The sequence below is a fragment of the Mus musculus genome, chromosome 14, assembly GCF_000001635.26.
Source record: "Mus musculus strain C57BL/6J chromosome 14, GRCm38.p6 C57BL/6J".
In the NCBI taxonomy this organism is placed as follows: Eukaryota; Metazoa; Chordata; class Mammalia; order Rodentia; family Muridae; genus Mus; species Mus musculus.
This window is the reverse complement of record NC_000080.6, coordinates 51,777,169-51,918,782: the sequence shown is the minus strand read 5'-3', so window position 1 is coordinate 51,918,782 and position 141,614 is coordinate 51,777,169. Positions and strand designations below refer to the sequence as shown.

At 44.4% G+C, this 141,614-nt stretch overlaps 6 protein-coding genes and 4 pseudogenes across 22 annotated transcripts in view; 2 read left to right on the top strand and 8 right to left on the bottom strand.

Moving 5' to 3' along the window:
• The window catches only part of Tppp2 (tubulin polymerization-promoting protein family member 2), a 2,275-nt gene extending 1,922 nt beyond the window's left edge, over positions 1-353 (bottom strand). Inside the window, exons 1-2 of one of the 2 annotated variants that reach the window (XM_006518844.4) lie at positions 291-353; positions 1-68 (exon numbers count right to left, since the gene is read on the bottom strand). The exon at positions 1-68 is cut by the window's left edge and continues 178 nt beyond it. The gene's annotated coding sequence lies outside the window, so the exon portion shown is untranslated. Of the gene's footprint in view, positions 69-290 lie in introns of those variants that run through there. The other variant, NM_001128634.1, reaches the window with a different exon arrangement.
• A 4,425-nt stretch (positions 354-4,778) lies between these two features.
• On the top strand, positions 4,779-13,512 carry Ndrg2 (N-myc downstream regulated gene 2). 14 transcript variants are annotated; one of them, NM_001360267.1, is made up of 17 exons: positions 5,454-5,512; positions 6,084-6,189; positions 7,237-7,317; positions 7,656-7,697; positions 7,998-8,103; positions 8,348-8,468; positions 8,663-8,725; positions 9,849-9,909; positions 10,129-10,215; positions 10,397-10,453; positions 10,612-10,715; positions 11,154-11,198; positions 11,486-11,537; positions 11,787-11,834; positions 12,058-12,093; positions 12,219-12,270; positions 12,477-13,512. In NM_001360267.1, exons 3-17 carry the CDS (start codon positions 7,243-7,245, stop codon positions 12,641-12,643), a joined length of 1,116 nt encoding a protein of 371 aa, NP_001347196.1. In that variant the 5' UTR covers positions 5,454-5,512; positions 6,084-6,189; positions 7,237-7,242; the 3' UTR covers positions 12,644-13,512. The 14 variants fall into 14 exon arrangements, with proteins under 14 accessions (NP_001347195.1, NP_001347205.1, NP_038892.1 ...); NM_001360268.1 differs by lacking the exon at positions 5,454-5,512 and adding an exon at positions 5,519-5,725; NM_001360266.1 differs by lacking the exons at positions 5,454-5,512; positions 6,084-6,189 and adding an exon at positions 4,779-4,859.
• Positions 13,513-22,037: 8,525 nt separating this feature from the next.
• Slc39a2 (solute carrier family 39 (zinc transporter), member 2) lies at positions 22,038-25,701 on the bottom strand. Of its 3 annotated transcripts, none has more exons than NM_001039676.2 (4): positions 24,869-25,173; positions 24,564-24,694; positions 24,277-24,327; positions 22,038-23,884 (listed from the first exon to the last, which is right to left on the bottom strand). In NM_001039676.2, the coding sequence occupies exons 1-4, from the start codon at positions 24,981-24,983 to the stop codon at positions 23,252-23,254; spliced, it is 930 nt and encodes a 309-aa protein (NP_001034765.2). In that variant the 5' UTR covers positions 24,984-25,173; the 3' UTR covers positions 22,038-23,251. The 3 variants fall into 3 exon arrangements, with proteins under 3 accessions (NP_001034765.2, XP_006518858.1, XP_006518859.1); XM_006518796.4 differs by having other exon boundaries at positions 23,793-23,884; positions 24,277-24,322; positions 24,869-25,701; XM_006518795.4 differs by having other exon boundaries at positions 22,983-24,322; positions 24,869-25,701.
• Positions 25,702-26,914: 1,213 nt separating this feature from the next.
• On the bottom strand, positions 26,915-33,941 carry Mettl17 (methyltransferase like 17). The gene is made up of 14 exons (NM_001029990.1): positions 33,760-33,941; positions 33,479-33,632; positions 33,261-33,395; positions 31,804-31,885; positions 31,479-31,560; positions 30,737-30,810; positions 29,947-30,041; positions 29,566-29,636; positions 29,148-29,255; positions 28,852-28,920; positions 28,055-28,105; positions 27,582-27,674; positions 27,232-27,416; positions 26,915-27,156 (listed from the first exon to the last, which is right to left on the bottom strand). The coding sequence occupies exons 1-14, from the start codon at positions 33,835-33,837 to the stop codon at positions 27,048-27,050; spliced, it is 1,386 nt and encodes a 461-aa protein (NP_001025161.1). The 5' UTR covers positions 33,838-33,941; the 3' UTR covers positions 26,915-27,047.
• Positions 33,942-64,139: 30,198 nt separating this feature from the next.
• On the bottom strand, positions 64,140-65,015 carry Ear6 (eosinophil-associated, ribonuclease A family, member 6). The gene is made up of 2 exons (NM_053111.2): positions 64,954-65,015; positions 64,140-64,790 (listed from the first exon to the last, which is right to left on the bottom strand). Exon 2 carries the CDS (start codon positions 64,783-64,785, stop codon positions 64,318-64,320), a length of 468 nt encoding a protein of 155 aa, NP_444341.1. The 5' UTR covers positions 64,786-64,790; positions 64,954-65,015; the 3' UTR covers positions 64,140-64,317.
• Ear-ps5 (eosinophil-associated, ribonuclease A family, pseudogene 5) lies at positions 79,319-79,795 on the bottom strand (annotated as a pseudogene).
• Gm6047 (predicted gene 6047) lies at positions 90,554-93,074 on the bottom strand (annotated as a pseudogene).
• Positions 92,424-118,737, bottom strand: AY358078 (cDNA sequence AY358078). Its single transcript, NM_194347.1, has 9 exons — positions 118,668-118,737; positions 117,590-117,617; positions 116,090-116,250; positions 115,136-115,298; positions 114,060-114,191; positions 113,078-113,372; positions 98,412-98,487; positions 96,560-96,650; positions 92,424-92,868 (listed from the first exon to the last, which is right to left on the bottom strand). The coding sequence occupies exons 1-9, from the start codon at positions 118,735-118,737 to the stop codon at positions 92,487-92,489; spliced, it is 1,398 nt and encodes a 465-aa protein (NP_919328.1). The 3' UTR covers positions 92,424-92,486.
• Positions 111,955-112,807, bottom strand: Gm18579 (predicted gene, 18579; annotated as a pseudogene).
• Ear-ps4 (eosinophil-associated, ribonuclease A family, pseudogene 4) lies at positions 125,030-125,481 on the top strand (annotated as a pseudogene).

Here is a 141,614-nt window from a genome sequence, read left to right as displayed (position 1 = left end):
ATTGCTGGGGGAGTGGGGGTGAGGAGGTAGGGGGAGAGGGGAGGGGGGAGGGGCAGTAGGGAATGGGGCTGGGGGGGGGAGGGAGGGAGGATGAGATGATGGAAGGGTAAGGAGCACTGTAAACTACAGCAGCACCAGGGACAATTACTCTCTTCCCTGTCACTCTTCTGTCTCCCCCCCCCCCTTTCCACCCACCACTGCAGCTATAACGTGAGCTTTCCCTTCCAGTACTGTGTCAAACTTAAACTCCTATGCATTAGGAATCCCCCTTTCTGGCCACTTTCATATACCTGGGAGCCCTGCCGGTGTCTGTGCCTTTGTATACAAGTGTGTACAGCTAGATGGGAGTCATATGACTGGGGAGAAGGCGTGGCCACAGGGAGACAAAAATGGGTGAAGAAGGCAAAAAAGAAACACTGTGATGTCACAGTGTTATATGACATCACTTCTGGCTCTGGCTTGGCCTCTCTACTGTCTTCCCTTACAGCATCAGAAGCAGAGATCCACCAATTTCTCCTCTTGGGGGAGTGGTCCAGCCACGACATTGAAATTAGCAAGAACTTCAAGCTGCGTAAAGATTGTGGAATCATGGATAGCAAGACACAGTCTTTGAGTTGAGTTAACTGCCAGTCTGGTGGCACCTTCAGATGATGAACACCCCCCCCCCCCACACACACACTCCAATCACTTTGTCCCCATTTACCAATCTTACAGCTTCTGGCCTCACTAGGCCCTTGCATGGTCAAGCTCTCTTGGCCTATAAATCTCATTCCTGAAATCTCACCTTTTTACCCTCACAAAACCTCACCGTGACTCCTCCAAATCCCACTTTTTAATGCTACCATGTTGGGAGAGAGAATTTTAGTATGTACATTTTGGGGAGACCCAACCACTGAAGTGTTTGGGGTTGAGGAGAACAGGCTGGCTTGAGTTGGACACTGCCCTCCTGTCTGATCTCCCAGCCCAGGTGTACTGACTACCAGACAGAGAATCCCTCTGGCCGTGGAAAGCCAACCACAGCAGGGGATTTTAAAGAGCTTCTACTGTTGACTCAAGAGGGGAAAAGCAGAGGACCTGGAGTTTAACAGAGCCACATAAAGTAGAGTAAAATGTGTTAGAGTAAGTCTCAAACTCTGAAAATCCCCTGGAGACGATTCTGAGAAGCTCCAAATGTCCCTTAATGGTTTCTTTCTGTACAAAAGCCCTCTAAGAGAAATGAGCTTCAGGGATCCCACATCAGAGACTGGTTACCTTTCTAGTCTATGTAATCAGGTCCTTATTCCTATAAGCAGTTTGTAATTTTATGAATTCATTCCTGCTGGGTGGTGGTGGAGCACACCTTAACTCTCAGCGCTTGGGAGGCAGAGGCAGGCAGATCTCTGAGTTCAAGGCCAGCCTGGTCTATAGCCTTGAGTTTCAGGACAGCCAGGGATACAGAGGAATCCTGTCTCAAACAAAACAAAACAAAACAAAACAAAACAAAACAAAACAAAACAAAACAAAACAAAACAAAACAAAACAAAACAAAACAAAAACAACCCTTTCCATTCCTATTCTAGCATCTATTCAAGTCTTGATCCGATTTATTCATTTTAATGTGTACAGGTGTGTTGCTGGCATCCATGACTGGGCATCATGTGTGGGTCTGGTGCTCATGGAGGCCAGAAGAAGTGTCAAGAAAGCATCAGATCCCCTGGGACCAGAGTTACAGTAGAGAACTGCCACGTGGGTGCTGGAAATGGAACCCCCAGGTCCTCTGGAAGAGCAGTTAGGCTTTCTAACCACTAAGCTCTCTTTCCAGGCCCAAGTCTTTTGTATTTCATATCTCTACGATTACCTGAGGTGAGGGCTCTTCAGTTTTTCTAGGTTCAGTTCTTTTTCCTCCTTTCTATTCCACAGACCAGCTCAGTTACCCTTCCCCCATTCGTGTAACGCTCCCCAACCAAGACTTCCTATCCACTATTCCTGCTGGAGAACAGCCTATGGTACCTAACTACAGTGACACATGCCTATAATCACAGGACTCTGTAGACCAAGAAGGAAGATGAGGAGTTCAAGGCCAGCCTTAGATCCATGGCCAGTTTGAGGAATATTTGATATCCTGTCTCACAGAATGACTATGCTATGACTCAAGAATAGTTAGAACTGGAGAGACGGCTCTGTGATTAAGAATATGTAATGCTCTTGCAGAGGACCTGGGTTTGACTCCTAGTACCTACACCAGGCGGCTAACAGCTGCCAGTGACTTCAGGTCCAGGGAGATCTGATGTCTCTGGCTGTCATGAGCATTGCTCTCACACTCAGACACATAAATAAAAATAAAACATCTTTTCAAAATAAAAAGTATAATCTATGGTTCTTACTGCCAAATCTTTCTGCCTAGCATTCAAGGACACAACTTGGACCCAGTCTATCTCACCAAGTGTCACCGCCTCTCACTAACATTGCTCTTAGCTGGGGCCCTAATGGCATAACAGTTGTACATTCAGAAGGTTACCTGGTGGAAAGAGAATGGACGCTGGAGGGGAATGGATCTGATGGAGAGTCACACCCTAGTGTGTGATCAGCTGGGGGCCATGGGCAAACCATTAATGTTCCTGGGTTTCAGTTTCCACATCTGTATAGTTAGAGACAATGGTACAGATTTGGGGTCACACATACTTCCCACTCTTCCAAGGAGTTCTTGCATTTCTGCTTATACTTTCTCGTCTGCTCTCTGCCGAGATGAAACGCACCTTCTTTCCTACTCAAATATTTCACTTCTCATCTGGGTGGTTTTACCCTAGAAACAAAACTCCTTTCCTCTGAATTACAGAAACATGTGGCTGTTAGCCTGCAGTCTCTAGTCTCCGGGGGTGGGGCTACAGAAGTATTGCTAGGGGCCCTGAAATCTTTTAGTTAAAACAAGATTGAGTGTGAACGCTAAATAATGTGCTTTGTAAATGCATATATGATGGCTAGAGTACCCTAAACATTACCTTTAAGTATTTCTGGATTTCCAATTTGTGCTTTCTTCCTCAGGGGTTATTAAAACCATCCCGGGGAAGTGAAAAGCTCTTCTCTCCCACTGGAGAGCGGTGGAGGCTGCTACAAGACTTGTTCTCTATACACCGATCTTATAGATTATTTTCCCTGGCCTTTTCTATATTTATATGCTTCTTCAATCCCTGGATCACAAACTGTCCAAAAACATTTCCCTTCTTTGACTGTCGTCCATCCAGTGGTTTGTACACTGAAAGTGCTTGAAGCATAGTTCGAAACTGCTTTTGACTCAGAGAAAGTCGGTTAGATATTGTCCGTGTTGGCATACTTGTACTCGGGTTAGTCTTGAACCTGTAGAGTGAAGAACAATGAGGCAGAGGCAGTTTTGTGTGTGTGTGTGTGTGTGTGTGTGTGTGTGTGTGTGTGTGTCCTCAGGAGCTGTCTAGAGAGCCCCTAGGTCTAGGAAGTAAACAGATCTCAGTGGAAATTTCCCACTTCCCCAAGCCCCCGTGTCTGCCCGTTATCAGGTTCCCCCTGAGTCATCCTGACCCAGAGACGGATTTAGATGCTGGAACCTTCCAGTCTCTCCCTCCCCCTCTCTAAGTATGTCTACTTTAGACACATGAAGCCTGCAGGCTGAAGTGCTCAGTCCAGGTTCTCCTGCTTTCTACAAGCCACAGGGGCTGTTGAGAGCTTTCTAAAAATCTTACTCATATGTAGCTCTGCTCTTGAAGTCCAGCAAACTTCTCATTCAGGAGAGCATAAAACCTGCACCTAGGGGCTAGGCAGAAAGCTAGGATGCCAGGTTTCTGTGCCAGTTTCTAGGGCAACTCTTATGAAGGGAGCAGGAGAAAAGAACAGAGGGAAACTTGGGGTTCTGTTTGGGGGATATAGGAAGCTCTTTAGGTCTAGGGTTTTTATTTTTTATTTATTTTTTTCTTTTCTAAAGCTGGGTTTGAGCCTACCCAGGTCTCCTCCTCCTCCCTCTTGGCCTCTCCTCTTTTCCAACAGACCTGCCAAGTGGGGATGAAAGGGGCATTGATGTTCCTTGGGGAGGGGGGTTGTGCGTGGTGAGGGTAGTTCCCAGGCAGGGGGGAGGGCAATCTGGGGGTCTTGGGGGGAGCAGTCTGCTCTGGTGTTGCAGTTGGCAGCTCCGGTTCCATTGGACATTGTTTTCAACTGGCCTGGCGCCCAGCCCCCTAAATGGCAAGTCTGGAACTAGGCTGAAGGGGGATGGGGCAGGGTTGATTCTGGGAGCAGGGGTGCGAGAACGAGGGCAAGTGGGGAAATACAATCTGGTTGCTTAACACAACTTCCAGTCCATCAACCGTTCCACTTCAGCAATCTTTCTTTAAAGAGCACAGGGAGGACGTGTCTCAGATGTGAATCTTGTGGAAGTCTAGGATAGGATGGTAAACCCACCAGGCACCGAGGGTCCAGCCCAGGAGACAGCAGCTCAGGAGGCATCGGCAGCAGGGTACTGCCACTCAGCTTTTCAGAGCTGACCTCGCCCTCCTTTTCGGGGTTGGACTAGGAGGGGTTAGCGCCTCAGCCACAGGGTCTCTTGGGTCTCAGCCCAGGACATCCAGTCCTCCTCAAACCCTTTACTCCACCCTTGCAGAGTTAGCTCCGCCTCCGCGCCTGTTTACACAGGAGTCAGAGCCCTTGGGGGGTCCCCAGCCCCTCCTCTACCCGCCCCCCTCGTTGGGGCCTTGACCCGGGAGTCGCTGTTGGCCATCATCTTTCCCCTCCTTCGTTCATCCTCTATTTATAGCGGCCCCCAGCATTTCCCGGCCCCCCCCCCCCCCAACTCCCTGCTTGTTGTCCAACTTCTCACGGAGCAGTCGGAGAGCAAGCGGCGGGACTCGGCTGAGGAGGTACCAGCACCCCAATTGTTGGGAATTCCTATGCCCTCGACGCCCCGTCTCCAGACACGCTGTCACCACTACCCATACCTGCCCCGAGACCGGGTCTGAGCGGTGGCCCTCGCCCACCTCCCCCTTCCTTGATCTAGCTCTCTGTTTCCGGGCGGGCGGAGCTGAAATCGTGGGACGTAGGCACCTTGGGTTGGTCTCCCCACTTTACCCGTCGCTGCCACTCAATCTGGGGGGCTAGGAAGAGAGCCAAAAGTGAGCCTGGCAGAGCCAGGTCACAGTAGGGGCGCCGTTGATGTGGGCGTGGGGACCATTTGGGGGTTTAAGGGATCCCCCACGCTCACCCCACTTCACACGGCTTAGGGTTTATGGGGAGCACTCAGAGAGCCTATGAGCATCACCTCTGTGTGCTCCCAAGCCGCACCCTCTCGCCCCTCCCCTGGTAGCCCAGGCGAGTTACGGGGCGTGTTTATGGGGGGTCGGGGCGGATCTGCAGGGAGATGGCCCGGGGGCGGGCCCAGGGCGGGTCTGTGGGGAGCCAGAGCTAGGGCGGACCTAAGTCAAAGGCAAGTGAAGGTGGCAGCGACCGCGGCGGCTGCAGCAGGTAGGGGGAGGGGCAAGCGCGCCTCTGGGCTGGCAAGGCGCGGGCCCGGAGGGTGGGCATCGTGGTTCTGGTCTCCTGGCTGTAGTTCGGGGGAAGGGGCTGGCTGAGCGAGGAGCTCCGCTGCTGCGCACAAAGGCAGAAGAGCTGCAAAGTGCAGGGCGTGTTTGGGGCGCTCTTGAGATGATGTACAGGGTCCTGGGCACTACGTGCCCGCCGTGAGAGGGTGTTGGTTCGGACGAGGAACGGCAGCGAGAAGCTCATAGGGGTCAGGTTTCGTGTTCTGGGAGCAGCCAGTCAAGTCCTAACCATCTTTTCCCGGCTGGCACATGGCTGGCAGTCCGGGGAAGTGCGGAGGTTACGGGCAGCCCTATCCCCCCCTCTCCTTTCTCCACCCGACCTACAATTACACTGGGTGGAGGGGAGAGATGAAGGCTTGAAGCTTGTTTGTTTTTAAATGGTGAAGGAAAAGGTCATGCTGTACTACCTACATATCAACTGAGAACCGTCAAAACCGAGTAGTGACTAACTGGACAAGGTCACCTAATAGTGGCACTTGGGTAGGACCCAGAGGTTTTGACACAGTCATGCTCTATCGCCATGTCAGCTCTCTGCTCTCTTCATAGACTACCCAGCCTGGACCTGCTTGTTTTGCCTCGCAGGCCCCTCCAGCTTGTATTGATTGGAACCTAGAGAGGACGTGTTCTCTGGACTCAGGGGAGATTAGAAAGGGTTAGTGACCCTGGAATCCTGGGTCTTGGCTCTGGCCTTATGTCCCTAAAAGACCCAGGTCCGTCTCCCATGTCATTCACCTTGTTCCTGTGTTTTCTCAGACCCTAGAGTCAGGACTAAGAACCCTGACCTCCACGCTCACCGTATCCAACCAATAGGAGCTCAGTAAATTGACCCCACCCACCCCATGCTGCTGGCTTGCTTTCTTTTCTTTTCTTTTTCTTTTTCTTTTTCTTCTTCTTTTTTTTTTTTCAAGTCTGCACAGGTGCTCTGCTGCTCTCTAGATCTACCATTGTTGGTGTGCGCTCATTTGTGTACAAGAGAGAGAGAGAGAGAGAGAGAGAGAGAGAGAGAGAGAGAGAGAGAGAGAGAGAGAGAGAGAGAGATTGATTGGATTGGATATCTAGGTCCCTCTGTTGAGTGCTTGATAGTCACTGCCTCAGTCCTTTTTAGCCCCTCAAGATGCTGACATTGGAGCTATAGTTGAAGGTCATGGTCAGTTGTGAACCCTTACCACTCTAGCCCAGTCAGTGAGGTAGTGTGGGGCGTCCCCTAAAGATAGCTTAAGAAACTGGAGCCACATTGCTTCCCCAGCCTCGGTGTCTCCCTCCAGGGGCGGAGAGGGAGGAGCATTGTGAGGTACGAGGTGAGAATGTTGGGGTTGAGGGGCAGCCGGCAGCCATGGGGCCGGTGGTCTGAAGAGATGTGCTGTCCTGTTTGGTATTGCCCTGGAAGTGGGGCGGGGGAGCCAGAAAAGCTCTCCGTGTGTCTTGGCGTTTTCAGCTCTGGTGTTGCTCTGCACCTTGCATTGCATTGCATTGGACTGAGAGTACAGAGGCTAAGCTGCCTCCCTCCAGGGCTTATTGTTTTGTTTTGTTGTTTTTGAGACAGGGTTTCTCTGTGTAGCCCTGGCTGTCCTGCAGCTCTCTCTGTAGACCAGGCTGGCCTCAAATTCAAGAGATCCGCCTGCCTCTGCCTCCTTAGTATTGGGATCAAAGGTGTGCGCCACCACTGCCTGACTGGTTTACTGTTTTTGTATCCTGCCAGGCCACCATGGCAGAACTTCAGGAGGTGCAGATCACCGAGGAGAAGCCGCTGTTGCCAGGACAAACACCCGAGACTGCCAAGGTTTACAGAGACTCTCTGACTTCCCTGCCTCGGTCCCATGCTCTGAACATCCCCCCTTGCCTCCCCACCTCCCCAGGCCCGTGGCTCTCATTCTAATGCACGCCCCTCTCCACCCATCTCCTCCCATCTCTCGGCCTAGACACTGTACAAGGGAGCCCGCCAGACCTCGTCCCGTCACTACACTAACCTTCATCCTCTCCTGTCTTGTTTTTTGTCCCTCTTTCTGTATTTGGTGTCTGTTGGTCTCTCTTTACCTACCTTTTTGTGTCCGTCTCTCCATTTGCTGTCTGTCTCTGTCCGTGTGTGTCTGTGTGTGTCTGTGTGTCGTGTCTCTCCAGGAGGCCGAGTTAGCTGCCCGCATCCTCCTGGACCAGGGACAGGTAACCATGGGGGGCTGTGCTAGGGTGGGAGGAGAAGCTCTTCTGTCCCCCAACTGAGAGGGCCCCAATCTGGCCCTCTGCATCCCTCCCATTTATCCTCTCTTCCCTCCTTTTTTCTATTTGAATTCCTTAATCTCTGGTCTTTCATGATTTTTCTACCCTCAGATCCAATTCCACCGTCATATTTCCCTAAAGACCCATTAATCCTGTTTTCAACAGATGGTTCACTTATTTTTGCCTTTCCCTCTTTGAAGAACTCTCAGTATATTTCTCCCCTGATGGTAAGCTCTTTTCTTACAGACTCACTCTGTGGAGACACCTTATGGCTCGGTCACTTTTACTGTGTATGGCACCCCCAAACCCAAACGCCCGGCGATATTCACCTACCATGATGTAGGCCTCAACTGTAAGACCTTCATTTCTTCTCCTGCCTCTTTCTGGGAAGAGCCATGGGAGGAGAAAGCCCAATGTGTGTGTGTTTGGGGGAGAGGGGCATAGTCAGTATGGTCAGACCGGGAGCCCAGTGGTGGCACATCAGAGAGAGATTCTCCTCTAGTGTGGTGGCATCAGAGCAAGAGGGTGGGTTCTGACGAGCGGATGCTTTTTCCTTCTGATTTTGTGGTTGGGTGGGGAATGTGGGTTCTCTTTAGATAAGTCTTGCTTCCAGCCACTGTTTCGGTTCGGGGATATGCAAGAGATCATACAGAACTTCGTGCGGGTTCATGTGGATGCCCCTGGCATGGAAGAGGGGGCGCCTGTGTTTCCTCTGGGGTAAGAATGAGTTCCTTACTAAGCAGGGGTGTGTGTGTATGTTGGTGTGTGTGTTGGGGCTTGTGTGTGAGCAAGGTAGTGCACAAGTGCAGTGAACCAGGAGGCGTAGAAGACTCTGGCAGAGGATGCGGAGGTTGCTCCAGAGAAGAGGTATATGAATACAGACTGGTAACTAGTATTTTCCTCTTTTCCAGATATCAGTACCCATCTCTGGACCAGCTTGCTGACATGATTCCTTGCATCCTGCAGTACCTAAAGTGAGAGGCTTCAGGAGTCCTTCAAACTTTCCCTTTCAGCATCAGGGAGCCCCCAGAGTGTGGTCACCATGGTTCCTGGTCTGATTTTGGTCTCAGTCTATCTTCCCCTTCTATGGCTTTTTCACCTGGATTGTTAGGAAGGGCAGTGGGCTTGGACTCTTGTCTGGAACGAATGATCAGAGGAATCTTACTACTGATAGGGAGAAAGAGAAGGAAAGGGTTTGTTCTTGGCCCCGTCTCAGGCTTAGGGGAAGCTTCTCTGATCTGGAAGTTAGGCAAGAGGAGGTACGTGTGACCTCATCCCTGAGGAACTAGACAGACCTGTCTCGGTCCCCATTCCTGTCTCCCGGGATCACATTTGGTATACCAGAAGACAGGTGTGTTAGACAGTGGGAGAAGAAAAATAAGCCCCACAAGGACCTCTGGCATGCGAAGGGAAATGCTGATTCTTGGGCGTTTTCTCTTTCTCAGATTTATTTATTTTTATTTGATGACTGCTGCGTGCATGTATGGGCACCACACATATGTCTGGTGACTATAGGGGCCAGAAGAGGGCATTGCAACCTCTGGAACTTGCATAATAGATGGCTGAGAGCCACCAAGGAGGTGTTGGGAATCCCACCTAGGTCCTCTGTGAAAGAAGCAGGTGCTCTTGACTGCTGAGCCATCTTGCCATCCCCTGTTTCCTGGGTTTAGCTTTCCTGGGCACCATGGATCTCAGCAACTCTGGTTTTCTTCCTTTCTTGCCTCCTCCATTCTCCCAAATGACTAATAGCACACCTGTTTCATACGTTGCTTTAAGGTCCATAATTCCAGTTCCTCTGTAGAACCAGGTCTCAGAACAAGTTAAACTCGTTTCAGAGAGCCGAGAATTGATAAACTCTGTGTGTAGGAAGAGATGTCTTCCACACACCAGTTCTCCAAGAGATAGCCGAGGCTAGACTTCAGGCATCTACACCAAGTACCAGGCATGCTTGGTGCCTTTTTTACACCCCCAAAGGAAAGTCCTTTGCTGTCCTCTTCTGTGGCTGTGACCTCAGGAAGGATGATGAGTTTGAAGAGATTGGGCCGTGACAACTTTTTGGCTGCTAGAGCCTGTGACACACACGTTTACTTTTTACAGTTTCTCTACAATAATTGGAGTTGGTGTTGGAGCCGGAGCCTACATTCTGTCGCGATATGCTGTAAGGAGCAAAAACTGCTAGATGAGGGAATGGTGGGCCCCCCCACGTTAGATAGAATATTGCAGGAATGGTCCGAGTTCCTGCCATTCCAGGATTCTGGAAGCAGATAGGGAGCAGGGTAGAGAGTAGGCCATATAGGAATCTGGGGGGATAGGTGGGACTCAGGGAGGCGGGGACAAAGGTGTGGCCTTTTCTGAGCTCCTTTCTGTTATCCCTTAGCTGAACCACCCGGACACAGTTGAAGGTCTTGTTCTCATCAACATTGATCCCAATGCCAAGGGCTGGATGGACTGGGCAGCCCACAAGGTTTGCAGGGCTGTGTGTGCTGATATCTAGGGTGGGGACTCTCCTTGGATGATACTACCAGTGTAACTGAATAGATCTGGACCTTCAGAGAGGGCATAGTAGGGCACAAAAATGAAGTTGGGTTGTTTCGCCTGGGTCTCTTTCTCCACAATATCCTGAATTTGTTCGCCTGTCCTTGTAGTTAACTGGCCTTACGTCTTCCATTCCGGACATGATTCTTGGACATCTTTTCAGCCAGGTAAATGGTTGTAAGAGGCAGGAGAAGTAGAGGTGACCAGCGGGGAGTTGAATGCTTCGGGGTGACTTCCTTAGTTGGCACAGGATCTGAAGTGTTAGATAGTTCCCCTCATGGCCGGCTCCTCTTTCCAATCCTGATTCATCTCTTCTGTGCTTTAGGAAGAGCTTTCTGGAAATTCTGAATTGATACAAAAGTACAGAGGTATCATCCAACACGCACCCAACCTGGAGAACATTGAACTCTACTGGAATAGCTACAACAAGTGAGTGGGTTGTGTGCATGTGGAGAACCGGAAGCAGAGAGAGGGTTGTAAGCAGTGTGCACTGCAGGCAGGGCGAGCTCCTCAGCTTCAGGACAGGAGTAAGGGCAGCTCTCATTCTTGGGCCCTTCCTGTCACTTAGCTGCCTCTGACCTGAGATCTAGGGCACAAGTGATTACAGGTGGTGTGCTCTTGGACCGTGCCTGCCATTTTTATGGTGTCCCCTCCTCCCTTTTTAACCGCTTTGGAGATCAAACCTCATAGCTGCTCACTAAGCAGGTAGTCCACCACCAAGTTGTAACCCCAGCCCTTGGTATTTTTCTCTTAATCACCAGTAGCTGCTGACTATAAATAAGGGAGATAGCTTCCTGTGGAGGAGGTAGCTTATCTAGGTAGACAGCAGTGCCTGTCAAAAACAACTTCTCTTTGAACCCCCTGCAGCCGCCGAGACCTGAACTTTGAGCGAGGTGGTGAGACGACCCTCAAGTAAGACATTGGTAGATGCATGTGGCTTTGTCCTGTCTCTGCCCTGCCCCTTGGTACCAACATCTCTTAACCTTTGTGGAGAAGTTACCAGTCTCCCTGATTCCATTCTGTGTAACAAGCTGTCTTCCTTTGGGGCTTCCCTCTCGATCCTCCTGCTGAGTCAGCAGGAGAAAGGCAACTGGTTCCTCCTCCTCCTCGGAGGCAGACACTTGTTTAGCTGCTTTTCTGGGAAGTGTCGGTGAGAGAGTACAAGGCTCACTGTCTTCTCCCTGACCCCGTGCCCCTAGGTGCCCTGTGATGCTGGTGGTTGGAGACCAAGCACCTCATGAAGATGCCGTGGTCAGTGGTGGCTTTTGGGGTAGTGAGGGAATGTTGGGGTCTTGTCAACACTGGGTTCACCCAAGCTGTGGACCTTGCCAAGCTGCAAACTCGAAAACTCTGGGGCAGGAGGAGCAACTCTAGGACCTTAGGAATTTGACTTGGGTTAAGATGTAATTGGGTAGGGGCTGACGAAAGGGAAAAGATCGGGGTCCCTTGGAGGGCTGTGGAGAGGGCGACCTGATTCATTCAGTCTCCTACCTATTCCAGGTGGAATGTAACTCAAAGCTGGACCCCACACAGACCTCGTTCCTCAAGGTTAGCGGGCCTCCTAAGCCTCACTTGCTCCCCGCTCCCCAGTCCAGGAGCATACATACTCTAAATTCCAGTGTCTAAGCCCTGTGGGTTCATTGTGGGTCAAGGGAGAGGAGAACAAAGGGGCTGAGTGAGGGACCTGGGAGGAGAGAGCCCCTTTCCCGCGGCATGGATCGTCTGATATCTCCATGTATCCTTCTTCCCTGGGTGTTTCCTTCCTGAGCAGATGGCCGACTCTGGAGGTCAGCCACAGCTGACTCAGGTGAGTATAGTGCCCATCTTGGGACGAGGAAATGGGACGTGTTGTGCCCTTTGCCATTGCTGTGACTTTCAAGATATCTAACCATCTCTTTCTCTCTCTTCTCTTTCCTTGTAATATGCCCACAGCCCGGCAAGCTGACAGAGGCTTTCAAGTACTTCCTGCAAGGCATGGGCTACAGTGAGTATTGGGACAGAGGGTATTAGGAAGGGCTTCCCACTGTGAGGGTAGACCTGTTTTAGGCTAATTCTTGGACTCATCATCTTACAAGGCAAGCTCGCTGATTCTCTGGCCGCAGCTCTTGTCTTCACCTAGGCCCCACTAGAAGTTACCAGCTGTCTTCCCCACTCATCTCTGATGGCTTGCTTATCATTGTGTGTCTACAGTGGCCTCTTCCTGCATGACTCGCCTATCTCGGTCTCGCACAGCATCTCTGACCAGTGCAGCATCCATCGATGGCAGTCGGTCCCGATCCCGCACCCTGTCGCAGAGTAGCGAGTCTGGGACTCTCCCTTCTGGACCCCCAGGGCACACCATGGAAGTCTCCTGTTGAATGACCCTCATTGCCTTGGTGTGGATCCCAGCCCTCACCTCCTGCAACACTAATTTAAGAGGTGTTATCAGGGCACTGGGCCAGAGTAAGCAAGGAAAATGGGCAGATTGTGCAGGGAGATGACCTTGATCTTTAATTGCTACCCTAACCTTGACCTTTAACCTGTGATATCCTCTAGCTCCTAGGTGAGGTGTCCTAATATCTCTTAGAGATCTGGGCCCCCTAAATTACCCCCTCTTCCATTTTGGTGTTGAGAAGGCTTGTATGTTCTCTCCCTGACCTAGGTTCTATAGATGAGGAACAATGAGCTGTTCTAGCTGACACGGGGCCTCCATCACTCCCCCTCTTTAGCCCATATTTGCAAGGGTAGGAGAGAGAGTGTGTGTGTGTTGTGTGTGTGTGTGTGTGTGTGTAGGGTTGATGGTGAGAGATGGGGAGCTCCTTCCCCAAAGCTGACAGTGGCTTTGCCTTGATGTGTCAGGCCTCTCTGAAGGCAATAGTCCCAAATGAATGTTTATCAGGAGAAGGTTTGCTGGTGGGTCAGTGATCCTTAATGTGATAGAAATATCCAGCATGTAAAAAGAAAGGATGGGAGATGGTGGCCCGTGAAGAACAGTGGTAAACACATTGAAGCTGGGGTAGAAGGGAGGGGCCCGGGTCCTTTGGCCACACTAACTTGGATAGCTGTCAGCGTGCACCTAAAGTGGGACTAAGGGAAAGAGCTTAGGTCCGACTGCTTGGGGCTTGGCATCAGGGTGGGAAGAGCTACCTCAGGCTCTGACCATACTGTGACGTGTAGAGCGTGACCTCCTGTCTCACACAACTTCTGCTGTGACAATAAACTATAGAGGAAACTGAACAGCATTGTTAATCCGGGTCTGAATGCGCCTGTACCCTGCCCCTTGCTTGCCTTTCCTTGTTCCTCTGAAAGCACCTGGGATGGCTTGTGGGGTATAAAAGCTGCACAGAGTGTGACCACGGGAGCCAAGAAAGTGGTGTCATTCTTTTTATTAATAGCATTTTTAAGCTTGGGAAAGAGGAGCTGTTGTAGAGATGTCATCAATATCATGTCCTTTAAGAAAACCGACTGAGGGGCTGGAGAGATGGCTCAGCGGTTAAGAGCACTGGCTGCTCTTCCAGCCGTCCTGAGTTCAGGTCCCAGCAACCACATGGTGATGGAATCTGATGCCCTCTTCTGGAGTCTGAAGACGGCTACAATATATTTATTTATTATATGTAAGTACATTGTAACTGTCTTCATACCTGCCAGAAGAGGGCATCAGATCTCTTTAAGGATGGTTGTGAGCCTCCATGTCACCTTTGCGTTACCTAGAGTACATTTTAGATGGATCATTCAGCAAGAGAGTAAACTCGGACACAGAGTGCTACGTACCACAGGGCACTGCTGCTTATAAGTTCATCCTATTTGTGATTCAAGAAGGTCACAGTCAAAGGGACTTCTTTTTAGGATTTTACTCACTGATGGATTCCAGGGGATCTGGGAGCAAAATGATGGTTCTGTAAGAGGCCGTTAAGCAATTATGAGTAACAACCATGGGGATTCAGATGTCTTGTAGCTGTCGCAGGTTCCTTCTTGGACTCTCGAGGCAAAAGGAGGGGGCTGGGGAGATGGCTCAGCATGTACAGTCCTTGTGCCACCATGACGACCTGTGTTCTGATCCCTAGCATACACTGAAAAAAAAAAATCTGGGTTTGACTGTGCACGTATAATCCCATGGCTGGGAGGCAGAGACAGGAGGACCCCAGGGGCTCACTAGTGGGCTAGCCTAGCCCATCAGTGGACACCATTTTCAGTTGGGACCTAGTATTGAGAGAACATTCTTCCTGAGGGTGTGGGGCTAAGCACTGTATGTCTCCTCATGACGCCCCAATAACAAAGCAAAGCTCAGCTCTATCAGAGTTCACCCTGGGGGGCCACCGAGTTCACTAAGCTTTCATAGAGATTATGGGTAACTTTAAGGCAGGTACCCTGGAAGGTCTGTACCCAGCCTAGGTGGTGACTCCCCGTTTGCGGCTCAGGTGGAGCTCTCGTCTAGTGTTCCCTGGGCTGTAGACTGTAGACTGCTCCCTCCCCAGGACTCCCAGGCCTCATGGAATTTGGCACAAAGGGCTGAGTTCTCAGGTGAGGGTCCTGTGACCCTGCTTCCTGCCTACGTGCCAACACGCCCAGGCGTGCTGATCTTTTACAAGCAGGAGTGACAACGGTGGCTGTTTGATTTAGAGGGTTGGGCTGGATGACACCCAGTCTCAAAAAATTAGGCGTAGAGTGATGGAGGAATCAACCCAAAGTCCACCTCTGCCTTCACACGTAGGTGTACAGACATAAACACTCAGGAGTACACTGTGAACATGCGCATGCGCGCGCGCACACACACACACACACACACAAATATGAAGGAGAAAGCACTTTATGAATTATGTAGATAGAATATTGTTTGCGATCATTAAAGCTTGCTTTATGGAAATCCCAACTGTCGCATTTCTTCAATGGCAGTGAGTGGGAAACTGGGCCCCTTGACATCAAGTGCTCACATTCCAACACGGTAGTGAGCCACTGTGTCCTTGTTGCTGAGGCTTTTCTTTCTTGTGCTGGGGATTGGACCCAGGACCTTGTGCGTGCTAGGCCAGTGCTCTACTACTGAGCTGCAGCCTTACCCCTAAGCCTATTTCCATGTTGTAGGCCAGTGTCAGAAGAGGGCGTTAGTGGGTTAGAGTTAGCTGCTGGATGGGTGTTGGGTCAGACAAAAAAGATTGCTGAAATGCCACAGGGAAAGAATGCAAAGCATGTAATCACTGGGGTCATTTAGCCCAACGTAAGGAAAAAGTGAAGCCCTAAGACCTCAACCAGCCTTTACTGGTAGAGCTGCTGTTGTGTATTATGGAAGGGAAGAGGAATCTTTGCTTGGTATCTGCCTACGAAAGTAGTACTGTTAGCAGAGTGATTTTCACATTTCATTTAAGTGTACATGTATGTGCATACAACTATAGGTGTTTCTGCTCCAGAATCTAAGGCAGGTGAAGAGGTGTTTTGCAGGAACTTGGGGGAGGACATTTGGTGTCTCTGGTTGACCCTAGTTTTTGGACCTACATAGTCTAGTTCACCTGTGGAGTCACAGCGCCGCCCTGTGGCCAGCCCCCAGTCTTACAGCCCTATTGTTCATGAACATAAGGCAGCCCTGAAACCAAGACCTGCTTTGAATCTTGTTTTTTTCCTAAGGAATTTGAGTGTCTTCCAGACATTAGGGGCAGGTGAGGTAAGAAACAGCTCAAGAGAATGAGAAATCAGAACAGAGTGAAAAAGGACCTTACAGTCAGTTTGAAGCTCTTATGAGTTTCATAATGACATTTTGGCCAGCCCTACATATATCTCACCACTTATGTGACAATAGACCCACAGTATTCTCTTACAGACGCCAATGGCTTCTTGGGTTGTGTAGCACATTCTCCAGTGTTTTCTCAACGACAAAAACATTACTGAATATATGCTTCTCAGAACATATCCTTGTCTTTAAGCAATATATAATTGTACAGACCTTACAGTAGGCAGAAGTGAAACCAAGATCAGAAGAAAGGTTGGAGTGGGAACAGCACCATTGAAAGGTAAGTCAGGAGTAACCTGAAAAGAGGGATGGATTCCGACCTGAGACTCAGGGTTCAGCAAGGATATATGGTGCCCGGAGCAATTTAACTCTCCCTCATGATGGTGAATTCATAGAAAATATAGGGTATACTCTGATAGGACCAGGTAGAGTCACTACGAACACAAAACCAGAAACCAAAACTAAAAACAAACAAAAAAACAAAACCAAAACCAACCAACCAAAGAAACAAAAAATCACCAAAACAAAACAAAACAAAACAAAACAAACAAAAAAACCCAACCCAAACCAAACAAAACCCCAAACCATCTTTTATATAGGCTGGGAATTTGTAAGCATCCCCAGAGATTGCATTTGAGGCATAATCTATTTTTGCTTCCTCTTTGCTAGTGCAATGGGCATCTCCTCAGGTTGCCGAGGGTGTCTGTGCTCCCACCCCAGCTCTGTAAGCTCTGGCATTGTTCTTTACACTCCACAGCTTCTTCAGGGAAGGACCGAGAGGCACAGGTTACCCCAGCAGAGTGAGTCTGAGGCTTTCACTCAACTCTCTCTTTGGTCCTGGGGATCAAACCCAGTTCCTCACTCACACTAAGCAAGGAGCCGTCAAATGTTGATCTTTGCCTGAAGACCTGTTCTTTCTGCTCCAGTAAAGTCTCTGAACTCTAGTTTCTCTTGCATTCCTCACAAACTGTTTTCCTGCGACTGCAACGTAGAAACCAAACCACACCACATCAGTCCCTCGGCCTTAAAGCAGAGGCAGGAAAGGTCCAGAAGGGTTACTTCAGACAATGCTGTGGACTGGCCTCAGTTGGCCCCCCTCAATCCGCAGGAGAAATCAGGGTCCTGGTACAGGTGGACAGGGAATCGGTGAAAAAGTGACAAACAGACAGGAACACAAGGGGGTGTTGTATCTGAATGTAATTTGTCAAGTGAGCATCAGTCTTACACATTACAGAAAACAAAGAAGTTAAGTGATAGATTAAGGTCATCCAAGTTACATTGAAGTTATCTGATGCAAAATTACTTTTACAACAAAACAGAGGAATGCGTACTAAAAGCTAACAGGAACCAACTGGGATAAAATCAGTGTTAGCAACTGGGATCAAAAACAGCCCCACTGCCGGGTGTGGTGGCGCACGCCTTTAATCCTAGCACAAGGGAGGCAGAGGCAGGCAGATTTCTGAGTTCGAGGCCAGCCTGGTCTACAAAGTGAGCTCCAGGACAGCCAGGGCTATACAGAGAAACCCTGTCTCAAAAAAACCAACAAAACAAAACAAAACAAACAAACAAACAAAAACCAGCCCCACCTAAGGTCAGCTTTAACTTAGAAGCCAGGGGCAAGGGCTTCATGCCCTTGCCATAGTTCCAATTGTAGTCTATTGTATAGTCCACCTTCCCCCTGCGCTCTAGGAAATTCCTGTGTATGGGAGTGACTCTGCTACTGTTTTAAGTATACTATGTAGATTAGCTCTGAGATTACTAGCTCTATTCTAGTGAACTGTAATGCCTGATTACTTTCACTGTCTCTTACAATACTAGAGGTAATTCTAAATGTTACTGAATAGATAAGATTCTCACTGAATTCCAAGCCCAGGGTTGGCTCAAACACTGCCTAGGACATTGGAACACTGGTGGAGGCTATTCTAACTTAGCTATATGTCAAAATCAATTCTTAGAGGCTCTTATAATAAAACAATATTGAGGGAAAGCCCACAGATTCGTTCACCGACTAAAGCAAGGACAGATTTGGGGCATTCGTTTTACAGGATGCCACGGTTCAAGGAGACTAAGTTTCCGTGAACTTTTCACCTCAGGACTGCCTCCAGGATTTTAGGCCTGTCACGAGAGTCACTACTGGAGTGGGTGTGGCAAGACAACAGCTTATTGGTAGCTGAAATAAGAAGCTGGCTTCTTGAAGGTTGGTTGGAAGCCTAATTCTTATTTCTTCTTCTTCTTCTTCTTCTTCTTCTTCTTCTTCTTCTTCTTCTTCTTCTTCTTCTTCTTCTTCTTCTTCTTCTTCTTCTTCTTCTTCTTCTTCTTCTTCTTCCTTCTTCTTCTTCCTTCTCCTTCTCCTTCTCCTTCTCCTTCTCCTTCTCCTTCTCCTTCTCCTTCTCCTTCTCCTTCTCCTTCTCCTTCTCCTTCTCCTTCTCCTTCTTCTTCTTCTTCTTCTTCTTCTTCTTCTTCTTCTTCTTCTTCTTCTTCTTCTTCTTCTTCTTCTTCTTCTTCTTCTTCTTTTCTTCAAGACAGGGTTTCTCTGTATAGCCCTGGCTGTCCTGGAACTCACTTTGTCGACCAGGCTGGCCTCGAACTCAGAAATCTGCCTGCCTCTGCCTCCCAAGTGCTGGGATTAAAGGCATGTGCCACCATTACCCGGTGAGAAGCCTAATTCTTGAGTTTTCTTCTTAAGCATATATTCTGGAATGACCTTGGTAGGGACAGAATGACTGGTTCCTGCTGCTGGGGCAGGGCTAGCAGGCCTGGGCCTGGGCCTCCAAGGGTGTTGATAGCTGATGTGGGTATAAGGCTTGTTTATATAATAGTGTACATATTTTCACGTTCATCCGAGGAATGATCTCCCTGTTAATGTTAAAGAGTCCATGAAAATCAGAGACAGCATGCATCCAGGAGGCAAAGGTGTGGCTGTCTCAGCAAAATGGTAAACACTGTGACCCTCAGGGCAGCCCTTAAGGCTGTGGAAAAGAGCTTTAAAAACATGAGTTTGAAAATATATAATTTCTCAACTATGCAAAAAATATAAGGATGCAATGGGGCTTCACAGATCTAATCCCAGCACTTGGGAGGCAGAGGCAGGCAGATTTCTGAGTTCGAAGCCAGATTGCTCTACAGAGTGAGTTCCAGGACAGCCAGGGCCACACAGAGAAACCCTGTCTTGAAAAACAAATAAACAGACAGACAGACAGACAGACAGACAGACAGACAAAGAGTCAAGGGGCTAAGGTCATGGAATGCTGACTCATGGGATGATCAAAGGGAACCTGGAATAAATAACTGGATTGATGTGTACATAAAAAACTGACTTTTGGTCTGCATCAGATAAGGAAGCAGAAAGTTATAGCAGTTCTTTTTAAAGAAATTTTCTCTAGTGAGAGCTGAGCTGTCTGGAGATCTCTGGAGAGTGAGCACAGCTCTTCAAGGATTTTTTTTTTTTTTAAAAACAGGATTTCTGAAATCCCAAGAATTACTTAGAGAGGTGACATAATTCTTTTAGAATATTTTCTAGCAGCTATCCAGAAAAGGCTGTCTGAATGGCAAACACAGCTCTTTTAGATTTTTCTCTGGCTTTCTGATCTTGATCGGAAAACCCAAGAATTACTTTTAGACATTTCCTAACAGGATTTCTGACTTGGTTGGAAGATCCAAGAATTTCTTATAGTAGCTTTTCTGACTTTGGTCAAAAAAACCCCATGAGTTACCCAGAGAGCTTTTAGAATTTTTAATAGCAGAGGGGACTGCATTAAGCAGAAAGAACATAGGCCCCCAACTTGGACCAACAATTTGACTTCAAGTGGTTTGTTTTAGTTGCTCCCAGACACCCCTTCTCTCAGAACCCCTTTCCAAGCTGAGGCTGGTCCTTGGCAATATAACAAAATATTTGAGGGAGTGGCCGTGAGAGGTGGCAGGTGTAAACTACAGTTCCTGGAAAGCTGTTCACACACAGCATTCTGTGAGGCTGATTGACTGATTAGAACTTAAGTGACTGTGAAGAAGTTGGAATGTTGCAGGTCTGGTGCTTAATTACAGTTTACCTTAGGCTATCTTTAGCCCCCTCCCACAAATAGCAGGTCATTACTCATCTTGACATCTTTCTGACTACCAGGTAAAATCTTCTGGGATGAATTAATAGACCATTAGCTCTCACTAACCCTGAATGTCAACTGGGTTAAGAATGTCATCAGACAGCATCTGAGACCTTTGAAGTTTTGGTTTATGACCCTGTCCTGTTCCTATGGAAACACACTGATTCCTGGTGTGGTTTTGCACACCTCTAATCGCAGCACTTGGGAGGCACAGGCAGGTGGATCTCTATGAGTTTAAGCTCAACCTGGTCTACCCAGTGAATTTCAGGATAGCCAAGGCTACATAGAGAGTCTCTTGAGTCAAAACAAAAGCCAAACCAAACCAAACCAAACCAAACCAAACCAAACCAAACCATCAGCCAGCCCACCCACCCACCCACCCACCCAACCAACCAACCCACCCAAAAGCAGCAACAAACTTCATGCAGAGGTCAGCATGGTGGAACATGGAATGTGGGGTAACCTCAATCTTTTCTGGGCCACAGCCACTCCTATGTGGCCCCAGAGAAAACTCCCTCTGTATTTTACGCCATCACGTGAAAATTGCCATACACACACACACACACACACACACACACACACTCCTAATAATTACACTAGCCTGGATCACCTCTCCTCTCTTTGTTTTTAACTCATTGTTTTTCCTAGTCATCTTCTGTTACAGTCTTCCTATGGCCGTCACGCAGAGCTGCAGCCACCCCACTTCTTTCCATCATGGTTCTTATGCTGCTTCTGTTCCCAGGGTTGCTTTTCTCTGTGCCTTCTGAGAGCACCTAGTCCTTCTCCTGCTCCATACACTCTTTCCCTGGTGTTCTCCAGATGGACCCACCCTCTAGCTTTATGTCTGTTCTTTATTCAATATTCTCCAAACTAAGCACATGTCTGGTCCTGGTTGGTAAGAATTTGGGGAAAAGGCAGGAAATAGATATAGGGAGGAAAAGAAAGTATTGGTAGCTTTGGAGAGGAGGCCAAAGGGGAATCCAGAATTTCTGGGATGGCACAAAGCGTTCAGGACTCCTCAGAGGGTTGAGATAACAGACTCTACCTCCCCTGTCTCCAGTACTGATGGCACCAGCGATCCAGAGACATGGAGAGAGCCATAGCAGGCCAGGGCACTTCCCGTCGGGTTCCCGTCTTAGGCACATTCCTGTGACAGGCATAGTTCTGAAGCTTTCGTACAACGCATCCTGCCAGAGTGCTGGCAGGATCATTCTAAGGTAAACATGGCAGGTAATAGATGACATGCAGGACAGATCTGTGTCACCGGAGGTTGACCAGTCTATAGAGCACTACAGGTTTTTTTTTTTTTTTTTTTTTTTTTCCGAGACAGGGTTTCTCTGTGTAGCCCTGGCTGTCCTGGAACTCACTCTGTAGACCAGGCTGGCCTCGAACTCAGAAATCCTCCTGCCTCTGCCTCCAGAGTGCTGAGATCAAAGGTGTGCGCCACCCCTGCCCAGACAGCATTACATTTCTATCCTCAGGCTTCTGTTTGGTTTTACTTAAGACATCATTAGCAAATCAGAGCAGGGAAATAAGATTATTCTAGTACCTTTCTGGTTGGGTCTCTGTAGATGAAGGACACCACTCTCAGGGCTGGTCCTTTCTGGTTTCTACTAACAGCATGCTTATTACTCAGCTCAGGGTATTGCATGCTTCTTGCTTTGTCTAAACCCTGCCCACACACATCTTTACTGAATACCCTCCCATTCAGCTTCCTCAATTATGCCCTACACTCTCTGCTCTAATCTGGGATTCTAACACATATGGACGTTTGGAAGAGAAAGCACAAGGAAGAAGAGACTCTACACGGAGCTTTTTATACAGTGATAGGAAAATGAGCTTTGAGGCCCCACTGGCTGGGAGATCAAGTTCTTTAACTTTTCTGGATGCCGGGTTTCTTAGGTTTCTACGGGGATAATGTCACTGCTGGAGCTGTGCCAGTGAGGCAGTCTGTGTACAAACAGCAGCGCAGCACCTGTCACATCACAGGTGTTCCCTGCCCGTGCCATCGGCACACACCAGGCTCTCCTGAGCACCTTGCTCTGTGCAACTCATGCTGAGCACACAGCAACCGGACTGTGTTTCACAGAAAATATCCCCACCCCCCTTCTCCCTCCCAGCATTGCCCACCCATTTGCTTTTTCCTTGATCCCTGGTTGTGTGGAGACTGGATTTAGCTTTCTTACTTTTTCAGGAGGGGAACACAGAGGAAAGAAGATTGAGACATGAATGACTTCAGGAGTTTTTTCATGCTAAGGCTATTTGGGCTATCACATTGAAAATCACAAGAAAGGGCAAACTGGTGGGGGCAAACCAACTGCAGAGCCCGTTTGTCCTTCCCCAACTCTTCACTAAGTGTGAGATCCTCCAGCCAGGTGAGGGCAGAGAGTCCGTCTGTCAGGAGTAACTGCCTTCTGCACTATCTTTAGTAGCAGTTGGTCAGGGAGACAGAAGGAAGTCACTAGGTGGTTACACCTCAGATAATCACACTAGGTATTTATCTGGCGCCGGTCCCCTTCTGCAAACACAGGTTTTTAATCCTTTAGCCTGTGGCAGCCAGAGAAGCTCAGAGGATAGCAGTAGTATCCTAGAGGGAGGCTACACAAGACTCAGTGTGAAAATAGGAACTTGGTGGGGCTGACAACAGGCACTGAGCGTGGGGTAAGGTAATTAGCGAAGGAAAAATATTTATCTCCTAGTTTCTGTTTCTAAACGTCTATCTTCCTCTAAATGCTGGTCTGTTTCTCAGCTATCATGGGTAAGGGGATAAGGGGTTGTTGATGTTTATAGCAGTCTATGATTTTGGGGGGCGGGAATGGCCTATAGCCACTAAAATGACTACTGGTTCCACCCCACCCACTTTTCCTCTATCAGAGGCAGAATTGCAATGAGGTTGAAGGGAACAGGTAAAATGGGACTTTTATTACACACAATAACAAATCTGGAGTGATGGTCTTGATACCAATTTTCCAGTTAAATAGGCATGCAAACAAAACATTCTTTCTAAGTCCTGAGCAAGGACAGGATCTCACGTGTATGAAATCTGAGTCAGTCCGTGTCTAGTAAGTGTTTAGTCTCACTGAAAATAATGTCTGAGGACCGAAGTTATTGAGGGAGTGTCCTTAGAAGTAGTTATCCTAGGTAGGTCTATCAGAGCAGTGAGAAATGTCTCAGGCCCACAAAGCAATAAGGGCCATGAAGGCAAACCCAGCAGCCACACAGCTATACTTGGCCAGAGGGGCCTCAGGACAAGCCAGCTCCCGGGGCAAAATTTCTAGGAAGGTGACATATAAAAACGTGCCAGCGGCTATGCCCTCTAATACAGCCTGGGCTAATCCCTGTGTTTGTCCTGAGGCTCCTCCAGCCACGGTCAGCCCCAGGGCTAGGCCCACAGGAGACATGAGAGCTAGTGACAGTATGCAGAACGTGGCCCATCGTGGTCCAGTGCCGATCTTCCCCAGCCTCAGGCCCACACTGAACACCACAAGCCCCTTATGAGCCAGCACAGCGACACAGAGCTGTATGGTGGCCGCCACTGTGGCCTGTAGTCCCACAGCCAGGCCTTCGAACACGGAATGAAAGGACAGGGAGAGCAGAAGGACCAGGGCGCGCAAGGGACCCCGTGAGGGTGAGGGTACCGCTGGATGCTTGTGGAATCCAAAGGCATGAGTCCCTCCCCATTCCTCTTCCTGTACTGTCGATCCTCCAGCAGCCCCGTGACAGCACTGCAATGCCAGCGACTCCAAAAGGAAGACAAAGAAAAAGCCCAGGGAGATGACGAGCTCTCCATAGGGATACTCCACCTAGGAACACAGAGAGGTACCATAAGCCAGGAAAAGAAGGAGACGACATAGAGTGGACCCGGGACCACATGGTACAAGGACCAAAAGGGGTGGAGCCCGAGAGGAGCCTCGTGGAGGAGAGAGATCCAGAGGGGCTGAGGGACAAAATGCCGCTTGGATTAGAAATAAAGGAAAATAATGTGACCTCTGTCATAGGGTCCAGGGTAGGAAGGATGGAGTGATGCAAGAGCTGTTTCTGAGGGCCCACAAACAAAGATTAGGTCGGCACTGTCTTTCTTGACATTATTTGAAGTGAGAGTAGAGAGTCCTGGTATTCCTCACATATCAAAAGGGGCACGAAAAGTCCCAGGTTCGCCTCGATCTCCAGGCAGGGGCTAATGATAGATACTTACGTAACTAGAAGCAGCATCACGAGAAGAATTTCCCTTACTTCCTGTACTATTCTAGGAAGGCAGAAACAGAAATTAGACTGAGTCTGAGGCAGCTCTAGTTCTTGTCCTGCCCTTTCAGCCAACAAGCTTTCCTCAGATGCTCAACCCCACCACCTCCCCCACCCCCCACGTCTACTCAACAGCGGCTGTCCCACCGGTGCGCTGCACTCAGAGCTTTCCCGATGGCCCCAGCTTCTGTCTGTCATCCCGGTCCCATAGCCCTGCCACTGGATTTCTTGGCTACCCACCTGTTCCACGAATTTCTGAATTTCTGACTCAATTCCCTCCAGAGCTTCAGCAGTCATATGCATCAACCCTGCTCCCAAGAAGACACCTGCAGAGGTGCAGCCCAGGAGGCTGAGGACCCTGTGGTGATGACCTAATAAAAAAGCAGAGGTTACTCTCCAGTTAGCAGTGAGGTAAATGGGAATGAATGAAGAGCAACAGATGGCACTCAACATCTGTGGGGTGGGGTGGGAGAGAACAGAGCCAGATGCTAGGAAAGGTCTGAGATAAGGCGGTCTGAGGAACAGAGTCAGAGTGGGGGCTGTACCTGTAGCTGCATCCATCTGGAACCATTTCACGTAGATGGGAGTAAGGCCACAGCCCAGTGTGAGAACCAGAAGAGCAAGCAGGCAGCCGATTTTTACTCCTAGTAGTACCTCCATCTTTGGGTTGTAGGGTAAGTAGAGACCTCAGAAAGGCAAAAGCAGTCAGGAGCAGTTGAAGTGGTCAAAGTGGAGTATTTCCTCTCGTGAATTTCAGGACTGCTGATAACCTTCTTGTCCCTGGACTGTCTGGGTTTACACAGCTCTCACCCGCATAGCAGACGAGGGCTCAGCCCCAGTCACCAACCCTCCCACTATCTGGAGGCCCCTCCCCTGCCTTACACCTTCCTGAGCTTCCAAACCAGAAACTCCAGACTCCCTGCCAGGTCCAGCTCAGAGAAGTTTTCTCTTCAATGCTGTGACTAATCCAAGCTCTCTGAGGACTCTTAGTTCATGTCTGGGGTTGATCTAACCTCAAATGGAACAACCTACGGTAGTTACGTCCCAGCTAATTTATGTGTGAGGCAATTTGGTCCTGCCACGGTCAGGACATTTAATATAAGCCTTCCACACGCTCTACCTACGCTCTACCCTATCCTAAGTCTTACAGGTGGCCGCGCTGATACTTGAACTGAACCCTTTCAGAGAGGATTTGGGGCCACCTGAGGGTAAAGGGGGTGGAGTTGCTACTCTTCTGTGTGAATTAGCAAGTGATGAGAGTCCCCTTTCCTCTAATTCCAGAAAAATAGCTCCAGGCATGGAAATTCCCTGGGAGTGCTCTCTCTCTGTCTCATGTGTGTGTGTGCCTGTGTGCTATTCCTAGTGTTACAACATGTATACTGTCACTTTTTTTTTTTTTTTTTTTTTTTTTTTTTTTTTACGCAGGGACTCACTGTATAGCCCTGGCCAGCCTGGAACTATGTAGATCAGGCTAGCCTTGATAAACTCAGAGACTTACCTGCCTCTGCTTCTCCAGAGCCTTGGTACCCTATGTCCCACCTGTCACTTTCTGTCTCTGTGAAGAAGCCTCCCCCCCCCCCCAGAGAAATCAGTCAATTGTTTTTTTCTCTTATATAAAAGTTTAAACACTTCTTTTTTTATCTTTAAAGTTTAAGGAAACCCACAAACTTCAAACAAAAAAAGGTCAGGCAGAACACTTTCATTGTTTCAGTCAAGGCAAGCTGTGCCGTCCCAGTGGCCATCTAGTACTGTAATTCGCAACTGTTAACCTTGTCATTTTCATTGTACAGGGCAATTTATAGGCTTGAAGTGCAGAACCTGAGCGCTGAACCTGAATGGTCTACCAGATGTCTATCAGTGCCAACAACTCTAAAAACCTTGACCTTTAACAAAGCCTGTGGTGTGATCTTATCAGCTTGCCCCCAGCCCTCTTCCGGGTCTCGGTCCCCTTCCCTTACAGCTGGGCATTAGGCTGTGTGAAGGTAGACTTGAGGTGCCCTTGCCTTTCTGATGGGCATCCTCCTGTTTTGGGGGGTTAACATTTCCTGTTGCGAAATGGGGTTGTTCTAGAATAGAAACAGGAAATGGAAACAAACCAAATAAACAGAGGTGTCCTGACTAGACTAACTTTGAGGGAAGCCAGGTGTGGTGGCGCACGCCTTTAATCCCAGCACTCAGGAGGCAGAGGCAGGCGGATTTCTGAGTTTGAGGCCAGCCTGGTCTACAAAGTGAGTTCCAGGACAGCCAGGGCTACACAGAGAAACCCTGTTTCGAAAAACAAACAAACAAACAAACAAACAAACAAACAAACAAACAAACAAACGAACAAAAAACAAAAAACTTTGAGGGAAATACAGGCAAAGAAGTCAGCTAACTGCGAGTTCCCTCTTAGAGGCCCCCAATGACCACTGGTTGAGACCTGCCATGCCCCTTCTCACAGGGCCAGCGGTGTCTTTCCTCACCATCCTCCATGTTGTTCAAGGAAGTGTCTGCAGCAGTGAGACCTCTCCACGCTGAGGCTACACTCTCTTCAGTACAGACAGACCAGGACGACCGGCCCTGTGTCTTTAAGCAATCAGAACATCCACCTCTATTCTTTAAAAACATTTATTATTAAAATTTCACACAAACACAAGCACAGGGTACCAGAGCTCTCTTCCTGGATACCAGGTAGCTTTGCCCTTGGCAGGTGTGATGGAAAGGAACACTTGTTCTACATCCTTGTCAATTCTCAGGGGGCTCTTCATCAGGGGACGAAGGAGGAAACTCGGATGGAGCGATCACAGGTAAAAGGTCTCCCCAGGAGCTGACACGGGCACAGCGGTACAAATCCCTGTGGCACGAGAGAGAGGCATTAGATGAGCTGCAGGTTTTTCTACATTTACTCTGGTGGTCATATCTCCTATACCTGCCGTGCCGACGGGCTGTCACCACAGCGTGCTGCATGTGCCCGTCTGGACAACAGAGGTGGCAATGCACATGGCGAGGCCGTTTAAGGACGGGCTGCGTGATTCGGGGCCAGCGGTTAGCTTCCTTTGGAGACCCTCTGGCAAGGATTACCATAGAGAATATTTCCTCCTTTGGTTTCTTATTCTAGAAGAAGAACACAGGGGCTGTTCAGAGGGAACAAACCTTCTTAGCTCCCTTCCCTGTACATGCCCGAATCCTTTCTCACGCTGTAAATCACAGAGCTCCAGCTTATTCTGTTTTCCTGGGTTAGGCTGTGTCACCTTATTACAACACTCTGAGGATACATACCCAGTTAAAGGGGATTGGATGATAAGCCTGGGAGAAGCTACAGGCCAGGGACTTGGAGGCATTCAGCTGAGGACAGGGAAGTTCATGGGGACACTGCAAATACACACAAGATCCATTAATAATGTGACTGGGGCTGGGGAGAAGGCACGTCTGGTACAAGTGCTTGATGCAAAAGCATAAAAGCCTGGCTTTGAACCCTCAAACTTCCATAGAGGAAGGAGAGAACAGACTCCTGAAAGCTGTCACACCCTCACACTGCTCACACGCACCCACATACACCTCACGCACACAACGAAAAGTACAATAAAATAGATTTAGAGTCAAGAAGGGTCGGGAGGAAGGGAGCACGGGAGCAGGGGTGGGAAAGCAGAGGGAGCAGTGGAGGAGGCGGCCGAGTGGCTATGCTTCACTCTCTTGCTCTACTACATGGAAGCTCAGCTCTGAGAGGTGGGAGAGCAGGAAGAGGTACTTACTGGGGCAAAGACAAAGCTAGGTCGAAGGTCCAAAGGTGACTTCTCTTTTTCCTGAAATCAAGGAAATACAGCTGACCCTGTGGGATCCATGTTCATAACCCAACCTCTGCAGCTGGCGACCTGAAGATGCCTCACAGTCATTCAAATATTGACCAACCACGTTCATGGAGGTAAGCTGGCCCACACACCTGTGCTCTCCCATCGGCAACCTCCACTCAAAAAAAAAACCTCTCACTCTGGCACAATTAAATTTAGGATTCTAGCTGGGCAGTGGTGGTGCACGCCTTTAATCCCAGCACTTGGGAGGCAGAGGCAGGTGGATTGCTGAGTTTGAGGCCAGCCTGGTCTACAGAGTGAGTTCCAGGACAGCCAGGGCTATACAGAGAAACCCTGTCTCGAAAAACCAAAATAAATTAAAAAGAAAAAAAAATTTAGGATTCTATATTGGCTCACACTGTTCCCCTAAGACAAGGTTCTTGGCTCAGCAACACCTTCAATCAGGAGTCAGCAAAGTAGTTTTTTAATCGACCAAGGAGCTAGCAACACCTGTTTCTAAGGTACTCAGCTCTGCCTTCAGCTGGGTGAAAGCTATCATACTCATGAATATGCATAGCTCCTAGGGCAGTAGGCGCTGGGCTGGATTTGACCTAGAAACCCTCATTTGCCAAGCACTTTGCTGTATCATGACTTTATCTCATTCTTGAGTCATCTCTGGAAGTGTGTGACAGTCACCAGCTCCCAAGGGAGTAAGAGTCATTTATGACAGAGGGGTGAGGACTGAGCACGTGGAACCTTACCCCGAGGACCAGGTTCCTGGCATCCATGAGAAGTCGGTGCCCAGCTTTGGTTCCGTTCTCCACCAATACCTGTTTAAAAGACAGAAAATAAGCAGGCACTCTGCGTCCCAGGAAACAGTTGTCAGTGGCTCGGTCAGGGCACTGGCAGAGGGGAGTGGGCATTGTGTGAAGGGGGGATGGATACCCTAAGGAAGCACCCAGACATCTATAAAGGAGAAAGACACTAGACGGTAAGAGGAAAAGGCACAGAACCACAAAGATGCTTTAAAATAGGCAGTGAAAGGATTTCAACTCACCAGAAAATGGCTTGTCTTACGCCACAAGTTCTGAATGACCTCAATGCGATCAGCCCTGCTGGGTAGTTCACTGAGGGCGTAGGCTGATACCACCACATCAAACTGGACCTGAGGACCAAGACAAGGGACACACAACAGACATGACTTCTCCCTATCCAAAAGTACAACAAAGTCCTGGCCTCGAAATCCTCCTGACCCCACTATCTGATTACGTAACCCATGTTGGGCTCAAACTCACAGTAATCCTCCTGCCTCAGCTCCTGAGTGCTGAGATTACAGGTGTGCACCGTGATGCCTAGTTTTAAATGTCTTCTATTGCTTCTTTTATCTTCTAACACAAAATGATGGATTTCACGGCTGAGGCCATTGCTGTCTTGTGTGCCACATTGTATCTGAGAACAGCCTACTTGCTACTTGCCTTGGGTGACACAGGTAGAAACTGTCTGAAAAAGACACCTGGGATACAGGGCTTCCCTGATTCTGAACCACCTACGGAAGAAAGATGCGGAAGCCGAGAGTGAACACGAACTTTACAGTCACAAGTTTATACTCAATTAAGAAGCGTGCCTCGGGTGTTGACACTGGCCGAGAGGTGCAGGGCTGTAAGGGAGTACTAAAGAATGACATCATCCAACCACGGTGACCTGCAGACATCCACAAAGGATGCTAGCACCATTCCCCTATAATAATGAAAGGAGGCCAGATTATCTTACTTTACAGTTTTCTCCTGTACATCCCAATCAAACACTTTCCTATCTCCCTGAACTTTGGAAAGTCCTGGGTCGCAGCTCGCTCTCACCTTTCAGAAGCTTCTCCGCCAAACCCAACATGGCAGCTGAACTGTCCACACACACGTATTCACGGAGGCTCTGGCCCCAAGTTCTGTGGGCAGCCCTGAGATGGCGAGAGGAAAAACACCAATTGTGATGACAAACAGTCATTCCTCCAAGAGTCCCACTTGCCCTCAATCCTACCCCTGGGGAATCAGGGTGTCACATTAAAACCGATAATCTAACAGTATGACTTTATTTCCTTAGTGTATCTTACAACTTCTGAAATAAAAGGCAGATGATTCAAAAACTTCTGATGGTATATATAAAAAAAGCCTATTCCCTTCGCTAAATTGCTTTCTCTTTTAATCCAAGTCCTGGGCCCTTTTCCAGTGCTCCTTCTTTAAATCTGACCTTAACCCAAATGCCTTCTTCTGCTTTGCCTAATCTGCGGGCTGCAGCATCTTAGGCCCTACTTTCTGGTTCTCTAGTATCCCAGTTTCTTGATACTGAGGTGGTATCTGAAATCTGACTCTCAAGGGCAGTGGTTCTCAGCCTTCCTGATGCTTCGACCCTTTAATACAGTTCCTCACATTGTGCTGACCCCCAACCACAACTTTATTTTTGTTGCTACTTCATAACTGTAACTTTGCTACTGTTAGGAATTGCAACGGAAATATCTGATATGGAGGATATCTGTTATTCGACTCCCCCCATGGAAGGGTAGTTTGACCTACCAAAGGGGTTATGACCCACAGGTTGAGAACTACTGCTCTAGTGTTAGAACTGACATGGCTAAGGGTTAACAAAGTTACTTACCAGGCGACAGAACCAGTGCCAGACCCAAAGTCCATCAACGTCTGTGGCCGAAACTCTGGGATTCGAGCCTGGATCTGAAGGAGATACAGAACACCCCAGAAGGGCTGGTGAGATGGCTCAGTGGGTAAGAGCACCTGACTGCTCTTCCGAAGGTCCAGAGTTCAAATCCCAGCAACCACATGGTGGCTCACAACCATCCATAACGAGATCTGACTCCGCTACAATGTACTTCCATATAATAAATAAATAAATAAATTAAAAAAAAAAAAGAACACCCCAGAAAAGGTGGGCCAGCAGTAAGGGCTTTAGTGAGTATTAGGGGACGCTGACAGAGGTGAGAGGTGAACGCACTTGTGAGATTCAATAGAAAATACTTCCAGGGGGCTGGAGAGATGGCTCAGTGGTTAAGAGCACTGACTGCTCTTTCAGAGGTCCTGAGTTCAATTCCCAGCAACCACATGGCGGCTCACAACCATCTGTAATGGGGTCGGATGCCCTCTTCTGGTGGGTCTGAAGACAGCAACAGTGTACTCACATACAGTAAATGAATTAAAAAAATACTTTCAGATAGGAAACATCTCAGTGATTCTAACCTTTCTTAGGCCACAGGATTGTTTTCAAAGGATAAATAAAACCATTAGTGTGTGCATAACATCCCAAGAACTCCTACCACAGAAGGCTAATTTACAGAAAACAAAACCAATGGCAAAGGGGGCTGGGTTGGATGCTGAGAGACTCTCACCTCATGGAATGCCCTGAAAACTGCAGCAAAACCACCGTCCAATCTGGCTGCCATATAGATCAGACTCAGCTCTTCACTGTAGCTGTCAAACAACAACAACAACAACAAGTCAGAGACTCCCCCCTCCCCCACTTAGGAAATAACCTAGCCCCAGTTACCTTCTAAAGTTTATGAAACAAAAAATCTGAAACGATTCTTCTGGTTAGTCCTTCCACTTTCTAGTACAGAAGACTTCAGGAGGCTTTCTCAAACGCAAAGCTGACTACCTCTTCAGCTCTCCTCACGTGTAACATGCCTTCTTTGTACCCTTTCTGGAAGACCGTACCTGAGTTCCTGCCAATGGTAGGTAGTTTTGCGCAGGGCATGCAGTACTGCCTCACGAAGTTTCTCCTCTGTGGGAGCTGAGTCTAGGGTGAGAAGAACTGGAGGTGAGGACTTAGGAGAACGGCTTAGATCCCGTGAAGTACACGCCTCCCAGCCTTCCCCATTCCTGTCTGAGAAAATGCTCAAAGTCCGAGAAAGGTCAAAACTTCAGGGAAGAGGGATAAGACTGATGACCGCCACCATCACCAGAGTATCAAAGACTTTCCAACACTATCTTGTCTGTATATTATCTACCTAATAGTATCTAGACTATTAGAATAGTAGTTTAGTCAACTTAACCCATCCAAGTTTTGCGTCATAGTGAGCAGAAGCCTGATAAAAATGATTTTTTTTTTTTAAATATTTACTTCTTGTGTGCATATAGGTCCGAGTCAGTTCTCACCTTCACCCATTTGGTAGAAGGTCATCAGGTTTGGTGGTGAGTGCTTTTTTACTCTGTACCATCTCTCCTGTCCATGTGATAAAAATAAAAGCCAGGATAAGGGCACTTTTATAGACTTTTTCACTCTCTGACACTTAGGAGTGAGACATCTTCAATATTACCATAGAAAGGGGCTTGAAAATCCAAGTCTCCGGACTGTGTGGAGCTCTGTACCACTGGGCAAATTTCTACAAACACCTACAGTAGTGGCTTGAATGACAATGGCCCCATTTGCTCCCCAATGGCTCATCCGCTGGAATGCTTGGTCACCAGGGAGTAGCACTACGTGAAAGGATTAGGAGGTGGGCTTTGAGGTTTCAAAAGGCCATGAGAAGCCCAGAGTCTCGCTCTGTTCCTGCAGTTCCCGATGCAGATGCAGAACTCTCAGCTATTTCTTCAGCACCATGCCTGCCTGCATGCTGTCATGCTGACAACCGACTAAACCTCTGAAACTGTAAGCCAGCCCCAGTTAAAAGCTCTCTTTTCTAAGAGTTGCCGTGATTATGGTATCTCTTCAACAATAGAACACTAAGACACTACCCTGAACCAGGTACTGTGGGACGTGCAGGGAATACAAGAATAAAAGGCAAATTTACAATATGAAGTCCATAGTCTTAAAAATAATCTGAAATGTAATAATTTTCTATCCGAGGTGGGGTTTCGTGTTTACTGAACTGCCTGCCATATGGCCTTTACTTACCTGAATCAAAATATAGTCATAATCTCTTTGACTTGCAGCGGTGGAGGGGAAATTTTTTATAAAAAAACCCGAAAGACCAAAACTTCTGACCTTTACCCAATCTCCAAGGGCAACCTCTGGCCCAACCTACCTTCTTAGCAGGGCATCATCTAGTAGGGCTGTTACTACAGCATCAAATGAGAAACAGCAGTATTTATCTGAGAGATTTAAATTATTCTTTGATCCTAATTTCTCGTTGACATTTTAATCTGGTTTGCCTTTTAGTTTTAAGCCCTACCTTGTTTTTCCAGGAATTTTTTCTCAAGATACGCAGCCCGTCTTTGCAACTCCTCCGGCTCTACAGGTAAATGTCGGCTCCAGAGATAGTTGGTGAGTGCTTGCACCTGCTTCTCTACACTGCGCATGGGTCTCTCTGTGGTCACAGATGGAAAGGGTCATCGCTGCGTGCTGGCCTCGTTTGGTTTTATCTGGCTTCCCCTTCCCGCAGTTTCTCACCAAAAAGCATTAACTGTGCGGCGTCAGCCAGTGCTTGCGGCAGCTGGACGTGCGGAAGATGCAGGATGCCGGGATGCTTTCGATGGGGCTTCTTCCCCAGGAAATCCGACCCGTTGTCTACCTGGGACACACCGGGCACAAGGGCGGCGTATGCCTGCAGACAGCGAAAGAAACAGAATGGTTGCAGGTGCTTGCTGCCCGAGGCATCGCCGAGGTCGCTCCTCCTCCGAGAGATGTCTCTGGAAACCCAGTTCTCCGCCAGCAGAGGAAGATGCACTTACTCGGGACTGGGGTCCTCGAAGGCTGCGGCAGGATCTGCAGAACAGCAGCAGAAATCTCGGTGTCCTGGCGGTGGCCATGGCTTCAGGACACACCGGAAACGGAAGTACACATGCCTGTAACCCTCAGCCCAAGCAGCTAAGAGCATCTTCCGTGGAACTTCGACCCGGACGGTATCAACTAATGAGAAGAGGGAGTATTTGCTAACAGCCAATAAGCGACCTTATGTACCTTATGTACGTCTCTGCGAAGAAGGCCGTTCGTGGGAGGGGCTTAGCCTTCAGAAGGGGCGTGGTCTCAATGCTGAGCGTGGCTGCGGGCGAGACCAACCCGGCTTGGGCGTGTTTTGTGATGGGGAGGGATCAGTCTCACGGGTTAGGGGGGGCTAGTGGGGTAGGAGGGAGAGGGGTTGGGGGAGTAGGGAGATGGGGGCGGCGTGGAGGGGGAAGCAGTCTCACTGGGGTGGGGAGATAGAAGGGGACGTGGGGGGGTGGTAGGGAGTGGGACTTGGGAGGACAGAGGCGGGGGCAGGGCTGGGCGGGGGTGGGGGCAGGAGTGGGGCTGAGAGTGGGGTAGGCAGGTGAAAAGGAAAGTGTGGACTTTCTTTGTTTTCATTTGGTGCTGTAGAATTCTGAACCGTGGCTAGTTTCCCTTTGTGAGACGGGACAAGACCATAACAAAAATCAGATTTAGGCAGTCAACGATGAGCGCTAATAACTATTACAGTTTGCAAATTAATAAATATAAAAATTAGCTTACTTTTTTTTCACATTTGTTGTCTGCGAGTTTGCTCCAGGTTTTCTATCAAGAGCTTCCCACGTAGCACACCGAATTCCCGCCATCTTATTTCCACAAACATCTGTTGCTAACTTAATTTTTCACGTGGTTAATTTACCCAAGTTCATGAACTTAATAGGTGATAGCTGAATTAAGTGCTAGGGAGTCGAAAGTCAGAGTTACATTTTTAAACAATGCACCGTACTGGGTATTGTTGGTCCTTGAAATGCAAATGGAGAATTTTAAGCTAAATGTTCGAAGGGTTAATCAGTGTGTGTGTGGGGAAACAACAACAACAACAACAAAACCCCCCAAAACCTGGGGCTGGAGAGATGGCTCAGCGGTTAAGAGCACTGATTGCTCTTCTAGAGGTTCTGAGTTTAAATCCTAGCAATCACATGGTGGCTCACAACCATCTGTAAGGGGATTTGATGCCCTCTTCTGGCCTGTGGATGTATATGCAGCAGAGCACTCATACATCTTTAAAAAAAAAAAAAAAAAAGACTCATGGACCTGTAAATTCTTGGGTCCCGGCAGCAGTACTTTACCCAGCTGTGGTTTCCTCTTTAGCCTCTTGGGGGCAGAAGTTAGCTGACAGGACGAAGAGTACTCTATAGTCTTCAGTCCAATTAGAAAAGTTACAGGACCATATATGGGTATCTGTGTGAGCTGGATTCTTAGATGCTTGGTTTGTCTTATGTGGGTAGTAGAGGTTTGATTTTATCCAATGACTCTCTGGAGACTCGAGGGAGTGTGTATGTACGACAGCTGTGGAAAAGGTGTTACCTACTGCAGTCTTTTGAAAGTTTGCTTCGCCCTCCCCCCTTCCTCCCCCTCCCCTCCCACTCCCGCGCGCGCGCGCACAGACACAGACACACACACACACACACACACACACACACACACACACACACACACACACACACACACACACACACACACACACATAGAGCCCTGGTTGGCTGGCCTGGAACTCAATATGTAGATCCACCAACCTCTGTCACTCAAGTGGTTAGTTTGAAGGCCTGTGCCACCAATGCCCAGCCTATACTTTGCAGTTGTTATACTTTATTATTATTTTTCATGTTAAATTACTGGCTTGTGCTGAAACAATAAAATATCTCTGCCACTTACAGATCTGCCCTGATAGATTGATTGGGTTGATGTTGTTGTTGTTTTTGTGGGCAGGTGTCAGAGTATAGGATATGTATAACCTTCTAGGGTCTGGCATTTGGTGGTCAGTTGATTCTGGAGCAGTGACAGTTGATGCCTTTAAAGCCTTGTTATAATGATTAAATGTGATAATGTCTGGATCAAAGTAAACCGACAAACTTATGTTACTATTTTTATATGTACTTTGGCAATTCGAAGAGACATGACTTTATATTTAAATTGTTATACTTCATCCATATCATTTAAAAAAAGCCAGACATGAAAGAACAACAGTTTGGATGCCACATGAGACTGAACGCTGAGGAATGGGACGAAATCAGAGACTTGATGGTGTCTGTGAAGGACATTCCTTTGTTCCCTGTCAAACTGATAATAGAGACGTGCCTTCCTTTTTTCCTGCTAATGGCCTAATAGACATCCTTCCTTTTCATTGGGAATGTAACATCTCAAGAGCTGACGGTGGTGGTTTGAATGAGACGGAGCCTCACAGGTGGTTTGAATTCCTTGATCCCAGTTGGTGGAACTTTGGGAAGGATTGGGAGGTGTGGCTTTGTTGTAAGAAGTGTGTCACTAGGGGTGGGCTTTGAGGTTTCAGAACTCTGGACTCATTCTCACTGTGCTTCCTGCCTTCTGCTTGCAGTTCCAGATGTGAGCTCTCAGCTGTTCCTGATACACTGCTGCTCCAAAAGCATTGCCTCTAATCATTTGGAATCACTGGCCCCCAATTAAACATTTTCTCTTATAAATTGCTAGTCATGGCGATTTACCACAGCAACAGAACAGTAACTAATACACTGATTTAGACCTATTTTTTTTTTTTTGAGACAGAATTTTACAACGTATCCCATGTTGGCTTTCAACTCACAGTCATGCCTCTGTCTCTGGGGTTCTGGGGTTCTAGGCAATGCTGCCGTGGTCTATTTTGTTTTTGATTGTTTTGAGACTTTACTATGTGATGCTGTAGATGTTTAAAAATCTCAAATTGGAGATTTTGGTCATTTAGTTCCCAGATAAAAGACGCTCAACCTTTATATTTATTATAAATTAATAAGCCTTAATCAGCACGAGAGCTGGGCAGACATCTACTCTCTCTGCTAGAATCTACTTCCCCATCAATAACCCGAATTATAACTTGTCATGTTTCATCTGGGCAGCTCTTAGTTCCAACTGGCCAGCCCTCATGGCTATGTTTTCATGATTCACCAACCTCATTGCATTTTCTCCTCTTAGACCCTCTTGGTTCTCTTCCATCCCCAAGCTTGGGAACCAAAAGCCCTATCTCTCTTCTGTCCAGCTAATAGGCTGTTGGCATCTTTATTTAACCAATAGTTTTAAATTAAAGAGCAAGGTCACATTTTATGTGTGGATCGTCTTGTCCCTGGGGGCAACCAGGTCTTGGATGCCAGTATTCAGCGTTACAATACGTAGCAAAAGACCAAACCTCAACAATGTAGGTCTGGCTGGTCTGGAACTTGGTATGTAGACCAGGCTGGCCTCGAACTTACAGAGATCCATGTGCCTCTGGCTCTCACGTACTAGAGTTAAGGGTATGAGCTCTCATGCCTGGTATTGTCACTCTGTTCTTAGTTCCAAGTTTTGTTTAGCATAACTAAATACAATGAAACCCTGCATTGTCCTCCTCCTTCTCATGCATCAGGATGTCCATCAGACATAGGCTTTCCAGATTGCACTGGACAGTTAGTATTGACATGCTGGAGACTGATCACTTTCTGCTCTTGTGCTCAGCGTGGGTGGAGCGATAGATACATTGCTCAGCAGGCCCAAGTGCCTACTGTTCGTCACCAGGATCTCCAGAGGGCAGCTTACAACAACCATTGATAACTCCAGCTTCAGGGGCAGGGGTGGGGGTGGGCAGTGCTTTCTTATATGCTCTGAAAGCACCTACATGCATGTCCCATATTCACCTATGGACACACACCCAGAGTTAAAAAAATATTGAAAAACATCTTGGCCAGATAGATAAGATAAAAATCTAGATCTAACCTACCTGATTAGGTTGCCTCCCCCACCCAGCCCTTAAAAAAACAAAACCAAACCAGCATGAATAAGCTCATTTCATATCCAGTCTGTGAAGTCTGCCATGCTAAGAATTGTTTCTACATTTAAACCAAACACGAGTGTGGAAAAACTAGATAGTATTGAATAACACCAGTAAGTATTTTTTCAAAAAGCATAACAATCTTATAATGCCAGCAGTTTGGAGACTGAGGCAGGAAACTAAGTTTGAGACTACTTCAGGTTACATAGTGAGACTATGTCTTAAAAACCCAGCGTACCTGGGAATGTAACCACTGGGAGAGTGTTTGTCCAGCCTGCATGAAGGCCGGGGTTTGATTCCTAGCACCTGCATCTCTCACTTGGGAGGCAGAAGTAGAAGGATCAGAAGTTCCAAGGTCTTAGTTTCTTTTCCTGTTCTTCTGAGATATTCTGACAAAGCAACTGTAGCAAGAAAAGATTTCCTTTAGCTTGCAGCTCTTTTTGTTTGTTTGTTTGTTTGTTTTGGTGACAGGCTCTCTTTATGTAGCTCTGGATATCATGTAACTTACAGAGGTCTGAATGCTTCTGCCTCCCGAGTTCCAAGTGCTGGAATGACAGGCACTTTTGGTTGTGAACCTAACCTTTTATGGCCCAGCCATCTCTCTCTAGCCCTAAAGGCAACTTTTTTTTTCTTTTTTAGATTTATTTATTATTATAAATAAGTACACTGTAGCTGACTTCAGATGCACCAGAAGAGGGCGTCAGATCTCATTAAGGGTGGTTGTGAGCCACCATGTGGTTACTGGAATTTGAACTCAGGACCTTCGGAAGAAGCAGTCGGTGCTCTTAACCACTGAGCCATCTCTCCAGCCCCCTAAAGGCAACTTAATGACTGAGTTTTCATATTAAGAAAATGGAACCTGCTGTGTAGAGCATGACTACCCAGGTGCTATAGCAGATATAGATTATGTACTGCCTAGTGTAGGTTTTTTCTTTTTTTCTTTTTTCCAACTTGACAGAACGTGACACAAACCATGATCACTTTATAAGAGGGAACCTCAGCTGAAAAAAAAAATGCCTCTTGTAGAGCGCCAAGGCTGGGGGAGTATTTCTTGATTAATAAGGGATGTACAAGAGTCCAGCCCACTGCAGTTGGTGCCACCCTTAAGCAGGTTGTCTATAGCTCTGCTTCACTTCCCACATTCAGGTTGCTACCTTGACCTCCCTCTAGGATGGACTGCCGTCTTTGAGGTAAAATAAACCCTCTGCTCCCCACGTTGCTTTTGGTTTTCATCACAGCAATGGAAATCCAGGCTAAGACATTGCTTCTCTGCAGAACACTGATATGGCTCTACCAAGGTTGCGGGGAAACCCTTCTTGTAACTACAGGTTTGGATGTGAGATATTTTGCTTAAAGCAAAAGACTGGTATTCAGTTCTGAGCACTCCCATAAGACAGCTTACAACTGCTCGTAACTCCATGCCCGGGGTCCAATGTCTCTCACCTCTCTGGGCATCTGTACTTGTACGTACACATTGCCTTCTCCCACATAATTAAAATAAAACACATCTTTAAAAAAAGAAAAGGAAATCTGGTTGTAGCCTTCACAAGTTGTTGGGAAATAATTACTGTGTTATTAAGACAAAGTGTACAGAAAAGAGAAACGACTCAGCTTTACTGGAGAGGTAATGCAGGTTAAACATGAGTGCGCAGGGACCTTGCTCCTCACTGCGAGCAGGGGTGAACTTCTCGTGAAGCCAAGGGGATGGCCATGCTCCTTTGATCCACTGGTTCCAGTTTTGTGTGGTCTACATCCTTCTTTGTGGTTGACCTGGCAGGTATGAGTTGCATCCCTTTGCCTGCTCGGCATCATGAAGGACCTCTGCTCTCTCTGAGACCCTGCAGCAGAGATGGCTGCCCAAATAGGAAACACTGGCGGGCACCTGAAGCCCAAAGCACAAGATAAAGTTCCTTCATTTTCTGTGGCCTTTCTTTCTGACGAGGCAGCCCCTGGTGAGGCAGCGATGCCTTTTGGAAGGGCTGTGGACATGGCTGATAGGGTGCGGATTACAAATTCTAACAGAACAATTTTTATAGAGGGTTTTAAAAAAGTTGTGGAAAAGGAAGGGCAGTTTTCCCACACCAAAGGATAATATGTGGTTTGTTTTTATGTTTAAATGTCCCCTGAAAATGTAAAAAAGTGAAGAATGATAAAATTGTCCTATTGCCCCAAGGCTTTCAGGTTAAGAGGAATATGTTAAAAAAAAGTACTTGCTGGTCAGATGGTGGTGGTGCACACCGTTAAAACCAGCAATTGGGAGGCAGAGGCAGGAAGATTTCTGACCTCAAGGCCAGACTGGTCTACAGAGTAAGTTCCAGCACAGCCAGGGCTACACAGAGAAAGCCTGTCTCATAATAAGATAAGATAAAAATAAAATAAAATAAAATAAAATAAAATAAAATAAAATAAAATAAGATAAAATAAAATAAAATAGTGCTTGCTTGCATGACGAGCTGGGTGGACATCAAACAGAGATACTGGAGGTGGGAGAGTTTCACAGTGGAACTGTCCTCACCCTGCCATGTGACCAGAGGCTGGAAGACATCTGCTTTAAGGACCGAGATAGCCCTTTTCCATGAAACATCCCCATTTCTTCCAGAAAAGAATGACATAGCTTGTGATACTTATGTGTCAGCATCACATGTGAGTTTCTACATTAATTTTTGAGATGGGAAAAGTAATAATTCCTTTGGGACCTTTTGTCAGATCAAGGTGGGATCTTTCTTAATCACAAAAGAAGCTCAGAATCCTGGAGAAAGGAGGCCAGGCAGGGATGATCAGGCCAGCTGAAAGAGTCAAGTAACACTAAGAGAGACTGGCCAGGGAGAGTGATTGGCCATGGTGCACAAGACCTGCAAGGTCATAGGATTAGATGATGTCGTGATTGAATCCTGGTGGCTCGCTTGCTTTGTTTTATTTTACTTTACTTTGAGACAGGCTTTCTCTGTGTAGCCCTGGCTGTCCTTGAACTCACCCTGTAGATCAGGCTGGCCTTGTGGCCTTGAATTTAGAGATCACCTGCCTCTGCCTCAGGAGTCTGCCAGCAAGATGGCCACCACCAGATATGGCCCCTCAGCTCTGGAGCCCCCCAAACTGTGAGTCAAATTAAATTTACCTAGTCTCTGGTACTCTGTTATTAGCAACAGAAAACAAACAATAAATGAGGTGCTTTCCCGTATGACCTATGAGGAAAGCCAAGCTTAGGAAACAGAGACCTACGGGGAACCTCAGTGTCAGGAGGTTCCCTCACCTGCCAGTCATGTGAGTCTGACTCACCCCTGCATTGCAAGGTTCCTCCTGCAGTGCTATCTCCCACATACCATGGGGAGCACTCACCCAACTGCTGGGATTCAGTTTCATCCCACTGAAAGATAACAAGTCAGTAGGCAGCCTCACCCTGAACTGCAGGCTGCTCCTCACCACTGCTGGGAACACATGCATCTCAGGAGGACACAGGTGCAGTGCCTCTCCAGTTACAGCATCCCTGGCTCTTCACGATGAGCGATCCTCAGCCTCAGAGAGGGTAAAGAAGGGGGCATGATGTGAAGACTGAATGTGAGGAATTCTCACTGGAGGGTAGAGGCAGCTGTGGGGAATCATGGAGCTGTGGTCCTGAGAAGAGTGGGCAGACAGCAGGCGGGACTGGATAAGGGGCCCGAGAGAGCAGTTAGAGGGTAGAGTTAGGCAGTCTATCTGCTCCCTCCCCAATTCCTTTTCTCTTTTCCTCTGTCTCTTGTTTTTCTCCTTTCCCTCTTCTCTCTGCAGCTCTCATCCTTTCCCCTTTTGCTTGAGAAGTCCTCTACCAAATGAGTTACAACTCTGCAACTTTTTATTTTTTTATTTTTGAGACAGGATCTTGCGATGCTTGCGCAAGGCAGGCCTTGAACTTGTGCTCCCCTTGCCTTGGGCTCTAGAGTAGCTGGGATTGCAGGCTGTATCACAGCAGGTCAAGCAGAATGCAGTTAAGTTTTGAATGCCAATGGCAGCACGCCTTATTTCGTGGGACATCACAGAGGCTCTGTTATCTCCTTATACGATGGGATTGGGAAATACTTGCCTTAGTTTACAAGAACATAGGGAGATCCGATTTAAAAGTATAAGCAGTCAGCAAAACCATCTATCCTGATGCCTAAAACCTGAGCCAGGAAACCAGGACACTCAAGGAAAGTGGGCACCACTCCTGAGCCCCTGACTCCTGTCACAGCTACAGCCTCCCACAGGCTCCCCCCCCCAGCCCCCGCCCCCGATACTCCAAGCTCCTGACATTCTGTTAGAACTCCACTCCCACAGTTACCTGGAAATAGTCAGGTATGCTCCTCTCCACAGTTACCTGGTAACAGCCAGGTAGACCAGGCCCTCTATAAAAGGGGCTGCTTGCTTCCTCCCCTCTCTCTTACCTCTTATTCTCTTGCTTTTACTCTTGCTCTCTTGCTCCCCCTCTGTCTGCCTTCCCTCCCTTTCTTCACATAGCCATGGCCGCCCTCTATTTCTCTACCCTCTCCCTCTCTCTGCCTTTCTACAATAAACTCCTTAAAACCATGGACTGCCTCTTCTCATCCACCATGCTAGAGCAATGGAACAGGTCTTCCTCTAGAGAGCTGTATGTCTAACCTCCCGCAGTGAGGCCTCTCTGCGCTCCAGCCACAGCCACCACCAACCCAAGCCCCACTGAACAAGCCACCAGGCAAGACAAGGACTCTCGCCCCCATGGTAACCTGCCAGAGCTCTCTCCTTCTACCCTTTTTCCTTTGCGCCCTCCCTGCTTCCCCCCTCCCCCCAGTCTGCCCAAGGGTCCCCACTCTGTTCTCAGCTCTTCCACGACATCCAGCAGTGTCGGAGATGTCCAAGACTGAGAACCTGATGTCTCTGGCTTCTGTGCGACCCAGGGACCCCAGAACTGTCTCTTTTGAAGCCCCTAGTGGTGTCTGTGCTGCCTAACTCCGGCAGGTCCTCTGGGACTTCAGACTGTGCCTTCCCCAACCCCGGAGTGGGGTCCTGTGGCTTCTCACAGCAGACTTCCACCCAGCAGTTCCATGGGTGTGCACAGCAGTCAAACCTTCCCTCGGCATCCTGCCTCACTCAGTGGCCCCGAGCGGATGCAAGACCCCATTTTTAATCCACATAGGTCCTTTGATAACAGAGTTAAACATTTCCACTTCAACAAGGAATTCTGATAATCAGGCAAGCACATTCAAATTATATAATGCACAGCAAGGCTTCTTTTCTTCAGAAAGACTTCTTAGCATGGCTACATCACTTGACCTAACGATTCTAGCCATTTCTATGTTCCATCCTGCATTTGTTGGCATTCCAAATTCCCTACTTGAGAAATACCATTATCTTCTCACAGAACCTTGATTCAAACCCCCAACATAAAAGAAAAAAAACCATTCTAATCCCCAAAGCAAATTGCAAAGGCACATTTGGCATTTATTGAGCAGTTCAGGTGAAAAATCAAGTATTCTTTGAGATGGGGGAGTCTTGTCTTCTCTTTACAAGGATGTGGTCCTTCTCTTAGGTGACAGCTCCATCTACTCTAGTTTTCTGAACAAATCTGGAAGCAAGAACCAAGATTAGGAGAGGCTGAAGAGATGGCTCGGCAGTTAAGAGAGTTAAGAGTACTTGCTTGTGAGGAGCGGGTGTGGCGGCAGTCCCAAGAAGGCACCAGGGACTGCAGCTAAGTCTTATGACTTGCACTTGACTTCCTCACCTGAATATAAGCCACAACCATCATGGGAGCTGCGCAGGTGTACCAGGATACTGGCGAATCCATTTTGGTGGAGATATGCCCCTGCTGCCCTGATTAGCTGAAGCTGCGTGCCTGGTGAGGTGACGTGGCCTGCCGTGAGTGGATGAGGGCTGAGAGTATATAAGAGTGAGAGGCCCGGGTTAGTTAGAGGATTATTATTCGAGAGAGGATTATTATTATTGGGAGAGATAGATAAAGAGAAAGAAGAGAGAGGAAGACTGAAGTTTGCTGAATAAACTGCTGTTAGAAGGACTGGTGGTCGTGTCATTCTTGCTGGTCGAGAGCGGACAGGACACTTGCTCTTTTATAGGACTGCAATTTATTTCCCAGGGCCCACAATGGGCAACTCACAATAACCCTATCTGCAGCTCCAAGGGATCTCACGCCCTCTTCTGGTCTCTATGAGCACCTACAGTTACATGCACATACCCTCTGGAAAAGACACATTTTTTTTTTTTTAAGAAATATGATTAAGAATATTCTGGGCCAGGGTTGCAGAGATAGCTCAGCAGTTAAGAGCACTGGGCTGCTCTTCCAGAAGACCTGACTTCAACTCCTAGCATCCACATGGCAGCTCACACCTGTCTGTAACTCCCCAGGTTCCTTGGATCTGACACCCTCATACACACCTACATGCAGGACGAACAGCAATATGCATAAAATAAAAGTACATAAATCATAAAGAAAATGTGTAAATTGCTCTTTAAGAAACTATTTTGTGCTATGGCAGAGGCACAGAAATAAAAAAAGTGCACAGAAGATGTGAAGGAAGAGTGGTGACTAAGCCAGTTTCTGAGATGGAGAAGAGAGAGAAGGAAAGGTGGGGAGGAATTAGAGTAGAGACACTTTGTATAAGGTATTTTTCTTTCATTTAAAACATCTTTTAAACATTCATTTAGTGTGTGTGTGTGTGTGTGTGTGTGTGTGTGTGTGTGTGTGTGAGAGAGAGAGAGAGAGAGAGAGAGAGAGAGAGAGAGAGAGCCTATGCACAGGCACATGTATGGATGCCAGAGGACAGTATGTTGGAGTTGGTTCTCTTCCACTATGTGGGTCCTGAGGATCAAACTCATGTCATTGGGCTTGATGGAAAGCTACTTTACCTATTGAGGCATCTCACTGGCCCTGGCCTTTCTTGCCAATGAGAGAGAGAGAGAGAGAGAGAGAGAGAGAGGAGACAGGGACTAATCCTCACTTCACAACTTTCACAGAAAATAATGGTTTTCACAACAACCCTCCTTTTGCTTCTGCTGCCTTGATCACGTGTTTCTTCAGCCCTAACTTTGTGCAGACATGGTCACTGAGAGGGTCTTACAGCGAAAAAGTATCTCGGCCTTCTTGGGCCAAGGAATACCACAAAATCACACCACAGCAGACCTCATGAAAGAGATTTATTGGGGGCAGGCACAAAATGGCCACCTCTGAGCAGTGATAGAGAAAGCCTCAGACCAGGTCATGATGGCTGGTTTTATAGGCAGGGATCAGAGTGGAGGTTGGAGGTGGGGTCATGGAACATGCGCATAGGGACCATACAATGATGGTGACAGTGGAAACTTGGCTCATTGGTCATTAGTGATGGTGGGTTGTAGGCATTGAGCCATTAGAGGCAGAGTGGGGGACTGGGGAGCAACTGTTTCCGGAGTGTGAGAGGTTCTTAGTTGACTAACTGTCATGCCTACCGGCATGCAGGATCTCGGACAGTTTCAACCAGTGCTGTAATCAGGAGCAGGAGAAGGGTCTCCAGGGTTCTGCAAGCCCACCAACCAAACACCTTCAAATACAAGAGAGTAAAGGACATGCAACATCACACCTACCAGATCTTCGAATCTTTCAATGAACAACTGTTACTCTAAGGAACTCAAGCTAACTAACGCATGGGTTTCTCTGCAGGGTCTTAGCCCGATGTCACCATAGGTCTGAATGTCATCCTGGAGAAGTCGGCACATTCTCAGTGCCTGTGTGTGGGTTCTCATGGAAAGCTGGTCTCAGCTGTCTGAAGAACCTTATATTGATTTGCATAGTGGCTGCAGTAGCCACTATACATTCCTACTAGCCACGTATAGAGGATCTCTCTGGCACCCACCCACCAGTATTTGCTGTAATCTGTCTCCTTGCTTTCTGAGTGGGACTAACCTATGAGAAACAGTTCAACGTCACTGACCGTCAGGATACTGTGGGGTAAAGTACACGGCTGTCTGTCCTTCTGCAGTCTACAGGCCTCTGGTGCAATCTGCCTTGCTCCAGGGCATTTATCCTCTTTTCCAAAAGACAGGCAGATCTGCTGGACTCCTCCTTTGTTCCGTGATCCTCAGCCACCTCAGTGGAGTGGATGTAAGGAAGGAGAGGAGAAGAGTGAGGGAGTGTGTGCAGAGAACCTTGCTGTGTGGCAAGAGCAAAGGCACTGAGGTGGGTATGGCTGGGCTTGGAGGTGGGGTCAGATCTGTGCTGCTCATTTTGGCAGCATTTCTTTTCATTTCACAAGTTTTTCAGGTTTGAATTTCTGTTACCACAGACCCTCTTCACAGGCTCAGAGGGTGAATGTGGAACCGTTTTGTTGTTGCCATTTTATACATATATAGTGCGTGCATATATTAAATTAAGGAAGTATATACAGTAAAAATATATGTGATATAGATATGTGATATTTTATGTGTTTTTAATGCTACATGTATACTGTAAATTAATTATGTACACTGAAGAGTATGATTTACAAACACACACACACACACACACACACATACACACACACACACACACACACTTTTTCATTATCCGTGGGTTAAAATTTCCTTTCCAAGGCAGTCCATAGATACTACAATTTCTCTTTTCTAAAATGAGGCATCAGATCTCAAATCCCTTGCGTTGTCTATGTTAGAGCTGGCCTTAAAGAAAATTTCTGGCCCAGTGTAGTGGTGCACACCTTTAATCCCAGGTCTTGGGAGATAGTGGCAGTCGGATCTCTTGAGTTTAAGGTCAGCCTGGCCTATGGAGTGAGTTCCGGGACAGCCAGGAAACCTTGTCTCAGATAGATAGATAGACAGACAGACAGACAGACAGATAGAAAAATTTCCGAATGACCCTTTGTAATAGGATACATTAAGACCCTTCTCTTTAGGAGAGATCCCATTGAGCTGCTGGGAAGAAGGATGCTGTAGAGAGCAGCTGGAAATGTGGATAGACAGGTCTTTGTGGATTTCTCCCGTCAGGCTTTTATCATCAGATCATGACCTTTTTTCTCTAATCATAGGCTTGCATTGTTGCATGTGCTTCAGTCAAGGCCACAGAATGACATCTCTGGGATGAAGCCAGCGGGACTGCAGAACACGTGATGGTTTCTGAAGTGAGGCATGGCAGCGAGGGCAGGGAAGGCCACGTGCCTGGCCCCATGCCTCACCCCGGCAGCTCCCCATCTTTCACTTTGTAGTGTGTGTTATAACAAACCAGTAGATGTGTTCCCCTGAGTTCTGAGAGCCATTTGGTAAGCTAGTCGCTCGAGGAAGGCTTTACGTCACTTCCAGTTTATGGGCAGACACATAGGCAAAGTATCTGGGAATCACAACACGTCAGAAGTCAGTCGAGGTGATTTTTGGGGACCGAGCTCTCTCACTGTGGGATGTGATGCTGTCTCTGGGAGGATAATTTGAGGCCATTCAGCTGCTGCTCCTAGTGTGTCTGATGGACCTGTTAGATCTGATGGGTCAGATGGACTGTTTGCAAGTGGAGAGAAAGCCCCACACGTGTTGCTGTTGCAGAATTGACATGTTGCAAGTGTCTAACAGAAGACAGGGACTTTGTTCACAGATCACATCCTCTGATCTTTGTTTTTCAGGATCCAGTTTTCTTTCTAGAGGCAGTAAATGTTGGGTTGTTTGCTGCCCTTCATAGGTGTCTATAAACATGCTTAAGTATATGCATTTGTAGAGGACAGTTCTCTCTCTCTCTCTCTCTCTCTCTCTCTCTCTCTCTCTCTCTCTCTCTCTCTCTGTGTGTGTGTCTGTGTGCCTTCCCCTGTGTGAGTGGTTGGAGCTGAAGGTTGGCAACACCAGTGTGGGCTTGTATCATTGGCCGTAAGGAAATCTGGGAATTACTATTTCAGAGGACAGTACCTCCTTCTTATACACAGTTACACCTTTTTGTGGTTTCAGTTACGTGTAGGAAACATGTTCTGAAAATATCAAATAGAAAATTCCCCCAATAAATAATTTGTCAGCTTTAAACTCTGCACTGCTTTGGGCAGCATGCTGAAATCATGCATGTGTTACTCAGTCTTCCCCAGTCCCACTGGGTCATGAGTCACCCCTCTGTGAAAACAGGGTGTCACACTGTCTGCACATCCTTGCCCTCCAGTCCCTTAGTTCAGACTGTCAGGCTTACTAGGTCAGCTGCCAAGGCATCACAGTGCTAGGGTTGGAGTCACTTTTGCGTCACTTAATGATGCTCCCACTCATGAGTGGGCCACTGTGACTGTCCACAGATAAAAGCACTTGGTGGAAGAAGAGAACCAGTTCTCACAAGTTGTCTTCTGACAGCCACAAAAGTGCTGTGACATGGTCATACAGAAAAAAGTGTTTAAAAAAATCAATAAACCACATTCCTCCCATGGTTAAAAAATAGTGACATTCACTGTTTGGTTATGTCAACAGAAGCCACAATGTGCCTCCTTTTAAAGCAAGAAGATACAAAATTTTGACTTAAGAAAACCATCATTATATGGCAAGGTTTCTATAGGTTATGTCTTGAATAGATCTATTTGTAAACTTGTTAAGGATAAAGAGGGCTGAGGACATAGCTCTGTGGGAGGGAGCTTGCCTAGGATGAACAAGGCTCTGGGTTCAATTCCTAGCAGCACAGACACATACATACATACATGCATACATACATACATACATACATACATACATGCACACATACATATATGCATACACACATACACACAGAGTGAGTGAGCGAGAGAGAGATAGAGATAGAGAGTCATGCTAATCTCAACGTGTAACGTGTAATAGTTACACATTGTCAAATTCTGAAATTGATACCAGCATGATTAGATTTGATGTGGGCCCTTGGACACTGCAGACAGCTAGCTACTTGCTCTACCTGCACTTGGTAGAAAGGGCTAGAAGGCTCCCTTTTCAAGATTAATACTTCCCAAAGTCCCTAGTTTCTGATTCCATTACATCGGAGGTAACAATGTTTTTGTAAGAAGTAATCAGAGTTTGTCCTGAGCTTTCTATTAGTCTAGAGGAGACTGAGAGCTGAGAGCAAAACTTCCCTGCCCCCGAGATTCCTGAGAGACTGCACACTTTTGTCCCTCCACTATGTGACTGGGGAACATCTTAGGATGGCGTGGATGGACCCCCGATCTGAAGAGCATGCGTCGTGGCCACTCATCATGGACTGTGTTGTATCTATGTCCTAGAGGAAGAACTGAGTAGTGCACGCACAGTGGGAGTCTCCCACAGCTCTCCTGGAGAACAGACTCTGACATGGAGACCAAAAGTCTCCACAGTGAAAAGATGTCTGAAGACAATTATTCTGTTAGCAAGCCTGCAAGATGCCTAAGTGTCAGACCTGATGAACTGATATGCAGCCCTGACAGAAACAGACAATAGAGAAATGACTGGAAGGATCTATCAATACGTTTGTTAATCACTGCAAGTGGTCAGTACTGTCATCTAGCTGAGAGCGCTTGTCTAGAAAATGAAGAACTGTGAAAAGAAGGGAGAACCAGACTTGGATTGAGTGAGACCCTGCCCCAGCACATCACAATCACCCTTACAGCCACCCCACCCCCATAATCCCCCACTGTCACCTCCCATCATCACCCGACCACCACCTCCATCACCTTCACCTCCACTAATATCACCACTATAACCACCTTCACCCTCCCTCCCACCCCCTCCATCACCTCCGACCATCACCCCTACAGCCTCCACCACCATCACCAACTCTGTCATCATCATCTCCACTGTGATTACAGTCTCTGTCACCATCGCCTGCACCACCATTTCCATGACCACTTCCATCATCACCATCATCATCATCATCATCACCATCATCATCATCTGTGTCCCCCTGTTCTCCAGAGTTCTGAAGATAAAAGCCTGTGAAATCCCTGGTCCATATTCCAGGTGATGCGCACTGAAATCAGATCCTTGAGGAGGGGGTCATGTCATCTTCCTACAAAATTAATGCACATACATTTTTATTATCATTCTCTTCTTTAACATAGAATATGTGTGTGTGTGTGTTGTGCATGTGTTAAACTGTGAGAGTTGTTTCTCTCCCTCCACTATTTGGGTTCCAGGGATTGAACTCACTGTTAGACTTAAAGTCAGCTTCTCCATCTTGGTGGCCCTTTTGATACTATGAATTATTTCTTATTTATTTTATTTTGTATATGGATGTTTTGCCTGCATGTATGTTTGTGCACCATGTGTGCAGCTGATGCCCATGGTGGTCAGAATGTATGGAATTCCCTTGGAACTGGAGTTGCAGATGGTTGTGAGTCACCATGTGGGGGCTGGGTACCAAACCTGGGTCCTCTGTAAGAGAAGAGTAATCTTAGCCACTGAGCCATCTTTCTGGCTCCTCTTTCTCTATTCTTATAACCTGAAAATGTCATCCTATTAGTATTGATATGGACATAAATATTGACGTAGATAGGCTTGAATACAGACCTACCAGCATCCTGCTTTGATACCTTGTTCTACAGAATAACTTGATCCCTTCAATGACCCAGTGATGTGGGAAGCCTTTTACCAGACAGGGATATAGAGATAAATGAGGCGCAGCCATCTTGGGTTACTTATGAGCTCAGTAGATGGAAAGAAATATACCAGGTATTAATTTCACTTATTCTTTTGAAAAAGAATCTCCGTTTGTAATCTTTGCTGGCATTGAACTCACAGAAGTTCTCCTGCCTTAGCGCCCCAGTTCCTGGTATTTCAGAAGTAAACCATCAAGCCTGTCTATGAAAATGTTTATAATATCAGGGGAAATTTACATATTGTAGCCTCAGGACTATTTTTAAGAAACTTTTTCAAAACAATTTTTGGATCAGTCTAAGATAACTCATTTCTTAGCCAGTAGCACTCTATAGTGCCACTCACCTTTGTGCTGGCCACCAGCAGTGTCCTGAGGAATGACTTAGATCTCTTGCTTGATCCTTTATCATTGTTAAAACCGTGTTTAAAAAGTTCAAGGAATAACTCCAAGATTTTTTGTTAGCTTATTGTTAAGGTCCCTCTGTATGGTTAACTGCCCTCTATTGCTTCTAAATTAAATCTGAATGACCTTGTTGACAGACAATATGCTTGCTAAAGACCCTTCTGTTTGAAACAGGAATTTAATAACGTGAGATCTCAGGGTGATTCGGTTTTTAGTGTCAGATGCTGATCGTTCTGTTAATTTACACACTTACACACCATATGAGTGTCACGGAGCCAAGTGCACTGGTGACTAATGGCGTTGTGCCACTATCTGTAATTTGGATGTTGTCAGATAGCAGTTCCTGGAAAAGTCTTCTGTACCAAGATAGAGAGAACTGTTGGCGACATGGGTCACACACATGGTTTCTCAATGCCACTCTGATGGCCACAGCACTTGGTGTTTCTTAAGGTGTGGGTACCCTTGTATGCCTGCACTTTAGCTGCTGACACGGGGGACACTATCCTCTCGTAATACCCTGCATACAGCTTTCCCTGACTCAGTGGCTGCAACAAGAAAGAAAGTCCTGCACTTGGAAAGCCAATGGGAGGAAGTTTTACAGTAACACGCATAGTTTAATTCCAATGAATGACGGTGGCTAAGATTACTTCCAGAGTCATTTTGGTGAGACAAGGCATAGAAAACTCAGAGTAGGACTGAGCTGACAGCTTCTACCCTGCCGGCTAGCTTTCACAGTGCCAAAAGGTGAAATGCAGGTCACTCAGAGAAGGAAAGTCCCTGACAAGCTTAGGTATGAACTGGAGGGGCTACAACACCAGCCTGTCAGGCAAGATGGCTCTCTCCACTGTGCAATAGCAGCAGCATGTCCATTAGCATGAGGCTTTTTGGTTGGATCTGTGGCTGCTCTGTAGGAGGGAATTCATGCCTGCTCTGTAGACATGATCAAAAGCCTATGTCTGGGGAGGCCATAGGATTGGAGGGGAGGGAGTTCACAATTGCCCGTGGTGTTTTACTAAATGGACATGCTATCGGACTGCCTCCTACGTATTTGTGTTCATGTCCATAAATGAGTGCTACTTTCAACCTATGTCAGAAAGGTTTCTCTCTACAGCAGGCCTCAGGTGATAGAGATTCACAACCAGACAAAAGACAGGAAGTGAGTATTGCATACTCAGCCCAAATGGGACATCTATATCTACCCCCTGGAGACTCAGGGCAAGGGGTGGGGCTGGGAGGAGAATAAGCCAGTTTACGATGGGGAGTAAGTACCATGAGAGGCAGTCTGTTGGGCATGGCCATCGAATTCGTGGGCTCAGGGTAGCATGGCTACCTACATAACATTGAGCCAACAGTCTTCCAGCATGAAAAGGAAAATGACTCATGGGGCCCCACCTCTGGCTGAGGTGCTGTTGGCAGTTAATGGCTGCTGTGGGAGTGGGAAAGCATTGTTCTTCAGTGGTGTAGCCACTGCTACGTGGCCCCTGCTCATGCAAGCAGCTCTCATTAAACTTAATGAGTCATTTAAAAAAGACTGGAGTAGGAGGGGACTTGTTGGGAAAAAAAAGGGGACTTACAGAGAGAGAGAGGAGGAAGGAAAGAGACGGGGGAGAGGGAAGGGTAATGGAGGCTTAACACTAGCAGACATATCACGATTGCAATTGTCAAAGAATAAATAAAGATGTTAAAAACAAACAAGCACTCAAACAGCTACAAGGTAAGTTGAAGAAAATGATACTCCTTTCGATGATATTACAAACGCTTTTGTAGAGTGGAAGGGAGCATGCTAAGGCCATGACGCCGTTTCATCTCCTTCCTTTTGACAAAGACCTGCATGTGCTGACTTGAGGTGGGTTAGTCACAGTGTCAACAGGGGACTGCAATTGTCTCCCAGCTCCCTGAGGTCTCTTTCAAGACAGTTGAAGTAAGACACAGAGCCTGTCGTGTAAGGAAGGCAGGCTGAGCTTCGGAAAGGATGAAGTGTGCTCTTTAGAAAGGATGAAGGGTACTCCTGAGAGAGGAGAGAGGGCACCAGCTCCAGAGACTCCTGTCACAGTAGGCAGGGTTCACATGGTTTTCTAAGACATCTAGAATAAGCAGCTTGCTTTTTTTTTTTTTTTTGAGGGATTTTCTTTTTCATATTTTTGGCAGGCCTGTTTGGATTGTATCTATAAGAGACAACCTTGTGGGCTGGTGAGATGGCTCAATGGGTAAAAGCACCGACTGCTCTTCTGAAGGTCATGAGTTCAAATCCCAGCAACCACATGGTGGCTCACAACCACCCGTAACAAGATCTGACGCCCTCTTCTGGTGTGTCTGAAGACAGCTACAGTGTATTTACATATAATAAATAAATCTTAAAAAAAAGAGACAAACTTGTAATCAATTTGTGAATCAGAAAGTCCAAGTTCAGTATTCTTAGAAGGGTTAGGGCCTCTGAGGCCAGGTTTAGATAGTTATCCCTGAATGACCTTCTAGGCAGCTAAAGATATCCTCCTTCTAGAGCCAGAGATATGAATCTGGTTCCATTCTTTTGGACAGTAATTAAAGTCCTGTTCCTCCAGTTTCTGGTTTCAGAGGACTGACCTGCCTATGGGTATGGAGAGTCCAGTTTCTGTGTTCTCTAGATATGCTAACAACTGGCTGCTTGATGATTGTCTCTAGGTCCAGACTTCCTGGTTAAGTCTGAGTGGGAAAGAGTTCCCATCTAGCATCCCACCTCCCTTAAGGGATCAGAGCAAAGAGACACGAGTCTTTGCTTCTTTGCTTCAGTCTGTGGAATGGCTGAAGGACAGTCCTAACAAACAGGAGCATTTCTGCAGTGCTAAGAGAGCAGAGCCTGCCTGGGTTCTCCTCTCTTGTGAGCAGAGGTAAGCAAAGAAATCTTTTGACCCTGGCCTTCATTTTCTTTGTCATCCTTAGCTCTTCATTCTTTTGAAAAAGCACATTTCCACATAGAATTGTTCAAATTGAAGTTTGAGATAAAGCTATGGATGGAAGAATGAACTCTGTCCCGCCAGTCGGAGAGTTGGGGAGAGTGATGCAAGGGAACACATTACTTGCTTAGACAGATGTGAAGGCTAAGGATTTACACTGGTGTCTGTGATAGGAGTCAGATCATAAGACTGTGAGTGGATGCCTGACTGTGGATAGTACTGGACATCATTGGTACAGTAGTATGTTTTTATTTTCTAAACACAATACTTATGATGGTTCAACTTATAAATTAGATATAATAAGAGACTAACTGGAACCATCAATATGATTGAACAACTACTATAATAAAACGTCTGAATGGGGCATTTGTCTTTCTCTGCATCCTGTGCTGCTTCTGCCCACTTAATGGAGTCAATCTTGGGGAATTGAAACTGGAAAAGATGTCTTAGATGAGGAGGTAACTGCATACACCTTTGCATATGAATGAAGAGACCACTGTACATCTGTGTGCATCTAGAGATGATGGGATTACTGTATACACCTGTATGTATATACAGATGAAGAGGCTACTACACACCTATGTATATATATAGAGATGAAAAGACCTTTGCACACACATGTGTGTATAGGGATGAAGAGACTACGGCACAGGCTTGTGTGTATAGGAATGAAAGACTCCTGCATACGTGTGTATGAGCGTGTGTGTGATAAGTCTACTGAACACCTGTGTGACTTACAGAAGTACTATACATGTGTATACTGCTGAACATGTGTGTGTATATAAATATAAAAAGACCATTTCCCATGTCTGTGTGTGTGTGTAATGAAGAGACTATAGCACACACATATAGAGGAATATAGTTTTTCTTCATGCATAAAGTCAGACATTTCTTCTAAATTTAAGTGCAATTGTTGAAATAAATCAGACTTACATACTAAAACATTTCAGGATTGACCTTTGCCCCCTCCATAGTCATTCCTGCACACACATGTACACACATGCATACACATGTACACATATGCACATGCACCCACATTTATTCAGTGACTCCAAGAACTAGAGAGATTCTGAGATGAAAGGAATCTATGAGGTCTTTTATTACAGATCCTTCATTCCACAAAAGAAGACCAGAATCTGGGGTGATGTTGCAGGCTGACAGAATGGGACAGGTGACTCCCAAATCTGAGGGCTGAACAGCACTTTGACAACTTCAGAGTTGAGGTGGAGATCTCCTGCAGAGTGTGCAGTCTCAGAAAGAGAAGAAGAGGCTGAAGCTGGGCACCTGCAGGAGGCTAAGAAAGGTTGGGCTATGAGCTAGCCCACAGTGAGGTCTGTAAGAGCTCCTTGTGGTCAGCAGAGGGCAGGAGCGGGCTATGCATTCCTGTGCTGGTGCAGGGCTTGGGAAAGGAGGACCTGGCATAGGGATGGCCTCATTTCCTCCTGAAACACAGAAAACACAGATGTGGATGTTCTTCCCACTGGAATCTTCTCAACTAGAGTCTCTTTACTAGACTAAGAATTTTGTAACTCTCAATGGACTGCTCAACCTTCTTAGTGTGTTAATAGGGAAACTGGTATGAGATGGGGGTCCTGCTTTACTCTGAAATGAGATATCATCCCAGTGGGGTTGTCCTTCCATGTTCAGCAGCCTTCCCCTTTGATGACACTATTCTGGGATACGGCTGCTTAGAACACACTAGAGATGAAAGCAGTTAGGATAAGTCTTGGAGACAGTAATTTAGAGGCTGCATATTGGTTTCTAGGACACCCCTAGCTCTTGTATCCTTCCCAAACCTACAAGGCTTTTATATATCAGTCTTATCCATAAGAACACCTTTTTTTTAGTATCATAGTGTTTTCAGGGACTCCAGGGCTCAGCAGCTCTGGTCCTGCTCAGTGTATGGCATTTATCCAGCACGAGGCTGTAGGTCCTACCAATTCTCCAGCTTCTCACTGATTTGCCTTCAGCCAGATCACTCTCTTTGAACCAGTAGTAGTCTTGGCATTGTCTCCTCAGTGTTGGGTTACTGAATAAACTACCTCCCACCTTCTCAGGAGCTGAGGACTGTTTTTGTTTTGTTTTATATCTTTGTTTTTTCAGAGACAGGTCTCACTATTTAGCTCTGGGTGGCTTGATATTTGCTGTGTAGATCAGGCTAGGCTCAGACTCACTCAGAGCTACTTGACTCTGCCTATCAAGTGCTGGGGTAAAAGCTTGTGCCATCGTGTCTGATGCCACTGAAGGAAGCATCTACTTCAGATTCTGTTGGGTGTGGCATCCAGGAAATTTAGATCCACACTGTCCAAATTTTCTGATTTCTCAGAAGGCAGAAATAAGGATTATTTTAGGTTGAAAACTGTAGATATTTATTTATTTATTTATTTATTTATTTATTTATTTATTTATTTAATATATGTAAGTACACTGTCACTGTCTTCAGACAGACCAGAAGTGGGCATCAGATTCCATTATAGATGGTTGTGAGTTACCATGTGGTTGCTGAGAATCAAAGTCAGGAACCCTGTAAGAATAGTCAGTGCTCTTAGCCAATGAGCCATCTCTCCTGAAATCATTAAATTTTTATATTTGTAGTTAATTTCAAAACTTAAAAGGCACAGTATAGTTCAGTCAGAACAGAGATATGGGCATCAGGTCTCTGCTTCTATTTTGTGACTTTATCCTTTGCTTTGTAGTTCATGGCCACGTCGTACCCCTTTACTGTGACTGTGAACTTGCAGGAAGAACAGTATAGAGCTAGGCACACAAACAAGTCAGCTAGTGGAAATTAGGTAAGCCTATCACAACATTGTTATGGACAACACGTTTGAAGAAGCTGTCTGTTCCAGCAAACAGGACCTGATTGCCATCTTTTTGTGTTAAAGGAAAAGCAACTAGTTCACTCAGGGTGCAGGAGGGACAAACAGGCTTAGCATACCAACACTGGTTGCCTGTTCAGGCCTGTCCCCTTTATCTTCCATTTTCTCTCTCCTGCCAGCTCTTCTCCTTGGAGTTATGGCTTTTTGAGGTTTCTTGTTTACTGAGTATGTCATTCAGGCCAACCTGAATCTTCTGACTTTTTCCTCCCAAAGTGTTGGAATCATGGCAGGAGCCATGGAATCCTAATGGACTTTGCATTGGTGTACGTGAGCTCTCTTGCTGATTTGCAGTGGTATGGAGTGTTAAGAGATGGTGAGATGGCTCAGCTTGGAAAGCACTGAGAAGAGGGGTGGGGTAAGGAATGAGATCTCAGTGGAATAAGGGCAGCCTATGCCTGAAGCATTATATACTTGCACGAGCAGTCCTTAAATAACTTACTGTAATCATGAATGTTCATGTGATAATAACAAAGCCATACAACATGGGTTCTAGTTTAAAGCTCATTATAAAATCATCCCCTCTTTTGCCTTGAAACTCCCTCCTCCTTCCGAAAAAAATCCATTGTCATTCTTTATTATTATTATTATTATTCCCATTATAGCACAAGATACTATCCAGGATGTGTCAAAAGACCTTTTTAAGTTGTCCCAAATCTTTCCAATGAACCCCATATCAAAAGGAAGAATGGACACCCTGCTCTCATTGAGCAAGGATATACTTTTTCTCAGAGTACTGAATCATTTAAGACTATGTAAACTCAAGTTTTCTTGCTGAAATGGGACAGTTTGTTCATAGGCCTGGGAAATATTTTGTACTTTATAGGGTATGAAGCAAATGGTGTGAATACAGGGATCACAGATGAGTAGAGACTTATCTCTTACAAGTGCAACCTCCTCACCCAAAAGTTCTGAGGAGTTGCAGGGTTCATCCCTTTTCTACTTTTCCCTGGATGGTTCGAGTTGCAGGGTTCATCCCTTTTCTACTTTTCCCTGGATGGTTCGGTGTCCCATACTGCCATTCATCCTGGTGTTGTCTATTCCTTGCTAAGCTCATCCCATTTAGAAGACTTCTCTTGAATATTCATGTGTTCATGGACAATGTACTGGATGTCTTCATCCAAGACCTTCCCATACTTTCCATGTATGCAATGATTTTCCACAAAACAACAGATCATTGTAATTCTCCAACATCACATCCATGTACAATGTCCTCTGAGCAAAATTGAGACATTCCCATTCCTCCAGTGAGAAGTCCAAGGCCACGTTCTTGAAGGTCAGTAGACCCTGTGGTTTATTTACCAGAGACACACTCATTCTTGTTGTTGTTCTTCTCCCAGGGTCTCTGGAAGGTGACAGGACCAGCTGCTCAATGTCCTAGGAGGCCAGCACAACAACTGCTGCTTAAGAAAGTTCTCAGGTTCTGCAAATACTAGGCACTAGTCTCCCTCCATGACTTCCTGACCACGAGCTCCATTGTCATTCTGATGTCCCCAGAACATCTCAGATAAAAGGCACTAAGCAATAAGGGTGTTGTTATGGGTTAACAAGCCACTTATCAGAACTCAGATGGTGAAAGCAGAATCTGTTACTTCGACATTCCCTTTATCTCTCTGCCTTGGTCTGTGGTTTTCAGGCAGAAGTCCCACAGGCATTGGTAAGGTGTTGGTTTTGTGGCAATCTTTCTGGAATCAGCCCACTGACACCAATGAGACCAGAAGAGTGGTGGTGTCACCCATGGAGTGAAGCCTGCATAACTCCTGGAAGGGCTCCCAGCATGGGGCTGGTTTGTATTTTCATTTTATACTCTAGGACCACAAGGTGGGGCAGGTAGGCAAGCAAGAGATTACAGAAGCATCCCTGGCAGTCAGCAGGTTCAGGTGAAGTCACACTTGACAAACAGGCAGTGCAGATAGTATAAGTAAATCAAGTAAATTACTACACAAACCAATAAGTCAGTATCTAATAGTTGGTCTTTTCTAGCATATTCTACTCCAGTGGCAGCAGAGCCAAACCCTACTGTCTCAAGAATGAGAGAAGTGGGAAAGGTCTCCATCTTTTTTTTTTTTTTCCCAGACAGGGTTTCTCTGTATAGCCCTGGCTGTCCTGGAACTCACTTTGTAGACCAGGCTGGCTTCGAACTCAGAAATCCGCCTGCCTCTGCCTCATGAGTGCTGGGATTAAAGGCGTGGGCCACCACGCCTGGCTTAGGTCTCCATCTTTATTCCTCTACAATATCAAGACAATGTTTCTGAGTGTCAAGGTTCTCCCAGTGATATAACAGTGGATCCCAGGAGCAAGTGACTTTTGCTGATTATTACATCATGTGTGGACCAGGAAACCTGGTGGTCCATCAACTCCTCTGTGATAGCTGTGTGTTAGTTCTTCCTTCTCCAATTGTGTATCTGTATAAAGCAGACTTTATATAATTCAACAGCACAACGATGTAAATGATGTAGAACAGTATAGGTGAAAGTCAGATTTGAAAATATGATCTAGCGTCAAATTCTCTTATTTATCTCTCTGTTTTGAAAAAAGGATGTGTTTACTAGCCAGATCTGGTGACATATATCTTTAATTCAAGAACTTGGGAGGTTGAGGCAGGAGGATTAGGAGTTCAAAGTTATCTTTTTCTATAGAAAGAATATGAGTCAGTCTAAGCTACATGAGACCCTGTTTCATAAGATCCCCAACCTAAATGAATCTCACTAATTCCCTAATCCAAATGAAAACAAAACAATAAAACAGGATTCCTTCTTGAAAGTATGATACTTAGGTAAACATATACTATAGTAATGGCTGTATAACTTGCTATATGTAACTTGTATGAAATACTATAGTTTTAATTTTTAAGAAGAAGAATATTAACAGTTATAGTAAACATAAACAAAAATTTCTTGCGAGCCTTGACAAATTTTTTTGAGAGAAGATTTCCCCGTGTAGCTTTAGCTGTCCTGAAAATCACCAGGTTGGCCTCAAACTCAGAGATTCTCCTGTCCCTGCCTCCCAAATGTTCGGATTAAAAGCATGTACCATGATAGATTAATAGTCACTGTGGGGTAAGAAATGGGTTTGCAAGTCCTGCCCAGGGCTCAGGCCACTGGGTGAAGTGGATTTGAGGAGTTTTATTGTGCACACCGCATGTGACTGCTGAGCAGACATCGAGCCGTGGGAAGCTGCAGGACCCGACTCTGGGGATGGGCAAGTCGCAGTCTGCAGTTCCCCTGGACCTGCTAGAGTTGGGCTCAGGTTCTCCGGCGCCCCAGACACTCCTGTATACCGTGGAAGAGCTGGTTCTGGGGTCCCTTGGATGCACAGAGGTCCGGGATGACATGTTCTTAGTCCTGGACACCGCAGATGCAGCTGGATGTGGGGGAAGAGCTGAGAAGGGAGTGGGTACAGGAGGGACCCTTGGGTGGATTCTGTCCCAAGGCCTGAAGGAAAAGGGCCTGGAGGAGAGACAGGAGAGTAAGAGAGTAAGAGAGTAAGAGGGTAAGAGGGTAAGAGAGGGAGGAGGGGGCAAATAGCCCCTCTTAGAGTGGGCCATTCTACCTGGCTGTTGCCAAGTAATTGTGAAGAGAAGCATACCTGGCTATGGCCAGGTAATTGTCAGGGTGGAGTCCATACAGAATACCAGGAGCTTGGGGCATTGCCTATGTGACTGATGGGCACACACCTCCCTGCAGGGGGGCTGTGGAAGGTTGTGGCTGTGACAAGAGCCAGGGGCCCAGGAGGTGTGGCTGAACACATGCTCGCCCATGCAGGCAGAAGTCACCACCTACCAGGTCTCCAGGGTTCAAGGCCTGTGCTTGATCTGGGACCAGGCTGTCCATGCACAGCTCACTGCCCCACAAGTCATGGCAAGTTTTGAAGTGTAAAATGATATCATGACTGAAATGTTTGTGTTGGGGTCTGAGAATAGTCACATACACCACTCAGACACTGGTGGATCTCATCAAACAGGAATGGTTTATCGAACACCACACCCCAAGGCTGATAGATCAGGGACTCAGGTCAGAATCAGGAGCAGACTGTGACATTGAGTCAAGATCCTGTAGGGCTTTTTAAACCTGAGATTACAAATATCTGTGCCAAGGTTTTCACCAATCAGGATTTAGGGATGGGGGTTTCCATAGGTTTCTTGTTGTATACTTGTCCTGTTCCCATTGGTTGGAGTATTCAACTGTTGCAAGGGACTTGCCTTATCTAACTTTAATGTCTTTACTTGTCAGTCAGGATGGTATTTGTCTAACCTTCATGTCTTAACTTGCCAACCAGGATGACAGTTACCCATATACACGTCTCTTTGTACCAAGTAGGATGTCAGCCCCTAGGAAGGTCCTGTGAACTTAAACTTTACTTGACTCTTACTCAAAATTGAAGTTTTAATATAAATAGATGCAGGTGTGTCTCTCTTATGTTTGGGTCCATCCCAGTGGCAACTTATAAAAGCAGATACCATAAAGACTTGTATCAGTACAAGTGCAGGAAGTGCTGCTGAGTGGTTGGTTCGGGTTCAAGCTTATTGTGGGTACCTAGACAAAGCAGTTCTACTGAATTTTATCATGATTTGCAAGGGCGCCGAACATAAAACAATATGTAATCAACTTGGCATTAAAAAGTTTCCTAGTTACAGCAGAAACAACACATGAGAAAGTTTCCTTATAATATTAGTAACAGCACAAAATGACAGGCTAGCCAGGAAACAGTTACCTAGGCCTTAACATTTTAATTAGGCCTTAACATTCCATCTTGGTCTTGCTATTTTACCTAGGTCTTAACAATATGAATCCTGCTACTAAGGAATTCGGAGATAAGGGTTAGGGTGGGGTGAGGTGGTGGATCAGCCAGCAAAGGCCCTTGCTATTCATGTCTGGCAACCTGAGTTTGATTCCTAGAACCTATATGTAACGGCTTTCAGCCAACATCTGACCTATAAAACATAAGCAAAAAATATTTTAAATCTTTTGGACGCTGTCGAAGTTTTTGACAAAGATCAGTCATCTACTGGCAGGGCCATCAGAAGGGCATGCGTGTCTCATGTTTCCCAAGGAAATATTCCAGCCCAGAGAAAAGCAAAGAAGACAGCATTGCAGATAGATCCGCCTGAGAGTACTGATCCTTCCAAAGACAGATGATATAAAACCTATATGTACATCAGTCTGCTATGAAAAAGGGGCAACAGAAACTGGCCATGGATCAATGTGGGAAACAACTTTACTCTTTAGGTCCTGCAGCTAAGAAAAATCAGGGAATATATGACTCATTCCATCCAGAGAGAGATGTTACTCTGTAAATGGTAACTTGACTGTTCTTGGGTAGAGAGTTACCTACAGTAAAGCAAGAATATCAGGTTATGGTTTTCACAATGCTGCTGCCCTCATTCTTTACACATCTTGGAGCAATGCAGAGGACGTGCTCCTATCCCAGTGAGGACTGGGAGGTAGAACGTACTCTTTTGTCTGCTTGGGGCAGCTTCAAATATGTGTTAGTGGTTTTACACACCTTCTTGTACTAGATAGAATCTTTAGCAACTGGGGTTGAAACGATTACAGAGGAGTCAAATATGTGTCCCTAAAGGACACTGTTCCAAGGTTTGGTCTCTCCTGGTCATTTAAGACTCACAGATTAACCTTTATTTACACATGTGACTCAATCTATATCCACAGCTCTGGGATAAAATATTACCTGAACTCTGATTGGAAGCCCCAAAGCTCAGGTGGTATTGAAAGGATTAACCAAGCTCTTAAGTAGATTCTAGCAAAACTTTGCCATGACACCTCTGATAAATGGGTGAATCTGTTCTTGTTACCCCCAGGAGTGTTAGAATAACTCCACAAACTGACACCAAATATAGTCCTTGGTTGTTGTATAGCTTTTCCTCACATGCGTTCTGGATTAGACTCTGAGGTCAATCAGATGATTCAGTACAATACACTATGAACTTGGGGCAAGTCCAATAACCCTACAGGAGTATGGGAACAAAGTTGTCCACACTCAGTCTAAATGGATCTGGGTTCTCCTGGTAAAATCCACAGAACAGTTGGATCCTCTGTGGAAGGGACCTTACCAGGCGGTTCTGAGGACTGCAATGACTGTCACATTGCTTGATCTTAACAGCTAGAGTTATATTTTCAAGCTAAAATCAGCGGCCTCAAAGCAGAGATTCCATCTGAGCACATAGAGGAAAAATACCCACCTGTGATCCAAGGAAGGCTCTCAAACTTCTCTTAATGGACTAGAGAATTGGTTCAGCAAATAAAAGCACTGCTGATGACCCGAGTTTGAGATGCAGAGTCCATGTGGTGGAAGAAGGGAACCAGATTCTGTAAGTTCTCCTTTGATACCCACATACATGACCACCACATACATGTCTTCCACATACGTGCTATGGTATGTGTGCCCCCACCAACACAATAAATGTAAAGCATTAAAATAAAACATCAAACAATAAACAAACCTCCACCCCCCTCAAATGCCATCACCCCCTGTCTAGAATCAGATCATCGCCTGTAACATAATCTTCTCAGGGAGATGATAGTGTGGGAGAGCATAAGCCATGCTAGCTATACAGAGAAAAGTGCCAACACCTATCTCAGAGACAAGAACGGTCTCATGGATAAACATGAGAAGGAATGTCTCTGTCTCCATTTCCTATGGAATCTGTTAGCTAAAGGAGAGAGGAAGACACAGCATTAGGATGCTGAGCCTCTGTCTTCTCAGACGGATGGGCCACCCCAGAAAGGATAGTTTGAAGATCCACTTCCTGCTTCTTGTCTGTGTAAAGTAGTGGTGTTCATCACGGAAATTTTTTCCATTTGTGTAACCGCGATTTGTTCTCCTTCATTCCTCCGCCTCTCTGACCTGTCTTGCACTTCCTCACCCTGTGTGGCTGGTTCTCTGGTTTCACACAGTCCCAGCTTCCGCTTTCCTATTCCATGTATTCTACTCCCCTATTTTACACTTTCCGTAAGATTTCATCTTTGCTTTTCATCTAAATCCATGCATATTCATACATATAAGTATACACACACACACACACACACACACACACACACACACACACACACACACACACACACACCACTTTTAAAAATCCATTGAGGTGGAGAGATATCTCAGCAGTTAAGAACACTGACCGCTCTTGCAGAGGACCTGCGTTTGATTCCTAGTTCCCAAGTAGCTAACAATCATCTGTAACCCCAGGGTAGGCTCTCTCATTATTCATCTCTTTCCTGTGCAGATTCCAGTTCCCTTATCTTGGAGTCTGTCCTTCTGGTTTGTGTTGAATGTTCTCACAATTGATCTCTAAGGACAGCTATGCAGGGAGAGGGCAAGGGATAGCCTCACTGAGAGATCTCAGCTCCCTGACTTCCTCTGCCAGCCACTTCTTTCCCACAGAGAAACTTCAGGTAAGATGCTGTGTGGGAACTTTCAGGAAAGATGTCCATCTCTTCTCAGATTCATTTGTTTCCAGGCACTGGGTAGATGCCTCAATTGGTATGAGGCCCTGCCTCAACACACACACACACACACACACACACACACACACACACACACACACACACACAAACACACTCTTCTCTGTGTATGTCTCTCCCTGTTCCTTTCTCCCCAACCCTGTCAGACACAGAGATACCAGAGATCTAGATTTGTATGCAAATGTGTTTATTAATTAGAAAAGATCTATTCAGCTGAGTTAAAGGGAGTCAGGGACAGGTTTCATGAGGACAGGTGCTGATATGCAGCGCAGACAGAGGAATTGGTTCTTCACTACTATGATCTTGGCAGTAGCAGATGATCGAAGGTACAAAGTGCTGGCACTGGAGCTAAAATGTCCCATCCAAGTGAACTGGAACCACTGGATAGATGGGACAATCCCATGCAACTCTGGGCTCACAGGCAACTGTGTAGTACTCCACTGATCCCTTTGTTTGGTATCTGCATTGGGTATAATTTCTTCTCGGAGTTGTGAGGTTACAGACAGTTATAGGTACCCGAGACGAACTATTATGACAGTTTTGACTTATTTTGTCGCTGCACAAGCCACTTGGATTGCTACACACACCAACAACATTAATAAAACTTGTATGAAGAAAAGTATTTAAGCCCTTACATCTTGGTCTATGCATGTTAATAGCCTGCATTTCAACATTACATTGGAGGTTGGCTTTATAAGTGATATGCTGGGTAGCAAACCACTGGGATGCGGTTGGTTTCTGGCATGAGGCAAGCATTAGGACAAGTCCCAGCATCAGCAGGAGACAAAGTTGGGACTCAAGCAGCTTCGGACCCATGTTTCCTGTGAGGACAGAAGAGAAGTGACTACTCCCACGCTACCTCAGTTTTCCCTATGTCTTCCTGAAGGCCCTCTGCTGTCACTGTGGGTCCACAGTGACACTTTTCCTGGACTCTGCCCCATCACCCGCCTCTCCTGTCCCAGGCCTAGATAGTCAGTGTCTTACCCAGTCTGTGTTGTGGCTCCCGTGGAACTGAGCACTGGTTGTCCTGGAAATCAGGGATAATGGGTGAGCTCTACTTGGGCCCATAGATATACAGCAGGCTCTGTGGGTGGAGCTGGTGGCTCAGAGTCTTCAACATGCAGAACCCACAGATTGGTACATTGCCTGCTTGTGTAACCAGCCTTCTGTTTCTTCACTTGGCCAAGCCATGGTGCTGCTGGCTCCATTGTAAAGAAGAAATTCCAAGCCCTCTTGTGCAGGTCAGTTTGAAGTCTAAATTTGAACACTACATAGAAATCTCTGTATTGCCTGTTGACTGTTTTCAGTAAGGGACAGACAAGTTTCCTATTAGCCTGACTACACACTTTTAGAAAGTCTTGGGAAGCCTGAATCATAAGAGATATTTACCTTTCTGTCTTGCATCTTAAAATTATATGATGTTGAGGTCTGCAGAGATAGCTCGGTTGTTAAGAGTACTTGATGCTCTCCAGAGGACCCAAGGTTGGTTTCAGCACCTGTGCTGGATGGCTTACAATTGCTTTTAACTCCATCCCAGGACATCTCATGTCTTCTAATAGCATCTTTTGGCATGTTCATACACATGTGCACAGACACACACAGAGACACACAAGTAAAAATAGGTCTTAGAGTTCAGTGAGATGACAGTGGTTAAGAGAACTTCCTCTCTTCCAGATTCCTCCCCTTCCAGAGGACCCCAGTTTGTCACCCAGAGGCCACAGCTTGTGATAACTCTTGGTCCATGGGAATTGGACACCTGTTTGGCTTTTGTTAGTACCTGCACATGCATGGCACATGTGGATGCAGACACATGTGAAAACTAAAAGATAAACTTTAAATATTGCATATAGAAACAATAACAAAACACTGTAGTCACGGCATAGTTCATAGTATTTTTCTGATTGTTTCCTGTATAAGATTCCTTTCTACATTTCCATCTACCCTCATTTGTTCCAGAGCTACTACTGATGGTCTAGTTTTACACCATGGACCCTCAGAAGAATACCTCTTTATCTAAGATGCCGGAGTTACTATAAGCCAATGTTTAAAAAGATGCAATAACCCCAACAGAATTTTTGTTTCTGTTTTTCTTTGTGCTGGGGTTTGAACCTGGGGCCTTTTACAATCTAGAGATATGAACTGCCACTGAGGTACATCCCTAGCATCACATAGAGAGAGAGTTTTGGCTTCCATAGTTTAAATGCCTAAGTTTTTTTGTTATGCAAACCTCCCTTGCATTCCCATCCACTGACACATCTCCAGACCTGCTCCCAGTTCTGTTGTGAAGTACATCATGAGTTATATCCTAGTAGTAAGCCCTTGGGTTTTTCTTTCCAAATTTGATGAATATCATAAGGTATGGTCTCAAGAAATACTTCTGCACTTGACCTATAAGCTACAGTGAATATTTTGCTGTCCCAACTGATAGATTTTTTTTTTGAGACAGGGTTTCTCTGTATAGCCCTGGCTGTCCTGGAACTAACTTTGTAGACCAGGCTGGCCTCGAACTCAGAAATCCGACTGCCTCTGCCTCCTGTGTGCTGGGATTAAAGGCGTGGGCCACCACTCCCGGCTGATAGATGTTTTTTGTTCAGATTCAATTGGTGAGACATTGTGTCCAAAACTTGGAATTTCTTCAAACCTGGGATCCTCTTACAATGACTACTGTTGACCTACCTACTGACTGACAGATGCCCATTGTCAGAGTAGTATTTGACACAGCTCTGCCAAGTGCTCTGGCTGTCTATGGAAATGACAGTGGACAACATTTATAAAATTGTCACAGGAACCCGTTTTTTTAGGGACTGATCTTTTGCGGGGTGCTAAGGAGTGTGGAGTGTGAGTAAGCCTGGGTTTGGTTTGAACTTGCTTAGAAACCCAGATTGGATTCAAATTTTTCTGTCCTGCCTCAGGCTGGAAGTTCTAGGGTCCCTGGCTTGCACTTCCAGACCCAGCTTATGAGCCAGGTTGTAAGCAGCCTGTGCTGCTGTGAGTGGATGCTCAGCTTTAGGAAGTAAGACTCAGCAGGAAGAAGCTAGGATGCAGTGGGCTTGCCCTTGAAGGATGTTGTGGGACACAGTGCCCTTTCCTGTCCTCCCTTCTTCTCCCATGACCTTGAGCAGCATTGCTTTAGCACATGTCTCCCATCGTGGACGTTTCTCTACCACAGACCCCAAACAAGAAAGCCAACTGACCGGATGTTATGCCCGACACTAAAATTAAATGAATGTCTGTTTCCCTTCATAGTTGTTCCCGCACACACATGCACACATATGCACGTGCACCCACATTTATTCAGTGACTCAAAGCACTAGAGAGATTCTGAGATGGAAGGAATCTATACCGTCTTTTATTACAGATCCTTCATTCCACAAAAGAAGACCAGAATCTGGGGTGAGGTTCCAGGCTGACACAGAATGGGACAGGTGACTCTCCGATCTGAGGGCTATACAGCACTCTGACAACTTCAGAGTTGAGGTGGAGATCTCCTGAAGAGTGTGCAGTCTCAGAAAGAGAAGAAGAGGCTGAAGCTGGGCTCCTGCAGGAGGCTAAGAAAGGTTGGGCTATGAGTTAGCCCAGAATGAGGTCTGTAAGAGCTCCTTGTGGTCAGCAGAGGGCAGGAGCGGGCCTGTAGTCCTGTGCTAGTGCACGGCTTGGGAAAGGAGGACTGGCATAGAGATGGCCTCATTTTCTTCTGTAACACAGAAAACACAGGTGTGGATGTTCTTCCCACTGGAATCTTCTCAACTAGAGTCTCTTTACTAGACTAAGAATTTTGTAACTCTCAATGGCCTGCCCAGCTTCCTCAGCCTGTTGATAAGGTAACTGGTTGGTAATGGTGAGTACGTGTGTGGGTGCTGCTTCACTCTGAAATGAGAGATCATCCAAGTGGGGTTGTGCTTTAATGTTCAGCAGCCTTCCTCTTTGATGACACTGCCCTGGGATATGGTTGCTTGGAACACACTAGAGGTGAAAGCAATTAGGATAAGCCCTGGGGACAGTCATTTAGAGACTGCATGTTGGTCTCTAGGACACCCCTAGCTCTTGCTACCTTCCCTAACCTACAAGGCCTTTATTCTCAGTTTTATCAATAAAACACCCTCTTCAGTTTCATGGTGTTCAGTATCAAAGGGTCAGCAGCTCTGGTCCTGCTCAGTGTATGGCATTTATCCAGGACGAGGCTGTAGGTCCCACCAATTCTCCATCTTCTCACTGATTTGCCTTCAGCCAGATCGCTCTCTTTGAACCAGTAGTCTTGGCATTGCCTCCTCAGTGCTGGGTTACTGAATAAACTACCTCTCATCTCCTCAGGGGCTGAGGACTGTTTTTGTTTTGTTTTATTTCTTTGTTTGTTTTCTGAGAAACAGGACTCACTATTTAGTCCTGGGTGGCTTGATATCTGCTGTGTAGATCAGGCTGACCTCGGACTCAGACAGAGCCACTGCACTCTGTCTATCAAGTGCTGGGGTAAAAGCTTGTGCCATCGTGTCTGATGTCACTGAAGAAAGCATCTACTTCAGATTCTGTTGGGTACAACATCTAGGAAATTTAGATCCACATTATCCAAATTTTCTGATTTTTCAGAAGGCAGAAATAAAGATTATTTTTAGGTTGAAAACTGTAAATATTTATTTATTTATTTAATATATATAAGTACACTGTACTGGCTTCAGACAGACCAGAAGTGGGCATCAGTGGTTGCTGGAAACCAAACTCAGGACTCTGGAAGAGCAGTCAGTGCTCTTAGCCAATGAGCCATTTCTCCTGAAAACATTAAATCTTTATATTTGCAGTTAATTTCAAAACTTAAAAGGCACAGTGTAGTTCAATCAGAACAGAGATAAGGGCATCAGGTCTCTGCTCCTCCTTAGTGACCTTATGCTTTGCTTTGTAGTTCATGGCCGCATCGTCCCCCTTTACTGTGACTGTGAACTTGCAAGAAGAACAGTATAGAGCTAGGCACACACACAAGTCCGCTAGTGGAAATTAGGTAAACTTATCACAACATTGCTATGGACAACACGTTTGAAGAAGCTGTCTGTTCCAGCAAACAGGACTTGATAGCCAGCTTTTTGTGTTAAATGAAAAGCAGCTAGTTCACTCAGGGTGCAGGAGGGACAAACAGGCTTAGCATACCAGCACTGGTTGCCTGTTCAGGCCTGTCCCATTCATCTTCCATTTTATCTCTCCTGTCAGCTCTTCTCCTTGGAGTTGTGGTTCTTTGAGGTTTCTTGTTTACTCAGTATATCATTCAGGCCAACCTGATTCTTCTGACTTTTTCCTCCCAAAGTGTTGGAATCATGGCAGGAGCAGTTGACCCAAATGGACTTTGCATTGGTGTACTTGAGCTCTCTTGCTGATTTGCAGTGGTATGGAGTGTTAAGAGATGGTGAGATGGCTCAGTGTGGAAAACACTGAGAAGAGGAGTTGGATAAGGAAAGAGATCTCAGTGGAGTAAGAGCAGCCTATGCCTGAAGCATTATATACTTGCATGAGCAGTCCTTAAATACCTTTCTGTAATCATGAGTGTTCATGTGATAATAACAAAGCCATACAACATGGGTTCTAGTTTAAAGCTCATTATAAAATCATCCCCTCTTTTGCCTTGAAACTCCCTCCTCCTTCAAAAAAAAAATCCATTGTCATTCTGATGTCCCCAGAACATCTCATATAAAAGGCACTAAGCAATGAGGGTGTTGTTATGGGTTAACAAGCCGCTTATCAGAACTCAGATGGTGAAAGCAGAATCTGTTACTTCGCCACCCCTCTATCTCTTCTGCCTTGGTCTGTGGTTTTCAGGCAGAAGTCCCACAGGCATTGGTAAGGTGCTGGTTTTGTGGCAATCTTTCTGGAATCAGCCCACTGACACCAATGAGACCAGAAGAGTGGTGGTGTCACCCATGGAGTGAAGCCTGCATAACTCCTGGAAGGTCTCCCAGCATGGGGCTGGTTTGTATTCTCATTTTATACTCTAGGACCACAAGGTGGGGCAGGTAGGCAAGCAAGAGTTTGCAGAAGCATCCCTGGCAGTCAGCAGGTTCAGGTGAAGTCACACTTGACAAACAGGCAGTGCAGATAGTATAAGTAAATCAAGTAAATTACTACATAAACCAATAAGTCAGTATCTAATAATTGGTCTTTTCTAGCATATTCTACTCCAGTGGCAGCAGAGCCAAACCCTACTGTCTCAAGAATGAGAGAAGTGGGAAAGGTCTCCATCTTTATTCCTCTACAATATCAAGACAATGTTTCTGAGTGTCAAGGTTCTCCCAGTGATATAACAGTGGATCCCAGGAGCAAGTGGCTGTTGCTGGTTATTACATCATGTGTGGATCAGGAAACCTGGTGGTCCCTCAACTCCTCTGTGGTAGCTGTGTGTTAGTTCTTCCCTCTCCAATTGTGTATCTGTATAAAGCAGACTTTATATAATTCAACAGCACAAGGATGTAGAACAGTATAGGCGAAAATCAGATTTGGAATCAAAATGTCATCCTCTAGAGTTTGAAAATATAATCCAGCATCGAATTCTGTTTTTTATCTTTTTGTTTTGAAAAATATGTTTTTACTAGCCAGATCTAATGACATATGTCTTCAATTGAAGAACTTGGGAGGTTGAGGCAGGGGGATTAGGAGTTCAAAGTCATCTTTGTCTATAGAAAGAATATGATTCAGTCTAAGCTACATGAGACCCTGTTTCATAAGATCCTCAACCTAAACGAATCTCTCTAATTCCTCAACCAAATGAAAGCAATACAATAAAACAGGATTATTTCTTGAGAGTATGATACTTATAAAAACATATACTATAGTAAAGGGTGTATAACTTGCTATACATCATTTGTAAGAAATACTATAGTTTTAATTTTTAAGAAGATGAATATGAACAGATACAGTAAACATAAACAAAAATTTCTTGTGAGCCTTGGCAATTTTTTTTGAGAGACGATTTCCCCGTGTTGCTTTAACAGTCCTGAAAATCACCAGGCTGGCCTTAAACTCAGAGATTCTCCTGTTCCTGCCTCCCAAATGCTGGTAGTAAAAGCATGTACCATGATAGATCAATAGTCACTGTGGGGTAAGAAATGGGTTCCGGAGTCTGGCCCAGGGCGGGCCACTAGAATAAGTGGATTAGAAGAGTTTGAATCTGCACACCCCATGGCACTGCTGGGCAGGTGTCAGGCTGTGTGAAGCTGCAGGACCCCACTCTGGGGATGGGAAAGGCGCAGTCTGAGGTTCCCCTGGACTTACTGGAGTTGGGCTCAGACTTTCTGGCACCTCAGACACTGCTGGGTACCATGGAAGAGAAGGTTCTGGGGTCCCTGGTATACACAGAGACCAGGGATGTCAGGTTCTCAGTCCTGGACATTAAAGATGCTGCTGGATGTGCGGGAAGAGCTGAGAACTGAGTGGGGACAGGAGGGACCCTCGGGTGGACTCTGGCCAGAGGCTGAAGGGAAAAGGCCTGGAAGAGGGAGCTCTGGCTAGGTTCCCTAAGGGTGAAGAGTATCTGGGTAGCTCAGGTGGCTTGCTTGGCGGGCGGGTTGGTGGTGGTGGAAGTGGCTGGGTATGCAGAGAGGTCTCCCTGAGGGAGGTTAGGTGCAAGTGGCTCTTTAGAGGAAGACCTGCTCCATTGCTCCAGCAATGAGGGTCCTAATGAGAAGAGGCAGTCCGTGGTTTCAAGGCATTTATTTTAGAAAGACAGAGAGAGAGGGAGAGAGCAGGGAAATATAGGAGCTCCATGGCCAAGTGGAGAGAAGGGGGAAAGAGGATGGGAGAGAAGGGGTAAGCCAGAAACAAGCATAAGAGTGACAAGAGAATAAGGGGGTAAGAGGGTAAGAGACGGAGGAGGGGCCAAACAACCCCCTTTAGAGTGGGCCCAGTCTACCTGGGTGTTGCTAGGTAACCATGGAAAGGAGCATACCTGTGCGGGTGGAATCCAGACAGAATACCGGGAGATTGGGGCATTGTCTACCTGACTGATGGCCTCACAGCTCCCTGCAGGGGAACTGTGGGAGGCTCTGGCTGCTATAGGAGCCAGGAGCCCAGGAGGTGTGCTGAACACGTGCTCACCCATGCAGGCAGAAGTTACCACCTACCAGGTCACCAGGATTCAAGACCTGTACTGGACCTGGGACCAGCCTGTCTGTGCACAGCTCACTGTCCTACAAGTCATGGCATGTTTTGGAGTGTAAAATGACACCATGACTCCAATGTGTGTGTTGGTGTCTGGGAATCATCACACAAGCCATTCAGACACTGGTGGATCTCATCAAACAGGAATGGTTTATTGAACACCACACCCCAAGGCTGATAGATCAGGGACTCAGGTCAGAATCGGGAGCAGACTGTGACATTGTGTCAAGATCCTGTAGGGCTTTTTAAGCCTGAGATTACAAATATCTGTTCCAAGATTTTCACCAATCAGGATTTAGGGATGGGGGTTTCCTTAGGAACATGCCTTTATTGTACACTCGTCCTGTTCCCATTGGTTGGAGTATTCAACTGTGGCAAAGGACTTGCCTTGTCTAACATTCATGTCTTAACTTGTCAACTAGGATGGAATTTGACTAACCTTCATGTCTTAACTTGCCAACCAGGATGACAGTTACCCATATACACGCCTCTTAGTACCAAGTAGGATGTCAAGTCCTACCGAGGTCCTGGGAACTTAAACTTTACTTGACCCTTACTAAAAAATGAAATCTTAATATAAACAGATGCAGGTGTCTCTCTTATGTTGGGTTCCATCCTAGGGGCAACTTATAAAAGCAGATGCCATAAGTCTTTATACACAGGTGCAGGAAGTGCTGCTGAGTGGTTGGTTTGGGTTTAAGCTTATTGTAGGCACCTATACAAAGCATTTCTATTGACTTTTATCATGATTTCCAAGGGCACAGAACATTAAAGAATATTAAATCAACTTGGCATGAGAAAGTTTCCTAGTAACAGCAGAAAGAACACATGAGAAAATTTCCTTATAATATTAGTAACAGCACAAAATGACAGGCTAGCCAGGAAACAGTTACCTAGGCCTTAACATTTCTACTTAGGCCTTAACATTCCATCTTGGCCTTGCTATTTTACCTAAGTCTTAACAATGTGAATCCTGCTACTAAGGAATATGGAGATAAGGGTGAGGGTGGAATGAGGTGGTGGATCAACCAGCAAAGGCCCTTGCTATATATATGTCTGGGATGGACTCCTATCCCAGTGGGGAGTGGAAGCTTGAATGTATGCTTTTGTTTCCTTGTGGTAGCTTCAAGTAAGTGTTAGTGTTTGTACACACCTTCACTGGCTGGGTAGAAACTTTATCCACTGGGGCTGAAAAGTCTACAGAGGAGTCAAATATGTTTCCCTAAGGGACACTATCCCAAGGTTTGGTCTCTCCTGGTCATTAAAGATTCACAGATGAACCTTCTTTCACACCACAGTGACTTAATATATCTCTACAACACTAGGGATAAAATATTATCCACATTCTGATTGGAAGCTCCAAACCTCAGGCGGTATTGAAAGGATTAACCAAGCTCTTAAGTAGAGTCTAGCAAAACGTTGCCAAGAAACCTCTGATAAATGGCTCAATCTGTTCTCGTTGCCTCCAGGAATGTTAGAGTAGCTCCACAAACTGACACCAAGTGTAGCCCTTGGTTGCTGTATGGCTTTTCCTCACATGAGTTCTGGGTTAGACTCTGATGCAAATCAGGTGATTCAGGATAATACACTATGAACTTGGGGCAAGTCCAATAACTCTACATGAGTATGGGAACAAAGTTGTACACATCTACTGTAAAAGGAGCTGGATTCTCCTGGTAAGATCCACAGAACAGTTGGATCCTCTGTGAAAGGGACCTTACCAGGTGACCCTGAGAACCCCAATGACTGTCACACTGCTTGATATTCATAGCTGGGGCTATATTTTTAAGTTAAAGCCAGTGATCTCAAGGCAGACACCCTTCCTGAGGACACAGGAGGGTACACCCCCACCTGTGATCCAAAGGAAGGCTCTCAAACTTCTCTTACTGGACCAGACAGTTGGCTCAGCAAATAAAGGCACCGCTGATGACCCGAGTTTGAGCTGCAGAGCCCATATGGCGGAGGGTGGGAACCAGCTTCTAAAAGTTGTCCTTTGACCTCCACATACATGACCTCCACAATATGCTGTGGTATGTATGCACCCTCTAACACAGTAATTGTAAACCACTAAAACAACCAAAAAAAAAAAGAGGAAACAAAAAGCATGGATAATAAACAAACAAACCCACAACCTCCCTGAAACCCCATGAGCTACCGTCCAGATTCAGATCATTACCTGTAACATCTGCTTCTCAGAGAGATTACAGTATGGGAGAGCCTAAGCCACCCTAGCTACACATAGAGAAGAGACCATGAGGAGAAAAGTGCCAAAACATGTCTCAGAAATAAGAATGGTCACATGGATAAACATGAGAAGGAATGTCCCTGTCTCCGTTTCCTATGGAATCTGCTAGCTAAAGGTGAGAGGAAGCCACAGCATCAGGATGCTAAGCCACTATCTTCTCAGATGGATGGATCATGTCAGAAAGTACAGTTTAATGAGCCATTTTCTAGTTATTGTCTATGTAATGGTTAGATACAAAATAATGGTGTTTATCATGGACATTTCACTCACTTGTGTAATCATAATTTGTTCTTAATTCCTCTGTCTCTCTGACCTTCCTTGTACTTCCTCACCCTGGGCAGTTTGGCTCTTTTGTTTCAGACAGTTCCAACTTCTGCTTTCCTATTCCATGTGCTCTTCTACTGTATTTTACACCTTCCTTAAGATTTCTTCTTCACTTCTCATCTAATTTAATGTCTGTTTACACACACACACACACACACACACACACACACACACACACACACACCATTAAAAAAATAGAGGTAGAGAGAGAGATCAGCAGTTAAGAACACTGACTGCTCTTGCAGAGGACCTGGGTTTCATTCCTAGTTCCCATGTAGCTAACAATCATCTGTAACCCCAGTTCCAGGAATTCAACTCCCTCTTCTGCCCTCTGTTGATATCAGGCACATATATGGTATACAGACATTCACATAGTAAAAACATTCATATTCATAAAATAAAAACAATAAATTAAAAAAAAATCAAAGTTCTGTAAATGAGAGAAAACGTGGCATTTGGCTTTCTGCTTCTGGCTTATTTCAGTTAACATGATGATTTTCAATTTTACCCACTTTCCTGCAAATGTCAATGTTGGGGGTTTGGTTCTAATGCTTTGATTTAATCAGGAATCTGTGTGTCCAAGTGCTAAATGTTTTTGTTCTCAATTGGTGTTTGATAGATCAATAAAGAGCCAACATCCAGTGGCCGGGCATAGAGAGGCAGGAATTCTAGGTTTCTGGGAGAGGGGACAGATGGGAGAGGAGACAGAAAAGAGAGGAAGAGATGTAGAATCCTCATGATTCCCTGGAAGATGGATCAGATTTAGAGTTGCAGGAGAGAGAGCCAATTAGCTCTGTAGGATTTCAGGTGAGTGGCCACTGGCCAATTCCCCAATTGGACCTGGGGTAGCAGGCAGAGGATTAGAAATGACCCATCATTGAGCTAGTCAAGGCATATTAAAATTAGGCTAAGTTGTGTATGTGTCTTTTGTTTGTGGATCCAAAGAATTCCTTGGGTGTGTGTCTGGAAGCTCTGGACCCTCCAGGAGCACAAAGCATTTAGATAAACTCAGAGCTATACGTCAACATTTCATTTTCCTTTATGGTTGCATAAAGTTCTGCTGTGCGTGTTTTGATTCACTGTTCTTATCTAGTTTTTGTTGATAGACATCAGGCTGAACCCACTTCCTGGCTCTCCTGCATAGATCAGCAGTATGTATAGCTGAGCAAGTATCTCTGTAGTGTGTCTTCAGGGCATAGATAGGTGCATGCTGGAGCTGGGGAATAGAGTAGTCCTGTCTTTACTGCTTTCTATTTTCTACAGTGGTTCTACAAGTTGGCATTGCCATTAGTGTTGAATACAATTTCCCCCTTTCCCTTCACCATTATCCTCAAATCCTTGACAGCATTAGTTTTTGTCACTTGTTTTCTTCACGGTAGGTTGGGGAAATGTAATTAAAACAACACTCAGGATCTCTGAGTTGGATCACACCCCAACTACTGAGTGAGGGCCAGGACAGCCAGGACTACATAGAGACAAAACAAAATAAAACAAAATGAAGCAAAACAACAAACAAACAAAATAGCCCCTCACACCCAATAGCTTAAGATTCCATCTCACTTAGGTCACTGTGGCTAGTATCAAAAAAGAACTGACTACATATGCTGGCAAGGATCCAGGGAAAGCCCAAGGCTTGTTTCCTACTGACAGGAGTATAAGCTGGCGTGGCCACATGTAAATCAGTGTGGCAGTTTCTCCACAATCTACCATCTGATCCAGCAATACTACTGTTGAGCCCATGCCCATTCATCCATAGATGACTAGAGGGTGAATATGGGACACCTTTGCACAAAGGAGTTCCATTCATTTGGAAAGCAGTGAAGTTTTCAAGAAATGGTTGGAACTGGACAGAATCTTATGTGAAGTACTCCAGGCTCAGTGAGACAAGGGTCATACGCTTTCTGACATGTAGACATTAGCTTCAAATGTTAAGTGTGAGGACTTGTGTTAGTGTATGTGAGTAGAGAACAAGAGACAGAAAATGGCCACCAGAAAAGAGGCTTTGAGGGAGAGAGTGCTAGAAAGGACTCTGTCCCAGGAGAGTGCTGTTGTCAATAGGAAACCTCTCTAGAGCATGGGGTGTCTGTGGTGCTGACTAGAAACCAATAGAAGTCTTAGATGACAGAGCCCAGTCACAGTGTTCTGATTGCACATAGGCCTCCATGTTTGGCTGAGTCACCCTGCTCCCAGGCAGAAAAGCTGTGGCTATGGCTGGAGCATGTGACTGGAGAGATTGGAAATAACAGTGAGAAAGTGACCACAGAATACAGAATGGGAAAATGCCATGGCCCACAGGGTTGGTGTTGGTGTTTGCTTGGCTTGTATTTTGCTTTTGCTTTTGGAGACAGGGTCTCAGGGATTCAGAAGTAGCCTCAAATTCACAGTGTAAGGCAGGCTGGCCTCACACTTCCCATCCTCTAGTCTCTACCTCAAGATACTAGGATTGTGGGATGCTCTGTCTATGCAGTGCTAGGCACTGGACCCAGGATTCTGTACATGGTAGGCAAGCACTGCCAACTGAGCTACACCCCCAGCCCCCGCATGCCTGTTGTAACTCTGGACCAACATCCCTGCTCTACTCTATTGCATGGATCCAAGTCTTATTAGGCTTGTAGAGTGAGCTCCTGATTGGAACCCACAGTTCCAGTCCTGCCTCCCAACAGTCACATTCTACACAATAGAGTGTGGATCTTAGGTTCTATCTGCCTCTGATTAACGCACTTCCTTTGAACACTGCTGGGAAATCCTTCTTAACCTCCCTAAGCAGGAGTCTGAACTTCATGGATTCCTGTCAGTTACACAGTTGCATGCCAAGGAGACGCTGTCTACACAAAACACACATGGGTTCCTTTTTGTGCTACTAGTTTTTCTGGCCCCTGTACACTCTGCAAGAAGCTTCATTTCTGAGTTTCCTGCTGTTTAAGTTCTACTGGTAATCAGATAATTTAGCACACATTAAAAGCTGTGTTCCCCCTTTGTTAATTTTGCTATATTTGATGGTAAATCTAAGCATGAATGTCTTAGTCAGGGTTTCTATTCCTGCACAAACATCATGACCAAGAAGCAAGTTGGGGAGGAAAGGGTTTATTCGGCTTACACTTCCATATTGCTGTTACTCACCAAAGGATGTCAGGACTGGAACTCAAGCAGGTCAGAAAGCAGAATCTGATGCAGAGGCCATGGAGGGATGTTCTTTACTGGCTTGCTTTCTTATAGAACCCAAGACTACCAGCCCAGAGATGGTCCCACCCACAACAGGCCTTTCCCCCTTGATCACTAATTGAGAAAATGCCTTACAGCTGGATCTCATGAAGGCATTTCCTCAACTGAAGCTCCTTTCCCTGTGATAACTCCAGCTGTGTCCAGTTGACACAAAACTAGCCAGTACAGTGACCTATCTGGAGAGTTAAAGTACATTTAAGATCCATCCCAGACTTGAAGATTCATGAGCATACGTACATTTGTTTCTCAGCAGGTCTTAGCCAACAAAAATTGAAAGTAAAAATAAATTTTTTTTGTGAGTTCAAAACCAGCCTAGTCTACCTAACAAGTTCCAGGACAGCCAGAGGTACCTAGTGAGACGCTCAGGCTGTACCCAGTTTCACCTGAGTCAGTGGATTATGCTAACCCATAAAGTTCTCCAAACTTAGCATTCATGTATAAAGTGCAGATTCCACACACCAACTCGAGGAGCAGACTCTGCATCTGCTGTCCAGAGGAGTGGCTTCCCTGCAGCCCTGACTGTGGTCCACTGAGAGCAGGAAGTACCACCAATGCCCAGTGGGGAGGAGAGGCCAAGTCTTGCATCTGGGATCCCAGAAAGGAAGAGCAAAATGGAAGCTGGGGATCCAGACTGAAAGTCAGAGGTGTGGACCTGAGGATGTCACCCCGCTGATCCATTCTGCATCTGACACTGCAGGAAGGCTCTAGGCCACATCTGGTGATGCCGGGCTCACCCATGTCCTTAAAGGGATGGCACCTCCCTGTCTGAAACTGTTTCCTGACTACAAGTCTGTCCTCAGGAGTCAGGGCAGGACCTCTCATTATTCATCTCTTTCATGTGTTAATTCCAGCTCCACTATCCTGATATGTGTCCTTGCTGGTTTGTGTTGAATGATCTCACAATTGACCTCTAAGGACAGCTATGCAGGGAGAGGGCAAGGGATAGCCTCACTGAGAGATCCCAGCTCCCTGACTTCCTCTGCCAGCCACTTCTTTCCCACAGAGAAACTTCAGGGAAGATGTTCTGTAGGAACTTCCTGGAAAAATACCCATCTCTTCTCAGATTCATTTGTTTCCAGGTACTAGTTGGGTGCCTCAATTGGTATGAGTTCCTACCTACACACACACACACACACACACACACACACACACACACACACACACACACACACACACACACTTCTCTGTTTGTGTCTCTCCTCCTTCCTCTCTCCCCAGTGCTGTCAGACACAGAGATACTAGGGATCTAGATTTGTACGTAAAGGTGTTTATTGATTAGAAAATGTCTGTTCAGCAAGAATATAGGGACTAAGGATCAGGTTTCACGAGGACAGGGACATGCAGCGCAGACAGAGGAATTGGTTGTTCACTACTGTGATCATGGCAGTAGCAGATGAGCGAAGGTACAAAGTGCTGGCACTGGAGCTAAAATGTCCCATGCAAGTGAACCGGAACCACTGGATAGATGGGACTGTCCCATGGAGTTCTGGGCTTACAGGCAACTGTGTAGTACTCCACTGATCCTTTCATTTGGTATCTGCATTGGGTATAAGTTCTTCCTGGAGTTGTGAGGTTACAGACAATTATAGGTACCTGAGATGAACTGTTATGACAGTTTGCACTTTTATGCTCTTTGCAGAAGCCACTTGGATGGCCACACACACCAACATTGGCAAAACTTGTGTGAAGAAACGTATCTATATCCTTACATCTTGGTCTATACCTGTTAACAACCAGCATTGGATCGTCACATCGGGGGTAGGTGCTATTATGGATAGGCTCGGTGTAAAACTTCTGGGAAGGGGCTGGTCTCGGATTGGATTCTAATTTTCTATCCTTCTGCCTCAGGCTGGAAGTTGTAGGGTTCCAGGATGGCACTTCCAGACCCAGCTTATCAGCCAGGTTGTAAGCAGCCTGTGCTGCTGTGTGTGGATGCTCAGCTTTAGGAAGTAAGACTCAGCAGGAAGAAGCTAGGGTGCCATGGGCTTGTCCTTGATGTTGTGGGACACAGTGCCTTTTCCTGTCCTCCTTTCTTCTACCATGACCTTGAGCAACTTTGCTCTAGCACATGCCTCCCATCGTGGGTTTGAGGTGGAGATCTCCTGCAGAGTGTGCAGTCTCAGAAAGAGAAGAAGAGGCTGAAGCTGGGCACCTGCAGGAGGCTAAGAAAGGTTGGGCTATGAGCTAGCCCAGAGTGAGGTCTGTAAGAGCTTCTTGTGGTCAGCAGAGGGCAGGAGCGGGCTATGCATTCCTGTGCTGGTGTGGGACCTGGGAAAGGAGGACCTGGCATAGAGATGGCCTCATTTTCTTCTGTAACACAGAAAACACAGGTGTGGATGTTCTTCCCACTGGAATCTTCTCAACTAGAGTCTCTTTACTAGACTAAGAATGTTGTAACTCTCAATGGACTGCTCAACCTTCCTAGCGTGTTAATAGGGAAACTGGTATGAGATGGGGGTCCTGCTTTACTCTGAAATGAGATATCATCCCAGTGGGGTTGTCCTTCCATGTTCAGCAGCCTTCCCCTTTGATGACACTATTCTGGGATACGGCTGCTTAGAACACACTAGAGATGAAAGCAGTTAGGATAAGCCCTGGGGACAGTCATTTAGAGGCTGCATATTGGTTTCTAGGACACCTCTAGCTCTTGTATCCTTCCCAAACCTACAAGGCTTTTATATATCAGTCTTATCCATAAGAACACCTTTTTTAGTATCATAGTGTTTTCAGGGACTCCAGGGCTCAACAGCTCTGGTCCTGCTTAGTGTATGGCATTTATCCAGCACGAGGCTGTAGGTCCCATCAATTCTCCAGCTTCTCACTGATTTGCCTTCAGCCAGATCACTCTCTTTGTAGTCTTTGTAGTAGTCTTGGCATTGCCTCCTCAGTGCTGGGTTACTGAATAAACTACCTCTCATCTCCTCAGGGGCTGAGGACTGTTTTTGTTTTGCTTTATTTCTTTGTTTGATTTCTGAGAGACAGGTCTCACTATTTAGCTCTGGGTGGCTTGATATTTGCTGTGTAGATCAGGCTGGCCTCAGATTCACACAGAGCTACTGGACTCTGCCTCTCAAGTGCTGGGGTAAAAACTTGTGCCATCGTGTCTGATGTCAGTGAAGAAAGCATCTACTTCAGATTCTGTTGGATGTGGCATCCAGGAAATTTAGATCCACACTGTCTAAACTTTCTGATTTTTCAGAAGGCAGAAATAAAGATTACTTTTAGGTTGAAAACTGTAAATATTTATTTGTTTTTTTTTAATATATGTAAGTACACTGTCACTTTCTTCAGACAGACAAAAGTGGGCATCAGATTCCATCATAGGTAGTTTTGAGCCACCATGTGGTTGCTGGGAATCAAACTCAGGAACCTGTGAGAATGGTCAGTGCTCTTAGCCAATGAGCCATCTCTCCTGAAAACATTATATCTTTATATTGCAGTTAATTTCAAAGCATAAAAGGCACAGTGTACTCGAGCCCCGGGCTACCTTGCCAGCAGAGTCTCGCCCAACACCTGCAAGGGCCCACACAGGACTCCCCACGGGATCCTAAGACCTCTGGTGAGTGGAACACAGCGCCTACCCCAATCCAATCACGCGGAACCTGAGACTGCGGTACATAGGGAAGCAGGCTACCCGGGCCTGATCTGGGGCACTAGCCCCTTCTGCTCCACTCGAGCCCCGGGCTACCTTGCCAGCAGAGTCTCGCCCAACACCTGCAAGGGCCCACACAGGACTCCCCACGGGATCCTAAGACCTCTGGTGAGTGGAACACAGCGCCTGCCCCAATCCAATCGCGCGGAACCTGAGACTGCAGTACATAGGGAAGCAGGCTACCCGGGCTTGATCTGGGGCACAAGCCCCTTCCGCTCCACTCGAGCCCCGGGCTACCTTGCCAGCGGAGTCGCCTGACACCCGCAAGGGCCCACACAGGATTCCACATGGGATCCTAAGACCTCTAGTGAGTGGAACACAACTTCTGCCAGGAGTCTGGTTCGAACACCAGATATCTGGGTACCTGCCCTGCAAGAAGAGAGCTTGCCTGCAGAGAATACTCTGCCCACTGAAACTAAGGAGAGTGCTACCCTCCAGGTCTGCTTATAGAGGCTAACAGAGTCACCTGAAGAACAAGCTCTTAACAGTGACAACTAAAACAGCTAGCTTCAGAGATTACCAGATGGCGAAAGGCAAACGTAAGAATCCTACTAACAGAAATCAAGACCACTCACCATCATCAGAACCCAGCACTCCCACCCCACCTAGTCCTGGGCACCCCAACACAACCGAAAATCTAGACACAGATTTAAAAACATTTCTCATGATGATGATAGAGGACATCAAGAAGGACTTTCATAAGTCACTTAAAGAATTACAGGAGAGCACTGCTAAAGAGTTACAGGCCCTTAAAGAAAAGCAGGAAAACACAGCCAAACAGGTAGAAATCATTAAAGAAAAACAGGAAAACACATCCAAACAGGTGATGGAAATGAACAAAACCATACTAGAACTAAAAGGGGAAGTAGACACAATAAAGAAAACCCAAAGCGAGGCAACACTGGAGATAGAAACCCTAGGAAAGAGATCTGGAACTATAGATGCGAGCATCAGCAACAGAATACAAGAAATGGAAGAGAGAATCTCAGGTGCAGAAGATTCCATAGAGAACATCGACACAACAGTCAAAGAAAATACAAAATGCAAAAGGATCCTAACTCAAAACATCCAGGTAATCCAGGACACAATGAGAAGACCAAACCTACGGATAATAGGAATTGATGAGAATGAAGACTTTCAACTTAAAGGGCCAGCTAATATCTTCAACAAAATAATTGAAGAAAACTTCCCAAACATAAAGAAAGAGATGCCCATGATCATACAAGAAGCCTACAGAACTCCAAATAGACTGGACCAGAAAAGAAATTCCTCCCGACACATAATAATCAGAACAACAAATGCACTAAATAAAGATAGAATATTAAAAGCAGTAAGGGAGAAAGGTCAAGTAACATATAAAGGAAGGCCTATCAGAATTACACCAGACTTTTCACCAGAGACTATGAAAGCCAGAAGAGCCTGGACAGATGTTATACAGACACTGAGAGAACACAAATGCCAGCCCAGGCTACTATACCCGGCCAAACTCTCAATTACCATAGATGGAGAAACCAAGGTATTCCACGACAAAAACAAATTCACACAATATCTTTCCACGAATCCAGCCCTTCAAAGGATAATAACAGAAAAGAAGCAATACAAGGACGGAAATCACGCCCTAGAAAGACCAAGAAAGTAATCATTCAACAAACCAAAAAGAAGACAGCCACAAGAACAGAATGCCAACTCTAACAACAAAAATAAAAGGAAGCAACAATTACTTTTCCTTAATATCTCTTAATATCAATGGACTCAATTTCCCAATAAAAAGACATAGACTAACAGACTGGCTACACAAACAGGACCCAACATTCTGCTGCTTACAGGAAACACATCTCAGGGAAAAAGACAGACACTACCTCAGAGTGAAAGGCTGGAAAACAATTTTCCAAGCAAATGGACTGAAGAAACAAGCTGGAGTAGCCATTTTAATATCGGATAAAATCGACTTCCAACCCAAAGTTATCAACAAAGACAAGGAGGGACACTTCATACTCATCAAAGGTAAAATCCTCCAAGAGGAACTCTTAATTCTGAATATCTACGCACCAAATGCAAGGGCAGCCACATTCATTAGAGACACTTTAGTAAAGCTCAAAGCATACATTGCACCTCACACAATAATAGTGAGAGACTTCAACACACCACTTTCTTCAATGGACAGATCGTGGAAACAGAAACTAAACAGGGACACAGTGAAACTAACAGAAGTTATGAAACAAATGGACCTGACAGATATCTACAGAACATTTTATCCTAAAACAAAAGGATATACCTTCTTCTCAGCACCTCACGGGACCTTCTCCAAAATTGACCATATAATTGGTCACAAAACAGGCCTCAATAGATACAAAAATATTGAAATTGTCCCATGTATCCTATCAGACCACCATGGCCTAAGACTGATCTTCAATAACAACATAAATAATGGAAAGCCAACATTCACGTGGAAACTGAATAACACTCTTCTCAATGATACCTTGGTCAAGGAAGGAATAAAGAAAGAAATTAAAGACTTTTTAGAGTTTAATGAAAATGAAGCCACAACGTACCCAAACCTATGGGACACAATGAAAGCATTTCTAAGAGGGAAACTCATAGCTCTGAGTGCCTCCAAGAAGAAACGGGAGAAAGCACATACTAGCAGCTTGACAACACATCTAAAAGCCCTAGAAAAAAAGGAAGCAAATTCACCCAAGAGGAGTAGACGGCAGGAAATAATCAAACTCAGGGGTGAAATCAACCAAGTGGAAACAAGAAGAACTATTCAAAGAATTAACCAAACGAGGAGTTGGTTCTTTGAGAAAATCAACAAGATAGATAAACCCTTAGCTAGACTCACCAAAGGGCACAGGGACAAAATCCTAATTAACAAAATCAGAAATGAAAAGGGAGACATAACAACAGATCCTGAAGAAATCCAAAACACCATCAGATCCTTCTACAAAAGGCTATACTCAACAAAACTGGAAAACCTGGACGAAATGGACAAATTTCTGGACAGATACCAGGTACCAAAGTTGAATCAGGATCAAGTTGACCATCTAAACAGTCCCATATCACCTAAAGAAATAGAAGCAGTTATTAATAGTCTCCCAACCAAAAAAAAGCCCAGGACCAGATGGGTTTAGTGCAGAGTTCTATCAGACCTTCAAAGAAGATCTAATTCCAGTTCTACACAAACTATTTCACAAAATAGAAGTAGAAGGTACTCTACCCAACTCTTTTTATGAAGCCACTATTACTCTGATACCTAAACCACAGAAAGACCCAACAAAGATAGAGAACTTCAGACCAATTTCTCTTATGAATATCGATGCAAAAATCCTCAATAAAATTCTCGCTAACCGAATCCAAGAACACATTAAAGCAATCATCCATCCTGACCAAGTAGGTTTTATTCCAGGGATGCAGGGATGGTTTAATATACGAAAATCCATCAATGTAATCCATTATATAAACAAACTCAAAGACAAAAACCACATGATCATCTCGTTAGATGCAGAAAAAGCATTTGACAAGATCCAACACCCATTCATGATAAAAGTTTTGGAAAGATCAGGAATTCAAGGCCCATACCTAAACATGATAAAAGCAATATACAGCAAACCAGTAGCCAACATCAAAGTAAATGGAGAGAAGCTGGAAGCAATCCCACTAAAATCAGGGACTAGACAAGGCTGCCCACTTTCTCCCTACCTTTTCAACATAGTACTTGAAGTATTAGCCAGAGCAATTCGACAACAAAAGGAGATCAAGGGGTTACAAATTGGAAAAGAGGAAGTCAAAATATCACTTTTTGCAGATGATATGATAGTATATATAAGTGACCCTAAAAATTCTACCAGAGAACTCCTAAACCTGATAAACAGCTTCGGTGAAGTAGTTGGATATAAAATAAACTCAAACAAGTCAATGGCCTTTCTCTATACAAAGAATAAACAGGCTGAGAAAGAAATTAGGGAAACAACACCCTTCTCAATAGTCACAAATAATATAAAATATCTCGGCGTGACTCTAACTAAGGAAGTGAAAGATCTGTATAATAAAAACTTCAAATCTCTGAAGAAAGAAATTAAAGAAGATCTCAGAAGATGGAAAGATCTCCCATGCTCATGGATCGTCAGGATCAACATTGTAAAAATGGCTATCTTGCCAAAAGCAATCTACAGATTCAATGCAATCCCCATCAAAATTCCAACTCAATTCTTCAACGAATTGGAAGGAGCAATTTGCAAATTCGTCTGGAATAACAAAAAACCTAGGATAGCAAAAAGTCTTCTCAAGGATAAAAGAACTTCTGGCGGAATCACCATGCCAGACCTAAAGCTTTACTACAGAGCAATTGTGATAAAAACTGCATGATACTGGTATAGAGACAGACAAGTAGACCAATGGAATAGAATTGAAGACCCAGAAATGAACCCACACACCTATGGTCATTTGATCTTCGACAAGGGAGCTAAAACCATCCAGTGGAAGAAAGACAGCATTTTCAACAATTGGTGCTGGCACAACTGGTTGTTATCATGTAGAAGAATGCGAATTGATCCATACTTATCGCCTTGTACTAAGGTCAAATCTAAGTGGATCAAGGAACTTCACATAAAACCAGAGACAATGAAAGTTATAGAGGAGAAAGTGGGGAAAAGCCTTGAAGATATGGGCACAGGGGAAAAATTCCTGAACAGAACAGCAATGGCTTGTGCTGTAAGATCGAGAATTGACAAATGGGACCTCATGAAACTCCAAAGTTTCTGCAAGGCAAAAGACACAATAAGACAAAAAGACCACCAACAGATTGGGAAAGGATCTTTACCTATCCCAAATCGGATAGGGGACTAATATCCAACATATATAAAGAACTCAAGAAGGTGGACTTCAGAAAATCAAATAACCCCATTAAAAAATGGGGCTCAGACCTGAACAAAGAATTCTCACCTGAGGAATACCGAATGGCAGAGAAGCACCTGAAAAAATGTTCAACATCCTTAATCATCAGGGAAATGCAAATCAAAACAACCCTGAGATTCCACCTCACACCAGTCAGAATGGCTAAGATCAAAAATTCAGGTGACAGCAGATGCTGGCGTGGATGTGGAGAAAGAGGAACACTCCTCCATTGTTGGTGGGATTGCAGGCTTGTACAACCACTCTGGAAATCAGTCTGGCAGTTCTTCAGAAAATTGGACATAGTACTACCGGAGGATCCAGCAATACCTCTCCTGGGCATATATCCAGAAGATGCCCCAAGTGGTAAGAAGGACACATGCTCCACTATGTTCATAGCAGCCTTATTTATAATAGCCAGAAGCTGGAAAGAACCCAGATGCCCCTCAACAGAGGAATGGATACAGAAAATGTGGTACATCTACACAATGGAGTACTACTCAGCTATTAAAAAGAATGAATTTATGAAATTCCTAGCCAAATGGATGGACCTGGAGGGCATCATCCTGAGTGAGGTAACACATTCACAAAGAAACTCACACAATATGTACTCACTGATAAGTGGATATTAGCCCCAAACCTAGGATACCCAAGATATAAGATACAATTTCCTAAACACATGAAACTCAAGAAGAATGAAGACTGAAGTGTGGACACTATGCCCCTCCTTAGAATTGGGAACAAAACACCCATGGAAGGAGTTACAGAGACAAAGTTTGGAGCTGAGATGAAAGGATGGACCATGTAGAGACTGCCATATCCAGGGATCCACCCCATAATCAGCATCCAAATGCTGACACCATTGCATACACTAGCAAGATTTTATTGAAAGGACCCAGATGTAGCTGTCTCTTGTGAGAGTATGCCGGGGCCTAGCAAACACAGAAGTGGATGCTCACAGTCAGCTAATGGATGGATCATAGTGCTCCAATGGAGGAGCTAGAGAAAGTAGCCAAGGAGCTAAAGGGATCTGCAACCCTATAGGTGGAATAACATTATGAACTAACCAGTACCCCGGAGCTCTTGACTCTAGCTGCATATGTATCAAAAGATGGCCTAGTCGGCCATCACTGGAAAGAGAGGCCCATTGGACTTGCAAACTTTATATGCCCCAGTACAGGGGAACACCAGGGCCAAAAAGGGGGAGTGGGTGGGCAGGGGAGTGGGGGTGGGTGGATATGGGGGACTTTTGGTATAGCATTGGAAATGTAAATGAGCTAAATACCTAATAAAAAATGGAAAAAAAAAGGCACAGTGTAGTTCAGCCAGAACACAGGTATGGGCATCACGTCTCTGCTCTTATTTTGTGACTTTATCCTTTGCTTTGTAGTTCATGGCCACATTGTCCCCCTTTACTGTGACTGTGAACTTGCAGGAAGAACAGTATAGAGCTAGGCACACACACACGTCAGCTAGTGGAAATTAGGTAAGCTTATCACTACATTACTATGGACAACACATTTGAAGAAGCTGTCTGTTCCGGAAAACAGGACCTGATAGCCAGCTTTTTGTGTTAAATGAAAAGCAGCTAGTTCACTCAGGGTGCAGGAGGGACAAACAGGCTTAGCATACCAGCACTGGTTGCCTGTTCAGGCCTTTCCCATTCATCGTCCATTTTCTCTCTCCTGTCAGCTCTTCTCCTTGGAGTTGTGGTTCTTTTAGATTTCTTGTTTACTCAGTATGTCATTCAGGTCACCCTGAATCTTCTGACTTTTTCCTCCAAAGTGTTGGAATTATGGCAGGAGCAGTTGACTCAAATGGACTTTGCATTGGTGTACTTGAGCTCTCTTGCTGATTTGCAGTGGTATGGAGTGGTAAGTGATGGTGAGATGGCTCAGCTTGGAAAGCACTGAGAAGAGGGGTGGGGTAAGGAAAGAGATCTCAGTGGAGTAAGGGCAGCCTATGCCTGAAGCATTATATACTTGCACGAGCAGTCCTTAAATAATTTACTGTAATCATGAGTGTTCATGTGATAATAACAAAACCATACAACATGGGTTCTAGTTTAAAGCTCATTATAAAATCATCCCCTCTTTTGCCTTGAAACTCCCTCCTCCTTCAAAAAAAAATCCATTGTCATTCTGATGTCCCCAGAACATCTCATATAAAAGGCACTAAGCAATGAGGGTGTTGTTATGGGTTAACAAGCCGCTTATCAGAACTCAGATGGTGAAAGCAGAATCTGTTACTTCGCCACCCCTCTATCTCTTCTGCCTTGGTCTGTGGTTTTCAGGCAGAAGTCCCACAGGCATTGGTAAGGTGCTGGTTTTGTGGCAATCTTTCTGGAATCAGCCCGCTGACAACAATGAGACCAGAAGAGAGGTGGTGTCACCTATGGACTCAAGCCAGGATAACTCCAATTATCAGTGAGTGCACATCATAACTTGCAATATATAACTTGTATAAAACACTATAGTTTCAATTTTTAAGAAGATGAATTTGAACAGATACCGTAAACATAAACAAAAATTTCTTGTGAGCCTTGGCAAATGTTTTTGAGACAAGAATTACCCGTGTAGCTGTAGATGTCCTGAAAATCACCAGGCTGGCCTCGAACTCAGAGATTTTCCTGTGCCTGCCTCCCAAATGCTGGTATTAAAAGCATGTACCATGATAGGTCAATAGTCACTGTGGGGTAAGAAATGGGTTCCAGAGTCAAGCCCAGGACTCAGGCCACTGGGTGAGGTGGATTAGAGGAGTTTTACTGTGCACACCTCATGGTACTGCTGTGCAGGCACCAGACTGTGGGAAGCCGAAGGACCCTACTCTGGGGGTGGGCAAGGAGCAGTCTGAGGTTCCGCTGAACCTGCTAGAGTTGGACTCAGACTCTCTGGCACCTCAGACACTGCTGGGTACCGTGGAAGATCCAGTTCTGGGGTCCCTGGGATGCACAGAGGCCTGGGACATCAGGTTCTCAGTCCTGGACACTGCAGATGCAGCTGGATATGGGAGAAGAGCTGAGAACAGAATGGGTACAGGAGGGACCCTTGGGTGGACCCTGGCCGGAGGCCGAAGGGAAAGGGCCTGGAGGAGGGTTCTCTGGCTATATCTCCATAGGGCAGGGGAGAGTATCTGGCTAGCTCAGGTGGATTGCTCGGGATTGGTGGTGGTGGAAGTGGCTGGGAACACAGAGAGGTCTCCTGGCAGGAGGTTATGCACAAGCAGTTCTTTAGCAGAAGATTCCACCCAACTACCTACTCCCGCCTCACCACCATTGTATTCCTCTACACTGGGGCATCAAGCTTCTACAGTATCAAGGGCCTCCCCTCCCACTGATGCCAGATGAGGCCACTTTAGCTATTTCAATTCTTCTCCTAACTCCTCCATTGGGGTCAATCAGTCCAATGATTGATGGTGAGCATCTCCATCTCTATTGGTTAGGATCTGGCAGAGCATCTCAGGAGACAGCTGTATCACTCTCCTGTCAGCAAGCAGTCCTTGGCACCTGAAATAGTGTTTGGGTTTGGTGTCTGCAGGTTGGATGGATGCCCAAGTTGGGTAGTCTCTGTATGGCCTTTCCTTCAGTCTCTGCTCCATTCTTTGTCTCTGTATTTCCTTTAGACAGGGGCAATTCTGGATTACAATTTTAGAGATAGGTGGGTAGCCCTTCCCCTCAACTGGGGGACCATCCCTAACCGCTGGTCATTGTCTCAACAGGTTCTCCTTCCCCTTTGTGTGGTATTTCAGCTAATGTCATTCCTGTAGGTGTACTGGAAGGCTCTTGTTTTCCTGTTTTTTTTTTTTTTTTGTGGTTAGTAAGTTTAATTCAACCATTATACCCAGTTCTGCCTCATAAAAAATAGCAAAATGTTCCTATCAAAATTGTATTATCGCTGGGCGGTGGTGCTAGGATTTATGCCTTTAATCCTAGCACTTGGGAGGCAGAGGCAGGTGGATTTCTGAATTCGAGGCCAGCCTGGACTGCAGAGTGGATTCCAGGACATCCAGGGCTACAGTGTCTCAAAAAACAAAAACAAAAACAAAAACAAAAAAAAGTATTATGATGTAAGGACAGGTTTCTTGCTCTGACACAGCGATAGAAAAATATTGGCACCAAATACACTTAAAAAAAGTTTTAATGCTTAATGTAGGTGACAATTGTATATCACTGGATTTATCTGGGCACTAATATACAGATTCACACTCCGAGCCCAGCTGCAGCAGTAGATAGAAGGATGGGAGATGAATAAGGCAGCCACTGCTGTGGACCACTGTCGCAGGTCCCCATATCCTCCCAGCCATCCAGGCCAGCAGGTGGCGCTTGAAGCTTTTCTCTCACAGGGCTAAGAGCAGAATCAGCATAGTGATGTTAGATTCCTCGAGACAATTCGATTTGGAACTCACAAATCATTTTCTACTTAAGAGAGCAGTTATAAAAGGATTATCTCTATCATTGTATTATTTCCTTATAACCTAAAAAAGTTAGTGTCTGGGCTAAATAAAGTCAACATCATTTATGACATTTTCTTAAATGGAAAAAAATGCTCTAAATTCCAAAATAGAGCGCATGATGACTGAACCACAAGCCATTTGAGTTGTTAGAGAATTACATACATGTAAGACCTGTTACTTGGCTTCAGGATACAGGGCAGCTGAAGAGGAAAACTCTGGTTGATAAAGCCACGGTCAGACCGGGTAGGACGCAGAGCCTGGCAGGTGGCTCCTGCAGGCACTTGTAGGTCGGTGTGTCACTCTGTAGGCACTAGAAGCAAAAGTAGCACCGCTCAGAAGCCCCTTCCACAGATGCACAGCAGAGGGGAAAGAAGGAACCCCCCAAGGGCTGAACAGGGACATCTGCCTGGCAGGAAGTGACATGACTCTACCTCTGCTGTCAAATGACTGCTCTGACCTTCTGCCAAAACACTTAGTATCCTGGCTTAAGGAGCACTGTTTATGAGCAAGGTCAAGAAGTCTAAAGCTTTCTAAAGGCAGCTCTTGTGCTTTGGTGTAGAGAGTAGCACTTTTCTAAGCGTTGAAGCAATGCACAGGCATTTATAAGGAGCTGACACTAAAAACACCTTTCCATACATTGGTAAAGCAGCCAACGAACCCAACATCCTTCAGCAAGCTTTCCTCCCAATTATAGGAGCAAAGCAAGACAGGAGAACAGGAATCCACCCAATACCTGGACATATATGGCCCTGCGGAGGCCAGAGACCTTCTGTACAGGAAGAACCATGAACAGGGAGAACCCCTCACAGGTGCAGAACTAAGGCCTATGCTTAAGGCTGATGAGACAAACAAAAGGAACAACCCATAAGCAAATCTGGCATGAAGGGAACTAAGCCAGCTGTAGAGGAAGACAGGCTGCTATCTCAGACCTGGCCATGATTTTAGGTGCAGTATGGGACAACTCAGAAGACTGGTGTATAAAAAAACCCTTCCACCCAGGATAGGACTGAGAATAACGGCTTGACTTCCTGTTGACTGCTACCAAAAAGAGCAGTCATGTTTCAATACTACAGAGTGACATAATGGGGGAAGGAGAGAAGACATTAGGGTTCTGAGGCATCTCAGAGGGGGAAGCATTTAGTGATAGGCATTTCCTGAAAGGCTTAGTTAGTGCAGACTCCACTTTAAGAGTTTCTGTTTGTGTGTGTCTCCTCCAGCCCACAGTGAGAGTAGTGTGGGTTTTTTTTTTCTAACCAAACCATACTTATATGCCCAACAGCCAGCAGCCTGCTAACACAAGGACAAGAAAGACCCTGGAATCCTTCTGTTAACGGCCCAGCTCTTCTGCCTTCCCCACAACTTTACAGATGTGTTTCATAGAGAGCAGTTAGAGAGGAGGGACCAGAGCATCCCAGTTTACCCCACAATGTATGTCTTGGCAGTCCTCTGTGCAGCTCTGCCCATGACAACAAGGCCTATGAGCAGTCAACCCCACACGCATGACAAACCCTCTCCCACCCCAGCTCATTTGAGTTAAAGGAAACACTAACATTCAATTCAATCTCTGCCTGATCTAGTTACAGGCAGAGCAGGAGCTTCTCAATAGAAGGAGAGGCTGGATTTGCCTCCTGGTGGGTTCAGGACTTTGTTGTGGGAGCGAGGTCGTGGCCCCAGTCTGGGCTCATGACTGTCAACTGTAGCTGTGGGCTCCGGTATCTTTGCATGCTCTACTTCTTTTGAGCTTCCTTTGTCGCCCTGCTCTCCTCTGGGTGTGGAGTCTGTTGCAGATTTCAGGTCAGACTTAGAGTCTTCACCTTCACACAGCAAAACATGATCCTTGGGCTTGTTTGGGTGTGCCAGAGGCACAGTGGCAGTGACTGGGGACCCAAATATGTCACTGGTCTTCCCACCGGGTGGATTCAAACGTTGACGAGTTTCCACAGGAGTTGATTCATCGAAGATCCCCCACTTTCTTTGCCTCCTGGAGGATTTGTCCTCTTGGGTATGTTTTTAGGTTCTTCAGTTGGTCCGAAAATATTAGATGCCATCCTATTAGACTTGCTTGAAGAAATACCTTCTTCTGGACTTCCAAAAAGATCGCTCGATTCTCCTCCCAGGGGCTTTTCATGGACCGGGAACCTGATTTGCCAGCTTGGTAGTCCGCGCCCTGGAACATGTAGGCCGCCGTCCCGCGTTTTCACCTGTTTTCCTGTTATCTGGGACTATCTGGTTGCTACCCCCAGTTCCCCAAGGCACTCAGTGCTGAGGATTTTCCTGATAACACTGCTTTCCTTGTGTCCCAAATGATGGAGTGTGGTGCTTCTTTGTTTTCATTGAATTACAGAAAGTCTTTCTTTCCTGAGCAAGTTATCATTGAGTAGATAGTTTTTCTGTTTCCATGAATATGTGGGCTTTGTGTTGTTCTTGTTGTTATTGAAGACCAGTCTTAGTTCCTGGTGATATGATGGGATATGTGTTTTTCTCTCAATCTTCTTGTATCTTTTAAGGCTTGTTTTGGGTCTGATTATATAGTCAGTTTTATAGAAGGTTTCATGGTGTGTTTATAAAAAGGTATCCTTTTTAAAATTGGGAGTGAAATGTTCTGTGGATATCTGCTAAATCCATTTGGTTCATAACTTCTCTTACTTACACTGCATCTCTATTTAATTTCTGTATCAGTGAATGTAGAGAGATGAAATATCCCATTATTGTGTGCAGTTCAATGTGTGTTTTGAGATTTAGAAAGGTATCTTCCAAATCAGGGTACCATTGCACTTGAGGCATAGGAGTTCAGAATTGAGTCTTCCTCTTGGTAGATGTTTCCTTTGATGAGTATGAAGTGTCCTTTCTCATCTTTTTTGATAACTTTTGGTTGAAAGTCTGCTTTCTTGGACATTAGAATGGATTGTCCAACTTGGTTCTTCTGACCATTTGCTTGCAAATCATTTTTTTTTTGCAGCAGTTTACTTTGAATGAATGTATTTGATTGCCACTGAGGTGTGTTTCTTCTCTGCAGCAAAATGCTGCATATTGTTTATGCTTCCAGTTTCTTAGACTATGCCTTTTTTTTAAATTGGGGAATTGAGTACATTGATGTTGAGAGCTATTGACAGATGATTGCTAGTTCCAGTTATTTTCCTTTTTCCTGGTGGTTTTGTGAGTGGGTTTTGGAGTTCTTGTGAGATGATTCATTTCTTGTGTTTTCTTGGGTATAATTTCATTCCTTCTGTTGGAATATTGCTTCTAGTATCTTCTGTAGTGCTGGATTAGTGGAAAGATATTGTTTAATTTTGGTTTTGTCACAGAATATCTTAGTTTCTCCACCTATGGTGATAAAGAGTTTTCTGGGTATAGTAGCCAGGGCTGGCATTTGTGTTCTCTTAGGGTCTGCATGACATTTGTCCGGGATCTTCTAGATTTTATCATCTCTGGTGATAAGTCTGATATAATTCTCATAGGTCTTCCTTTGTATGTTACTTGACTTTTTTCCCTTAGAGCTTGTAATATTTTCTTTCTTTATTCTGTACATTTATACTTTTGATTAATATGTGACAGGATAATTTTCTGTACTGGTCCAATCGATTTGGTTTGTCGTACATTTCTTGGAAATTTATGACCATCTCTGTCTTTAGGTTAAGGACTTTTAAAAATGATATTGTTAAAGATGTTTTCTGGGTCTTTGAACTGTTAATCCTCACCCTCTTCTGTTTCTATTATTCTTAGTTTTGTTCTTTTCACTGTGTCCTGAATTTTTCTGGATGTTTGGAGTTAGGAGTTTTTTACTCTTTGTATTTTCTTTGAGTGACTTTTTAATATCATCTATGGTATTTACTTTGCCTGTGATTCTCTTTTCTATGTTCTGTTGGTGAGGCTTGCATCTGTAGCTCCTGATCTCTTTTGTAGGTTGTCCTTCTCCAGGGTTGCCTCCATTTGTGATTTTTTTTAATGTTATTTTTTATTTATTGGTTTTCTTACATATTTCCATTCCAAGTGTTATCCTCCTTCTCAGTTTCCCCTCCAAAAAGCCCCATTCCCTCCACTTCTCCCACTGCCTCTATGTATGAGGGTGCTCCTATACCCCCTCCTCCCCACACTCCTGCCTCAGTGCCCTAGCATTGCCCAACCCTGGATCATCAAGCCTGTACAGGACTAAGGGCCTTCCCTCCCATTGATGCCAGATAAGGCAGTCCTCTGCTACATATCCAGCTGGAACTTTGGATTCCCCCATGTGTACTATGTGGTTGTTAGTTTAGTGCCTATGAGATCTGGGAGGGTGTGTGTGTGTGCTCTGGTTGGTTGATTTTGTTGTTCTCCTTATGGGTTGCAAACCCCATCTGCTCCTTCAGTTCTTGCCCTAACTTCACAATCTGGGTCCCCTTGCTTAGTCCCATGTTTGGCTGCATGCATAGAATTTCAAGAGACAGCAATACCAAAAGGTACAGTTATGAAGTAGCATCATAATATTTATGTTGTATGGGGGCGGGGAGCATCACCAAAACCTAAGGAACTGCATAAAAGTGTTGCAGCATTAGGAAGGTTGTGAACCATTGCTCTATACTGATACATTGAAACATCTCCTGATTACCCATAATCCTAACTTGATACAAATGTTATCTATCATTGTTATACTGTGTTTAGGGAAAAGCAAAAGGTTGTCCACCTGTGGGAAAAACAAGGAGAGAGAGAGAGAGAGAGAGAGAGAGAGAGAGAGAGAGAGAGAGAGAGAGAGAGAGAGAGAGAGAGAGAGAGAGAGAGCGCAAGAGAGCAATACCAGGCTCCTGTCAGCATCAGATTTCTTTTCTTCTTCTTTTTTTCAATATTTTATTAGATATTTCCTTCATTTACATTTCAAATGCTATCCCGAAAGTTTCCTATACCCTCCCCCCACCCTGCTCCCCTACCCACTCACTCCCAGTGCTTGGCCCTGGCATTCCCCTGTACTGGGGCATATAAAGTTTGCAAGACCAAGGGGCCTCTATTTCCAATGATGGCTGAATAGGCCATCTTCTGCTACATATGCAGCTAGAGACACGAGCTCTGGGGGTACTGGTTAGTTCATATTTTTGTTCCACCTATAGGGTTGCAGACCCCTTCAGCTCCTTGGGTGCTAATAAAAAAAAGCTTAATAAAAAAATAAATAATTGAAAATTTAAAAAAATATCCTTAATCAGAAAAATGCAAATTAAGTTTTTTTCTTTTTTATTGGATATTTTCTTCATTTATATTTCAAATGCTATCCCAAAAGTCCCCTATACTCCCGCCACCCTCCCTGCTCCCCTACCCACTCCCACTTCTTGGCCCTGGCTTTCCCCTGTACTGGGGCATATAAAGTTTGCTAGACCAAGGGTCCTCTTTTCCCAATGATGGCCAACTAGGCCATCTTCTGCTACATATGCAGCTAGAGACATGAGCTCTGGGGGTACTGCTTAGTTCATATTGTTGTATTTAGACTATTGAAGAAATGTGGTGTTTTACATTAACTCCAGCACAGTTTGTAATTCACAGTTCAGTTTCAGGCAATTTTTTACATTTGAGAAAAACATCCAGGCCCAAGAGCTCTCTTCCCCTTCTTCTATGGGGATACAGGAATGACCTCAGATGAAAGGTCATACTGGATTGTCCTGCTGAGTAAAGCTGGTGTTTGCTGGATCACTGACATGGAAGGATCTCACCAGGCCTTTGTCTCTTCCTCCCCTATGTCTGAAATATTCGGCAGAAGCTCAAACAGGGCACAGACCAGGTCAAGATCTCCCTCATACACAACTGTTCAACAGGAGCACTGGGTGTACAAAGCAAATTAACCACCATTGCATCTAATCCTTGTAACCATGGCAATCTTGGGCTGCATTTTCTTCTTTTTTGGTTTGCTATGGGTAATGAGGCCTTTCTTTTGTCTAGCCTCTGGTCCAGCAAGACTGCCTGTTTGGAAGGCTTCAGAGAAGTGCTGAGATACATCAAGATCTGCTGGGCATCCAGCAGGACTCTGACAATGCCAATTTTGGCTGGTCCTGTTGGGTCATCAAGAATTATTTCATGGTGATCAGTCAAGTGAATTTGAAAAACTTTGAGGTATCATCTGTAACATGTCTCATGCTTAGCATCGGAAGGACTAGTCCATCAGCAGAACACCTACCCCAATGAGGCATGTCAATATTCATCTTGAACAGATTATTACAATCAGTGACTGCCTTTGTGCATATTTACTAGTCCTTTCTAAAACAGTTCTATGAAGTAGGTATCAAACATTCAACTATATAAGCCTTTGAAGGTCATTTTTATCCAAACCACTTTATTTATAATACTGAAGATTTTAATTACTCAAAGTGAATATTTTTATATTTCCTGGGATGTATTAGAGAAATAACTGTTGTGTTTCTCATTTGTTTGTTCAACGAGATCATCCATAGAATAGTACATTATAACTGTAGCTAAATTTATGACTATAAAGATAGAACATGGATCCTTTTTTCATTCTGACATTGGGATCCATATAGTTTGACACATTATCCACATCAAAAGCTCATTTTTCTGTGGAGCTCTGGCTGGCTGGGCACTACTTATGAAGCCTAAGCAACATGATACTTGAAGAGCCCCATTCCTGCCTGAAACGTCTAGTGTTACAGGACTGTGAACCACACATAAATACAGAATGCCTTTATGATCAGATAAATAATTAGAGATGATGTTTTATCCATAATAATACATCAATTTTATTCAATAACATCTTAAAGTGGGGAGTCAGTGTATATAGTATATTGACTTAGCAAAACAGCAAGTTAATTACAGTAACAAAAAGATAATGAATATATAATGAAACTTCAAATGAAAACATAGGAAAACCAAAGACCCAAAGAAATCAAAACTCTAACAAAAAACCAAACACAATAATTAAGGTAAACAGCATTCTCTTGCTGCAGATGTTCAGCACAGACCTATAGCCTGTTGCTAGCCTTCTTAAAATAGCGCAAGTTAGATTATATGTTTTAGTGTGCAACTGCCTTGAGAGGAGACATTATTTCAATATATTGAGCCATGGGTTTTCACGAAATCTCTGATTTACAACCCCATTTCTTTGCAATGAAAACTCCCTTGTACTTGGCAATAGAAGAAGTCAGGGACAGGGGCAACATCAAATTGTAAAGTTTATGTCCCTTCTTCAAAAGCTAAAATCCCACATTCTCTCTCTCTCCAAAACAACCAGACAAAATAGGCATCTGTGAACAAAGGCCAACAGGGACATTGGATTGCTTCTTCGCAGTCCCATTAGCTCTCACTTCTCCAGTTTCTACCTTTTTGAGTTCCCAGTTCTAGGCCTGAGTCTGTTGGGGGTTGGAATATGATTCTGTATTCATAAGATACCTAAGACTCAATTGGATGGATAGGGGATGAAAAGGCCTCAGGTCCAGTGAAACCTCAATTTTAATGGATCCATAATTTCAGGAGGGGCTCTATTTGGCATTGACATCAGTGCCTTCTGCCTTCTTGACCTGGGTGTGCTGAGTGCATGGTAAAATGCCACCTAACCTTGCAGGTGTAAGAGTTGAGAAATCATGCAAAGGCTTTCCACATTGATTGTGCTGTCTTTGGCTACCACCTTCAACTATAAAATATCACTACAACAAGGTTCAAAGGTGTTTGGGGAGATTGTGGAGTAGTCAGAAGTTCACTCTGCCTCTCAGGTAGTTGGATGAATAGTCTTTATGGAGAACTGGAGAACATGGCTAATGAAAAAGAAATAGTTATTGTTTGGCTAGCTGATGATCTCTGAGCCTGGAAAGCAATGGGGCAGGCAGACCAATCAAATAGTATAGGGATGAATCCCTGCCTGTATTGGGTACAATAGGCCCAAAGTAAGGAGGAGGCCCATCCACCTTTCCCTGAACTCTACTGAGAGTTTTGTAGTGTTTCCGTTAAGGAACTCTTCTTTATTTGCATGAGACCAGAACTCTGAGGTCTGCATGCACCATGAAGGTTCCCATCTATTCATAAATCATTCAGTGTTTATTGACAGCTTTTGGCTATGAATGCTCTGCTATAGTTTGACACAATTCAAGGAGAGTGGTGTAATTGTTGGTCTAGTACCTGGAAGAGCTTTTCAGCTACTCTTTGAGAAGTTTCAGACTAGTGGATAAAGTTTCTACCCATCCATAGAAGGTATCATTAACAACAAAATATGGACTCTTATCCTCCGCCAGCAGGCCACATATCAGTGAAGTCAGTTTCCCACAATTGACCATAGTTTGGCCCCTCATATGTGCCCACTTCTGGCAGAAGTATCTGTCCTTACATGTATTTTACTATAAAGCTGACATATTGCTTAGAGGAACTGAGCTTGGCTGTTAAGTCCAGTTATACCATACCTTGTTATGAGCAACTTAGAAAGTAGTGTGGATGCTAGTCAGGTAGTCTGGTGAAGGTTTGTTTCCAGAAACCTTCCAATATTTCCTGGCAGAGTGATCCTTCCCTCTGGTGTCCACCACCAACATTTGGTTTCAGCTACCCTTTGGATATTTTTGCATCCCCTATTTCCCTTTGTTTAGACAATAGAGTCTCAGGCAGCAGTGGGTCACAGTATGTCATCAGAATGTCAGTAGACCACTGTTCTTCAGGACAATTTTTGGGAACCAACTCAGTACCCTGATTACTTGTGACCTCAAGGGAGTCATTAAGTTGATGTCCTTACCCTTGAAATCAAGAAACGCATGGAGGAAGTCAAAGAGTTTCCAGGAGAGACAAGTATTCCTCTTTGTTTTTAATGTTCTTTCTGCCAGAAGTGATGAGCCCTCCTTCTCCATAGATCATAATATTCACATGTGCAGTAACTAAAGCATAGTGACATTCCTGGTAAGTGATGACAGGTCTTTTTTTTTTTTAACCATAGAGTTGTTCTTTTTGAATTGGGGCCAAATCATTCCAGTTGCAATATCTGCTGAAGCCCGTGTACCTGGTTTCATGTTTAATTAAGATGTTCCCATCCATGTAGAACATTCCCTCAGAATCTTTCATGGGATGTGGGGGTGTCCATTAGGTCTAGACAGATCGTATCTTCATGTTTGTTTCCTCATACATTAATTGATGGGCTTCTGTGGGTCATCCTCTGTCAAGATGTTAGCAGAATTGATGACAGTGTGTGTTTCAAAGCAGACTCCAGGATGGTCCAAGAGTAGGACTTTCACCCATGCCTTGAACAGCCAGGGTTGTGGTGTTGCTTTGAGAAGAACCTTAACTGCATGGGCCGATATAAGTATAAGATGCTGACCCAGAGATAATTTCACTGCTTCTTTCACTAGAATAGTGGTAGCCATCATAGCTCTTAGACAAGAGGACCAGCCTGAGGATAAAGGATTCAATATCTGGAGAGGTCTATTATACTATGACTCCATGATCCTAAATATGTAGTTTCACACCATTTGCATATTGAATCATTCCTGCATTCCTTGCATAATACCTAGTAGATCATCATGAATGATCATTTTGATGTGTTCTTAGATTTGGTTTTTGAGAATTTTACTGAGTATTTTTTTTGTGCATGCACGTGCATGTGCGCATGTGTGTGTATGTGTGTGTGTGTGTGTGTGCATGTGTGTGTGTGTTTAGTATTAGAATACATTTGAACCTATCAATACAGTTGAATATTGATAATTTGGGTATTAAATCTCTCTGGGCTTCTAGAAATTCCTCCAGACAAATGTTAATGTATGGATTTCTTTTTTTTTTTAATATTTATTTTTTATTAGGTATTTTCCTCGTTTACATTTTCAATGCTATCCCAAAGGTCCCCCATACCCACCCCCCAATCCCCTACCCACCCACTCCCCCTTTTTGGCCCTGGCGTTCCCCTGTACTGGGGCATATAAAGTTTGCAAGTCCAATGGGCCTCTCTTTGCAGTGATGGCCGACTAGGCCATCTTTTGATATATATGCAGCTAAAGACAAGAGCTCCTGGGTACTGGTTAGTTCATATTGTTGTTCCACCTATAGGGTTGCAGTTCCCTTTAGCTCCTTGGGTAATTTCTCTAGCTCCTCCATTGGGGGCCGTGTGACCCATCCAATAGCTGACTGTGATCATCCACTTCTGTGTTTGCTAGGCCCCGGCATAGTCTCACAAGAGATTGCTATATCTGGGTCCTTTCAGCAAAATCTTGCTAGTGTATGCAATGGTGTCAGCACTTGGAAGCTGATTATGGGATGGATCCCTGCATATGGCAATCACTAGATGGTCCATCCTTTCGTCACAGCTCCAAATTTTGTCTCTGTAACTCCTTCCATGGGTGTTTTGTTCCCATTTCTAAGAAAGGGTAAAGTGTCCACACTTTGGTCTTCGTTCTTCTTGAATTTCATGCGTTTGGCAAGTTGTATCTTATATCTTGGGTATCCTAAGTTTCTGGGCTAATATCCACTTATCAGTGAGTACATATTGTGCGAGTTCCTTTGTGATCGGGTTACTTCACTCAGGATGATACCCATTACTGAGTATTTTTGCATCAATATTTGTTATGGTTTGTATATGCTCACTCCACTGAGTAGCACTTTTAGAAGGTCTGGCACTATTGGAGTGCATTTGTCTCTTTTGGTGTGGGCAACAATCTGGAAATTAGTTGTCCATTATCAGCCTTCAGATGAAGATGTAGGCCTCTCAGATTCTCCTGTACCATGCCTTCCTGGATGCTGCCATGTTCCCACCTTGCTGATTCTGGACTGAACCTCTGAACCTTTACACCGTCCCCATTAAAAGGGAAGGGGAAGCTTCAGTGCAGCCAGATTTGGATGAGCCTCAAGTACCTCCTGGTACAAGTAGGCATGGAGTTTGTTCAGCTGAGTTATGTCTGCAGGAGTCAGGGTGTTGTTCACAGTCATATCTACAATCCAAGCTCTGGAGAACCTACTGTCTGTGAGGGTTAGAAGCTCCTGTAGGAAGAAACTCACACAATATGTATTCACTGATAAGTGGATATTAGCCCCAAACCTAGGATACCCAAGATATAAGATATAATTTGCTAAACACATGAAACTCAAGAAGAATGAAGACTGAAGTGTGGACACTATGCCCCTCCTTAGATTTGGGAACAAAACACCCATGGAAGGAGTTACAGAGACAAAGTTTGGAGCTGAGATGAAAGGATGGACCATGTAGAGACTGCCATATCCAGGGATCTACCCCATAATCAGCATCCAAACGCTGACACCATTGCATACACTAGCAAGATTTTATTGAAAGGACCCAGATGTAGCTGTCTCTTGTGAGAGTATGCCGGGGCCTAACAAACACAGAAGTGGATGCTCACAGTCAGCTAATGGATGGATCATAGGGCTCCCAATGGAGGAGCTAGAGAAAGTAGCCAAGGAGCTAAAGGGATCTGCAACCCTATAGGTGGAACAACATTATGAACTAACCAATACCCCGGAGCTCTTGACTCTAGCTGCATATATATCAAAAGATGGCCTAGTCGGCCATCACTGGAAAGAGAGGCCCATTGGACTTGCAAACTTTATATGCCCCAGTACAGGGGAACACCAGGGCCAAAAAGGGGGAGTGGGTGGGCAGGGGAGTGGGGGTGGGTGGATATGGGGGACTTTTGGTATAGCATTGGAAATGTAAATGAGTTAAATACCTAATAAAAAATGGAAAAAAAAAAAAAAGAAGCTCCTGTAGGTATCTGGTGATGCAGAGTTAGAAACAGCTCTGCGAAGTACTCAGCCTGATACACAGAGACATAAGAGGAGACACAGCTCATACACAGGACTTAAGGGAAAGGCAAACTATCCAGAATCTGAGTACCTGTACTGGCTAGTTTTGTGTCAACTTGACACAGCTGGAGTTACCACAGAGAAAGGAGCTTCGGTTGAGGAATGCCTCCATGAGATACAACTGTAAGGCATTTTCTCAATTAGTGACCAAGGGGGAAAGGCCCCTTGTGGGTGGGACCATCTCTGGGCTGGTAGTCTTGGGTTCTATAAGAGAGCAGGCTGAGCAAGCCAGGGGAGGCAAGCCAGTAAAGAACATCCCTCCATGGCCTCTGCATCAGCTCCTGCTTTCTGACCTGCTTGAGTTCCAGTCCTGCATCCTTTGGTGACCAACAGCAGTATGGAAATGTAAGCCGAATAAACCCTTTCCTCTCCAACTTGCTTCTTGGTCATGATGTTTGTGCAGGAATAGAAACCCTGACTAAGACAAATTGGTACCAGGAGTGGGGTATTCCTGTGACAATTTGACCATGTTTTGGGGAGGACTGTGGAAGGACTTTGGAACTTTGGGCTTGAAGATCCATCCGTTGTTAAGAGCTCTGTCGGATGTCGTGTAGGAGCTTGGAAGATAATGTTGAGAACACTGCAGAAGATGGAGCTCTGGTTTGTGAAATTTCAGAGGGAAAATTAAAGACTCTTTTCAGGGCCATTGCTGTTTTGATTGTGAAGATTCTGTAGTTCTGGTTAGCTGCGGCTGAAGAATCAGCTGTGATTAACAAGATACCAGAACTACCAAAGCAAAAACTTTGCATTACTGGGACTATTGATGCTGGTTAGCTGGAGCTAAGAAATTAGCGGTGATTAAGAAGAGACCAGCATCATTGAGGTGACATCTTCTGGGAAGTGTTTTCTGAAAGCACAAAGAGGCTGTGTTCCAGAGATGGCCAAGGTTGTACTCCTGCTGCAGCGGGACTTGGTAATATGTAAGGGTCACCCAGGTGGTACTGGTTTTGAAGGCATGAAGGGGTCACACAAAGCAGCTGAGGCTTGGCACTGTGAGAGGCCATGAAAGGCCATTGGTGAAGGTGCAGCCTCAGTTGCAATTGAAGGCCCAGGACTGAAGGGGTCATGCAGTGTTTTGGAGATGCCAGTACCATGAGATGACCACCAAGAGCAGCAGCAGCAGTGGAGTACAGGCATCTGGAGCCTAGAGGATGACGTGTGTGCTACAAAGGGCCTGGCTGGAGAAGTGACCCAAGCCCTTGGAGGAGCCCAGAAGATCGTGAGTTGGATCCCAGACATTGGACGGTTAGAGATTGACTTTTGCTTTTGATTGTGACTGTGCCCTGATATTTTCCCTCTTGAAGGAAGAAACTGTTTTAGTGGAGCCCACAGTTAAGAGACTTTTAATTGTAAAAAGACTTTGGATTTTAAAAGAGATGGACATTTTAAAGAGTTTGAAATTTTAAGAATATGTAAAGACTGTGGGACTTTTAAAGTTATTTAGATATTGGGGATGAATAAGATTGTAAGGGTTGAGGCTTACTAGTGATGTGTTTGTGTGTCAAGTTGACAAGGAGTCAATTGTACTGGCTAGTTTTGTGTCAACTTGACACAGCTGGGGTTACCACAGAGAAAGGAGCTTCAGTTGAGGAAATGCCTCCATGAGATCCAACTGTAAGGCATTTTCTCAATTAGTGACCAAGGGGGAAAGGCCCCTTGTGGGTGGGACCATCTCTGGGCTGGTAGTCTTGGGTTCTATAAGAGAGCAAGCCGAGCAAGCCAGATGAGGCAAGCCAGTAAAGAACATCCCTCCATGGCCTCTGCATCAGCTCCTGCTTTCTGACCTGCTTGAGTTCCAGTCCTGCATCCTTTGGTGACCAACAGCAGTATGGAAATGTAAGCCGAATAAACCCTTTCCTCCCCAACTTGCTTCTTGGTCATGATGTTTGTGCAGGAATAGAAACCCTGACTAAGACAGTACCCAAGGCTGTTTCTTCAGATTAGACAAGACAACAGAAAAAGAAAAAAAAAAAAAAAAAGGAGAAGAACCCGTAAGAGCCAATGGGGAGAATGTGGCCAGGTGCTCCTGGTGGGCATGAACTCTGCTGAGATTTCACACCAAATTTCAATGTGGATTATGAAAGTAGAAAATGTTCACTTTGCTTTATTACATATACCCTGTTAGGGCTGATAATCCATGCACGGAGGCTGAGAAAGGGCTAAGATTTCCACCATTCTTGAAAGAAGGTCCCCGGAAGGTGGAGATTAACAATGAGCTGAGCAAACAGGGTCCTTGAAATGTTAGGAGAACTGCTTCAGGTGGCAGATTTTGGCAGTGGCAGAGTCAACCAGGAACCAGGAGTTTCTTAAGTATACCTGTTTGTTTTCATGGTTCATTTCACCATAAGCAGAACAAATTTCAGGGCCAGCTCTGTGTACACAGGAAAATCCAAAAGGTAATATTGATTTGTGTGTCAGAAACCACAGTAACTGTGTAGGCAGTTATATGACAAATTGAACTGAGTGTCTCATCAAGCCTGGTACAAGTCTTCAATCTATTGTTACTTGTTGTGTGATTTTTTCAGGTGCTTCTCAGCCATTCAGTATTCCTCAGTTGAGAATTCTATGTTTAGCTCTGTACCCCATTTTTTAATGGGGTTATTTGAATTTCTGGAGTCCAGCTTCTTGAGCTCTTTGTATATATTGGATATTATTCCCCTATCAGATTTAGGATTGGTAAAGATCCTTTCCCAATCTGTTGGTGGCCTTTTTGTGTTATTGACAGTGTCTTTTGCCTTACAGAAGCTTTGCAATTTTATGAGGTCCCATTTGTCAATTCTTGATCTTACAGCACAAGCCATTGCTATTTTGTTTAAGAATTTTTCCTCTGTGCCCATATCTTTGAGGATATTCGCCACTTTCTCCTCTATACATTTCAGTGTCTCTGGTTTTATGTGGAGTTCTTTGATCCACTTAGACTTGAGCCTTGTACAAGGAGATAGGAATGGTTCAACTCACATTCTTTCTTCTACATGATATCCGTCAGTTGTGCCAGCACCATGGTGGTGCCTCCTAGCATAATATTTCATTCTACAGCTTAGATAAACTCTGTGGAGGGGGCAGTGGCACCAATGAGGATTTTTGGGACAGGAGCATGCCTGCAGAGTGGTGCTCAACATGAGGACATTGGAGCAGCATTAATGCAACTCCTCACCATTGTCACTGAGGAAGTGGGCTAGCACAAAGTTGCCTACCATATTTATGGGCTGAGAAAGAAATTAGGGAAATAACACCCTTCACAATAGTCACACATAATATCAAATATCTTGCTGTAACTGTAATCAAGCAAGTGTAAGACCTAAAATGACAAGAATTTCAACACCTGGAAGACAGAAATTGAAGAAGATATCACAAGATGGAATGATCTCTTATGCCCATGGATTGCTAGGATTAACATGGTAAAAATGGCCATTATGCCAAAAGCAATCTACAGACCCAGTGCAACATCCATTAAATTTTCAACACAATTCCTTACAGACTTTGATTGGTCAATACACAACTTCATATTGAAAGCCAAAAAAAAATATATATATATATATATATAAAACCCAATAGATCTAAAACAATCCCAAACAATAGAGAAATTTCTGGAGGTTTCATCATCCATGATTTTAAGCTTTACTATAGAGCAATAGTATCAAAACCCTGTGGTACTGGCACAAAAACAGACAGGTCAATCAATGGAATTGAGTTGAAGACCCAGAATCAAATTCTTGATGATAGCTTGATTTTTGACAAAGAAGACAAAACAGTGCAATTGGGGAAAAAGAAAACATCTTCAACAGATGGCTCTGGTTTAATTGAGTGTGCATGTCAAAGAATGAAGATAGAATGAAGATATTTATTATTCTGCAGAAAACAAAAGTCTAAGTGGATCAAAGACCTCAACATAAAACCTGATACACTAAATCCAATAGAAGAGAAAGGGAGGAATAACCTTGAACACATTGGCACAGGAGACAGCTTTCTGTACAGAACGCCAACAACTCTGACACTTATAGCAATGATTAATAACTGGAATTCATGAACCTGAGAAGCGTCTCTTAGGCACAGAACACAACAAAAGGACAAAACTGCAGTCTAGAGAATGGGAAAAGATCTTCACCAACTGCTCTCCTGTCAGAGGAAGATATTAGCATATGGCAGTACAGGTGACCTGGACCAGCTGTGCATCATTCAGGCAAGTCATCCTCACTAAATCAGGCGCTGAGATCTAGTGAGGCTTCAACAGGACTCAGGAATTAGTGTGACTTTCATCACAATGTATGGTTGCTTTTAGGTTATCAGGGGTAGACAATAGAACAAAACAATAGCAAAATGAAACAACAATGAAACAACATCTACAACAGTTATCCAGGTACATATAGAAAACCTTTTAGAGCATTTTGGACCTCATGATGGTTGCACCTCAGTTACAAGTTCCCTATGGCCATAGCCCCTAACCATGTGTTTCATGTGATGGTCTGATGCTCGCCTACTTGTTTTCTATAGATTCTAGATTCTGGGCAACAAAAGTAAAATAGCAAATGTGCGGAATCTCTCACATGGAACACACAGTAATATAATTACATGCGTGCATCAAATGGAGAGTTCCCAGTGTAAGTGAGGAGTGGGAAACCTTAGCTGCTGTGAGATAAGATCTGACACCCCCACCTACATGAAAGTCAGAGGACAATTTATGGAGTTTTTTCTCACCTATCATGTGGGTCACAGGGAAGGAACTCAGGTCTCTATGCTTGGTGGCATTAACTTTACCCACTGAGGCATCTCATCAGCCAGTCACCACAGAAACAGAATTTATAAGCTATGTATATTTATATTCTGGTTTATACCCCAAGTATGAAAACTTACCCCATTGAGTATATCTACTCAATTAAGGGCAATAAATGGATTCTGGGAGGGATCTATGAGGAAGGTGGCAGACTTTAAAAGCCTCCATGGAGCCTCACAGTTTATTGTTTCTAACACATCTGGGTGAGATCGGGTAATTTTTCTTTCTCTTTGACTTCCCATGTGCTATGATTGAACCTAGTACAAATCCATGCTCCCTGAGTTACATTCCAGGCCTGTAACTTCAGTCATCTGCTACAACAGCTAAAAGGCAAGTGGCATTTTGTGACTCCATAGTCAGTTTGTCTGCTACAAGATTGGTCCTTTAGAGTGAAAGACAGAATGCTTTCAAGCCTAGGAATATCTATCTGAAAGAGAAAAGGAAGTGTCTCAGTCCACTCTGCATACTCGGGACAGTTTAGTCATTTAAAGACTGATGTCAAGCTGTTATCTACCTGCACAAATGGCGGTAGTAGAAGCCAGGTTAATCTACCTGACTGGTAGCATTTACCAAAACAGCCAAGGACTATTCTGGGGACCTACAAGTAAGTCCCATGCTTTTTCCACAGGACGGAAAGATGGACAAGAAGACCAGTATCACATGGTGGTGTTTGGGTTTCTGTGTGTTTACAGGTGTCCCTTTGTGTGTCAGAGTCAGCTTAGAATGAGAAGGCAACCAAAGACAGAGAGTAACCTAACCCCTTCCCCTATCCTCAGGCTTTTGCTTAAAAGCCCTGGTTTAACAGCACCAGTTTGGGGAACCAGGGGATTAATTCCTTCATACATTAAGTCTCTGACTCACTGTTAGTCTCAGAAATCAGATCTGTTCCAGGAGATCTTCACAAGAATGAAACATCCACTAGTAGAAATATTTCTTCAATATACTCTGAGATCTACTGTGATTGAATATCCACATCAACTATCACTCTCCCTTCCTAGTATTGCACAGACATGATCTCCAACATAGGCATGTGATCTCTGCTTCAGACTCCTTTGATTCAAGATAGTTTGAAGCTTCATCCCAACACATGTTAGCTGGCCTTAAATGGTTATTCCTTCCTCCACATCTAACCCTAGCAGGAACTTCTCAATTCTGCATTTCATCAATACAGCATTTCATGCCTAATCTGCATGGTTATCCTAGATGAGAGGTGACAGATCTGCTCCAACCTTGAAAATAAGTGATTCTAGGGCATTATCTTTTACCCAAGAGTGCACTGCATGGGTCCCTGGTAACCTAGGAAAATTAGCATGCCATCTTCATGCACCTGAACCTATAGGTATCCAGAAACTTCTATGTTTGGTTTTGAATGATCTCGTTCAATTAAAAACCACACAATCTGGAAGGACAAAGATCAAATGCAGGGTAGGGACTGGAGAGAAGGCTCGTCCATTAAGAGCATTTGTCTATCATCCAGAGGTCCCAGAGGGCACGTAACAATCCCTTTACTCTGGCTCTAGGTTGAATACTATGTCCTCTTCCGCCCTTGGGAGGAATTGCATGTATGTGTTGCACAGACAACCAGCAGGCAAATCATTCATAGAAATAAAAGAAATAAATAGCAATGCTCCAAATCCATCCAACTAATCAAAACCCCAAAATGCTCCAAATGTACAGTCACACTAATATTACCTAGAAATAAAGCCAACAGTTTCAATATGGGCAGCTGGGAAGTCTTTATCCGGGAAGTCGTGTCTGCTTTGCAATTATCACTGAGGCTGATAACTCTGGACGTCCTGATTTCTTGTATACACGCTGAATGAAATATTTACAGAGAGGCTTTAGAGCTATGCCGTTGTGGCGCACACTAATTCAGTCTGCATGACAATTTCAAGAACATGTGAATGCAGAATAACATATTTTAGGGTTATCAAAATATATGATTTAAAGGACTCGGTATAGATACATTTTCTATCACGAAGTGCTTATCAATAGAGTAAGCCATGATGTCCATGCCCCCCAAAACTTACCCCTGTATATCACTGGCTGGATGGGAGTTCATGATGTAGCCCATTGTGCCTGGGGCTTACAGAAAACCATCTCTGCCTCTGAATTTGGGGGCTACAGGAGTGTGACACCATACCTGGTTAAAAACACTGGGCTTAAGAGCAAAGGCTTGTAACTTGGATTTTTTAATTCATATAAATACAGCCATTTTATTCAATAGGGGCTTAAAAGGGGCCCCAAATTTAGCCCGATCAGTATACACCATGTATAGAGCCACAGCTAAATATCAAAATAATGACCGGAACAAAAGAAAGAGAAAATAAATATGAAAACCTCAAACCAATGGAACCAAAAGGCCTAAAACCCTAAAGCAAACAAAACCCAAATCAAAAAGCAAACAAACAAAAAAATCAAGTTAAGCAGTATTTCCTTGCTGCAAGTTTAGCAGCACTGAACTACACCATATGGCCAGCCTTGAAGACAGGGAAGAAAGGAATTTTCAGATGTAATAGGCTATCAAGGCAAGCATTGCAGTGTCTCTTTGAGAGCTTTTTTTTTTTTTTTTAATTTTTTTTTAATGTTTTTTTTTTTTTTTGCTTGTTTGTTTGTTTGTTTGGTTTTTGGTTTTTCGAGACAGGGTTTCTCTGTATGGTCTTGGCTGTCCTGGAACTCACTTTGTAGACCAGGCTGGCCTCGAACTCAGAAATCCGCCTGTCTCTGCCTCCCAAGTGCTGGGATTAAAGGCGTGCGCCACCACGCCCGGCAAGAGCTTTATAAGTTAACTTTTTCCAGGGCCAAGGATGAGACATGTTATAAGATTTGTTCAAAAATCTTTTACTTAACTTAACTTACCTTCATTAAATATTCTCAGTGGCCGGTCAGGACAAGTATTGATTTAGTCTTGGACTTTTTCTCCTCAACCCTGAGCAGCTCTGGATGTGCTTCTGCCTTCTCTGAAGCCCTGCCTGGCGCAACCTCAGCAAGAGGGGAATCCCACACACCTCTGGGTTGAAACATACTTCCCCTACCTACCTGGAACCTCATCTTACCTTTGCTTAAATCTTTCTTCTTCTTTTTAAAAATTTCTTAGGTATTTTCTTCATGTACATTTCTAATGCTATCCCAAAAGTCCCTCATACCCCCCACTCCCCTACCTACCCACTCCCACTTCTTGGCCCTGGCATTGCCCTGTACTGAGGCATATAAAGTTTGCAAGACCAATGGGCCTCTCTTTCCAATGATGGCCAAATAGGCCATCTTCTGATACATATGCAGCTAGAGACAAGAGCTCCGGGGTACTGGTTAGTTCATAATGTTGTTCCATCTGTAGGGTTGCAGACCCCTTTAGCTCCTTGGGTACTTTCTCTAGCTCCTCCATTGGGGGCCCTGTGATCCATCCAATAGCTGACTGTGAGCATCCACTTCTGTGTTTGCCAGGCACCGGCATAGCCTCACAAGAGACAGCTATATCTGGGTCCTTTCAGCAAAATCTTGCTAGTGTATGTAATGGTGTCAGCGTTTGGAGGCTGATTATGGGTTGGATCCCCGGATATGGCAGTCTCTAGATGATCCATCCTTTCGTCTCAGCTCCAAACGTTGTCTCTGTAACTCCTTCCATGGGTGTTTTGTTCCCAATTCTAAGAAGATGCAAAGTGTCCACACTTTGATCTTTGTTCTTCTTGAATTTCATGTGTTTTACAAATTGTATCTTTTATCTTGGGTATTCTAAGTTTCTGGGCTAATATCCACTTATCAGTGAGTACATCATGTGAGTTCTTTTGTGATTGGGTTACCTCACTCAGGATGATGGCCTCCATGCTTAAATCTTTCTATTCCCAATGAGACAAACATCTTTTTGATGTACATCAATAATTTTGTAGCATAATAAATATAACATAATAATATAGAATACAATTTCTAGCAGCCTAAGTGTTCTTGATTCTTTGTCCTGGAAGCCTGTAGCTCCCCTCCCCCTTTTTCTGATGTGTACTACACACAGCAGCACAGACCTGAATATGGTATTGCTCCCTTGGCTCTGGAATGGCTGTGAACCTAATGAACTTAAAGCTTTGTTCATTCCTAAGTCTAAGCTTTTTACATTAGCTGCAAATAGTGAATTTTTCTTAGGTTTTTAGCTTTAAAGCATGATAGAAGTTCTTATTTTCCCCACACAGTTATGTCTAATATAATGTCCTTGTCCAACCTTACAGTAGTGAGTAAAGGAATAACTGCAGCAGTAGAATTTTCTGAAATGCTCTTTTGCAGAAAGATTAACAATTACATGTTTTCAGATTATCCCTCTGAAACTCTAATATGTCATCATTTATCAAAGGCTTTATTAAGAAAGGAGTAGGAATCCTAAGTTCTGTCTATGACACTGGGCTTAACCTAATTGTGGATGATACCCTTCATATCCTAGATAAATCTTTCATGCCACACACAATGGTATGTAGAAGAGGCCACAGTAACTCATGCTCCCTAAGTTTAGGAGCACACATCTTCAAAGATAGCATAACCTCTCTTTTACACACTTTGGTAGCATACCACATCACCCCCAAATTATACCATTTGCAGCATCCCTGTGGTTCAGATTAACCACATATTGTCTATCATTATCTTCTCCTTTGGGATTCAGGGCTGAACAGTAAATAATTTATGGAGTCCTTATGTTCTGTTTTCCACCAAGTTGCATCAAGTGTTGATTGTTCTGAGAATTTAAATTTGTCTTTGACACTTATATTTTGGCTATCTGAGTCTTATGTACAGACCTCATCAGCTATAGGTACAACAGTGGTGGCAAGTTCTGGCCATGTGCCCTGAAGGTCATGTTTGTTGTTGTTATCCAGTTGTACTGTCACATGACTCACAAGTGACTCCCATATATGATTCCTTTATACTTAGCTGGATCTCATCAGATTCTCTGGGGCTGGGAGGCAACATCTTTGCCCTGAATATAGTTCATCATGCTGCCTCTGGATACCTTTCGAATGGTGCCTTCTGTACACATGCCTTTAAGATGATTTCAAATTATTTAACAGTACGCAATACAGTTCTTGAGCTTCAGGAAGTTACCTTAAATTTCACAGCCAATTGATTGTTAGTCTGCACAAGGTTTGTCATTGTGTGGTAATTCATTGAGTACACTTTATGGGCCTAAGGGATGTTTTTTGATAATTTATCACTCTCTTCTGGCATAATATAGAAAGCTCTTGATAGTTGCTCAGTGAAGAAAAATTAAGTCCACAGCAGGTTAACCCTATAATATGTTGGTCACTATGTGATTCTTTCAGCCAGTTCTTTCTTACCCGTGTGCTTATTCAAGACCCAACAAATTCACAGGCTGCATCCTCTGGCCAAAGTCATCAAATGTGACTCAGAAGTCTTCTGTAAATCCGTTGCTGGAACAGTCAATGCCAATGACTCTGACTTTCAAATCCAAGTGGTGGGTAAACTGAGGCAGGCAGGCATTGGGGGGCCATTGCTTAGAGTTGCTGACTGGGGTAGCTTCAGATACCTACAGGCTCTGCTGCCAGTGATTAAAGAAGTTACTCAACAGACTTTTTTTTATTACATATTTTCTTTATTTAGGTTTCAAATGCTATCTTGAAAGTTCTCTATAACCCCCACCCCCCACTCCCTCCACAGAAAGCCTTGTAGATGATACCCTAAATGAACACTTGAAGGAGACACAGATGAGTGCCTGGATAAGTTGGTGGACTGTTACATTGGATTGTCTATATGTATGGTTAGCCATGAGGGCAATCTGCCTCTGATACACCTGCTGCTGCTTTGATGTGGGATGTATGTTCTTGCTGGTCTCATCACAGAACCTCTTTTCTTCACCATAGGATGCTTCCTGGTCAGCCTGCTCTACCAGCAGCTTTCTGTTCTCATTCAGCAGCATCCTTACTTTTTCCTTCAATTGATTGCATTCTTTCAGGAGGTGGGTATGCCTGATGCTGAACCACAACAACAACAACATCAACAAAAAAATGGTGATTCCCAGCTAGCTTCCATTTGCCTGTAACTCCTCCAAGTACTATGATCCCTGCAAGGGCCCTGATTCCCACATAGCCCGAGACTAGAGTCCACTGTATACCCATCAGTACCAAATAGAGGCGGGTCAAATCCAGAGACCAGCCACATGCCACAAGAATCAAAGGACTTCTGAAAACCCTGACACTAAGAGTATCCCATGTACATCACTGAAGAGGAAATGTTCCCCATGGGTGCTTATATGTCTCTGATACCAGAAAACCATCAGTAGGGAGAGGGCAAATCCCCACTGAGGGAGGAGAGAAGACCCAAAAGGTATAAACTCTTTCCATTTTTGTCATAGATCCTGATCTTTTAATCTGCTGTCAGAACACTAGAGGTCAGGGTTGCTTGAAATTCCCAGCATGGTGGAAATGGTTTCTATACAGAGGATCCTGAATTTGGAAGAATAAAGGCTGAGGGTCTTGGACAATCTTCACACTTAGGAAAACTGAGTCCAAGAGGTACAAATCCAGGACCCTTGCCTCAAGGGAGGTCTCCTATTAAGAAACAGATAGTATAGAACTAGAGCTCTTACTTTTGTTCAAAGTCCTAGAAGGCCACAAGCATTCCCTGCCTAGTGCTGGGTCTCAGCTGTGTCTGGGACTCACCTGTAGGAATCATTATCTTCTATGAATTCCTTGTACTTCTCAATGGTATCACTTATTGACTGGGTCATTTTTTCCATATCCGACATTGTCTTCTCATCTTGTGATTTAATGATGGTGAATTCAATGTTCATCCTGTGGTAGAGCATGGCCCAAAGAGCAAATAATCCTCTGAACTAAGCAATCAAGTATCATGTGCAAAAAGGCTACCCAAGGAAATTGTATGCCACATCCTTGCTCCTTCCAACTGGGTCCTATCGGTACTGATTAAACTTATTATCTTGGGCAGAGGGCAGCAGAGCCAGGGGACCAAATGGAGATAGTTGACCTTCAAGAACTCTTAGGTGAGCCTGAAGGAATACACTAGTTCTGTGAAATGTTTCTACTAGACTGTGCTACAGGCGTTGGTCCTTAGTTTTAAGGCTTTTTTCCTCTTAGTTTTAAGGCAGGAATAATCCTTTGTTCCTATTGCTACATGAATTCTCAGAGGACATAACTAGTATTTACAAGGAAAAGGCTTTATAATACTTCCTACCCCAGGAGATTCCTATGTGACACCAAGGTAAACACAGGGAACAAAGTACCCTGATGATCAATTTGGGCCTCTAAGGGCTCAACACTATCATGCCCTACAAACTTTGCATCACATAAATCCTCAGACCTCATCAAAGTTTCCAGAACCCCAGATCCTTAACAAAACACATATAACTACCTTCACACACACAATCAAAATTAAAATGCCAAATAAATCCAGGTAGATTCCATAGTCTCAGAGTACAATGAACAAAATTAGAGTAAAGCAGTAATGGCCTGCAGACATTGCATTCTTACACAGTAAGGCAGCAGTTGTGACCAGGTCCTTCCAGCTATTGACAGAACCAATCAGACTCAAAGCACCTCAAGGTGAAGCACAAAAGAGGATGACCATTTAACACACAGCATCTAGACTATCCAACAATTAAACACCTGTCAAGACTTCTTATAATGAATGTGAGAGATGACACACTCCATTATGAGAGAAAATGTGGGTTTACAGAGAGGACACAATACAGTCAACAAGATACTGGGCATAATTTTACCTGTAGTTCAAATCAGTATTCATGTCAGTGTCCAAGATTCGACAAAGTTCTTCCCTCTCAGCATTGATCTTCCTGATATAAAGTTTCATATCTTCTACTTTATTCACATTCTTCATATGATTAGTGATGTTGCAATTTTGGGATGATGTTTTCCCAGCAGACACTGAAGATAGATAAACACGAACGTATTTGCATAGTTGATGACCCAGGGGCAGGGGATACCATTCTGAGTCCCAAAGACAAGGTTGAGGAAGAGAAAAGCTAGACAGGGTGAATCACTAAAAAAGCAGAAAGGCTATATTTGAGCTGGTCTGCTAAGCTATATTCTTCTTCCCAACCACCACTGTTGGTCACAACTAACACACACTCTTTATTACATCCCCCCTTGCACTGAAATCCATAAGCAGCCTCAGACATAAAGATTTGGGGAACATTGTCAGCTCATGTCAGATGTTATGCCAAAAAAACCCGAAGTTCATAGTGCTTAGCACCAACACCTAATCATGTGTGTTCAAACTCAAAGTGTCTGAGACCTCAACACATGACCAGGATAGAATCCTTTTCTGTTCTCTGCATCAGAGACTCATGAATCCTACAATAATCTAGAAGCTGAAGTGCTTCAACTCCCTACCAATAAGGGACACATTGTTATTCTCATAGTGCCTTCTCAGGGCATTCTTTGACACTCTAGATGAAATTAAATAGCTCCTAGAAAAGGAGCTGCAGGCTTGTCAATTCCTGGCTTTGTCAAATGAATTGTCAGAAATAATAGACTCTTGGTCTGTCATTAAGAAAGTCCAAGGCTCCAGCTTGTAAGACCTACACAGGGAAGGCACAGAGCTCAAACCTACCTGTTCCAGGATTTCCCCCAACTCTGCCCAGGACTCATTGTGCCTTCCCCAGAATGTTTTCATTCTTCCTTTTTTACAAGAAAGGATGCCAGATTCCTTCTACCTTGGTCTGGTCTCTCCTTGATTGCCATTCTCCTTGTGAAATAGCCTGAGCAGCCGGGAAAAAATGCCTGATTGAGAACCCAAAAGGCACTGAATGAATATCCCACAAGCAGTTGTTGTAACCAAAACACAGGTGACATCACAGAAGATTCTAGTTCTCTCCTAGATACACGAGATGGTCCAAGGAAGGCCTTACTGATGATGTCACTGGGAAAGGCTAAGGCCTATTTGATATCTAGTTCTCCTCAAATTGACCAGTTTCTGTTGTGCATTTCCTGGAGCATCTCCTGTGACTTGGGAAATACCGTATGGCAACCTTTCCTCCCAATGTTAGAGATTTCTCATCTGCGTCATTAGAAGACAAATGCTTTCGATGGGAAGCATTGATTAGGACCCTGACATGCATAAGAGATTTTTGTTAGCATCCAAATCTCTAGGGATGGTGAATGTAAGAAATATTTCTCAATAATAAATATATACCTGAGTAAATTCATGTGACATACAGTCTAATTCCTCAGGTTTTCCCTGTTTCACAAAGGCCAATATCTTTCTCCTATACCTTTAATTGTATAAAACCTGTATAATATTTTCTTATTGTGCATATCTTGATAGTGGGCATTGTTCCCACATATATATCCATGTGTTTCACAAAATCTCCTGTTTACAATCCCATCTCTTGCAAGGAAAACTCACTTTTCTTTGGGACATAGGGGCTCAACGACAGGACAAAATATAAAATGGTAAACTTTCTTACCCATCTTCAAAATATTAACTTGCACATCCTCCCTTTCTCAAATACAACCAGACAATTAAAGTGGGCATCAGTGAGCAAAGGTCAACCTGGACTGTACAAATTACTGCATTGTAGCCTCATAGCCATCACTTCTCCAATATCTGTCTTCCTGAATTCCCAAGTGCAGGTATGAGGATGCTGGGGGTTGTACCATGATATTCTACTCATAGCAAACATAAGACTCAGGAGGTAGGGCAGGGAGTGGAATGGCCTGAGTTTGGGTTAAACCTCAATTTTAATGGGTCCATAAGTTCAGGATGGAGTCCCCTTTGTTTTGCCATCTGAGGCTTCTGCGTCCTTATGCTGGGTGTGTTGAATCTGTGCTATAACGCAACCTGTCCTCCCGGATGTAAGATGAAAAATCATGTCTGTCTTTTGAGGGAAGACATCTGCCTTTGACTACCATCTGGAGCCACAATACCAATATGCAGAGCTCAATATTGGGGGGGAGGGGGAGATTGTTGATGCCTTAGAAATTGAGGGCCTTTTCTTCTAATATGGAGCCCATATTTAGCCAATGTGATTTTTTCCTTTGGTTTTTCACTAAAAGTGGCTTGGTTGTTTCCTGGCCTAATGGATTCTGGATGCACCAACAAGGGGTCTACTCCATACATGCTCTTTTTTTTTTTTAAATCAAGAAAAGGATTGTTGCAGAATCATGCCACGGCAGCAGGAAGGTCAACTAGGCTGCTCTTAGATCCAGCTCACCTGGTACAGGACTGAAGACCTGAGGTACCTGGGGAAAGGAAGCAGCACACAGAATCACACAGCTCCCTCTACTGCAACTGCGAGAACTGTAATAGTGTTCGTTGTTATTTTTTACTATAAATGCATATAAAGCTAGCCAGAGTTGGTACATGCCTTTACTCCCAGCACTCAGAAGGTTTTTTTTTTTTTTTTAAATGTTGTTGTTAGTATTCCTGTTGTTTCCTTTGGTTTTTGTTGTTAACTGCCCCAGCTATTTGCACTGTACCTAGAACGTTAAGCCCATGCTCTGTACAGTCCTATCATTCCTGTTAGTCAGGAGTGGTTACTCCTCAGATGATCAATCTCATTACTCACTTTCAAAGAAGGAAAACAGTCACAGAGACATTAGTTACCTTGTATGGTCTCATGTAACAAACTCATCATGACTCTAGAGTGGTAGGTATCCCAATATTTTGGATTAACTTAGCTTCTGTTTTTGAGATGATAAACCTGTGTGGAAGTCTCCATGTAGGTGGCAGAGGGCCTGGTATAGCTGAAAGAATGGCTGCCCCTGAAGGCCAAGGCTGGCCCTTCAGTGCCTCTGAAGCCTGAGGCAGAAGTCTGCCAGCAGCACAGGAACACATGGCCAGTGCTTGTTTGGGACTGTATTATGAATGAGCCCTAAGACCAGGATGAAAAGAAGCCTCCAGATTTCTGTTAAAGGTGGCATAGTCACTTTGATGTGAGCGGAGTAATGGATCTTTGGGATGCAAGTCCTCCATTTTATTTATCTTTGCTATGTACACAGTATGTGTCAATGACAAAGTCACCCTACTTTACAACATCTAGTCACTCTAGATGTTAAATTTTTTGCCAGTGTATACATACTAGAGTTAGTAGAACAATATAGTTTGCCCCATTTTGTTAAATGCTTTAATTTTGTTTTTGTATTAATATAGTTTTTACTTATTCACATTTCATGTTGCTTACTGCAACCACACACCCACAATGTTTCCCCAAAAGTCATGAACTCTTATTCTCTGATCAGATGAGGGGCAACTATCTCAGGACAGCTCTTCTTCTACCAAAGCCAACTTACCCAGTCCTGTGAAAATGTGTTGAGGGTGCTGGAAATGGATGCCTTCTGCTTGGCTTTCCTCTTGCTCCATTTCCCTGGCTTTGAGAAGTTCATATAGAACTGTCCTGGAACATGGTACTTCATGCAGATAATTCACAAGAGGCCCTGGTTTTGTTAATGTTCCATCAAACCTACTCCCACTAGTGTCCTAAGCCTGGAAAAAGCAATGAGACATGAGACATCTATTCCAGGAGTTTCCGATTGTTCTCAGCCTAGCAGTACAACAGCCCACAAAGCTGGCAAAGTTAAGTGAGGTCACACAGGGGACGTAAGAGTGTACTGCTGCTTTCATAAAATATGTCCTAGAGGTTTACCATATTTAAACACTCATAGATCTGTACACTGTACACTAAAGTGCTCAACATACATTGCTTTTGTCACTCACTTTCCCCAAATATTAGAATTCTCATTTTGGAGAAATTTGAAGGAAAAAATATGTCCCTGGGGCTGGCGGTACCTCAAAAATGTGTGAGGACAGAGAACTGTTTGAGAATCAAAGGGACCAAATGCTAACCAAGATCAAAGTCGTAGCCCAATAGGACAATCTAGATAATAAGCCATTGGGTGAAACATGAAAGGAGGAAGCCATAGGCCAAGAAGGTAAGTCCTTGGCCTTCAGGCAGATCTATTTCCTATTTTCTGAGGAACCTCCAGATTGATTTCCATAGTTGTCATAGCACTTTGCACTTGCACCAGAAATGGAGGATTGTTCCTCTTTCTCCACATTCTCACCAACATGTGCTTTCACTAGTTTTTGACCTTAACCATTCTTCACTGGAAATTATACGGCCTTATACCAATCTCAGTTGCTTTGCTTTTCATTTCCCTGAAGACTAAGGACTTTCCACATTTCTTTAAGTGCTTCTCAGCCATTCAAGGTTCCTTGTTGTGAATTTTTTGTATAGTTCTTTACCACATTTTCAGATTGGGTTCTTTGCTTTTTTGGTGTTTAGCTACTTGAGTTCTTTAGATATTTTGGAAATTAGCCCTCTATAGGATGTAAGGTTAGTGAAGATTTTTTCCCTATATGTAGGTTGCCAATTTGTTCTATTGGCTATGCCCTTTGCCTTACATAAGTTTTTCCGTTTCATGAAGTCCCATTTATCAATTTTTGATGTTAGAACCTGAGCCGTCGGAGTTGTGTTTAGGAAATTTGCCCCTATTCCCCTGAGTTTGAAGTTCTTTCTCAATTTCTCTTGAATTAGATTCAGTGAATCTGGTTTTATGTTGAAGTCTTTGATCCACTTGTACTTGAGTTTTATTCATGGTGATAAATATGGATCTACTTTCATTTTTCTACATACTTACTGCCAGTAGGACCAGCACAATTTATTGAAGATGCTTTCTTTTTTCCATTGTATATTTTTGGCTTCTTTGTCAAAGATCAAGTGTCCATACATGTGGTGTAATTTCTAGATCTTCAATTCTTTTTTTTCTATTTTAAAATATTTTAATCTTACTTTTCAAATTTTATCCTCTTTCTTGGTTTCTGGTTCAAAACCTATTATCTCATGCCTTCTCCACCTGCAACGGAAGAGAACTCTATGAAAGAGTTCCCCACTCACACACCCACTGCTGTTTCCTTCCCTTACATTGGGGCATCGAGCTTTCAAAGGAACAAGGGCCTCTCTTCCCATTGATGTCTGACAAGGCCATTCTCTGCTACATATGTACCTAGAGCCATGGGTTGCTTCATATGTACTCTTTGATTGGTGGTTTAGTCCCTGTGAGCTCTGGGGTATCTTGTTGGTTGTTGTTGTTCTTCCTATGTTTGCAAACACATTTAGCTCCTTCAGTCCTTTATCTAACTCCTTCATTGGGGACTCTAGGCTCAGACCAGGGTGGCTGCAAGAATCTGCCTCTGTTTTTATCAGTCTCAGGTAGAGCCTATTAGAAGACAGCTGTAGCAGGCTCCTTTCAGCAAGCACTTTTTGGCATCTTTCATAGTGTCTGTCTGTGGAATGGATCCCCAGGTGGGAAGTCTCAGGATGGCCTTTGCATCATTCTATGTTTGACACATTGTCTCCACATATCATCCTGTGACTATTTTGTTAGCCCTTTTTTCTTTCAATTTTTTCTTGGATATTTTCTTCATTTTCATTTCAAATGCTATCCCAGAAGTCCCCTATACCCTACCCGAAACCTGCTCCCCTACCCACCCATTCCCACTTCTTTGTCCTGGTGTTCCCCTGTACTGGGGCATATAAAGTTTGCAAGACCGAGGGGCCTCTCTTCACAATGATGGTCGACTAGGCAATCTTCTGTTACATATGTACCTAGAGACATGATCTCTGGGGGTACCTGATAGTTCATATTGTTGTTCCACCTATAGGGTTGCAGACCCCTTCAGCTCCTTGGGTCCTTTCTATAGCTCCTCCATTGGGGGCCCTGTGTTCCATCCAATAGATGACTGTGAGCATCCACTTCTGTATTTGTCAGGCACTGGCAAAGCCTCACAGGGGACAGCTATATCAGGGTCCTTTCAGCAAAATCTTGCTGGCTTATAAAATAGTGTCTGCGTTTGGTGGATGATTCTGGGATGGAACCCAGGGTGGAGCAGTCTCTGGATGGCCCACCCTTTCATCTTAGCTCCAAACTTTGTCTCTGCAACTCCTTCCATGGGTATTTTATTCCCTATTCTAGGGAGGAATGAAGTATCCACGCATTGGTCTTCCTTCTTGATTTTCTTGTGTTTTGCAAATTGTGTCTTAGGTATTCTAGGTTTCTGGGCTAATATCCACTTAAAATGAGTGCATATCAAATGACTTCTTTTGTGACTGGGCTACCTTACTCAGGATGATATCCTCCAGATACATCCATTTGCCTAAGAATTTCATAAATTCATTGTTTTTAATAGCTGAGTAGTACTCCATTGTGTAAATGTACCACATTTTCTGTATCCATTCCCCTGTTGAAGGACATGTGGGTTCTTTCCAGCTTCTAGCTATTATAAATAGGGTTACTATGAACATAGTGGAGCATGTGTCCTTCTTACCAGTTGGGGCATCTTCTGGGTATATGCCCAGGAGAGGTATTGCTGCATCTGCTGGTAGTATTATTTCCAGTTTTCTGAGGAACCACCAGACTGATTTCCAGAGTGGTTTTACCAGCTTATAATCCCACCAGCAATGGAGGAGTGTTTCTCTTTTTCTACATCCTCACCAGCATCTGCTGTCACCTGAATTTTTGATCTTAGCCATTCTGACTGGTGTGAGGTGGAATCTCAGGGTTGTTTTGATTTGCATTTCCCTGATGATTAAGGATGTTGATCATTTTTTCAAGTGCTTCTCTCCCTTTGGTATTCCTCGGTTCAGAATTCTTTTTTTAGCACTGTGCCCCATATTTAAATAGGGTTATTTGATTTTCTGGAGCCCATCTTCTTGAATACTTTGTATATATATTGGATATTAGTCCTGTTTCTGATTTAGGATTGGTAAAAATCCTTTCCCAATCTGTTGGTGGCCTTTTTGTCTTATTGACAGTGTCATTTGCCTTACCGAAGCTTTGCAATTTTATGAGGTCCCATTTGTCAATTCTCCATCACACAGCACAGGCCATTGCTGTTCTGTTTAGGAATTTTTGCCCTGTGCCCATATCTTTGAGGCTTTTGCCCACTTTCTCCTCTATAAATTTCAGTGTCTTTGGTTTTATGTGGAGTTCCTTGATCCACTTAGATTTGACCTTAGTACAAGGAGATAAGAATGGATCAATTCGCATTCTTCTACATGATAACCGCCCGTTGTGCCAGCACCATTTGTTAAAAATGCTGTCTTTTTTTCACTGGATCCTTTTAGCTCCCTTGTCAAAGATCAAGTGACCATAGGTGTGTGGGTTCATTTCTGGGTCTTCAATTCTATTCCATTGGTATACTTTTCTGTTGCTATACCAGTACCATGCCGTTTTTATTACATTTGCTCTATAGTAAAGCTTTAGGTCAGGCATGGTGATTCCACCAGAGTTTTTTTTTATCGTTGAGAAGAGCTTTTGCTATCCTAGGTTTTTTGTGATTCCAGATGAATTTGCAGATTGCTCTTTCTAATTCGTTGAAGAATTGAGTTGGAATTTTGATGGGGATTGCATTGAATCTGGAGATTGCTTTTGGCAAGATAGCCATTTTTACAATATTGATCCTGCCAATCCATGAGCATGGGAGATCTTTCCACCTTCTGAGATCTTCTTTAATTTCTTTCTTCAGAGAATTGAAGAAAGAAAAATCATACAGATTTTTCACTTCCTTAGTTAGAATCACGCCAAGGTATTTTATATTATTTTCCTAAAATGCACAAAACTGGTAGATCTCCTCTGGTCAATGAAGTTAAAATTCTTCCCAATTCTAAACATTTCCCAGACAGAGGTAACCACCTCTGTTATGTTTTTATAAAGGTATCAGATGAATATCCAGATATGATGAGTCTGAAAAGGACACTACATACAGGTAGTCCCAGGAAGGTCTGGACTTAACTCTACAGACAATATCGCGACAGGGCACCTGCCTAGGGATGGTTCCCATGTCTCATCAATACCTCTACAATTGAACAATACCTAGTGTTTATTGCAAATAATTTACCCCCCCCCCAAACAAATAAAACACGGTGGTCTTGTTTGATGAGACTGACTCCATGCATACACAGAGATGGGTCCTTAATTCCTCTAGCACAAAAGAGTTCTATATTCTAGTCCAGTTAGCACCCCACATAACCTATAATTCAGAAGAAGTAGTCCTAAAAAGCCTAATGAGATATGTTAGAAGAGAACTCATGACACAAAAAAAGAACCTATCTCCCATCTCCCTGACTTTAGCTATAATTCTAGGAACAGGGCTAGCCAGAGTGAGTACTGAGATAGCCGAACTGATGTTATAAGAAAAGAATTGCAACAGTTTGAAAGCAGTCAGAGACAAAAACATTCAACACCTAGAAAAATCTATCTTACACCTAGAGCACAATGTAGATTCTCTGGCTGAGGTGGTGTTACAGAACAAGTGAGGGTTAGACTTATTGTTCCTACAATGAGGATGATTATGGACTACTTTATATAAAGCATGCTGTTTCTATGTCAACCATTCTGGAGTTATTAGAGAGTCACTGGCTAAAGTTAGGAAAAACAGATTCCAAAGAGAATGAGAGAACTCCAAAAGTTGGTATCGATTCTTCCCTCTGGCTAACTACCCTCATCTGCGCAATCACAGGACCCTGATTATTATTTTACTGTCACTCTCTTTTAGGCCGTACATAATTAATAAGCTCTTACAGTATATCAAGCAGAGATTCAGCACCATTCATCTGATGGTGATGAGGTAACAATATCAACCAGCAAGCACAGACACTATAGGCCAAGATTAGCCTCTAAAGTCATTAGCAGACAGGGCATTGAAGAGGCGCAGGCCACATGTTTCTGTGCTTTCTCACCACTCACAGGGCTTCCCCTACCACCCTGCTCTTTCTCACCACTCTCGTGGAGCTTCCCCTCTCCTCTTTTGCTTTCACACATGGACCGGACTGGGGTAAAAATATTACTGTCCCCATTTTCATGGTAGTACTTCCAAAGGAAATACTTTCCCACCCCCCGGAGCAGCAGATGCAGGCTTGAGAATAGACAAACAGCAACATCCCTCAGACATCCCCCCACCCCCAGGTCAATGAAGCTGGCCCATTCGATGACAGATGGCTAGTACTTCCCAGTCCAGGTGAGGCCTGTCCTTTGAAGAAGCAAAGACCACAGAAAATTGCACCATATTTGAGCCATAAAGAGAGGGCAATTAAGCATGCCCAGACAGCTGTGATCAGTTTGTGAAAACACAGTTGTTCCTGATAGCACCATAAACCTACTTCCCAGGAAAGCAGAGTCCCCCTCCCAGTTGGGCGATTCTGCCCTGCTGCCTGAACAAACAATATCATGTTTGAAGGATAACTTCACTTGTCACCTCCCCCTGTCATCTCAAAGATGGAGAATCCCTGTTTATGCCTATATAAAAATGCCAAGCCCATAGACATTCCTGTCTTGCACAGTAGGATGGTTAACAATGCGAGTCTGATGCAAATGAAGAGGCTCTTTTGTTTCACTACATTGAGTCAGCAGTTCTTAGAGTTCTGGGAATTCTGTGACTTGTGTATAACAAGTTACACGGGAGCCAAACACAGACAGGGTAAGACACAGACTGTCCAGGCCTGGGACAGGAAGGGCAGGTGATGGGGCAGTGTACAGGAGAAGTTGCACCATGGACTTACAGTGACAGCAGAGGATCTTCAGGAAGGGAAAACTCAGATAGGGAAAACTGAGGTAGGATGGGAATAAGTCATTTCTATTCTGTCCTCACAGGAAACATGGGTTTGAAGCTGCTTGAGTCCCAACTTTGTCTCCTGTAGCTAGGAGTTGTCCTATCGCTTGCCTCATGCCAGCCACCAACCCCTTCCTAGTAGTTTGAATTCCGGCATATCTATAATAGCACCTATACCCGATGTGATGGTGCAATGAGGGCCATTAACAGGTATACAGGAAGCTGTAAGAACATGAATACTTTTCTTCATACAATTTTTCCTGATGTTCCTGGTGATGTGGCAAGCCAAATACCATCTGCAGAGATGGGATAAGTAGAAATTGTTATGATAGTTCATCTCACGTACCTGTAACTATTGGCACCCACACAACTTCAGCAAGAAATGATAAGAAATGTAGATACCAAACAGTAGGAGCAAGAAAGTACTACACAGTTGCCTGGAACTCAGACAGTCCCACCAATCCAGTGGTTCTGATTCACTTGCATGGGACACTTTAGGTCCAGTATCAGCACTTTGTACCTTTGCTCATCTGCTAATGCCAAGATCACAGTAGTGAAGAACCAATTCCTCTGTCTGCACTGCGTATCAGCACATGTCTCATGAAACCTGTCCCTCAATCCATTTACTTCAGCTGAACAGATATTTTCTAATCAATAAACACCTTTGTATACTCATCTAGATCTCTGGAATCTCACTGTCTGACATGGTGGGGAGATAGGAATGTGATAAACACACACACACACACACACACACACACACACACACACACACACACACACACACACACACAGAATTGTGTGTGTATGTGCATGTATGTTGAGGCCAAATACCAATTGAGGCATCTACCTGCAAACAGATGAATCTGAGAAGATATGGGCATCTTTCCAGAATGTTCCCTCAGGACATCTTCTCTGAAGTTTCTCTGTGGGAAAGAAGTGGATGGCAGAGGAGACTAGGCAATTGGGATCTCTCAGTGAGGCTATCCCGTGTCCTCTCCCTGCACAGTTGTATTTAGAGGTCAATTGTGAGATCATTCAACACAAACCAGCAAGGACAGGTTCCAAGTTAGTGGAACTGGATTCCACATAGAAAAGAGATGAATAATGAGAGGTCCTGCCCTGACTCCCATGGATAGAACTGTAGTAGGAATCAGTTTCAGATGGGAGGGTGCCATCCCTTTAAGGACATGGGCAACTCCAGCATCACCAGATGTGGTAGTGAGCCTTCCTGGAGTGTCAGATGCAGAATGGAGCCGAGGGGTGACATCCTCAGGTCCATACCTCTGACTTTTAGTCTGGATCCCCAGTTTCCAATTTGTTCTTCCTTCCTGAGCTCCCACAGCAATACATGGCCTCTCCTGCCCACTGGGCAGTGGTGATACTTCCTGCTCTCAGTGGACCAGTCAGTCCTGCACAGAAGTCACTCCTCTTGAGCAGCAAATGGATTTCTTGTCGAATCTTCCATTCTGGGTTGGTGTAGAATCTTGCTGAGTCTGGTATGGCCTTGGTGGAGACAGAATGACAGAGTTCCTGCCCCTGATACAGGACCAGCAGATGTGGACTGCCATGGCATAAGGCTTGTTTGTATAATAATGTACATATTTTCATGTTCCTTCAAGCAATATCCTCCCTGTTGACCTTAATGCCTCCATAAGGATCCGAGGTAGCATGAGTCCAGGTGTCAAAGGTTTGGCTAATGTCTTAGCAGAATGGTCCAGTGGGACCTTCAGTACAGTTTTACAGTCTGTGGAAAAGAATTTTAAAAAATGAGTATGAAAATGTATAATTTCTCAACTATGTGAAAATTAAGGATGCAATATGTATTATATGAGGGGCTTCATGAATGTGAAGGAATAAAGGCAGGTACACTATCTATAAACCAGCTTGTCAGAAAGACACAAAGGCAGGCACATTCCTGAGTTGAAGGTCAGCCTGGGACATAGTAAGACTAAGCCCAGGTGGCGTAAAAATGGTGATTTTAGGACTAGAAATTTCAGGTCCCACCCAGCTGGTTTACCATCTCTGCTTGAGAGATGCAGGATGATCTCTGAGTTCTTTGGCAATGTTAAAAGGAACTATGTTCTTGCTGGTTCCTAAAAATTAAGGGGTTATGAGATGCTGATTCAAAGTGTAATCAAAAGGAAACCTCAAGAGCTATCTAGAGATTTCCAGAGAAATCAGATCTGCAACAAGGGGTGTGGGTGGGGGGATCAGAACAGAGTGAAAGCAGGCTGGAAAACTGTCTCCAGCAGAACACAGTCCACCAGCATAGACCAAAGATTTGACTTCGAGTGGTTTGTTTTTGCTGCTCTCAGAAACCCCTTCTCTCAGAAAATACTCACTGACCTGAGGCTGGTCCTTGGCAGAATATGCACTTTTCACAGGAACTTCAGGGCTACACAGAGAAAACCTGTCTCAAAAAACAAACAAACAAACAAACAAACAAACAAAAAAGAATTACAGAAAAATATAACCAAACACGGGATGGAATTGAACAAAATCATCCAAGATCTAAAAATGGAAGTAGAAACAATGAAGACAACTCTGGAGATAGAAACCCTAGGAAAGGAATCAGGAAACATAGATGCGAGCGTCAGCAACAGAATACAAGAGATAGAAGAGCAAATCTCAGGTGCAGAAGATTCCATAGGGAACATGGAGAAAACAATCAAATAAAATACAAAATGCAAAAAGGTCCTAACTCAAAACATTCATGAAGTCCAAGACACAATGAGAAGACCAAACCTACGGATAATAGGAGTAGATAAAAATGAAGGTTTTCAACTTAAAGGGCCAGCAAATATCTTCAATAAAATTATAGAAGAAAACTTCCCATACCTAAAGAAAGAGATGCTCGTGAACATACAAGATGCCTACAAAACTCCAAATAGAATGGACCAGAAAAGAAATTCCTCCTGACACTTAATAAACAGAACAAAAAATGCACTAAATAAAGATAGAATATTAAAAGCAGTAAGGGAAAAAGGTCAAGTAACATATAAAGGCAGGCCTATTAGAATTACTCCAGACTTCTCACCAGAGACTATGAAAGCCAGAAGATCTTGGACAGATGTTATACAGAACCTAAGAAAACACAAATACCAGCCCAGGCTACTATACTCAGCAAAACTCTCAATTACCATAGATGAAGAAACCAAAGTATTCCATGAAAAAAACAAATCCACACAATATCTTTCCATGAATCCAGCCCTTCAAAGGATAATAAAGGGAAAACACCAACACAAAGATGGAAACTACACCCTAGAAAAAGCAAGAAAGTAATCCTTCAAGGAACATAAAAGAAGACAGCCACAAGAACAGTATCCAAACTTTAAAAACAAAAATAAGAGTAAGCAACAATTACTTTTCTTTGATTTCTCTTAATATCAATGGGCTCATTCCCCAATAAAAGGAAATAGACTAATAGACTGGCTACCCAAACAGGACCCAACATTTTGCTGCATACAGGAAACCCACCTCAGGGAAAAAGACAGACACTACCTCAGAGTAAAAGGCTGGAAAACAATTTTCCAAACAAATGGTCAAAAAAAAAAAAAAACAAGCTGGAGTAGCCATTCTAATATCAAATAATAATGACTTCCAACCCAAAGTTATCAAAAAAGACAAGGAGGGACACTTAATACCCATCAAACGTAAAATCTACTAAGATGAACTCTCAATTCTAATTATCTATGCTCCAAAATCAAGGGCAGCCACATTCATTAAAGAAACTTTAGTAAAGCTCAAAGCACACATTGTACCTCACACAATAATAGTGGGAGGGTTCAACACCCCACTCTCACCAATGGACAGACCCTGGAAACAGAAACGAAGCAGAGACACATGGACACTAACAGACATTATGAAACAAATGGATTTAACAGATATCTACAGAACATTTTATCCTAAAGCAAAAGGATATACCTCCCTCTCAGCACCTGGAATGTCTTCCAAAATTGACGATATAATCGGTCACAAGCCAGGCCATAACAGATACAAAAATATGGAAATTATCCCATGCATCCTATCTGATCACCATGGACTAAGGCTGATCTTCAATAACAACATAAATAATAGAAAGCCAACATTAACTTGGACACTGAAGAACACTCTACTCAATGATACCTTCATCAGGAAGAAATAAAAAAGAAGTTAAAGACTGGAGCTGTAGGGGGTTGGGAGAAAGACTGAGAGAACAGTATCTGCCAGTCTGAAGAACGGTGTTAGCACAGGTTTTTTCTGCACTTTGGGTTAGCCAGAACCTGATTGGGTCCTAAAGTTATTGGCAGGGGATTTTCAGTTGGTTTTACCAAGAGTCTAACTGTAAAAAGGAGTGTAGGGTTGCTCCCTCTGTTAATGTAAAGCTGGATAACCCATGACTTTTCAGCTTCCCATCCTTTTGTTTGACTCCCCCTGTTGGTGAACTTAAGTAAAACTGTGGAACCATCTCACTGTCAGGCAACTGTGATAAGGTCTTATTTTAATATCTTTTAACCCCTGTTTTCTGTGACTGATGTTTTACAGTCCCAAGAGGCACAACAGAATTGTTTTTGCCCCCGACATGTGACAGTTGCCCCAGCCCTGGGACACATATAAAATGTCTCCCACATAAACTTGGGGTATGGATTTCATAAGGTCCCTCGAGTGTCAGGTCATGAGTTATCAGCCAGCTGGCCCAGATCAAAGGTCAAATCTGGGAACCGGGGAGTCTCCTGTGGCCTCTTTGTACTGGCCAGTTGGGCATGCTAACCAATCTCAGGATTTTTGATTGTCTAGGTCAGGTCAAAAGGCTGGTGTGGGTTTCTGGTCTCTGAATGGAGGCATGGGTTGGGGACAGCAGTACATACAGTTAGTAGAAACAGTAAGCTTCATATTGAGTTAACTTTAGCTTGAAAGGGTTGGTTTCCCTTTGACCTTTCTATTTTAGCGGCAATGGTGAAGTCTGGTGATCTTTTTCTGGGGAGAGGTCTCATTACCTGGTCTCATGTGAGTGTAGTGTACCTAGGCAGGGATTCTTTCTACTTTAACAGCAGTTGCTGTGGTCAGCAAGACGATGCAGGGTCTTCTCTATCAGGGCTCTTGCATATAAAGAAGCCTCTTTACATGGAACCAGTCTCTATGCTGAAACCTGTGTGGTTCTGGAACGGGACCTGTTTCATAGAGGGCATGCAGTTTAGGCCAAACCGGTTTTTGAGCCCATTGGGTTGTTCTGACCTTAGTAATTAATTTATCATCTTCTAATTTTGTAATAGCTGTTGACTGAAGGTTAGGCATGATAGAAAATGGGACAATATATATAATTTTTTTATTACATATTTTCTTCAATTACATTTCCAATGCTATCCCAAAAGTCCCCTACCCCCTTCCCCCGCCCCACCCCCCATTCCCCTACCCACCCATTTCCATTTTTTGGCCCTGGCATTCCCCTGTACTGGGGCATATAACGTTTGCTTGACCAATGGGCCTCTCTTTCCAGTGATGGCCGACTAGGTCATCTTTTGATACATATGCAGCTAGATTCAAGAGCTCTGTGGTACTGGTTAGTTCATAATGTTGTTCCTCCGATAGGGTTGCAGATCTCTTTAGCTCCTTGGATACTTTCTCTAGCTCCTCCATTGGGGGCCCTTTGATCCATCCAATAGTTGACTGTGAGCATCCACTTCTGTGTTTGCTAGGCCTCGGCCTAGTCTCACAAGGGACAGCTATATCACCGTCCTTGCAACAAAGGCTTGCTAGTGTATGCAATGGCGTCATTGCTTGGAGGCTAATTATGGGATGTATCCCTGGATATGGCAGTCTCTAGATGGACCATCCTTTTGTCTCAGCTCCAAACTTTGCAATATATATAATTTTAAAGGGGTTTATTCTCATCTAACAAGGAGAGTTTTTCACCCAATATAAGGCAAAGGAGAAGAGTACCACCCAGTCTCCAGCAGTTTTTATGGCTAATTTGGTCAAGGTTTTTTTTTTTTTTTTTTTTTTTAAGATTTTATTTATCTGTTTTACCTGGCCTGAACTTTGGGGTCAGTATGTACAATGTAATTTCCAATCTGCCCCAAGAAATCTCGCTATGTCCTGGTTTACTTAGACACCAATGTTGGTCCATTTTCTGACCCTGTCATATGAGGGAATCTGTAACTGGGTAGGATATCATTTAGCCACTTGTTAGCCACTACTTTTGTAGTTTTAGCCTTTGTTGTAAATGTTTCTGTCCATCTGGTCACAGTGTCCACAAACACCAGTAAGTACTTGTAGCTGTACTTTCTTGGTTTGATTTCTGTAAAATCAACTTTCCAGTAGGCCCCCAGTTTCTTATCTCATAACAGAGAGCCTGGATGTTTGGCAGTGTTGTGGGTGTTGCTTAATTGGCAAGCTTTGTAGCTTGACACTATATTCTTGATAGTATTTGCATGTCTCTGAAAGTGACTTTAGATTGTCTCACTGTGTCAGCCATCTGTCTCACCCCATGTGAGTGACTCTATGGAATTTCCTGAGAATAGATCTTGTTAGGGAGGTGGGTAATATTAGCTTACCATTTGCCATCTGTCACCAGTCTTCTGAACACAGGCTCATGGGCTGCTTCGTGGCCCATTTGATCTCTTCTTCTGAATAGGCCGGGCATTCTGGCAGGTTGCGGTTGGGCGGTTTTGGTAGGGTCACAGTCAACTTGGAGGCAGCTGTTTCTTTTAGGGCCACCTTTTTCGCAGCTTTGGAAACTAGGTTGTTATCTCTGGCCACTTTCTTTCTTTCTTTCTTTTTTTTTTCTAATGGCCTGGACAGTGTATGATCAGCACTCTCTTTGGCAGCCAGAGAGCTTTGAGTAATTGTAGGATTTCATCTTTGTTTTTGATAGTTTTTCCTTCTGCAGTAGAAGCCCTCTCTCTTGGTGTATGGCTCAATGTATGTGAGCAGTTGTAAATGTATATCATCTGTCCATATAGATGTTGACGGCCAGCACATTCCCCATGACAAGGGTCTGGGATAGTGTTATCAGTATAGCCCTTTGAGCTGAGTTACTTGGGGGGTGGGGGTGGGGTGGGGAAGAGACTGGGCCCAAATTGCCTCTGTTTCCAGGGATACTGTTGTTCCTACTTTTTTCTGCTTCCCCCCCGCCCCCCCCCCAGAATGAAACTGCTTCTGTCTGTGAAGTCTGCTCTGCTCCTGGCAGAGGGGAGACCTTTCAGTCAGGTTGAGTACTGTGTACTTGGGCCAGCATTTCGCTGTATTTGTGAAGTGGATGGTCTAGATCAGGGTCAGGGAGAAGGGTCACAGGATTTAATGAAGCAGGTGGCTGGATAGTAACTTGGCCAGGGTTAACTAGTAAGGTCTGATAATGGGTCATGTGACCATGATTGAACCACCTGTCAGGCGGCTGTTTGAGTACCCCTTTGGTTGCACGGGGGTTAGTCATGAACACATTTTGTTCCAAAGCTAATTTATCTGCATCCTTAACCAGTAATGTTGTAGCCACAATGATATGCAGGCAAGGTGGCCATCTTGTTGTGACTGGGTCTAGTTTTTTTGACAAATACGTCACAGGCCATTTCTACAGCCCTAAAGTTTGAGTTACGACCTCTTTGGCTATTTCTTTTTGTTTGTCAAAGTATAAGTAAAATGGTTTAGTGATGTCTGGTAGCCCCAAAGCAGGAGCTGACAGCAGGGCCTGCTTTCTTTTCTTTTAATTTCTTATCTTTTTTTCTTTTCTTTTCTTTAAACATTTTTATTAGATATTTTCTTCATTTACATTTGAAATGCTATCTCAAAACTCCCCTATACCCTCCCCCTGCCCTGCTCCCAACCCACCCACTCTGCTTCCTGGCCCTGGCATTTCCCTATACTGGGGCATAGAATCTTCACAAGACCAAGGGCCTCTCCTCTCACTGATAGATGACTAGGCCATCTTCTGCTACATATGCAGCTAGGGACACGAGCTCATGGGCTACTGGTTAGTTCATATTGCTGTTCTTCCTATAGGGTTACAGACCCCTTCCTGCTTTATTTTCTTAAAAGCACTTTGATGATCTTGAGTTTAAACAAATTTTTTGGCTTTTCTGGTTGCTCATATAAAGGTTTGGTTATTTCAGCAACAGCTAGAATCCAGTTTGTGAAAGCCTGTGGACCACAATAACTCTCTTACCTGTCTTGGGCTCTGAGGGATGGGTATGTTGAGAATAATCTCTCTCTCTCTTTTTTTTTTTGTCCAAAGTTACTGCTGGCCCTCTTTAAGAATATAGCTGAGATTGGGGACCCCAGTCTTGGGAGCTGTGTCTTTTTGGGAGATGCCCAAAATATCATGTTTCCCAGTACCTGGAGGAGATTATGGGTCCCTTTTTTGTACCCCTCTTTGGTTTCTGCTGTAATTAAAGGTCATCTATGTACTGCACAAGGGTTATATCTGGGTTATTGACTCTCTACTCACCCAGGTCCTCATGTAAAGCTTTATCAAAAATAGTGGGTGAAGTTTTGCAGCCTTGAGGCAGGTGGGTCTGGGTGAGTTAGTTGCCCACTAATGTCTCTTTTAAGATCATGTCATTTAAAGGCAAATTATTTCTAACTTTTGGGAGCCAAGGGTAAGCTGAAGAAAGCATCCTTTAGGTCTAGAACAGAATATCATTTTTGATCTGGAGGTAGAGAGCTCAATAGGGTATAAGCATTAGGCACCATGGGATGTATGTCCATGACCCTGTAGTTAATTTCCTGTAGGCCTTGGATGGGGTGATAACCATTGGACTTTGGCTTCTTTACAGGCAATGGTGGGGTGTTCCATGCTGACTGGCAGGGCCTAACACTCCCAAGGCCAACAGTTCCCGAATATGGGGAATGATCCTCTTCTGTGTCTCTAGGGACATGGGATATTGGCAGAACATGTACTGAGTCTGTTCTCAGCTTGAGCTCCACAAATATAGGGGATCAATGTTTTGCCAACCCCAAGTCTCTAGTTTCTGTCCAATCCTTGGGGAAACTGTCAGCCAGACATCTAGGTCTTGTTTGGGACAGCTGGTGACTCGTACAGTTTATAGTCAATCTCCAAGGTCTGCTCAAGTGGTCCACTGGATCCTTTAACTCCCTTGTCAAAGATCAAGTGACCATATAGGTGTATGGGTTCATTTCTGGGTCTTCAAACCTATTCAATTGATCTACCTGTCTGTAGCTATACCATTACCATGCAGTTTTTATCACAATTGCTCTGTAGTACAGCTTTAGGTCAGGCATGGTGATTCCACCAGAGGTTCTTTTATCCTTGAGAAGAGTTTTTCCTATCCTAATTTTTTTTGTTGTTCCAGATGAATTTGCAAATTGCCCTTTCTAATTCGTTGAAGAATTGAGTTGGAATTTTGATGGGGATTGCATTGAATCTGTAGATTGCTTTTGGCATGATAGCCATTTTTACTATTTTGATCTTGCCAATCCACGGGCATGGGAGATCTTTCCATCTTCTGAGATCTTTTTGATTCTTTTCTTTAGATACTTGAAGTTCTTATCATACAGATCTTTCACTTCCTTAGTTAGAGTCACATGAAGGTATTTTATATTATTTGTGACCATTGTGAAGGGTGTTGTTTCCCTAATTTCTTTCTCAGCCTGTTTATCCTTTGTGTAGAGAAAGGCCATTGACTTGTTTGAATTAATTTTGTACCCAGCTACTTCACTGAAGCTGTTTATCAGATTTAGGAGTTCTCTGGTGGAATTTTTAGGGTCACTTATATACACATCATATCATCTGCAAATAGCGATATTTTGACTTCTTCTTTTTCAATTTGTATGCCCTTGACCTCCTTTTGTTGTCGAATTGCTCTGGCTAGGACTTCAAGTACTATGCTGAATAGGTAGGGAAAAAGTGGACAGCCTTGTCTAGTCCCTGATTTTAGTGGGATTGATTCTAGCAACTCAGCAGTTACTTTGATGTTGGCTACTGGTTTGCTGTAGATTGCTTTTATTATGTTTAGGTATGGGCCTTGAATTCCTGATCTTTCCAAGACTTTTATCATTAATGGGTGTTGGATTTTGTCAAATGCTTTCTCAGCATCTAACGAGATGATCATGTGGATTTTGTCTTTGAGTTTGTTTATATAGTGGATTACGTTGATGGATTTCTGTGTATTAAACCGTCTCTGCATCCCTGGAATGAAACCTACTTGGTCAGCATGGATGATTGTTTTGATGTGTCCTTGGATTCGGTTAGCGAGATTTTTATTGAGTATTTTTTGCATCAATATTCATAAGGGAAATTGGTCTGAAGTTCTCTATCTTTGTTGGGTCTTTCTGTGGTTTATGTATCAGAGTAATTGTGACTTCATAGAATGAATTGGGTTGAGTACCTTCTGTTTCTATTTTGTGGAATAGTTTGAGAAGAACTGGTATTAGATCTTCTTTGAAGGTCTGATAGAACTCTGCACTAAACCCATTTGGTCCTGTGCCTTTTTTGGTTGGGAGACTATTAATGACTGCTTCTACTTCTTTAGGGTATATAGGACTGTTTAGGTCATTAATCTGATCCTGATTTAACTTTGGTACCTGGTATCTGTCTAGAAATTTTTCCATTTCATCCAGGTTTTCCAGTTTTGTTGAGTATAGCTTTTTGTAGAAGGATCTGATTGCATTTTGGATTTCTTCAGGATCTGTTGTATGTCTCCCTTTTCATTTCTGATTTTGTTAATTAGGATGCTGTCCCTGTGCCCTCAAGGTAGTCTGGCTAAGGGTTTATCTATCTTGTTGATTTCCTCAACGAACCAGCTCCTTGTTTTGTTGATTATTTGAATAGTTCTTCTTGTTTCCACTTGGTTGATTTTGCCCCTGAGTTTGATTATTTCCTGCTGTTTACTCCTTTTGGGTGAATTTATTCCTTTTGTTCTAGAGCTTTTTTGGTATGTTGGCAAGCTGCTATTCTGTGCTCTCTCTAGTTTCTTTTTGGAGGCTCTCAGAGCTATGAGTTTTCATCTTAGGAATGCTTTCATTGTGTCCCATAATTTTGGCTATGTTGTGGCTTGATTTTCATTAAACTCTAAAAAGTCTAAAATTTCTTTCTTTATTTCTTCCTTGACCAAGGTATCATTGAGGAGAGTGTTGCCCAGTTTCCACAAGAATGTTGGCTTTCTATTATTTATGTTGTTATTGAAGATCAGCCCCAGTCCATCGTGATCTGATAGGATGCATGGGACAATTTCAATATTTTTGTATCTGTTGAGGCCTGTTTTGTGACCAATTTTATGGCCAATTTTGTTGAAGGTACCATGAGGTGCTGAGAAGAATGTATATCTTTTTGTTTTAGGGTAAGATGTTCTGTAGATACCTGTCAAATCCATTTGTTTCATAAGTTCTCTTAGTTTCACTGTGTCCCTGTTTAGTTTCTGTTTCCATGATTTATCCATTGATGTAAGTGGTGTGTTGAAGTCTCCCACTATTATTGTGTGAGGTGCAATGTGTGCTTTGAGCTTTACTAAAGTTTCTTTAATGGATGTGGCTGCCCTTCCATTTGGAGCATAGATATTCAGAATTGAGAGTTCCTCTTGGAGGATTTGACCTTTGATGAGTATGAAGTGTCCCTCCTTGTCTTTTTTGATAACTTTGGGTTGGAAGTTGCCTTTATTCGATATTAGAATGGCTACTCCAGCTTGTTTCTTCAGACGTTTGCTTGGAAATCTGTTTTTCAGCCTTTCACTCTGAGATAGTGTCTGTCTTTTTCCCTGAGATGGGTTTCCTGTTTGTTTAGGCAGTCTGTTAGTCTATGTTTTTTTATTGGTGGAATTGAGTCCATTGATATTAAGAAATATTAAGGAAAAGTAATTGTTGCTTCCTACTATTTTTGTTGTTAGAGTTGGCATTCTGTTCTTGTGGCTGTCTTCTTTTAGGTTTGTTGAAGGATTACTTTCTTGTTTTTCCTAGGGCATACTTGCCATCCTTGTATTTTTTTTTTTGTTATTATCCTTTGAAGGGCTGGATTCGTGGAAAGATACTGTGTGAATTTGGTTTTGTCATGGAATACTTTGGTTTCTCCATCTATGGTAATTGAGAGTTTGGCTGGGTATAGTAACCTGGGCTGGCATTTGTGTTCTCTTAGTGTTGTATAACATTTGTCCAGGTTCTTCTGGCTTTTATAGTCTCTGGTGAGAAGTCCGGTGTAATTCTAGTAGGCCTGCCTTTATATGTTACTTGACATTTTTCTCTTGCTGTTTTTAATACTTTGTCTTTATTTAGTGCATTTGTTGTTCTGATTATTATGTGTCGGGAGGAATTTCTTTTCTGGTCAAGTCTATTTGGAGTTCTGTAGGCTTCTTGTATGTTCATGGGCATCTTTTTCTTTAGGTATGGAAAGTTTTCTTCTATAATTTTGTTGAAGATATTTGCTGGCCGTTTAAGTTGAAAATCTTCATTTTCATCTACTCCTATTATCCGTAGGTTTGGTCTTCTCATTGTATCCTTGATTTCCTGGATGTTTTGAGTTAGGACCTTTTTGCATTTTGCATTTTATTTGATTGTTGTGTCCATGTTCCCTATGGAATCTTTTGCACCTGAGATTTGCTCTTCTATCTCTTGTATTCTGTTGCTGATGCTCATATCTATGGTTCCTGATTTCTTTCTTAGGGTTTCTATCTCCAAAGTTGTCTCCCTTTGGGTTTTCTTTATTGTTTCTACTTCCACTTTTAGATCCTGAATGGTTTTATTCAATTCTATCACCTGTTTGATAGTGTTTTCCTCTAACTCTCTAAGGCATTTTTGTGTTTCCTCTTTTAAGACTTCTAGCTGTTTAACTGCGTTTTCCTGTATTTCCTTCTTAAAGTTCTCCATCATCATCCTAAGAAGTGACTTTAGATCCATGTCTTGCTTTTCTGGTGTGATGGTGTATCCAGGACTTGCTATGGTGGGAGAGTTTGGTTCTGATGATGCCAAATAACCTTGGTTTCTGTTGCCTCTGTTCTTATGCTTCCCTCCTGCCATCTGATTATCTCAAGTATTTGCTGTCCTCAATATATATATCTGATTGGAGCCTGTCCTTCCTATAATCCCAGTTGATTCAGGTCTCCTCAGAGTCCAGCTTTCTCTGTGTTCCTTTGCTTGTGGGCTCCTGTGAACCTGAGGTTCTGGGTGTGTCATGGTTCTTGGCAGTCAAGTTCCTCTGAGACCCTGAAATACTGGTGAGACCAAGCTCCTGTTATCCTGGGACCCTGCTGTCAAAAATTTTGGGCGTGTTACAGTGCCTGGAAGTGGTGTCTCCTTTGAGGAGCGTGGAGCTGTCTGGTCAGTGCCCCTGGTCAGGCTGGTTTTCTGCTTCCCTAATGCTGTCTCAGGTCCCTCTCGATTGGATTGGAACAGAAGTTGTGTTCCACTCACCTGTGATCCTAAGATCGCATGTAGAGTCTTCTAGGGACCGTGGGGGTGTCTGCTGACTCTGCACAGAAGGTGACCTAGTGCTGGACCTGACCGGAAGGGACTTGTGCCCCTGGTATGGCTGGTTTTCTGCTTCCATAATGTTGTCTCAGGTCTAGAGGTCCTAAGATCGAGTGGAGAGTCCTCTAGGGACCTTGGAGGTGTCTGCTGACTCTGCTCCTAAGGTGACCCGCTGCTGGCGCAGACCGGAAGGGCCAAATCAAGTTTTCTATTAGCCCGGCTACACACTTAGAAACAAAGCTTTAGAAAGCCAGAATCATAAGGGACATTTATATTTATGTCTTTCATTTTTAAAGTTTATGATGTTGGTGTGTGCAGAGATAGCTCAGTGGTTAAGAGTGCTTGATGCTCTTTCTGAGGACCCAAGTTTCATTTTAGTATCTATGATGGATGGTTTACCACTGCCTGAAACTCCATCACAGGGCATCTGATATCTTCTAATAGCATTTGTTAGCATGTTCATACACATGTGCACAGACACACAGAAACACATAGGTGACAATAAGTCTTAGGGATCGGTGAAATGTCGGTGCTTAAGAGAACTTTCCCTCTTCCAGATTTCTTCCCTTCCAGAGGACCAGAGTTTGACACCCAGAGGCCACAACTGCAGGTAACTCCAGCTCCATAGGAATCAGACATGTGTTTGGATTTTTTAGGACCTATATATGCATGGCCCATGTAAGTGCAGACACATGTGAAAATTAAAAGACAAACTTTAAAAATTGCATTTAGAAACAATAACAAAAATCTGTACTCAGGGTATACTGCATAGTAATTTTCTGGTTGATTCCTATAAAAGATTCCTTTGTACATTTCCATCTATCTCAATTTGTTCCAGAGCTAGTACTAAAAGTCTAGTTTTACACCATGGACCCTCAAGAGAACACCACTATATCTAAGATGTTGGAATAAAATTTTTATTTGTTTTTCTTTGTGCTGGGGTTTGAACCTGGAGCCTTGTGTACTCTATCACAGAGCTACATTTGCAGCATCGGATAGATGAAGAGTTTTGGCTTCAACAGATTAAATGCTTCTCTAAGTTTTTTGTTATGAAAACCTCCCTTGCATTCCAATCCACTGATGCATCTCCAGACCTGCTCACACTTCCGTTGTGAAGTACAGCCAGGGTTATATCCCAGTAGTAAATCCTTGGGTTTTTCTTTCCAAACTTGATGAATATCCTAAGGTATTTTCTCAAGAAATACTTCTGTACTTGACCTATAAGCCACAGTGAGTATTTTGCTGTTCCAACTGTTAGATGTTTTTTGTGCAGATTCCATTGGTGAGAGATTGTGTCCAATACTTGGAATTTCTTCAACCCTGGGATCCTCTTGCAATGACTATGCTTGACCTACTGACTGACAGATGCCCGGTGTCAGTGTAGTATTTGACACAGCTCTGCCAAGTGCTCCGGTTGTCTATGGAAAAGACAGTGTTCACTATTTACAAAATTGTTACAGTAATCAGTTTTATAGGGACTATTTTTTTTTTTTTTTGGAGTGCTAAGAAATGTTGGGTCAGGGTGTGACTCTAGAGCCTGGGTTTGGTTTCAACTTGCTTAGAAACCCAGATTGGATTCAATTTTTCTGTCCTTTTGCCTCATCCCTGAAGTTGTAGGGTCCCAGACTTGCACTTCCAGAACCAGCTTATGAGCCAGGTTTACTGTAAGCAGCCTGTGCTGATGTGAGTGGATGCTCAGCTTTAGGAAGTAAGACTCAGCAGGAAGAAGCTAGGATGCTGTGGCTTTCATAAGGTTAAACATTTTAATAAATACTTTTTAAAAAATGGCAGTAGTTTTATATGAATTAAAATTACTGACAAAGATACAACATTCAGGCCTGGGAATGTGGCTCAATGGTAGTCTATGTATCATATGTGAAGTCTTAGGTCTGAGCCCTGGAAAACACACACACACACACACACACACACACACACACACGTACACACACTGTTTTTCCTTGCACTTTAATAAATTACAAATTTTTTAAAATTCCCCATTTCTGTTTCAATATGTTCCAAGTTGGGCAAATGCATTTTAAAAAGAGCCCTGATTTTTTGTCATTGATGTGAACAGGTTCTAAATCCCTGAGTTGGGAGTTGGCTGATATTCCCCCTGGGGATTGATGAGGCCATCTGGGTTTTGCAATGGACTGCCTGCTCTCCTATCAATGAGAGGTTGATGACTCTGGAACATGGTCCTTCCACATCTGTATGCTTGCACACTGAGCATTTCGGTGACAGGTTGGATACCAGTAGAGTGGCCTCACCCTAAAGACCCTGAGTGCTATCCTTCTCTGCACTTCTGAAACAGTTTAAATGATGGCATTTGTCAAAACAATATTTGGCACTTGTCTAATGGAGGCCTGGTCAGGATGTGGCTAGGTCTTCCTTTCAGGGGACTCTAGTACTCCAAGCCAGGCTACAACAGCTTAGTCATCTTATCACAACCTCAGCCTCATTTCCTTTCAGCTCACAGTTGGGTTGAGTGCAGGAGGGAGCAGACAAGGATAAAGGGGACCTTCAAGCTGGGCTGTGCCTCAATAAAGCTGGAAAGTGTTGAGGTTTGGGCCCTTTCCAAGTCCTCATGCCAGCCACTCTTCCTGCTCAAGCTGTCAGGCCCCATTCTTAGGAAGTGTATCCATTGGGATGTGCACATTCTGCGCAACTTTTGCTTGTTTGTTTGTTTGGTTGTTGAGACAGGATTTCTCTGCATGGCCCTGGCTGTTCTAGAACTAGCTCTGTAGACCAGGCTGACCTCAAACGCACAGAGATCCACCTGCCTCTGTCTCCCACGTGCTGGAATTAAGGGTTAGTTGTTGTTGTTGTTGTTGTTTTTTAAAGATTTATTTATTTATTATATGTAAGTACATTGTAGCTGTCTTCAGACACTCCAGAAGAGGGAGTCAGATCTCGTTACGGATGGTTGTGAGCCACCATGTGGTTGCTGGGATTTGAACTTTGGACCTTCGGAAGAGCAGTCGGGTGCTCTAACCCACTGAGCCATCTCACCAGCCTTTTTTTTAAAAATTTTTTTTAATTAGGTATTTTCTTCCTTTACATTTTCAATGCTATCCCAAAGGTCCCCCATACCAACCCCCACAATCCCCTACCCACCCACTCCCCCTTTTTGGCCCTGGTGTTCCCCTGTACTGGGGCATCTAAAGTTGGCAAGTCCAATGGGCCTCTCTTTGCAGTGATGGCCGACTAGGCCATCTTTTGATGCATATGCAGCTAGAGACAAGAGC

Bases quoted from the DNA above. Each gene is read 5' to 3' on its own strand.
- Ndrg2 (NM_001360264.1), top strand. The intron at 7,318-7,655 runs GTTTACAGAGAC...GTGTCTCTCCAG, and splicing joins AAACACCCGAGACTGCCAAG to GAGGCCGAGTTAGCTGCCCG. The intron at 8,469-8,662 runs GTAAGAATGAGT...CCTCTTTTCCAG, and splicing joins GCGCCTGTGTTTCCTCTGGG to ATATCAGTACCCATCTCTGG.
- Slc39a2 (NM_001039676.2), bottom strand. From the start codon at position 24,983: ATGGAGGTACTACTAGGAGTAAAAATCGGCTGCCTGCTTGCTCTTCTG. The intron at 24,328-24,563 runs GTGGGTAGCCAA...CTGCCTTCCTAG, and splicing joins TTCAGAAATTCGTGGAACAG to AATAGTACAGGAAGTAAGGG. The intron at 23,885-24,276 runs GTAAGTATCTAT...CTGTGTTCCTAG, and splicing joins GTGATGCTGCTTCTAGTTAC to GTGGAGTATCCCTATGGAGA.
- AY358078 (NM_194347.1), bottom strand. From the start codon at position 118,737: ATGGAGCAAGAGGAAAGCCAAGCAGAAGGCATCCATTTCCAGCACCCT. The intron at 98,488-113,077 runs GTATCATCTACA...GATATTTTATAG, and splicing joins CCTTCAAGTGTTCATTTAGG to TTGAAGGTGGTAGCCAAAGA. The intron at 96,651-98,411 runs GTTAGGTGGCAT...CCTGTTGAACAG, and splicing joins TCAACTCTTACACCTGCAAG to TTGTGTATGAGGGAGATCTT.
- Mettl17 (NM_001029990.1), bottom strand. From the start codon at position 33,837: ATGGCCACCGCCAGGACACCGAGATTTCTGCTGCTGTTCTGCAGATCC. The intron at 33,633-33,759 runs GTAAGTGCATCT...CGCTGTCTGCAG, and splicing joins TTCGAGGACCCCAGTCCCGA to GCATACGCCGCCCTTGTGCC. The intron at 30,811-31,478 runs GTGAGAGTCTCT...TATCTCCTTCAG, and splicing joins TTTTCAGGGCATTCCATGAG to ATCCAGGCTCGAATCCCAGA.
- Ear6 (NM_053111.2), bottom strand. From the start codon at position 64,785: ATGGGTCCGAAGCTGCTTGAGTCCCAACTTTGTCTCCTGCTGATGCTG.